General features: G+C 48.9%; 6 protein-coding genes and 4 long non-coding RNA genes across 17 annotated transcripts in view, besides 4 other annotated features; 3 read left to right on the forward strand and 7 right to left on the reverse strand.

The window, feature by feature from the left end:
• Positions 1–4319, forward strand: part of Kcne2 (potassium voltage-gated channel, Isk-related subfamily, gene 2) — a 5745-nt gene extending 1426 nt beyond the window's left edge. The window contains exons 1-2 of one of the 2 annotated variants that reach the window (NM_001358372.1): positions 1802–1878; positions 2761–4319. In NM_001358372.1, the coding sequence (NP_001345301.1) occupies positions 2773–3144 (372 nt within the window). In that variant the 5' untranslated portion in view covers positions 1802–1878; positions 2761–2772 and the 3' untranslated portion in view covers positions 3145–4319. Of the gene's footprint in view, positions 1–1801; positions 1879–2760 lie in introns of those variants that run through there. The other variant, NM_134110.3, reaches the window with a different exon arrangement.
• A 3107-nt stretch (positions 4320–7426) lies between these two features.
• Smim11 (small integral membrane protein 11) lies at positions 7427–19227 on the forward strand. 2 transcript variants are annotated; one of them, XM_030249260.1, is made up of 4 exons: positions 7427–7529; positions 11479–11583; positions 16987–17155; positions 19048–19227. In XM_030249260.1, exons 2-3 carry the CDS (start codon positions 11572–11574, stop codon positions 17140–17142), a joined length of 168 nt encoding a protein of 55 aa, XP_030105120.1. In that variant the 5' UTR covers positions 7427–7529; positions 11479–11571; the 3' UTR covers positions 17143–17155; positions 19048–19227. The 2 variants fall into 2 exon arrangements, with proteins under 2 accessions (XP_030105120.1, NP_620082.1); NM_138743.2 differs by having other exon boundaries at positions 7489–7529; positions 11474–11583.
• 1700048M11Rik (RIKEN cDNA 1700048M11 gene) lies at positions 14902–18652 on the reverse strand. Its single transcript, NR_045300.1, has 2 exons — positions 18534–18652; positions 14902–15265 (listed from the first exon to the last, which is right to left on the reverse strand). It is a non-coding gene; the product is annotated as an RIKEN cDNA 1700048M11 gene (long non-coding RNA).
• Positions 19228–24948: 5721 nt separating the features above from the next.
• Fam243 (family with sequence similarity 243) lies at positions 24949–27627 on the reverse strand. The gene has a single exon (NM_029252.2). It carries the CDS (start codon positions 27582–27584, stop codon positions 26829–26831), a length of 756 nt encoding a protein of 251 aa, NP_083528.1. The 5' UTR covers positions 27585–27627; the 3' UTR covers positions 24949–26828.
• A 2480-nt stretch (positions 27628–30107) lies between these two features.
• On the reverse strand, positions 30108–39407 carry Smim34 (small integral membrane protein 34). 3 transcript variants are annotated; one of them, XR_001782000.1, is made up of 3 exons: positions 38235–38315; positions 34172–35435; positions 30108–30791 (listed from the first exon to the last, which is right to left on the reverse strand). XR_001782000.1 is itself a non-coding variant. In NM_001370888.1 (2 exons), exons 1-2 carry the CDS (start codon positions 38760–38762, stop codon positions 35035–35037), a joined length of 408 nt encoding a protein of 135 aa, NP_001357817.1. In that variant the 5' UTR covers positions 38763–39407; the 3' UTR covers positions 33360–35034. The 3 variants fall into 3 exon arrangements, 2 of the variants coding, with proteins under 2 accessions (NP_001357817.1, XP_017172672.1); NM_001370888.1 differs by lacking the exons at positions 30108–30791; positions 38235–38315 and adding an exon at positions 38756–39407 and having other exon boundaries at positions 33360–35435; XM_017317183.1 differs by lacking the exon at positions 30108–30791 and having other exon boundaries at positions 33360–35435.
• Positions 46686–48203: an enhancer, noted in NCBI's record as "VISTA enhancer mm113". NCBI's record gives its function as "enhancer in: midbrain (mesencephalon)[5/7] | dorsal root ganglion[3/7]" and the evidence as "EXISTENCE:transgenic organism evidence [ECO:0001131][PMID:17130149]".
• Positions 46720–48201: an enhancer, noted in NCBI's record as "VISTA enhancer mm769". NCBI's record gives its function as "enhancer in: midbrain (mesencephalon)[7/9]" and the evidence as "EXISTENCE:transgenic organism evidence [ECO:0001131][PMID:17130149]".
• Positions 50653–51833: an enhancer, noted in NCBI's record as "VISTA enhancer mm768". NCBI's record gives its function as "enhancer in: heart[9/9]" and the evidence as "EXISTENCE:transgenic organism evidence [ECO:0001131][PMID:17130149]".
• Positions 52187–65654, reverse strand: Kcne1 (potassium voltage-gated channel, Isk-related subfamily, member 1). Of its 2 annotated transcripts, none has more exons than NM_008424.3 (2): positions 65492–65654; positions 52187–55178 (listed from the first exon to the last, which is right to left on the reverse strand). In NM_008424.3, the coding sequence occupies exon 2, from the start codon at positions 55138–55140 to the stop codon at positions 54751–54753; it is 390 nt and encodes a 129-aa protein (NP_032450.1). In that variant the 5' UTR covers positions 55141–55178; positions 65492–65654; the 3' UTR covers positions 52187–54750. The 2 variants fall into 2 exon arrangements, with proteins under 2 accessions (NP_032450.1, NP_001349385.1); NM_001362456.1 differs by lacking the exon at positions 65492–65654 and adding an exon at positions 65021–65060.
• Gm30163 lies at positions 63190–72096 on the forward strand. Of its 2 annotated transcripts, none has more exons than XR_876259.2 (3): positions 63190–63245; positions 67187–67276; positions 71827–72096. It is a non-coding gene; the product is annotated as a predicted gene, 30163 (long non-coding RNA). The 2 variants fall into 2 exon arrangements; XR_385058.3 differs by lacking the exon at positions 63190–63245 and adding an exon at positions 65661–65807.
• Positions 72097–83256: 11160 nt separating this feature from the next.
• On the reverse strand, positions 83257–88869 carry Gm29805 (predicted gene, 29805). Its single transcript, NR_105054.1, has 3 exons — positions 88799–88869; positions 88222–88589; positions 83257–83916 (listed from the first exon to the last, which is right to left on the reverse strand). It is a non-coding gene; the product is annotated as a predicted gene, 29805 (long non-coding RNA).
• Positions 88870–98136: 9267 nt separating this feature from the next.
• Rcan1 (regulator of calcineurin 1) overlaps positions 98137–141484 on the reverse strand; it is a 74219-nt gene continuing 30871 nt past the window's right edge. Inside the window, exons 1-4 of one of the 2 annotated variants that reach the window (NM_019466.4) lie at positions 106082–106264; positions 103449–103622; positions 102052–102211; positions 98137–99814 (exon numbers count right to left, since the gene is read on the reverse strand). In NM_019466.4, coding sequence (NP_062339.2) covers positions 99639–99814; positions 102052–102211; positions 103449–103622; positions 106082–106168 — 597 coding nt within the window. In that variant the 5' untranslated portion in view covers positions 106169–106264 and the 3' untranslated portion in view covers positions 98137–99638. Of the gene's footprint in view, positions 99815–102051; positions 102212–103448; positions 103623–106081; positions 106265–141484 lie in introns of those variants that run through there. The other variant, NM_001081549.2, reaches the window with a different exon arrangement.
• Positions 132357–141484, reverse strand: part of Gm41498 — a 20477-nt gene continuing 11349 nt past the window's right edge. The window contains exons 1-2 of the long non-coding RNA XR_876260.2: positions 138095–141484; positions 132357–135056 (exon numbers count right to left, since the gene is read on the reverse strand). The exon at positions 138095–141484 is cut by the window's right edge and continues 11349 nt beyond it. This is a non-coding gene — a long non-coding RNA (predicted gene, 41498). The remainder of the gene's footprint in view (positions 135057–138094) is intronic.
• Positions 133639–136317: an enhancer, noted in NCBI's record as "VISTA enhancer mm107". NCBI's record gives its function as "enhancer in: heart[7/8]" and the evidence as "EXISTENCE:transgenic organism evidence [ECO:0001131][PMID:17130149]".

Consider the following 141484-nt stretch of genomic DNA (forward strand, 5'->3'; position numbering starts at 1 on the left):
TCGCAGGCTCAGACAGACCGCAGTGCATACAGGCAGATCAGAGGGCAGCCTTGGGGTCAGTCCTCACCTTCTGCTCCCAGGTTTGCTGCTGTGTTCAGGCAAATTAGCACGTTAGCTTTCCAGGACCTTCTTGTACCTCCCAGCTCTCCACAGGAGCACAGGAATTACACATGCGTGCGGGTGCCACGTCCAGACCCAGGCCCTCAGGCTTGGCAGCTAGCATTTTCCCACTGAACCTTCATCCCTCCTGCCCTTACTTTACTTTTGGAAATTGGTGTACAAAGTGTGACGTCTTCTTGCGTTTTTAGCTTTGGTGAGTCGTCTCTGTCTCCCTGACTGCCTTTCACCCCAATCTTCCATTTCCTCTCATAGTGTGTTCTGCTTAGCATATGAATATGTTTTAACATAGTCTCCATCAATACAATTGCTCACACACAGTGCCTTGAGTTCTTCGGTGGCCATGAAACACTAGACTTCCCAGTCAAGCCACATCCAGCACCTGTTTGCAAACAGGGAGCCCCTCAGACTGGACAGAGGGCAGCACTCAGGCGTTTATTTAATCCTCGAGTGCCCTTTCAAGCCTATGATTAAATCAGAACAAAAAAAAAATCTTCGTGATCTGCTTAGCAGCGAAGGGCTGAGCAAACAATGCGCAATACAGGCACTCAGCCCTGGGGTGCCAACTGTGTCCACTCCAGGAAGCAGGCTAGGGGCTTCAGTGGAGGGCGGTGCTGAAGTCTCTCTCCTCAAGATACCGGTGGATGGTGGGGAGCCTCGGGGTCCCCTGAAAGTGAACTTGGAGCTTCCTATATGCATACATAAACTTCAAGGAGAAAAATAATTCTGGCTACACTCCTTCGAGCAAACATCACTATTTAAGTTGACAATGCACACACCTCTTGGAGAGTGTGCTTGGTGTGTTCCTGGGACCAATCTCATTGTTTGCTAACGTTCTCTTTAGCCTGTCAGGCTTTGAGTGGCAGGAAGGGTGTCAGATGAGGGGTGGGAACTATATGGCTCAGCAGTGAGGCGGAATTGTGCTTACAGAGGACCAGAGTTCAGTTCCCAGGACACACATGGTGGCTCACAAATCTCTCTCTCTCTCCACTTCTCCTGGCCTTCTGAGGTACCTATCATGCACATGGTATGTATACATACATGCAGAAAAACATCCACACATGTAAAATTTAAATAAATATGTCATCAGATGAAAAATACATATTGGGAACAGGATTCTCAATGAGGGCAATGGAAGGATGTGTTTTATGGGAGAATTTCTGGGACTTTCTGGGCAGTCTTCTCCAGATGAGGCTGCCTGACACAGCCTGTCCATGAAGGAGAGAGAGGTCTGCCACATGTTCGAGGCAGCTCACATGCTGGGACAAAGGGAGAGGACATAATAGACGAGGTAGGAGGGTGAGACCGAAATGTTCTCATTCAGGAAATGGCTGGAAGGAAAAGAAGTAGACGTGACTAGCTGCATACACATAAGCTGTATCCCTCATCTTATAATGCACATAAGCTGTATCCCTCATCTTATAATGCACATAAGCTGTATCCCTCATCTTATAATGCACATAAGCTGTAACCCTCGTATTATAAGGGATAAGCATAGGAGTGGGTCAGGTGGGCTCAGGCCAGGCCAGGCAAATCTTGTTAAGGAATTCAGAGGTTATTTTAAGAACAGCAGGAAAGTCCTGTGATGTAAGATGAGGGCAGAGCCCTCCTTCCCCTCTTATAGAGAGGGTGTCCTTGTGCAGGGAGAGAAGGGCACTCACACCCTAAAGAGAAGTTTCCAGGAGGATCACACAGTGTTTCAGAGAGATGGTGGTAGCTGTGCAGAGAGTGTGGGGATGGCAATGAGAGGCAGATTGAACGGTGAAGAAAGCTCTGTTTATTTTTTGGCATCACTATCTAAAATGCTCTTTTCTGGTGTGTGTGTGTGTGTGTGTGTGTGTGTGTGTGTGTATGGGTGTGTGTAAAGTTTGTCTACCAGCCACAGCCAACCTTTTTAAATTGTGACATATGTCATCAACAGAGTTCACACGCCAGAACTAATCAAGTAGTTACAAAGAAAAATCTCATGGCAACACACACACTCATACACACACTCACACACTCACTACACACACTCACACACACACACACTCACACACATTCACTACACACACACTCACTACACACCCATACTCACTCACTACACACACACACACATACCACACACACCACACATACATACAATACTACACATACACATCACACACACACTCACTACACACACATACCACATACACCACACATACATATCATACTACACATACACATCACACACACACAGCATCTCATAATTTCTTAGTGTTTTAAGTAACTTTATGCTTTGAGGCTGCATATACAGCTATCAAAAATATATGGTTATATAAGTGTCCCTAATATGTACACATTTTGTCCAACTTCCTTCTATTTATTCATTTTAATTTGTGCATTATATATTATGTATAAATGCCATTGTATAGATTTATGTCTTCTATTACATTTTATTGTAACAGTGCATTCAAAAATGAATAAAAATGACTGTGTTTGGTTAAAAGACTACCTAAGTTTTAATTCAATCCATCACCAGCCTGGCTTAGAAACTGCGTTCTCTCCACTTGCTCTCTCCTCCCCACCTCCCTGGAGGTAGCCAAATGGAGGAAGAGCCTTAACCTTGCTAACTCTTATTCTCATTTAACCTTGCTAATCTCTATTCCCATTTAATTACAGCAAGGGGGAAGCATGGCCACATTAGCCAATTTGACCCAGACACTGGAGGATGCCTTCAAAAAGATTTTTATTACTTATATGGACAGCTGGAGGAGGAACACGACAGCCGAGGAGCAGGCACTCCAGGCCAGAGTGGATGCCGAGAACTTCTACTACGTCATCCTGTACCTCATGGTGATGATCGGCATGTTCTCGTTCATCGTGGTGGCCATCCTGGTGAGCACGGTGAAGTCGAAGCGGCGAGAGCACTCCCAGGACCCGTACCACCAGTACATCGTGGAAGATTGGCAGGAAAAGTACAAAAGTCAGATCCTGCATCTGGAAGACTCCAAGGCCACCATCCATGAGAACATGGGGGCGACGGGGTTCACAGTGTCACCCTGATTGATAAGGAATGGGGGCCCGTCTGGCTCAGACAGGGTGCTTCTGCTGCCTCGAGAGCCCCACTTGTGCTTGCTCAGAAGACAGCTAGTTCCTCTGTGCAGCCTGGCTGGCAGTTGACACAGTGACATTTCTATCTCAGTGGTTTAGGTGAGCCTGTTGGGGTGATACTTTATGCTAAGGATCTCTTTTTTCACATGTTATGCAATGTAACTGTTATTTTAAACAATTTCAATCATGAGAACAGAGGCAAACATGAAGCAAGGGGACGGGGCAGGAGCAGTGGGAATAAATAGGAAATAGAAAGCAGAGATTTACAAAGTTTTCAACCTTCCTTCTCATGAAATATTAGTTTGGATGTAGCAGATTCAGTTTATGAGTAAGTCGCACGTGTTCAGAAGCTGGGGTTTAAATCTCTCTCGGGCTTGCTGAACTGACAGGAGAGCATTTACTTACCGCTTTATGTATGGGCAGCGAGCCCGAGGTGGTCAATGGAGCGAAGTGCGGGTTATTTTGCATTCATAGCTTTCCTGGTATTTAACTGAGTTGGACATCTGGACAGAACAAACACTGAAAGGACAAATAACCCGCACCAGAAGCAGCAAATATTCAAGAGCCCCCAGTGCAACCAAACGCACTTCTAACTTTTTATAGAAACTTAAACTCTAAAAGCTCTCTGGCTTGAAAAAGTATGGCATTTTTTCCTAAACATCATATTCTTTATTTAATTTTAGATCCGCTTTATAGCTTATTTTCACACATATTTGACAAGATGGAAGCTACAGAACACCCCACTAGATGTTTGATGCAAGCTAGACAGTGACTACTTAATCCTTTGCACCACAGTCAGGGTGCTGGAGAGATGTTGGTCAAAGGCTACAAATTTTAATGGGGCTGGGGATGTACACCCATAATCCAACCCTCAGGGGACTGAGGTGGGACAGGCTAGCTGAGGTTCCAAGCCATTCTAGACCCATTGCACTGCAAGGTCAGTAACATGCCTTTTGGTCTTAAAAACTGATACCTGAGAGGATAGTAAGTATCCTTACCACAAAACAGTAGCTATGTGAGATGATACATTAGTCATTCCACAATGTGTATATGCTTCAAAACACCATGTTGTGTGTGTAATACAATGTAACCTGTCCTTAAGAAAATAAAATGAATATTTTGCACAACGGAGTATATGCCAGCATCATGCCAGAGCTGAAGGGGACCTTGGAGGTCACCCTCTACCACTTCACCTACAGATGAGAAGACTGCAATCTATCAAGATTAGATGTTTTCTTCATTAACTCAACTTCATGACATATTTCTACTTGGGTTCCTGGCCTGGGACCTAGGAGTGAGAGGAGAGTGACATCTTGAGCAGTGGGGGCTAGTGGGGGTTGGGAATAGGGAATGCAGAGGTGGAAGAGCTCACACACACACACAGGGGAGGAAGGAGGAGTCAGCTGTGCACTCAAATGTGACAAGTCTTAACAGAGATCAACAGGAAGTGGACATGGCTGGAACAGAGACACGAGGTTGAAGACATAATATCTGCAGATAGGACATCCAGGGCAAATGAGAGACATGTTGGTCCTTAGCATCCATACCTCATGGTCCATATCCCATGTCTTTACTCTGCCATGGCCAGGGCCCACCCATTGTGAGTAGGTCCTCCAGCCTCAGAGTACAAAAACAAGAGTCAAAGAGGACCATTTCTGTTCCCGTTAGACAGTGCCTGACAATGATTTGTCGGGGTTATTCTGAGTCCGTGCGTGGTTTTGGAGGCTGGGAAGACTAAGAGCATAGGTATCAGCGTCTGAGGTTCCTGGTGAAGATATCATATGGCATTAATATATGACAGAAAGAGGATGACCAGATAGATACCAGACACACCCTCATTATAACGGTGTATGCCCTGGTAGTGCAGGGCAGCCCAGTGAGGGTAAAGCTCCCTCCACCAAAGGCCAGGCCTCCCTCTCATCTCAAGTTTTAACATGAGTTTTGGTGGCCACACACCATAAAACCAACTACAATGTTTGTCCCTTTATAGAAGGAGATGTAATCTACATAAAGCATTTGCTTCCTGCAACATGTTTGCATTTTGCTACCAGAGAAACTACATGGTGTTAGAGTAAGTCATTTATAGTCCAAGAGCAGATGTGCTATGAGTGGCTTCCTTCCTCAGGCCAGAAGCCTAACATCCTGTTGCACACCAGCATGGTCAACCTAGATAGCCCAGACCCAGAGATCCTAGTGTGGGGCTGTATCCAGCCAGGTTTTCCACCCTCGTAATGACTTTTCTTTTTAATCAAGTCAAGGTTCCCTGAGCCTCCTTCGTGACTAGGCTCCAACTTTGGCCAGTAAATATCCTATACTCTTGGTACAAATTATTTCATTGACCTTCATATCCTAAGAGACTTGAATAAACATTAATATATCTTTCTAACAGCTCAAAATGGTTATCCAGCCCCTTAAAGTACCTGCCTGAGAAACCAGGAAGAGCTGACTGTAAAATCTAACCAAAGGAGCCCAATAGGCTATGGAACCCTCTTTTATAGCAGTGAGAAAGCTTGCAATTACAAAATCCTCTCTCTTTCTCTTTGAGGAATAATTCTTCTTCCATCTAAAGAAATGTCTCTTAGAAATGCAAACACAGAGACTCAGCAAGAATAATTCTTCTAGCATGTAGAAATATCTCTTTGAAATACAAACATTAAGACTCTGCTGGGCATGCCCCTTGCACGTCACACAACACAACACAAAACACACACCCTTTCCCAGAGTTTGTAATTTTCCCCTTGGCTTATCTGTTTCTCCAGGAAAACGTACAGGTGGTTAAATCCAGGCTTTCATTAAACATACTTTATCATCCTCACTGGAAAATATAGTTATAACATGGACATCAATCAGTCAATTTTACTTAGGGGGAACAGGAGAAATGCTACATCTTTATGTGGTAGTTAATATGGGCAACATCACAGGATCTAGACTAGGGTAACAGCCACACCTCTGGGAATGCCTGTGGGAATTATATAGATTGGGTTACATGAGGTGGGAAAACATTCTAAATGGGTGCCACCATTCCCTGGGCTGGGATCCTGGATGGAACCTGAAGGAGAAGACCAAGAGAGGTCAAGCCTCCATCACTCTCCTCCCAGCTGTGGACTCTACTCACCTAGTCTAGATAACCTAAGCTGCTTCTGTCAAGCATTTTGTTGTGTTAACAGGAGATAACTAACAAGTTGGATGGGCATCCAGTTGTTGATCCATTTACCCCAGCTTCTCCCTCCAGTATCAACTTCAACCAAAGCTTTCTAAATGAAAATGCCAAGTCAAACAGCTGGGTTGCTGTTGTTTTTCTATCCATGTTCCCTTTAGAGTCTTTCTGCTTAGTCTGCTAGTTCTACACATCTGAGTAGTACTTCAGTGCAGATTCAAAGCTATTGCAAAAGGAACAGGTGATAGGGGCTGATCCCAGTCTCGCAACTTATGGCGAGCCCCAGGTCTGGCACGAGCTGGCCTCAGCCTCGGGAAAGAAAAAAAAATCCTTTGTGTTTCCGTTTCATCATTTGTGAAATATTACAATTATAGTGTGTCCTTTTATAGGCCTTGTAGAGTTAAATTAAACGACAGTCTCAACGTGATATTCTCTTGTTAGCACAACCAGGTCTGTGAAACCCTCTGCACGCTAACATTTTCAACTTCATCTCCACAAAGAGGCATGATGAGATCTGAAGCTAACTTTCTTGGGTCCAAGAATTCACCCCGCAATTAGTGTCAGCACCGGGCATCCGCTCCCCCCTCCACAGAAGAGGGAGATGAGGTGGAGGTCTCGGTGAGAACTTTGCCTCTCCAGAGCCTTGGACAGGGCTGCTGTCTGCGTCTCCCCACCCGGCACTTTGGGGATTCACTGGCTAGAAATGAAACTGGGAACCTAAAATCTGGGTATCTATCGGTTATCTCAACCGGGATGCATTCTTCTTGTCTGTCCCCTTGGAGGAATGCTAAGCCTGGAAAACAAAACAAAAAACCTGGGACCTATTGTCTTCAGCTGTATAGAACAGGAGTCAATGACCAGTGGACATGAACAAAGGGTCCTAGGCCGAACCCTAACCCCTGCGGACCACCCTCAGGGTTCCTACTTGGATTTCTGCAGTAGCCTCAGATTCCTGCGCAACTGGCCTGAAGCCCATAGCGCCTGCGCTTGGAGAAACACGCTCCTTAATACTAGCGAATCTGCGGGCGCCCTAAAGCCACTGCGCCTGCGTATCAAGTGGTGCCTTTCAAGATGGCGCTTCCGTTCCGAGCGGTGCATTTCGGGACTTGTAGTTTTCACGACGGGATTGTGGGAGTCGTGGTTTGTGAGCAGCAAGCGAGGAGGCCCCGCCGCCCTGAGTGTAAGTGTGTGAGTCTTTGGGGCTCTGGGGAATCCCTTGGTCATCCCGCGTTCTTGTTTCTCCCATGATGACACTTGCTGCCTACGGCTACATAGCCCTTGGGAACTCTAATAGTCTTGTCGCCTTGTTTTGGTGACGCAGGAAGGGAGCGATGATAACTCCTGGCCTTCTACCCACCCCCCACCCCCGTGGAGGCAATGCCTGGGGGCGAGAACCTGGGACTGGGCACTCCCAAGTATCCAGGGATAGCAAATCCCCGTTTGATCCTGTGGTGCCCCAGATCGCAAAGGCGCCAAAGTTGCTTAAACAAGGCGTGTCGTTTCATCTAGTAGGGAAGTGCACCATAACTCACAGGCTCCCCAAAGCCTTGAAATTTGGAATCTGGCCACCCACCCGGATAAGGTGCTTCTGGGTTTCTTGAAAACCAAGGCCTGTGCTGAGTGGGCTAAGTGAGGTCCAGGGGTCATGGCGATTTGAACCTACCGATACTTTAAATGGTTGGCTGAGGAATTGGAGTGAAAGGGGTAGAGACTGGGAGTGAAAACGGCTTCAGACAGTTGACACAAGCTGCTAGGATAGGTGAGTGCATTATATGCTGAGATAGGTGCACCCTCGACTCTGTTAGCCTCGCCAAGGAGCACACGGAGCTTGTGAGCAGACTATTGTCCACGTCGTTTAAATTGGTATAATCAAAGTGAGTGAATGTCTTCTTTGTTTCTAGAATAAAACCTGGCAGGATACTTTGCAATAAAGATCAAAACTACAAACAGTTTTATTTTCTGTCGTTAAGGGTTAAGCCTGGACAGCTCCCTGCATTTCATATATTTTAATGGCCTCCAGCTGTCCTTACCCCAGTGGCTTTGGCTCACCCTCTGCTGCCAGCTGCTGCTTGCTTCTGAATGGCACCAGGAGTCCGTGATATCAGAGCAGACAGCTCACTGCTATGTTTAGCTTTCTTGGTTATCCCCATTTGCAGAAAGCTTGCAAGCTGCCTTGAAATTTAAAGTAGTGGGTGAAAATGAACCTGGCTGCTCTGGGCCCTTCGCTCTCCTCTACCCACCCCACCCACTCCATAGCAGTACAGATTCCCCTTTGCTTTTACTTTTTCCTCCTTCTCTTCCTCTTCTCTTTTTCTTCTCTTTCTCCTTCCTTGGCAGGATTCTGTGCATCTGAGATTGGCCTCCAGCTCAGTCTTTCTCTGTAGCCTTAGATGACCTTGAACTCCCATCCCTTGACCTCCACCTCCCAAGTGCTAGGGTTACAGGCTTGTACCACCAAGGTTGGGTTGTGAGTTACTTGGGCTGAACCGAGAGCTTTGCGTTAGCACTCTGGCTCAGCCACGCCCACAGCCCCCTGCTTCCTTCTCAGAGATCTTACCTCTTAACACTCAGATTGCTAGTCTTTTTGGCATCATGTCCTGTGACATTAGACAGAGCAGAGAGTTGTGAATTCCAGAGTGGGAGACTTACTCCTTGGACGCTGATATCCCAAGAGCGCTTTGGCTCAGGAGCCACATGGCTTTCCCAGGTCACATGCTCAGCCCTTACTGCCACCTGGAGTAGAGTCCTGTCCTCCTTCTTCTTGCCCTTATTCTTTATCCCATGCCTGGCATCTTGTCCAGACTACATCCTGCCCTATTGCTGTTTGTTATCTGAGGACCATTAGCAAAGGAGAGACATTATCAAGACAATAATGCTTGCTGTGTGTTACTCATGCTTCTTAGCGATTACTGGCCAACTTCTGAAGGAGAATTTACTGATGAAGGAGGCTTTGAGAGGCCAAGGTCACATTGCTGCTAAGTGCAATGTGTTTGCCAGACCTCCAGACCCCGGGGTATTTTCTTTCATTTATTTCCTCTTGTCAGCATCTTGGGCCCATTTGTTTCCCTTGACCTTGGGAGTCAGTATCCTGGGCATATCAATTCACAGAGGTGACTTGTGGGAAACAGTTAAATCGTCTACCATATAATATGTATACAACTCAATTAAGAAGGAATTATAAAAATAAAAAAAATATTTTGTTTTAATATACAGTATGGCTAATCCCTAAGATTACTAGACGTTCAAGGTGTAAATTCCAGCAGCAGGTTATAACATGCAAAGAGCTCATTTTTCCAACATAGGTTGGAATCTGCTGCTATTTAAAGGCAAACACTTGCAGGTAGTGGGCACCTTCAACCACCGCTATCGCATTTAAATAGGGCTTTGGATTATACACTTCTTGGTTTATCTGACTTTGCACAAGTCAAAGGCAAAGCTTGGTTATCTTGTGCCAATAGCTAGCTGGTTTTCAAAGTTCTGTAACCTTGAAATAGACTGAGAACTGAATTTTATATATTAGATACTTTTACAACTGGAAATGTTTTTCTACGCCATCTCCCATGAGCTTTACTTAAGGAAACCCATTCTAAAGGTGTGTGGAATTTCCCGTTGCATTTCTAATTCTAGTCTTAAGTTATTATGAAGGAAGTGAGTTTGAAGCAGTCCATCTGTACCCAGGTGACTTGCTGAGGCTGAAGCTCCCAGACCTGGCTGACTGGATGTAAGATAGGCAAGGGGAAGGGAAACCTGGGGGGTCTGCTTGATTGAGCTACACAGTGCTTTCCCAGTAAAGCAAGCCAGGATCTCCCCCACACCCATGTGGAGCTGCATGCACACACCTCTTTAAACAGAGGCTTGTGGGCACTCCAAACTGTAGCTTCTTAGCAATGACCCTCAGTAAGTCCTTTTGGTGACCAAACATATCCTGAAACTAGGCATCATGGCTAGATCCAACATATACTGGTTTGGGGTGCATGCACAGTAAGGCAAACTGTGACCTTAAAATGAACAGTTAGGGAGGGAAAAAAAAATCCCTACTTGCCCTCTTTTGGCTATGTGTAATTGGGAGCAGATAGGATTAAATTGAAATGCATCGTGGGAAAGGATGCGAACTAAAGCTTACATAGCCCATATCGATTAGAACTTAAGGACACCCCACTGATAACAGTCAGCTTCTACCCCCTCCTAAACCCACAAAAGGAAGCCACAGGCTGGTCCACTCCAGCTTAAGGTGCCTGTTGGCCTCTTGTAGAGTACCTGGCCTGTACCACGTCTGTGCTTCTGAACAAAATTCCTTGTCACTTTCTGACCTGTGTCCACCTTCAATTTTTTAAATACAGTACCAAGAACCCAGAGACACCCATTTGGAACAGAGACTTCTGGTCCTAGGTGGGTTCGGATTCTGGTCACACACTAGAGGACCCTGAGCACAGTCCTTATGCCCTATGTGTTCCCCCTTTAAAGTAAAGGGAGTAAAATGGAGACTCACTGGCTTAGCTCATCTAAGCTCATCTAAGCACAGACAGTGGAGTCAGGCTGTGACAACTTCCTATAAAGTCAGGTTCCAGAACTAGCAGGGCACCAGCTGGTTGCCAATGTCCTGTGCAGATGCTTCATCCAGATCACCCGTGTCCTGGCTGTGGAGGCAGGTGCCATAGCTAATGAGACACAGGACTGTGCAGAGCGTCTGTTCTCTGGCTGTCTCTGCACTGTCCCTAGCTCTCAGGACAGGTTTTTTTGTGTTTTTGTATTTTTTCTCCCCCCCCCCACCTTTTTTTTCCTGTCATTCTTTCCCTCCAGATAGTTTTTGGTTTGTTTTTATTTTCAGCCAGGACAAGCACAGTTAGTGTCCAGAAGGTCCTTAATCCCCAAACTAGCTTGTCCTCGTGTCAGGAGCATTGGTGAGTGTGGGCTTTAAGAGCACAGAGGAGTCAGTTGGGAACAGATGCTTCAGCAGGGAGCTGCAGAGAGCCATGAGGAAGGAACGGGGTCACCTGTGCAGAGCCCCCCCCCCCCCTCCTCTACTTGCTCTCTGTTCACAGGCCTCTCCCTATCAAAGACGTGGCTTCCTATTGTGGTCCACCCTGCAGGCTCTGTATTGAAGTTCTGTCTCTCTCTCCCTAGATCAGAACTTCCAGCTCCTTGGGTCCGGCTTTCCAGCTGCCTCTCATGCCTGTGTGTAACAGGTACATTGGTCAGAAGTGAATCACAGCTGGCCCGCCATGAACTGGAAGGTGAGAATAGTTTTTAAAAGTATAGTCTGGTTTTTGTTTTGTTTTTTGTTTTTCCACATATAATATCTGTCACACTAGGGGAACACCTGAGTTCATGGGATCTGGAAATTCCAGCCTTGCTGTAAATGTGTGGTGGGGGGGGTGGGGTGGCAGATGGCATTTGGGGGAGAATAGAAGCAGGTAAGACTTCTCACTTCAGAACCCAGTAAGCAAAGCGGAAGGATAGACCAGAGTCCCTTAAACCTCTGCGGACATAATTCCAGTGACCTGAGAACCTCCCATAAGGCCCCACTCTCTGAAGGTTCACTGCAGTTCATGGTGGCACCACCAGGGGTTAACACACATCATAGCCTTGAAGATGGTAAGAGCAACAATAGAGTAGATACTCTGCATCAGTGGAGTAGATACTCTGTACAGCAGAGTGATAGTTTTTAGTGAATTGAATCTGTTCTCCAACAATGTCATATCTGTATAGCATCTGATGGTCCTCACTCCTGGCTCTCATCATCTCTTCCCACTCCTGTGAACGTCCATTACTCCCCATAGCCCCTACTCACACCCATGCCTTGGTAATCACATTTAATGTTTCCAACGGGTAAGACTTGTGAATTTGCATTTGTTCTTCAGACTGCCGGAGGAAGGCGGGGCCTTTCTCTGAGGATGCCTCCCCTAACCTCAGACTGTCTCACTGTTCTGCAAAAATCAGGCCTTTAAAGCTGCCCTTAGCCGTCCTCACTTTTGTTTCCTTGAAGTCGATGTAACAGGTGAATGCTAGTGCCTCTCAAATCTGTTGTAGCACTTCTGAGGCAGTATGATGGAATTTAGAGGTGGAACCTCTGGCCGTGTGGCTCCCTCTCGCATGGGACCAGAGCCTGTGGTGGCCTATCTCCGTTGTGGGAACCACAATATATTCCTTCCTAAATCGGCTCTTATCGGGTGCTTTATCACAGTGACAGAAAAGTCAGTAAAGCATTGAGTGCCCTTACAGAACAGACCCCAAAGACCTGCCTAGCCCACTTTCTGCTGTGTGAGGACACAAGTCTGTCCCATATCCTGGAAGAGGCCCGCGCTAGCATCCCACCTCGCTGCACTGGCTCTCAGACTTCGTCCTCCATGTGTCTCTTTATGACTTTGATGCACAAGCCTGAGGTGAGGAAAGTGGACTGAGATCTTACAGACCTTCCAGTTTTCCTGGTCCTCATCCATCATTTCATCCAGCTGTTTGCCGAGAGCATTGGGGGTTTTTTCCTAGCCACACTTGATTCTCTCAAAGAATTCAACTCAGTTTTCATGGAAACCACCTTTCAAAAGTCATAAATTACCCACAGGAGCACCAAGGACAAGTTGAACTGCTTGGGAAATGAATAAAAGAGATTCCTATAAACTGTTGGTTAGATTTAGCTGTCAGAACCAAGGTTGGGAGCAGGCAGAGCATACATAGCCCACTAGCCAGTAAAAGCAAGGGAAAGGGCAGGGCTCATTCATTTAAAAGCCTGAAAGCCTAGAGGTAAGGTGGGGGGCGTTGGTTAAAAGACCAGCTGACTAGCCAGGTGCACACCTATAATGCCAGAAGGTGGGAAGTAGAGACGGAAGAATCAGGTAGAGATAGAGCCAGGTACAGATAGGTGGAGAGAGAGTTCAGGGCTAGCCTTGACTACACAGGGCAGCTGATATCAGGCAGATCCTAGGAGCTTGCTAGCCAGCCAGTGTAGCTGAAATCGTGAGCTGAGCTCCATGTTCAGTGACAAGTAAGAAAAACAATGCTCATGCAGGCACAAGCATGTGGACCAGCACACATAACATATGCAGTCACACACACACATGAGCATTGTGCACACACGCATGCATGCTTGCACTATTGTGCACATGTACACGCATGCACATAAACAAATACATAATACAGTTACACACTCATGCACATGAATACATGTTTGAACACACACATACACTTACACACACATGTACAGGCACACGTGCACAAAAGCACATACACACATATACCCACTCACACACATAAGCATGTGTACACATATACATACAAGTGTGCACACACATGCATGCACATTCATATGAATGAATGCACATACCCCCACTCACATACATAAACATATGTACATACATACTCGCACACAGGCACACACATGCATGCACACATGACCTCATGCACTCACACACAGTTGATCTCACCTGTTCCAGCAGTAGTCATTTCCTCCCTTACAGGTCTGCATATTTTGAGAGATAAAAGGAGCTTAAAGGATGTCTTAGTCAGGGTTTTTATGCCTGCACAAACATCATGACCAAGAAGCAAGTTGGGGAGGAAAGGGTTTATTCAGCTTACACTTCCACACTGCTGTTGATCACCACAGGAAGTCAGGACTGGAACTCAAACAGGTCAGGAAGCAGGAGCTGATGCAGAGGCCATGGAGGGATGTTTCTTACTGGCTTGCTTCCCCTGGCTTGCTCGGCCTGCTCTCGTATAGAACCAAGACTACCAGCCCAGAGATGGTCCCACCCACAAGGGGCCTTTCCCCCTTGATCACTAATTGAGAAAATGTTTTACAGTTGTATCTCATGGAGGCACTTCCTCAACTGAAGCTCCTTTCCCTGTGATAACTCTAGCTGTGTTGACACACAAAACCAGCCAGAACAAAGGATAAGAGGAGATGATCGAGAAATTGAGGCCAACTGAAGCCAGTTTCTGCCCCGGATGGGGCACAGAGTGGGGCAGACTCTTTAGTTCTTCAGTTTTGCTGCCCTCTGCTGGCATCACTCTCCCACCCCTGCCCTCCGGCCTGGAAACTCTTGCCTCTCTGGTCCCCTTAAGAAAGTAAATAATGGAACCACCTAGCCATGTCTGTCAGCTGTAATTCCTTTTCAGTTTGTTCTCTACCCTCCTGATTAGATAACACATCCCTGCCCCTGCTAAAGCTGACTGAGGCTTGTACCATGGAGAACCAAGGCCTGTGACATTAGCTGCATCTTGCGAGGACCCCAGGATATATCAGTGGGGATGAGACAGTACCCTGTCGAGATCTGAGGCAGTCTCAGCCTTGGGCAGCCTGGGCACGTAAGGAGGTTTATAGCAATGCTTACATTCCCCATCAGCTAGATTGTGAGTGTGGAGTCAAGCTTGACCAGTAGCGCTCAGGAGCAGCCTCGTGACAGGTCCTGTCATCAGGATACATGCCCATCATGTCGTTTGTTCTGACATCGTTATGATCCTCCACTGCACCTAAGCTGTGTGATCCTCACTCTTCAGTAGTGGGTGAAAGTGGACATAGTTACCGTCTTAGTTAAATTAAACAACTAGAGTATATCTTCTTCCTCACTCTATTATTCTACCACAGGGCAACCTTCCTCAGAAATCCTCAGATAGCCATTCCTAATAGTTAATAGTTTCTAAGGTACTGAGTTCAGCTGAGTTGTAGCTGACTTGCAGGACGAAATTGTAAACCAGATTCAGGTGGAAGGACAAGACGTGTTACTGGGAAATTCAGCGATGGAGAGTCTGGTACGTCTTGCTTTCTCCTCACCAGTTAGCCACCTCTCCGTAGTTAGAGTCCTCATCTGTTCAGTCAGGACTGTCTGTCCCCTCCATGGGGCTGGGTGCAGACGCAAGGAGACAGTCCACAGAAAACACAGGGCACACAGACTTTCCTGGATATAGCAACTGCTGCTCCATCTGCAACATGGAAGAGACAGTCACTAAAGGTTTAGATACAATTGGAGGGACACAAATGTGTATAAATTGGAATCAGGAGCTGGGGACTGGTTTCATTCTAACCCTGGCCGTTTCTTCAGCCCCTTACATTAGCATATATATCTCAGGGCTGCCTACCTGGGAATGGTGCCACCCGCAATAGGCTGAGCCCTCCTACACCAATTAATAAATGCAGACAGTCCCCCATGGACACACCCACAGGCCAGTCTGGTCTAGGCAGCTGCTTCTGCTGGGAGCCAGCCCAGCCTGGAAGGGTTTGAAGTGGGACCCAGTGTCAGACGTAGAGGTAGATTTAAAGACTGATGGTTTCTGGCCTTCTAGCTCTCTATACTTAGTGTTTGCTGATAACTTCTGAAAACATCCTAAAAACTTTCTTGCTTATTCTGTGGTTAAAAAACGCTGGCTTGGGTGATTAACACTGTTGCCTAGCAGCGGGGGCATTTAATTAAAAAAATGTATCGCCATCACTCCCCTCTCTGTCCAGGCAGCCAGAAGCCTCTCTGGCTAGGCTGGTTAACTCTTTGTGAACCAGAGAGGAAGGAAAAGAAAAGAATTAAGATGCTTTATACACTGCACAGACACACTCTGGCCATTGATTGTCTGTCACAAACAACAAGTGTTTGCGCATGCTTACATGCATACACACATGTACCTATACATGTACATATAGACAAACAGACATATACACTTTGGATGGATGGATAGATGGTTAGATGGATGGATGGATGGATGGGGCAGAGCTCCCCAAGCCAAACCATTTAATCAACAACTGTATCTCTTTCCTCTGGTCTTTTTATACCTCCTTAGACAAAAAGTTCCTTAGAAAATTACCTCAAAGATAAAATGTTATCATAAAATGGGAGTTACAGAGGGATGTTGATATTAAGTTCAAGGCAGTGTTTCATAATAATATGCTCATTATAAGTTCAAAGCCACAGTTTTTTCATGGCCTTGCCTTATCATAGTGCACACCTGTGGCTTTATCCTTGGACTGAAACGTTTTTCCTTACACACAATCTGTCCCAAGTTTATTTCTCTTTTTAGTGTGACGATGAAAACTCATTGTATTTCTTATTATGCAGCCTTCACTTACTATTATGACGGGTGGGTACATTCCGTGCTTGATTCTAACTTTATTACATCTTTCTAGCAAAGTGACTAAGACCTTCTTTTAAAACTTCCTAAAATTTGAATCAAATCAAGAAGTCTATAGAATCATTAATTCATCTAAATAGCATTAATTCATGAAAGTTTATCCTTATGTTGATCTGCCGGAAATCTGATCAATAGGGTGAGACAATGCCAAGAAACTACTCTGTTAATTTAATGATGACAGGGAAGGCAGAGCAGCTGCAAGAAGCAATCCTGAGGTGAAGTTTCTCTGGGCCTTGCCATTGAGCTCACCCATCACAGACCATGCAAAAATGGTGGGCCACCTCCAGGAAGGCCACCTGCTAGCCTTAGCCTATACTAGATGGCTCCTGACATCTCCAATCTAGACTTTCCTCTCAGATGATTATAGATTGTATCAAGTTGTCAGTTAAGCTAACTAGGACACCATTGTGGTCCAGGAGTCTAGCCTCAGCTTGAAACATTGTAGGTGCTCGGTAACATTTGCAAAAGGAAGGAACCGAGACTCCACATCACTGCTAGAGCAATCAGCCTGTGTCTTTCTCCTTGAGGTTCTTGAACACGTGCCCCTGCTGCTGTATATCCTGGCGGCAAAAACCCTGATCCTGTGCCTGGCCTTTGCGGGCGTGAAAATGTACCAAAGGAGAAGCCTGGAAGGAAAACTGCAAGCAGAGAAGAGGAAGCAGTCAGAGAAGAAAGCGAGCTGAAGAGACATTAGAGGTACTGGGCTTTGCAAACAAAACCTCTCCAGAGGGCTTCAGTGCCCAACCAAGGGTGTGGTGCCCTGAGATCTCTGCATCCTTGGTCTGAGGCGCTGCAAGAGGGCACATGGGCACTGCAGCCAGGGTGCAAAGCCAGAGCCTCAGCCCCGCTCTGACCATTTAGAGTATCAGTCCTCTGCGCCGAGCCTGTTGTGCTTCTTAGTGGGAGGGGTTGGCTTAGGACCCTGACTCCAGCTACAGGCCAGAAAAGCCCATGTACTAAGACATGCACGTTTGGTGGAGGAGGAGATGGAGACAGGTCAAATTAAGGAGCCCTGCTATCTTCAGGATGATGTCTGGCTCCCTGTTGGCAAATGATCCCTTCCAATCTGTTCATCATCTGGCCAAACCTCACCTGCCCACATCTCCAGTCCTCTCCCCGGACTCCCTCACCTGCCCACGTCTCCAGTCCTCTCCCCGTGCTCCCTCACCTGCCCACATCTCCAGTCCTCTCACCGTGCTCCCTCACCTGCCCATGTCTCCAGTCCTCTCCCTGGGCTCCCTTGGCATTTCTGCATCACGGAGACCTTTATGCCCCTGTGTTCCTAGCCAGCCCTTTCTGGCAGCTCCTGCCCAAGCTTGGGGCTTGTGTATTACTGCATCTGGTGCCTCTCTGTGTGCATGGGGTGGGGTGGAGGACTCAAGGGCCCTGGGAGCTTTTCTTAAGGCCTTGCCACAGATACGCCTGATTATTTACTTGTGTGTGCGAATTTCAAAGTATCAAGCTGAACTCCGAGCCTTTCTTAGTATCAGGATTCAAATATGGTGAGCAAGGATTTCAGATTCTAGATTCTGGTTCCAGAACCCAGCTGAACATCAGAATTTCTATACTCGGCTGTGTGGATTCCTGGGTTGCTTGTTAAGAGCACAGCTTCCCAGGCCCCAGCCTCAGGAAAGGGCACTGGGTCCACCGTTCAGTCTGGGCAGCCGGTGCTTTGAAAATCCCACAGGTGATTTTTATATAGTCTGCTCAGCTCCAGGTCACCGTGGGAACCGCCTCTGGCGTCACGGCACTGCCCACCTGATGCCATGCTTCTGAAAGCCGGAGCTCCCTCGGGCTGTCGAGTAAAGTAGGCTCCTTGGTGACAGCGAGACTGGGGCAAGCGTTTCACCGTGCATGTCATGCCTCAGCCCTCCTGACAACTCCCCAAGGTGATGTCAGGCTGAAAGAACAGTAGAGAACAGATCTGGGAACCGAACCACCTTACTCACTCCCCAATTGTGCCACCTCCAAAACGTGCAATACGGAGACCATAGGAGCACTGTTGTATGCCACTCATCCATGCTTGCTGCCACTCGCTGGCCCTCAGACTAACTTACCAGGCAGAGTAACTTACCACCGTGGAGTCTTGCCTTTCAAAATTTGTCTTATTGATGGGAAACCAAAAACCACCAGGAAGTGCTTAGCCTCAGTTGGAGGAAGTGCTTAGCCTCAGTTGGAGGAGGGGTGATTAGCAGTTTCAGGTGATTAGCAGGGCAGACAGCTGAGCTGAAGGGTCCGCTAGGTTTATGATGCAGGCAGAGGATGCCTGTCAGCTGAGAGGAGGGTGGGAAGATCATGTGTGAGCTCATCGGTGCCTGTTATGTCCACGCTTTCATTGAGCCAGGGCCACAAGCGTGAGTGTGCACACAGCCACGTAGAACTGACCCGGGAGCTAGCCTGTCTGTCAGGCTAGCAGCTTGTCCAGAGCCTGCACTAAAGGAGGAAACCCAGATGCACCGGTTAGTAGGTCAGGCCCAGTAGCCTCCCCTGGCGTCTCAGAGCACAAGCACAGTTGGTGTGGAGCATGCAAAGCCCGAGCCTTTCTATCCAGCGCTAGCCTTACTGCTGTGGTCTCCCTTCCTTTCTAGATTTTCCTACTTAAATGTCAGCTTGGGTGGACTCCAGCAGAGAAGAGAGAACAAAGACGTCACAGAAGAGGACCGCACTCTGGCCTAGACCTTTAACTTAAATGATTGACAGAGTGGATTTTTATATGTTTTTAGAAGAACCAGTATTTTGTTTACTGAAATAAAGTACATTATTCTTAACTGCTGTCTGCATTCTCTCTCCCTCTCTCCATCCCGCCTTCCCTCCCTCTCCCCCTTCCTATCTACCTCCCCTCCCCTCCATCCCCACCCCATCCCCAACACAGAACACGCTATGAGAACACTTTTTCAAGCCTTCCTTTCTCTGCCACATTCTGGTTGTGGAGTTATGATAAAATTCAGGGTGCATGTGCATGCCCACATCAACGGTAACACTGCTGTAGGGGACAGTCCTCAGCAAAGGGGGCATCAGTAGAAGCCTCGGCCAGCGTGTCCCCACTTGCCAGCATGCTTCTTCATGCGTAGCTTGTTTCCATGTTGACTGTGTAACATCAGGGAAGCTGTGTCCTTGTCTATGACAGAACCAAGAAGGCTGGACCCTGTGCCAGCCTAGGAGGGTTCCTGAAGGGAGGGTGAGAGCCATGGAATATCACAGTAGCTCAGTCTAGAAAGAACTCATAGCTATCAGTCTTGTAGAGGCATGGTGGCTCACATCTGTAATCCTAGGAGGCTGAGATTGGAGGACTGCCGATAGTCATAGGCTAGCCTGGGCTACTAGCTACTTCTGGACCAGCCTGATGCTTTCCCATCTGAGAGGAAACAATGGTGAGCTTCCTAGCTCAGTACCTAAGAGACCAAGGTGCTTAGAGGCTTAACTTTCTCACCTTAAGAGGCAGGAACCAGCCCTGGCGTGCTGGGAAGTGCTGGGGCCCACTGCAGATGGCCACACAGAAAGTTTTCGGGAGTGTGTAGCTTGTCTGCCACCCTTGCCCACTGGGTAGAACATGAACTTTAAAGAAATTGCTTATATTAAAATTTTAACTATGATTGCTGGATGGTCCCAACCATTGTGTGGGAACCAGGGGAGGGTTCACATAGCATCAGGGATTCAAGTACAGAATGGTCCTCAGCTCACAGAGGGCAGATGTCAAACAGGTGAAAGGCTGTGTTCCCTGGAACTCCCTATCCCGCAAGGAGGGTGCTCCAGCCTTTGCCCGGGAGCCACTTCCTCTCCGACGACCCCACTCTGGCCTGGGGCTGGCCTGGAGCAGAGATGAGAAGAGGCCAAGGCTTTGGGTCCTCTGGCTCTGCTTAGATGGTGCTCACACCTGACCCTGGACTATAAGCAAGTCTCAAGTCTCAGTTAAGCCCTCCGTGCCGCCTCCTGCCAGTGGCCCCACCCCTTCTCAAACCTTTGTCTGCTACTCACTTTGCAGAGTTAGGACACAGCCAGCTCTGAGCATGCCGAACCTCAGACTCAAGGCCGGGGACCCCACCTCCCACCATGCCCATCACTATACAGATGACCCAAGGGCTGGGCTCAACCCAGTGCTTTCCTGAGAACAGGATGCTTCTTTTACTGTGCAAGTGCACTCTTCTGCCACTAGAGGGAGATGGCCGATCACCCACTGGTGCCGTCAGTAAATGAACCCTGGGGGTGGGGAGCTGTATTTTAAATAGTTGTGGAAGCAGTGGCTAGAAGTTAGTAGGCAGACAGGATGGTGCAGCCCACAGCCAGAGTCCGCAGCTGGGCGCAGTGAGGAAATAGCACAGTTACCCCTGGGTGTCCGTAAGATGTCACCATGCTCCCCCATGAGAAGTCCCCAGCATCCCTCAGGCAGCCCCCTGTTAATCTCACACACACCCCTGACCCTGCAAAGCCCAAGATGAAAGGAAGAGAGGGAAAGGGCCAGAGAACACCTGGTCTCCACAGGTCAGACTAGAGGCCAGCATTAAACGGCTGTCATAGCTTCTGAGTTTATTGTTGGGGAGTTTCCCTTAGTGATCTGTGATGAAAAGACCTTTGTGCCCCCAACAAAGCTAGGGCCCTGGGCCCTGGTGCCTGAGGTCCACCACGTGCACTTCTTTCTTTTTCTTTCTTCTTCATTTATTATATGTGAGTACACTGTAGCTGTCTTCAGACACCCCAGCAGAGGGCATCAGATCCATTTACAGATGGTTGTGAGCCACCATGTGGTTGCTGGGATTTGAACTCAGGACCTCTGGAAGAGCAGCCGGTGCTCTTAACCGCTGACCCATCTCTCCAGCCCCCATCACATGCACTTCTAACTTTAGTGCCTGACAGTCTGATGACATCTCTGTGGACTCCTGGCCCAACCTAATGCCACCTGGTGTGAGGAGCCAAGAAGAGATGGGCACAGGGCTCCCTGGTAGAAAGTCTTGGATTCTGGGGTAGTGACAGCTCTGGAATTTTGGTTTCTTTTTAAAAGTTATATTATAACATGCTTTCATGTTAATCCCGGGTGTGGGGATGTAGGGCTCCCTCAGATTCTCCGAAGCGGCTGACTATGATTTGCCTCGTGCTCTAGCAGAGGCGTGGTTTTGCCAGCTGCAGATAGTTTCTGTGATTTCATGATATTTGGAATTCTGGGAACTTTTCAGAGGGGATGTAAACGCTAGGACCCCAAGAGGCAAGGTGGAAGGTTGCTGGTCATTTAGAAAGGTTGGTTGCAGTATATTAGTGGTCAAAGAAGAAACAAAAGGAATTAGGTCCAGGGATTTTCCTGACTCCTCTTTCCCCTCTATCCTTCTTTCTCTCTTACTGAGTGTTAGGAAAGAGGTGAAACAGGTGAGGGAGGGGATAAAGGACAGGAACAGGAAGCAGCCACACAGTAACAAAGGCTGGATACATCCTGGTCTCAGCTTTCTACCACAGGTGGTGTGTGTATCTATCTAGGTGTCAGTCGCCAACCCAGCCTCGTCTGTGTTTATAAAATGAGCATAAAAGTCACTGCCCTGAGCATAGTAGTTGTCTGAACCTGGCCTTGCTGAGTATGGAAAGAGTAATTGCCATGTGGGAGAAAATCATTCACCCATGAGAGGAGTGTGCACCGCTTGTGTGATTGTCTAGCTGGGTTGGGCAGAGCCAAAGGACAAGGATTCTGTTCGCATAGAATGCCCCTTACTTTTCTCATGCTAGGACGAAGTGCCTTCCAGGAGCAACACTATAAGAAGGGTTTGCTTGGGCTCAGGGCATCATGCTAGGACAGCACTCCCTCCGTTGGTGACAGGAGCTTGCCCAAATGTCAGCACCAGCAGTGGAGGAAGGACTGGAGGCAGGCCAGGGCAGGGGTGTAGCCCTCAACATATTCCCCACAATGAGCCTCTTTGCTTCCTACAACTTCCCCAAACAGTGCCACAGCTGGGGACCAGGTACCACATCACAGGGCGGAGGTGATTTACATCTAATCCACATTCATGTTGGTTCTAAGAAAGCATCATTTTTAGACCACAGACATCTCCCCTGGCCCTTGGGAAGAGTATAGTAGCTGGATGCAGAAAGGCCAGAGAGACTAACACCTCCAACACCACAGAGGCTACTCCAGAGCACTCGTCTGCAGTGATTTTGCTCAACCCTGCACTGGTCCATGACAATGTCTACCCTTCCTTTCACTTGCTTCTTCCCAGAAAGCCTCCAGCCTCCAGTTGTTCTCCAGCCTGGCTGCCCCGCCCCCACAAGGACAAGTACGTGAATCCCCCAGCCTGCTGCAGATGGCCGTGAGTGCCAGGGAACAAAGTCTGCTCCTCAGATGATAAAGAGGCAATGACTGTGGTGACATCAGTTTAACTGAGGACATCTGCATTGCTCTCAGCCTTGACACAGGCTTCATTCTATGCTCTCAGTAAGGGCCGGGCATATGTGGTGGTTTTAGCACATGTGACTCCATTTTAAGGCCTTCAACCTGTTGTCCTGATGAGCTACTCTGGGCTCAGGGAAGCAAGGCAGCTCACTCAAGGCCTCATCACTAGCAGGATTCCAGCAGGGGCCACTGGCTTCCAAGCTCAGTGTGCCCTGTGACTTTCTGCTGAAGTGTCTGTGTGCCATAAAGCCTCGTTCCACACTCGTGCTAGTGCTGCAAAACCAAACTGCATATCGTGTGGCCCCGCCAGAGCACCAGTTACAGTGAACTTCCTCTTGCTTGCTTTCCTTGTCATTACCCAAAGCTTCAAAGCAACGGGGCTCCAAACCCTGTTTTACTTCTAGATGAGAATCACTCCTGCTAGTCATCTAGTCACTCCTTCCTGGTCATCTAATACCCAATTGATATGCCGTTACTGTTTATCCTGCTCTGCACACTCACGATGCTTTATAGGGTGTCCTGCCTCCCCTCCACTTGTGCTGAAATACACTCTTGTTGCAGTGCATAGCTGACACTGGCCAGTCTGCTGGGTGCTACCACACTGACTTTCTTACAAGACATAAACGAGAGAAGGAAGCAAGCTAAGCATGGCTGTTGTGAGCACAAGCTTGTCCTTACAAACTGACAACCTGCGGACCTTGATTCACCTCTCAGCTTTCCTTGTCTGTCAAATGGGGAAACTGAGGGTAGCAGCTGCCTGGCAGGGTTACCTCGGACACGTGACGAACAAGGCAGTGTGGGTGGCACCTCAGCTGCGAACTGCGTTTGAGTCTTAGCTGCCCTGTGCACAGCAGCAGCCCACACAGGTGCTTTGCACCCCAGGTTTCCACATCTGTATAATGCAGATCCAGTCACTCCTACATGGCAGCTGTTGTGAGGATCAGGTTAATTAAATTGTGCAATTAAATGAGTAACTGGGTCATTTAGGCATATACATAACGAGAGACCAGAGAGCTGGCATCAGAATCCAAGATTCTCATCCTGCAGCCCCATAGGCTCATAGGGAGTGATGATATTGGAAGATGTGGCCTTCTTGGAGTAGGTGTGGCTTTGCTGGAGGAAGTGTGTTGCTAGGGATGGGCTTTGAGTTTTAGAAGCCCAAGCCAGGCCCAGTGTCACTCTCTCTTCCTGCTGCCTGTGGATCCAGAGGTAGAACTCTCAGCTACTCTCCTGTACCGTGTGTGTCTGCCTGCATGCTGCCGTGCTTCCCGCCATGACAACAATGGTCTGAACCTCTGAACTATGAGCCAGCCCCCAATTAAATGTTTTTGTTATTGTCACGGTCACAGTGTCCTCTCACGGCCACAGAAGTGCCAAGTCAGCCATCTGTACAATCAAAGGGCGAGCTGCACTCAACACCCCCAAACTCAGGCATGTCACACCTGGGTCTGCGCAGTGACAGCTGAAGAGACCAAGGAGACTTAAATACTGATCATACCAAGTGCCCTCAAGGAATTTAGATCTCAGAGCACGTGTGAAGTAGAGAAAAGTCCACCCAAATTGGCAAAGGGAAATGCTGTACTTCAGTGGGCAGAGTGAGATGTCATTCACAGCTTCTCAGCAGTGGTTGACCTAAGAGCCATTCCGGTTCTGACGCCTAGAGCCCAGGGCTTCTCTTATAAGGAAGAGAGTCTCTGCATAATGTGGTCCAGTTAAGGATGGTAGGATGTAAGGATAACGGCATACAGACTGTCAGTACAAAGACGGGAGTGTGGACTCAGAGGAGAGGAAGGTGCTGAGGCTGCTGGCCTGTAGGGCAAATGACAGGAGAACCGGGAGGGTTGGGTGAGCTCAGACCCCAGAATCTCAGGAACTTGAGATCAGAAGGAGTCAAGCCTCCCCCCATCCACTCCTGTACCTGCTCTGAAACGTGTAACCATGACACCCCACTGAGAGGACCATGGCAGTCAGGTAAGGAAAGGACCTGTCCCTCTCCATGCAGATAGAGCATCAGCAGCACCTCAAACCGAGCCAACAGGAGACACTTACCCCTAAATCCTACCCCACTCCTCAATGTTTATAAAGTCCCCGCTCACGTGGAATAAAGCACACAAGACATTTCACCGAGGATCATCCGAGACTGTTTTTACTGAGCTGTCACACTTGGGAAACATTCATCGCTAGACCTTGGACCTGCCTAGCTGGCCAGGTTCACGCTGCCGACCCTGTGGCACCTGCCACTGGTGCTGCCACTGTGGCTGTTGCTATCGATGCTGCCGTAGCTGACCATTCACAGGAAGAGACCTCTGCTACCTGTCCTGCGCAGGCCTCCCAAACCTCCTCACTTCTCTTCTAGGGCCTTTAACACTTCCGGCATTCCTGGCTAGACCAGAGCCCTGTGGAACCTATTCATCAGGTTCTGCTTCTTGGACAGCAGATGACTCTAGCCAAGGGTAAGTGGGCCATCAGAACCTGGGAGACACTTGTGGCAGCCTTCCCTAGAGCCCCCGGCAGTACAGCCATGCTGCTTACAGCTTGATTCACATCAGTGAGACTGATGTCTGACTCCCGATAGCCAGCATAGCAAAGAGTGGATTGCTGCTTCCAGCCACCAAATGTGCAATCCTTTGATACGGCAGCCACCAGCTCACACAGCACGGTGTAAGAGTTGGATCTGCAACAGGTGAACTTTGTAGGTCCAAGTGATAGGCAGTTTGGGGTGCGGCACCCTTTAGATAAGATGTGTGTTAAATCCCCTTTTCTCCAACTTGAGAAAACTGCAGAACCCACCGCTTACTCCTGAAGAGCATTAACGCTCCAGGTGGCTCTGTTCATCCCACGGCCTCTTTCTGAATAACACAGGAAGATTCCAGAGAAGAGGAGGACAAGATTGGAATATGGAGCAGTCTGCATTTGGCAGCGGCCTGGCTTCGCAACTCCACCCACAGTCAAATCCGCCGGGAGCTGGTGGACATCTTCATACGCTAGTTTTTTACAGACTTGTCTTTAGAGCTTTTTTTTTTTTTCTAGGTTCAGCAAAACTGAAGACCAAGTAGAGTTCTTGTGCCCTTTCTGCTCCTGCCTCGTGGCTGTCCATATTTTCCTGTGTAGGTTGTCATTTTATGCACCTCAGAGTAACTACTTCTGTTGTGAAGTTATTGCTTGAGCATACATAAGGAAAAAGGCGCTTTGTGGTCGGTTTCACAGGCGCCGGGCTTTTCCTGTAGCAGACGTGCAAGCACAGACCCTTCCGGCCCACAGCGCCCCCTGGGGCTTGAGCAGGGTGTTGTGCCAACTGCAGTAGCTCAGCTCAGAGGCCTGAGATAGACGCAGTGGCAGCCTTTGGACTCTCCGGATGGGATTCTTGCAGGTTGGATATGTGGGTTCCATCGTCCTCCCATCCCCCACTTGACCTAAGACCCCTTGAACCTTTGATGTCTCCATGGCTCCCTTTTGGCCCCACCCATTTGCCTTGGACATATGGAGCGGTTTGACTACCTCGCAGTTGCCTCTCACCACCACTACCTCCCAGAGGGATAGCCCCGGCTGGACCACTGTATGCACGTGTCTCTTGCTCATGGCAAGGCGGATGCTTGTGGATTATTTAACCTGAAGTTTATTGGCTTAGTATTTAATTCAGAGTGTTCTTTTTTGTTGTTGATGTTCTCTTTTCTTCTTAGACCTAAATTTTGATCACACATCCTTTAATCCTGCCCGCCAGTACCCTCCACTGTGCTAGAGTCTTCCCAATAACTCCCATAAACGTGGTCCTCAGGGTAGCCATCACAAGATGAGAGTTGATACCCTGTACTTATCAACAAACTTTAATGGAGCCTCTGTCAACCCCAGGACTTTGCTGGTAGCCCTCAAGAACCTCCCCGTTGAGGCAGTAATCCCTCAAGGTCACCCCTAGAGTGTGGTTTTGGTGATGGTGAGTCAGAATCAGACTCCACAGTTAGCAGCAAAGAGCATACAGCTCAGGGCTTTGTGGAACAGACACCCTTAAGAAAACTTGGCAAGATAATAGTTCTCCCACCTGCGCACCTTGTTGGTTATGGCCTTCCACTTGGTCAGGTTAACCTTTTCAATCCCTTTGCTTATTAAGTCACTGAAGAGTATGTATCGATAAGTGTAGACATTGTCAACAGACTGCAGACAAAACTCCTTCCGGTTGTTTATGATAAACCATTTCATGGAAGACCAGGCTGAGTCTAAGGGGTTCAGATAATTATAGTAGGGAGGCAGAGAGATGAGTTCATGGCCGTAGGACTTGGCCACTCCCGGGGAACACGCAATGCTTGTTAAATTAATGCTTGTTGGGACATAGGCCTTGGCCTCCCCCTCCTTGTCTGTCTTTGGCTTCATCTCATCTTGCTGCCTTCTCCCTTTGACCACGATGGCACACTTGCCATAGGCCCTCTTCACAACATCACAGAACTCCAAGAACAGGCTGTCTTCCTTCTTGATGCACAGGTCATTTCTCAGGAACATGCGATATTTCCAAGGCACCCATCCTTGACTGCCCCCAGCGTGTAGGATACACCACGATGGTGTGTGAATGTAATAGCTGTCACTAAAGTCCTCCCCAGTGACAAGAGTTTCTGGGATCTCAGTTTCCCCAAAATACACGGTCTTGTATCCATTGTGTTGCAGCGATCTCAGAGCGTTGAGATACTGAAGGCACTGTCTCCTCTTGGCGCTGTCAAACTGACTTCTGGTAAAGATGTTTTTCAGAAGACAGTTTGTGAAGCGAGCCATGGGGCTCCCTGAGTGGCTCACATTTTCCCATCTGGGGAGTTCTGGGAGGGGGAGAAGGATGACCTCACAAAGGGACATCTCACGCTGTACCATAGCTACGTGTCAGGGGCAGAACAGCATGAGGCACGTGCTCAGAACTCTTCACCACAGAAAACGCCACCCAGTGTCACTCCTAGAACCGATCTTTTTATGGTGGTCAGGTTTCTGGTTCCTTTTCATTTGGACTATGGAGATGGATGGATATTCTACCCATCTATTTATTTCCAAGGTATTTACTGTGTACCTTCCGTGAATCAGACATTGTGCAGTGTGCCGGGGGATATTCATGATGTGTTTAGGAAGGCCTGGGGTGTGTGTGTTGTGGGGTGTCTGTGCACATGTGTAAACTGTGCCACCTGCCTGTCTACCTTTACAGCAACGGTTGAAGGGAAATATGACGAATGTTGAAGGAAATGGTTGAATGGTTTACAGGCAGCTGAAGGGAAATCTGATGTGGCAGAGAGTAAAAGAGGCAGGCTATGTGCCTGTCCCTCAGAGGGACTGCCGTTAATGGAGATGATTCAGTACATTATCTGAAAAACATCTGATTTGCTATAATTTCTTGAGACCACATCTTGCTCTGTAACCCTGAGTGGCTCAGTATTTGGCTTGAGCGATCCCCCTGCCTAAGCCATTTAAGTTCTGGGATTACAGTCGCGCACCATACTGAGTAGCGTTTCCATTTGATACTTGGAGAAAATGGCAGTTTGCTTCACTTTCTCTCCTCTTTATCACTTTAATTTCCTTTGTATTGTTTCCCCTTTAATCAAAGCTAAAGGTAGTTCACAGATGCGCCTAAGTGGATCTTCCGAATGGCAGTGCAGCCAAAATGATTTGCCTGGTTCTTTGCTTCTCTGTCGAATAACTGGGAATCTCCTCCCTTTACCCTGATGGACCAGGGCTTTCTTGGGACTCAGGCAAACCCAGGCTATCACCATAGCCAAGTTCACACGAAGTGTGCGGTTACCAGACATCCTCTCCAGAGGCCACAGACAGCAGCTTCCAGTTTGTGTCTTGTGGCCATCTTCTCTGGAGACATTTCTTTAGCAGTCTAAAACAGTTTTCAGATGAGATTTGATGTAGATACAGACTCTGTAGCCAGAGTGCTCAGAAGCCGTGACGGTCCCATAGTCCCCAGAGTGCTTGGGAGTGGTGGTGGGGCCATAGTTCCCTCTCCTGCCTGGAGGGACCTGACCGGCCGAGGCTGCAAGGAGAGCGGCCTTGTGGTGATGCCAGTGTCGATGGATGGCGCCTCCTGTTCTCCTGTGAGAGGTCACGGACATGAGAAACTCGTCTAGAAGTGCAGGGGAATCCGCATGCTGTGTTTTGTGTTTGAACAGCGTGCACATTTGATTATATTTCCACACAGCAAACACTGACAACGGTTACCTGGAGGAAGAGAGGGTGGGGGAAACTCCCAGGATGCATCCCGCTCTCTGCTGTTATTTAGTCTTGGCAAATGTGCACATTTATATTCAAAATGCAATTTAAACAGCAAAGCAAATAACAAGCACAAAACAATATCTAAATAATACAAACAACACAAATTGATAAACTAAATTGGTTTTCTTTTTTTTTTTTTTTCCCATGTCAGTAACAAAATCTCACAGACCGAAACAGCGTAGCTGGGAAAAACAAAAAACAAACAAACAAAACCAAGATAGACTAAGGTAAAGAAGAGGGGTTTATCCAGAAGCAAACCCACACTGCACAACCACCTGATGCTCAACAAGGTGCCCAAAACACATCGGCAAAAGGACAGCCCCTTCAGCAAAACGTGCTGTGGGACTGGATAGCCACATGTGGAAGGACAAGGTGGTCCCTGTCTCTTGCCCTGTATAAAAGTTAATCTGTGTCTGTGTCTGTGTGAGTCTGTGTCTGTGTGTGTGTGTGTGTGTGTGTGTGTCTGTGTGTGTGTGTCTGTGTGTCTGTGTGTGTCTGTGTCTGTGTCTGTGTCTGTGTCTGTGTCTGTGTGTGTCTGTGTCTGTGTCTGTCTGTGTCTGTGTCTGTGTCTGTGTGTGTCTGTGTCTGTGTCTGTGTCTGTCTGTGTCTGTGTCTGTGTCTGTGTCTGTGTCTGTGTCTGTGTCTGTGTCTGTGTGTGTCTGTGTCTGTCTGTGTCTGTCTGTGTGTGTCTGTGTCTGTGTCTGAGTCTGTGTCTGTGTATGTGACTGTGTCTGTGTCTGTGTCTGTGTCTGTGTCTGTGTCTGTGTCTGTGTGTCTGAGTCTGAGTCTGTGTCTGTCTGTGTCTGTCTGTGTGTGTCTGTGTCTGTGTCTGAGTCTGTGTCTGTGTCTGTGTCTGTGTCTGTGTCTGTGTCTGTGTGTCTGAGTCTGAGTCTGTGTCTGTCTGTGTCTGTGTGTGTCTGTGTGTGTGTCTGTGTCTGTCTGTGTCTGTGTCTGTCTGTGTCTGTGTCTGTCTGTGTCTGTGTGTGTGTCTGTGTGTGTGTCTGTGTGGGTGTCTGTGTGTGTGTCTGTGTGGGTGTCTGTGTGTGTGTCTGTGTCTGTCTGTGTCTGTGTCTGTGTGTGTGTGTGTCTGTGTCTGTGTTTGTGTGTGCGTGCGCGCATACTCAAATGCTTAAACGTATGACCCTAATTAAGACCTGAAAGTTTAAAATGAATACTTTAAGATTCGGATTCAGGAAAGGACTTTCTGAAAATGACCAGTACCTCAGGAAATTATTGTAAAAACTGACAAATGAGATTGCATGAACTTAAAAGCTTCTTCTGTGTGGAAAAACCAGAGAGTAGGGGCAAATCTGTGCTGGGGTTAATCGCTAGAATACATTAAAGACCGAGAAATTAAACAGCAAAGGATCATCAGAGCAATAACTTGCAGTGTCATTAAATAACTGTGCCCTGCTTCTCTCCCAGACTCTGGGACCATGAAGCTGATGGGTCTATGGAGTCCCCAAGGTCCAGGAGAGAATTGGGCTAAAGAGATATACAACATGGTGACTGCAGGTCAGCAAGAGTGGCCAGAGGTAAGACTGACCGGCCAGTGAGAATGAGGCTCTATCATGATGTCACAGCTTAAGGGACAGCACTTGCCCAGAGTGAAGTCATTAGGCCTCCCTGTGTTTGTTTATACCGTCCACACGCATCCTGGTTGCCAAGTCCATGAACGTGCTTGAGGCATAAGCGTACTCCCTGGTGCTTTGGGTCTTCTCAGAGCTAGAGGCAGATAGGAAATGTTTCACAGTGGCTTGGCTGCCCTTAAACTCACAGAGATCCTCCTGCCTCCTCTACCCCCTTCTCCCCACCCCCACTCCCATGCCCCCACCCCCCAGTGCTGGGATTAAAGTCCTGAGCCACCACCACTGCCTGGATAAAGGATTTCTTTATAAAGAATGCTGTCTGTAGAAAAACAAGCATGGAGTCTCACTAAGAAGAAAACAGAGGGGGCCCTTGGCCTCTCCCTGTGTTTGCTTTGTAAATGGGATGATGGTGTTTGTTTCAATAACACTGGGCACAGGTCTTGATTGATAGGTGGCAGGTAAAGAGGCCAGAGCCACTGCCAGTACTATTGTGCTCAAAACATTGTTTCCAGCACTAACCAACTGGAAACATTGTTTCTCTGTCACTAGCAGCTGGGCTTTTACGGTGATCATATGCGGCAGTCACTTCTCATTGAAAGTATCACCCCAGGAGCACATTTGGGGAGACTGGAGAGATCCAGTAGACAGGCAGACAGGCAGGCAGGCAGACAAACAGACAGACAGAGGCACACACACACACACACACACACACACACACACACACTCAGGGTGGAGAGGGCAGGGCTATATGCTGAGTTATAAGTTGGCTTTGTCCTTGTCTCTCTCCCTTCTTGCCCTGGCTAGCAGATGAGAAAGCCAGACCCTCTAGGGGTAGGATAATGCCACCAGAAAGCCGTGAGTGAAAGTTGTGCTATCCTGATCTCTGCTTCAATCCCCTCTTGAGTTCCTACCCTGGCTTTCCTCAGTGGTGGGCTCTGAGCTGGCAGTGCAAGCCCTAATAGACCCCCTCCTTCCCGAGTCATGTTGGTCATAGCAACAGAAAGCAAGCCAGGGCCAAGGTAACAGACATCGCAGCGCTTCAGAACCTGGTAGACTTGGCCCTAAGACATTTGATGGCTATGTGACAGTATACAAGTCTCTTAGCTTCTGTGAACCTCTGTGGAGGCTGTGAGAGGGTGGTTAAAGATGGTGTGTGTAAACATACCAGCACTATATAAGATCCCTCCCTCTATAAAGGTGCAATGATTGCCAATGCAGATTTCATGGCCCCTGCTCCTTTTCTAACCAACCCTGCATTAGGTTCATGTGTTCAGTCCTCCAGAAGATCCCTGCCAACTCCTGCTCTGGGCTTAGACCAAACAGTGCGTTCCGTCACAGTGCTGCTGGGTCCAAGGTGTGTCTGTGCTGTGGTTTTGCGAGAAGTGTCCTCACAGACTCACATTTTGTATGTTTTGGTCCCTGGATGGTGGCACATTTTGGACATGGTATAAAGTTAGGAGTGTGGCTAACTGGAGGAAGTGGTCCCTAGATGTGTGCTTTGAAGGTTTCGCCTGGTTCCCAGCCCCCCTCCCCCAATCTTTCTGCATCCTGCCTGCCAGGAGGGGAATATGTGCGCTCCCCAGCTGCTGCCGTTAGGACTGTCTGTCCAAGTGCGTAGAACCAAGCCACTCTGGCTGAACCCTCTGCAACTGGGATTCCTAATTAGTCTTTTTCTCCTTTACGTTATTCTTTCTAGGTCTTTTGCTCACAGCTATGCAGAGCTAACTACAGTAGCCTGTGCCCTACGTGTACCTATAGAGCTTGGGGTTCTTTTCTGGACTTCTGGAGGCTTAGGCTCTGAGGGGTCAGACTGTTCTGCCCCCTTGGGGGATGATCAGCCTTCACCCCTTGACATAGAAATCTTGTCTGGCCCTAGTGGGAGGCAGCACATGGGATCTCCGGGGCCTCTGTTTTATGTGTGGTTCTACTAACTAACTTTCTAGTGTACTCCATGTGACATTTAAGTCAAGGTGGTAGGACAAGGACCTGGCTGGCCTTGGAGAGAAGGCATCTCCTTGATGACTATATACTGATGAGAAGACTCTGACATGTCCATCCCTAAACAGACATTGGTGGCCATGCGTGCGGAAGGCAGGTGATGGTGGGGTTTTATACCCTGGGTCAAACAGCCCAGCTTCCTCCTGGAAAGTGACAATTTCAGAGTTAACATTCCCCAGAGAACTCTAGGGTTTGTGTGCACATGGAAAAGCAGGCTCAACAGCCCACGTGGCTGGCCGTTTCCACTGTGTTAAATCTTCAGAAGCATCCACTTACGATGTGAATGCAGACATTGGATGGCGCGTCTCGTTTTCTAACCTGTCCTATGTCATATCAATCAGTTTTCTCAATCCTGTTGCACTGGCTAGTTTTGTGTCAACTTGACACAGGCTGGAGTTATCACAGAGAAAGGAGCTTCAGTTGGGGAAGTGCCTCCATGAGATCCAACTGTAAGGCATTTTCTCAATTAGTGATCAAGGGGGAAAGGCCCCTTGTGGGTGGTGCCATCTCTGGGCTGGTAGTCTTGGGTTCTATAATAGAGCAGGCTGAGCAAGCCAAGGCAGGCCAGCCAGTAAAGAACATCCCTCCATGGCCTCTGCATCAGCTTCTGCTTCCTGCCCTGCTTGAGTTCCAGTCCTGACTTCCTTGGTGATGAACAGCAATGTGGAAGTGTAAGCCGAATAAACCCTTTCCTCCCCAACTTGCTTCTGGGTCCTGATGTTTGTGCAGGAATAGAAACCCTGACTTAGACACCTGTTTTAATTTGCTATAGAACATCTCATGCATACTTTCCTGACAGAGTTTGTAGCCGTAGAACATTCTCTGTGCGGCCCACACTGATGTTACCCCTGCCATGTTTGAAGACTGGGGTGTCCATATGCTGTGGACTCCCCAGAACCAAGAGAGGCTATGGTCTCATGTGATCCACTCTGACTTCTCATTCTGTAGGCACTGAATGCCGAGTCCCTGGGAAGACTTACACCACACCCCTAACTTCTAGCCAGGATTACCTGCCTCTGCCTCCCCACTGCTCCTCTGAGATCCCGTGTGTGTGTGTGTGTGTGTGTGTGTGTGTGTGTACACATACACCACAGATATATGTGTGTATACATATAGAGACACACATAGCTGTGTAGATATAGATTGAATTATATGTGTGTGTGCATGTGCGGGCATGTGTGTGCTTGTCTGTGTACACGGGAAAGTAGAGAAAAGCTATGGGAGAGGATGTGAAGGTCTAAAGAGAGAGGGACAAGAAAAGGTCACACTGTGTGTGACATGAAGGCAGAGGGGACACTTCGGGGGGAGGGAGGGACCAGCAAGAGAAGAGCAGGGGCCGAGAGAGCATTCACAAAAACGTAGTATAACAATGTATAGAAATACAGTAGTTAAGTCTGAAGTCTAACTAAAACTCAATTTAAAAAGCAAAAGGGTGACTTGCCAAATTCTGATCATCACGAGGTCCTAAAGCCATCAACACCATTGCTGCCCTCGATGCCGCCTCACTAGAAGCATTACCTGTGCCCCGCAGTCTCCACACCATCACCACTGCAACACACCGCCACTTCCAGGTGTGCTTTCCATTTCAAAGTGCACTCACATACACGCTCTCACTGGAGCACGTCCACATGGCATGACTGGCCGGCAGCACTCTTCCCGTGTGACCTAGAAACCCATCTGTGCTCAGAGAAGTGCAGCAATAAATTCCCAGACATCAAAACAGGGCTGAACATGCCCGGCCCAGAGTCTGGAACACCTGAATCCAAAAATGAATGCTTTTTTTCAGTGCATCAGACTCTTCTAGAAAAACAATGAAGAATTCTTAGCTTCTACTATGAACAGCTTTGGTCCTAAATTCAATGGACAAAGTCACTTCTGGGGACAGACAATCTCAGCTCCCACATATTCCAGGTGACTGACTCTCAAATGTGTATGCAATCCCTAGAAGTCGATGCTATTCCTGAGCATCCCACCCCAAGCTCAGCCTTCATCCCATGACAAGAAGTCATCCCTTTGCCCCAGGACAGGAGTATCCTGAATCCATCTGAGAACCCTGGTCCCTCCAACCTGTGGATTCAACTGTCTCCTCTGATCACACCAGAAACACCTGGCAACAGCATCTGATGACTGTCACTACTCCTTCACCTGTTGAGACTCCATCACCTGAAGACAGCAGCTGGGGACTGCTGACACCCCGTCGTCACCTGAAGACAAGCTGCTTGCGGTTTGTTCACACTCTGATAGCCCCAAGTGTCCATGGCCAGAGATGCTTACCCTGCCCTATTCCAGGACTGGGTTCTTTTCTCAAGATCACAGGCCCCAAACTGTCCCACCTGCAAACCTTCTGCGGCCTCCCAGTACTGGTCTGGCGGCCTTGACCTTCAGGGGACCACCTGGGCTCCCACGTGGAGCCTGCCGTCTTCACACGTCGGCTCTAGGCTGAGCTGCTGAGGCTGAAGGGCGGCTGCGTTGCTGATGATCAGTGACGGACAATGGGCCATCTTGCTCTGAAACCCTTTCCTTTTGAGCTCAGAAGTTAAGCTTGAGTAGTAAACATCCTCCAAGGACCTCTTAGTTTTCCCGAGGATGTTGCTGGCCAGCCGGAAGAGGAAGATCAGCCCGTAGATGCCGATGATGGTGAGGATGTACCAGGCGGCGCTGGTTGCATCCAGCAGCCTCAGGGTCCTGGCAGAGCCAGTGCTGTTCTTCCCCTCGACGGGGTCACGCAGGAGGGAGCTGGACTGGGTCTGGTTGAAGGCTTCTTGGGGTGTCCACTTGATTGCTATGAAACAGAAAGGCCCAGATGAGACAAAGTGCCTAGGTTCAGAAGGTAGACACATAACCAAACCATCAAGAGGTGAGTGCCGGGGACAGCTTACGGAAGCTTTCTGTGTCCGATAGGCAAGAACCCACCAACACACACACAGCACCTTCTTTTCAAAATGTAACAGTTTAAAACACTAAGTTTTTGAATAGTTGATATAACATCATCAAATATAGCCATATTTAAAATTGTTTGAACGTGTTTGCACGCCAGAAAACCAAAGTGCAGGAGACCAGAGAGATAGCTCAGCAGATAAGAATGCTTTTTATTCTTGCAGAGGGCGTGAATTCAGTTCCCAGCACCCGTGTCAGTAGCTCACAACCACTTGTAACTCCAGCTCCTGGGACCCATGGTCTCTTCTGGTCTTCACGACACCTTCATACGTGTGCACAAAGATGCAAGCATCAACACGTAATTAAAAGCTTTTTTTTTTTTTTAATCAAACTACAAATGATTTCTTACCAGCGTTCTGGCCTACAAGAAAGACACAAAAAAATCTAAAATCTCAGAGGAAAAATATGCAATGGGATCAGAGGAAAAGGGCTTCACTGTAATGGAGAATGTCAGCATGAGGCGGTGTGAGTCTAAACCAAGTCGACATTTTCCCATCTACTGGTTTGTCAATATATGGAGTTCCAGAAATCACCATGTGTGGGGTAATGAGATCCTGTTATCATTTTCGGGTCAAGGGTAAATCTGTTCTACCAATGTGGAGGGCTCCTTAGCAGACCCTCCTGACATTCACGGTGACCTTACACCTCTTTGATCCTGACACTTGTCCTGAGCAACCTGTCCTACGGCTCTCCAGACAGGGCTGCAGTATAAAATCAGGCCGTGGATCTGTGGGTCCCACATCCCAGAGCTTTAGCCAGCCATAGAAAGGAAGTGTTTGCAAAAGTGTTTGCACAAGCCTGCCCTGACCACCAGGGACCTTCTCCTGTCGTTATTCCCTAAACAGGATGTACCGGCTAGTTTTGTGTCAACTTGACACAGCTGGAGTTATCACAGAGAAAGGAGCTTCAGTTGGGGAAATGCCTCCATGAGATCCAGCTGTAAGGCATTTTCTCAATTAGTGATCAAGGGGGAAAGGCCCCTTGTGGCTGGGACCATCTCTGGGCTGGTAGTCTTGGTTCTATAATAGAGCAGGCTGAGCAAGCCAGCGGAAGCAAGCCAGCAAAGAATATCCCTCCATGGCCTCTGTATCAGCTCCTGCTTCCTGCCCTGCTTGAGTTCCAGTCCTGACTTCCTTTGGTGATAAACAGCAGTATGGAAGTGTAAGCTGAATAAACCCTTTCCTCCCCAAGTGCTTCTTGGTCATGATGTTTGTGCAGGAATAGAAACCCCGACTAAGACACAGGACAATGTGACAACCATATACGCAGCATTTACAATAGGTTTCAGCAGAAATAATGTCAAGATAATCAAAACACACAGGAGAACGTGCACAGGGCATTTTCAAATTGTATGCTCTTTTACATAAATGACCTAAGCTAAAACCATAAAGTGGGTGCCTGTGGGTGCTTTGGATTCGCCTGTAGTTTATGAGTATATATATATAACCAGCTTCCCTTTCCTATAGCAACTACTCAAGGTAAATGAATCTATAAAGAGCAAAGGCCATTTGGTCTCAGAGATTCAGAAGTCTCACCCTATGGTCGCTTGGTCCCACTGCTTCTGCGTCTGTGGCAGAGCAACAAACCATGGATAGAGTGTGTACTGGAGGAAGCTGCTCTCCATGGTGGCCAAGAGATAGAAGTGGCCGCTGGACGCCCAGAGTCCCCTCTAAGGTCACTCCTCCATAGACCGAATGTCCTTCTGCTAGCTCCACTGGCTCCCAGCAGCACTGATAACCACTCATCCAAGCACAGCCATATGGTGTAAGTGGGAGAGTCCACAGGAAATGGGCACTGCTTGTCACCCCTAGAGAAGGGACCTGGGGCAGGGGCTGGACTCTCTGCAGCACGCCCATTTGTACCCTTGGTGTTAGGTGACACATGCTTTTTTTTTTTTTAAGCAATTTTAAAAAGGGAAGAATAAAGTTGTCTTTTCTGATCTCCTTTCTGCTGGCCCTGGGTAAAGACACTGTGTGCCCTTGTCTGGCGAGGAGATTAAGATCTCAGCTGCTGTTTAACTCAAAACTGTTCTGTACTGAGGGAGCCAGGAAAGGCATGTCCCGGTGACGTTGTTGATTTCACCTCAGCCTGCAGGGTCCAGCACTCGGGCTTGCCAGCGGCTCACTGAACATTTGCCAATGGCTCTCTCACTTTTTCTTTTTTTTTTTAATAATTTTTTATTACGTATTTTCCTCAATTACATTTCCAATGCTATCCCAAAAGTCCCCCATACCCTTCCCCCCACTCCCCTACCCACCCATTCCCACTTTTTGGCCCTGGCATTCCCCTGTACTGGGGCATATAAAGTTTCCGTGTCCAATGGGCCTCTCTTTCCAGTGATGGCCGACTAGGCCATCTTTTGATACATATGCAGCTAGAGACACGAGCTCCGGGGTACTGGTTAGTTCATAATGTTGTTGCACCTACAGGGTTGCAGATCTCTTTAGCTCCTTGGATACTTTCTCTAGCTCCTCCATTGGGGGCCCTGTGATCCATCCAATAGCTGACTGTGAGCATCCACTTATGTGTTTGCTAGGCCCCGGCCTAGTCTCTCTCTCAGTTTTTCTAAAGCGAGGCATCAGAGTCTCGTTCCTTGGCAGCATGAGTGATTAACCTTACTCACTTTGGATAAAGGACGACTTACATGTGAATCTCCAAGTCATGAGTGTCAAAGCTCAGGGTCCATGAGATTAGAGTCACATGACTTAAGCTCGCAGAAGCATTTCAACCCCCTACACCACCGCCAGTGGAATGGATTGAGACACTGGAGGAACACGAGGGGGAACTCTCACAATTACTATTATTTTTTAAATAGCAAATCAACCCCATAAGGATTAGTGCCAGAGAATTTATTTACACTTATAATAGATGCATAAACTTACAGAGCTTTCTAGAAATTGCTAGAATGCTGTTAAATATTCAAGCACCGAATAAAATACACCCAACTAAGGACTACATACATTCAATTAATTGCTTTAAAACCAGCCCGATCCCAATAGGAAAGAAGCTAACTATATCGCTGATGACAAAACTGTGCGCTTTGTCGACGTAGAGGCGAGAGTAGGCTCCACTGTATTTTAAAGGGTAAACGCATCCCTCCGATGCCTCTTACTTAATGACCTGGAATAAACAAGGTGAGCCAGAGCCGCCTGTCTCACTACTCACGTTCCATGGCGGGTCTTGACCTTGACTCTCCGGAGGCAGATTCAAGATGCTGCTGGAGAGGAGAAGGGAAAGAGAAGAGGGGAAAGGAGAGGGAGAGAGGAGAGGAGAGAGGGGAAGGTGACAGGGCTCCTTCCTGCAGGTCACAGCCCCAGTGTGCCCAGACAGCACCAGCTTCTAACCTGAAACCCCAAACAGTGCAGAACTTAGCGCTGCAAAGACGGTGGGGGAGGGGGGGGACCTCTCTCTCTCTCTTCAGCTGACCCGAAGAGACAGCACTGCTTGGCTATGGCCTGTTATAAAGGTCCAAATCAAAGGAGTTTCTTCTTTGAGGGGGAGGGGAAAACAAAAAAGCAGACTTAGGAAGTCTCTAGCTCTCCTCAGGGCCCCTGGAAGCCTGTGGTGCCAGGGTGCTGTCTTTCAAACTGGCTGGCCAGCTCTAAGACTGGATGGCTCCTGTTCTGCACCTGGTGCGGGTGTGGCCAAGGAACAGGGAACTCGATGGCCAAGAGTCACCAGCTTCCTCACTGATCATCTCCTGGATCAAGACGCACAGCAGGAAGGGCCAGGCCAGTGTGGAGAGTCTCCTGGGAGGACCTGGTGTGTGCACTGGCCAGAGTTCTCAGGAGAAGCAAAGCTGAGAGAGTGAATATAAGTAGCAAAAGATTTTAGAACCCAGAAAAGCTACTAATCTGTCTGAGAGCTGATTTCCAAGGGTGGGGGTGGGGAGGGGTGGGGAGGGGTGGGGGGTGGGGTATCAAATGCCCAGACGATGAACTTCCCTAGTAAGAAATAAAGAAGGAACAAATACAAATGTAATAACTGAAGGGTACTAGAGTTACATGGAAAAGCTGAGCACACACAAAGCTAAGGAAACTCCAAGAAGAAAATCAACGAAACGAAATCACTACGAGTGGTTTACAGATTGTAGGACCACACAAATGAAAGAGCTTCACTCTGGCATCGAAACAGGCAGACAGACTGATGGGACCAGATAGTCTGGAAATAGGCTAAAGGTGTCTGGGAGATATTACAAAGGGAAGAGCGGATCTCACACTGGTGGAGAAAAGAGTTCCCAGCCGAGGATGGGGCACAGGGGCGATGTCTGCAAAAGGAAAATCTCGCTAGGCAAGGCTGGTTCCCCATGGAAAGAGAGTCGGTGGATCCAACAAGGCTTAGAGATAACAGCCACAGGGGAGCAAGAACAAACACAAAAATCTCGTGTGTGTGTGTGTGTGTGTGTGTGTGTGTGTGTGTGTAGACGTGCGCATGTGTGTCCTGTGTGCATGTATACAGGTGTGAGTGTGCATGTGTGTTTGTGTGCGCGTGTGCGTACATACCACAACCTTGTAGGTTGACAGGGAAAGAACTCCCTCATTTGTTACCCACCTTAGATTTTTAAGAAAGAGATCTGTCTGCCTGTCTGTCTTAGGGTTTCATTGCTATGAAGAGACACCATAACAACTCTTAGGTAGGAAAACAATTCACTGGGCTGGCTCAAAGTTCAGAAGTTTAGTCCATCATCATGATGGTGGGAGGGCATGGTGACATGCAAGCAGACATGGTGCTGGAGAAGAGCTGAGAGTTCTACATCCAGATCAGCAGGCAGCAGGAAGAGACTGAAACACACTTTCTCCCTCAGGGCCACACCTTCCCCAACAAGGCCACACCCCCTAATAGTGCTCACTATGGGCCTATGGAGGCCATTTTTTATTCAACCCCCCCGCCCCGCACTATCTGTGTACCATCTATGTGGGTGGATGTAACGTGCCTGATCAAGCACAGAGCCCACAAGAGGATATCTGGTGTACCCCACTGTCCCCACTATTCCACCGAAGCAGGGGACACATTGCCCCCAGGGGCATCTAATGTACCCCATTCCCCCAGCCTATTCCCACATATTCTACAGAGGCAGGGCCTCTTCCTGAGCACTGGGCTGGCTTCTCAGCAAGGCTGGAAAGCAGCTACCCCATCAATCTCCCTGTCTCTGTCCTTCCCAGCACTGGGCTCCCGAGTCTCCCCGGGATGCCCCGTGAGTTGGCAACAAAAGCCAGTCCTCATAACCTCAGAGCAAGTGCTTTTAACTGCCCAGCCATCCATCTCTCCGGCCCCTTCGCCTCATATTTTAAGATCAGGTCTCTCATAGAACCTGGAGCTTGCTGTTTTGGCTAGACTGGCTGGCTACAGGGGTTTACCTTTCACCACGATCATAGGCACGCCCCTCGTGCAGGCTTGTATGTGGGTACTGGGGCTCCCTCTGCAGTTACAGCAAGTGCTTTACATTGAGCCATCTTTCCAGCCCCACGGAGATTCCTTTTTATTATTGCAGATCTAGTGACCTTTTCAAACATGGTACGAAAGTTAAAAAAGGTGATCCAGAGAGAGAGAGGAACACACACACACACACATGCACGCATGCACGCACACACACACGAACGAACACACACACAGGCATACACACACACGCATACACACACACACACACACACACACGCATACACACACACACACACATGCACGCATACACGTGCACACACACAGAGACACACACACACACACCAGAAAGAGACAAAGATACACACAGAACGAGAGTCACACGTAGAGCATGCACACATGAGAGATTCACACACACAAAGACAGAGAGAGAGGGAGAGAAAGAGAAAAGAGGGATCAATTCCACAAGAACTAAAAGTTCCTTCGTGGAAAATATTATCCAGAGTGAAGAATGATAAATGATAAGAACATGAGAGGGGGAAATGGCCGAGATTAAGTTGCCCAGTTTTTAAATATTCAAAAGGCTTTCAACACTGAGCGCATCTTAGCAGAAAGATTATTCAAGGATATGAACACTAGTCACAGGAAAGTAAAGATAAAAGTCTCTCTCTCTCTCTCTCTCTCTCTCTCTCTCTCTTTCTCTTTCCTCCCTCCCTCCCCACTCCCTCCCTATGTGTTGGGTAGACCTTGCACATGCCAAGCAGATGCTCTAACACTGAGCTAAGCCTTCAACCTCCACGATGCCCTTTCTACAGATAATAGCAACATAAATGCTGATGAAAACGCACAGGTATTTCACTGCTTGTAGCTGAGAAAGGTGCAGCATTCAGAACCTTGTCCACACAGCACAACAGCTCATGGAAGCCGCCTGTTATCATTACCATCATCAAGGACCGTGGGTATATCACAGTTTACAGCACACACACCTTCCAGCCCGTCACACATCTCCTGGGAATTTAGGATATTGGGTCTGGACGTGTTTAAGAGACCTTGGTGCAGATGTGGCTACTGTCCCATTGTTAGTAACAGCCAAAGACTGAAGACCACTTAAATGTCCATCAGGAGAGAACCAGGCTGAGGGGCGAGTATACTCCACACAACCAGCTCCTTTGCTGGTTAAGAGAACAGGGAGGATGCTGGGCACTGAGGAACAATCTTCAGTATATTGCTTAGGAAGAGGAAAAAATAAGCATGATGCAGGTTGGTGTGGGCTAGACCACTGCTTGCATACAAACACTGGATGTTCTTGTATGTACAAAAGTATCCTTGGAAGAAGAGAGAGCTCCTATCAGTGCCGCCCGCAGATCACACGCTTTCAAATGGCTTGTTTGTTTTTACCCTATGTTTATTAGCCAGTGAAAGGGAGAGTCCGTTTTTAAGATGAAAAGTTTGTAACTAGCATGTTAGCGCTCTCAGGGATTCAGCTTTCTGCGTATGCGGCAAATTCTTGACTTTAAGCATTTTAAATCCGATTCCCCTAGCCTTCTGTGTGCCTGATCTGCATTTTCTTGTCGGAATGTCCTGTGTAAGCAACATTCTATCCCCAGAAGGAGAATTAAGAGGCAGCAAAGTAAGCCATGCACGCAGCTTGCCTGGACCGGAATTCTTGCACCCCGGAGCTAGGTCATAGCCACGAATGCTCTGCCCCCATGTGGTGAGAATGTGCTATAGCAATCAGACCGTTGCCACACAAGGGCAATGGATTCTCCATGTCCAGCTCACAGTTTCTATTGGTGCTGTTGAGGCAGCCATGCAGGAGCTGCGGTGTGTTTTCTATCAAAATAACAATTATTGGGGCTGGTGAGATGTCTCAGTGGGTAAGAGCACCCGACTGCTCTTCCGAAGGTCCGGAGTTCAAATCCCAGCAACCACATGCTGGCTCACAACCATCTGTAACAAAGATCTGACGCCCTCTTCTGGAGTGTCAGAAGACAGCTACAGTGTACTTACATATAATTAATAAATAAATAAATAAATAAATAAATAAATAAATAAATAAACAAACAAACAAATAACAATTATTGGATTTTTGTTCTGTTTTGTTTTCATTTTTCAAGACAGGGTTTCTCTGTGTAGCCCTGGCTGTCCTGGAACTCACTCTGTAGACCAGACTGGCTTCAAACTCAAAGATATCCACCTGCCTCTGCTCCCGAGTTCTGGGATTAAAGGTGTGTACCACCACATTCCACTCTCAAAATAACGATTATATATGTGGATTTTACAAATAGACATGCAATAATAATTTTTTGCAAATTTTTTTTGCAATAAAAATAGTTTAAAGACTGAAAAATCCCATGCCTGTGTACCCACATAAGTGCACACACGTAAACACCAGCCAGATTCTGATAGTCTATGCTTAAGTGATACATTTTCTGCAAAGGACTGTGGGATATGTTCAGCCTGGTCCTCCCTCAGTTGGACAGAGTTCCCACGGTGGCTTTCCTGTTGCGTACACAAGAATATGCATCACACGGCTACCGTGAGGCCAGTCCTCCATGGCTATGTAGTTAAAAAAAAATCCAGATGGCTCTAAATGACAGGTCAGCACATGTGTTTTCTATAAGGAACAAGATTGTAAGTATTTTTTTGGAATTGTGTCCCATAGAATCTTTGAGGGGGGGGCTGTTTTTTGTGTAGGGTGTGGTATTTGTATGTGGATGTGTGATGTGTGGTGTGTGATATGTGGATAAGTGATATGTGGTGTGTGGATGGGTGATGTGTAATGTATGATGCGTGGTGTGTGATGTGTGGATGTATGGTATGCGATGTGTGGTGTGTAATATGTGGATATGTGATGTGTGGTGTGTGGTGTGATGTGTGGATGTGATGTGTAGTGTGTAATGTGTGATGTGTAGTGTGTGGATGTGTGGTGTGTGGTATGTGATGTGTAGTGTGCAATATGTGGTATGTGTGGATGTGGGTGTGCGAGTGTGTGATAATATGATGTGTGATGTGTGGTGTGTGATATGTGATGTGTAGTGTGTAATATGTGGTATGTGTGGATGTGGGTGTGCGAGTGTGTGATAATATGATGTGTGATGTGTGGTGTGTGATATGTGATGTGTAGTGTGTAATATGTGGTATGTGTGGATGTGGGTGTGCGAGTGTGTGATAATATGATGTGTGATGTGTGGTGTGTGATATGTGATGTGTGATTTGTGATATATGATATGTGATGTGGTGTGTGTGGTGTGTGATGTGTTGTGTGTGATATGTGATATATGGATGCAATGTACATTCTGTCTTCTTGGATCAGTGCCCACCTTATTTTTCTCAGGTTTCTCATTGGTTGGTGTCAGTGTATTTTTTTTAGCATACTTTATTGTGTTCTGTATCTACCACCCTTGTAACCCTTATTCCACCCAATCCCTCCAGCCCCCAACATTAGGAAGGAGAGAAAGACGTTTAGAGGGGAAAGGGGATGGAGGCCTCTTTAGACTACTTCCTGCTGGTCATGCTTACCAGGTTCTTTGGGGCAAGTCAGGATATCCAGCAATTACAAATGTAGCAGCAGGAATCCACAGCTGCCTCTGCCTCTGCCTCTGCCTCTGCCTCTGCCTCTGCCTCTGCCTCTGCCTCTGCCTCTGCCTCTGCCTCTGCCTCTGCCTCTGCCTCTGCCTCTGCCTCTCTGCCTCTGCCTCTGCCTCTGCCTCTGCCTCTCTGCCTCTGCCTCTCTGCCTCTGCCTCTCTGCCTCTGCCTCTCTGCCTCTGCCTCTCTGCCTCTGCCTCTCTGCCTCTGCCTCTCTGCCTCTGCCTCTCTGCCTCTGCCTCTCTGCCTCTGCCTCTCTGCCTCTGCCTCTCTGCCTCTGCCTCTCTGCCTCTGCCTCTCTGCCTCTGCCTCTCTGCCTCTGCCTCTGCCTCTGCCTCTGCCTCTGCCTCTGCCTCTGCCTCTGCCACTGCAGGAGGGAGAGCAGCAGCTGCCATAGCCCTTCTTGGGGCGCTTGCATTTATACCCCCTCAAGAGTCCCCAAAATTAAACTATCTGTATCTGCCAAAAGTCATGCCCCTCCTAGAGCAGGAGACAGTCATAGTCACCTGCTGTGAAGCAACCTCTTATCCTATACCTGGGATTAAAACAAAAACATATTCATGTAACATAGCTGGGTTTTTTTAAGGAACCTAGATTCTCACTCCAGGTTGGTCTGGCACTCACTGCTTTAGATAGGCATTCTGGCTGGCAAGTCCCAAGGATCTACCAGTCTCTCTGCTCCTCAGCGTGGTTATAGGTATATGGAGGCACCCGGCTTTTACACCAGTGTGGGACCATAAGTTAAGGAAGAAGGACCAAGGGAACTTCCACCCTGGATACTTCAAACATGAGGACCGCAGGAGCTGGCAACCTCCTCCCGCCCAACCTGGGGAACTAAAGCCAGCTTCCTGACCATCAACCCTCAAAAGGGCTCATCACCCTGACCGTTATCAGGTTTCTGTCCTTGTCTGACCTTATAAGGGTCCCCCAATACACACACCCTACAGCCCCCAAGTGTGCAAATGAAGTATCGACCAACACCCTACCCTGGCAAGTGGTGCACAGACCTCCCCAGTGACACAAGTACCCCTTTTTCCACCTGGTCCCCCTAATAAACAAACCAGTTCTCTGTCCTGAGTGTTTTCTTTTCCATACTGCACCGCTCCCACCCACGCCTGGGTAAGCTTTCCTCTCTCCAGTCCAGCTCGGTGTTCATTGGGCCCGGCTACCCTGCCCCGAGGGAGAAGTGGACGCTGGGTGCCACATGACTGCTTAGCATCCAACTCAGCTCTTCATGCTTGCCAGGGATTGGACTTGGATTATATGCAAAGGAGAGTGCCGCTATCCCAGTAAAACTTCACTGAATACACGTGGCAGGGTACATAGTACCAGAGCGGCCAGAATACAGAAGGCTGGCAGCAGCGAGTCCTCGGGCAGCGCAGGCAGCAGGAACTCTCACTTGGCACTTGTGTGGATACGTGATCATGCAGTCATATAGAAAGACGGCCATGGTTCTTATAAGGCAGAGCATGTTGTTCTCTGTGACCCGGCAAGGCAGCCCTTAGGAGGAGCTGAAACCTCTGCTCTCAAGAAGTCCCGTGTTCACGTAGCTTTAAGTCACCAAGGCACTCCTGCTGGCAGGAAGTGAATACGTAGACCACGGTGCGTTCCGAGGATAGAACACTATTCAGCTTCGGAAATGAAGAAAGGAGGGAGGGCATTTTCAAGCTATGAGAAGACAAAGGAAACGTAACACAGTTGCTGACTGAAGTCAATTCAGAAAAGACAATGTGGTGTGTGACTCTGACTGTGACACTGTGGGAAAGACGGAGAAAGGTGGTGAGGTGATAGGGAGGGGTGATTAGGCAGAGCACAGAGCACGGGGGTTGGGGTGGGGGAGAGGCAGAGGCACGACTCTGGAATGTAACCGCAGACACATGCCCTAGACTATAAGGCACGAAATACCAAAAGTAAGCCTCTTAGGGTTTGAGTTTGAGAGGTTCCCCACCCCACCCCCGTTATCATTTGAATGCTTGCCTTGGTGTGGGAGGCTCTGCAGCCATGAGGGTTGGGGCCTAGCTGGTGGGAGTAGGTGACAATAGGTGGCCCTTTAGAAGGTTGCCCAGGTCCCAGGTTCCATAGGCCCTGTTTCCTGGCCCCTGGTGCTGTGAAGCGCCTCCTCCACACTCCTGCTTACTCGCCTTCCACACATGACGAATGACATGTTTTGAAAGCGTGAGTCCATGAGGGAGATGGGGAGGCAGCTTAATCAGCAAAGTGTCCGCCTTACAAACGTGAGGACATCATTTTGATCCCAAGACTATGTAAAATGTGAAAATGCCAGGCATAGGGACATGCGCTTAAAATTTCAGCGCTGGCGAGACTAGAGTGGCTGAGAGGAAAGCTCAGGTCATCCAGAGCCACGCTGCTGTGGAGCCCTTTCTCTGGGCAGAGCACCAGTGGTCCCTTGTGGAGCTGTGAGGTCCTTAGGCCTGCGCAGGAGGTTATCTTCCTAGGGATTGGAAGAACGATGACGTCATCCCTGCAAGGGGAAAGGGCTGGGGTTTCAGCACAAAGGGGCCTCTGAAACTTTCCAGAAAACTGAGTTATGACGCCCAGGTCTCCGCATGGAGGAATTGTCTCAAACCACACCTGGGGAAGGTATATCCCTTTCTGTACAGTAGGTGCTATCTCCTAAGCACCGTGGGTTCATGAGAATGTCAGTCCCACAACAGGGGCTAAAGACTCTTAGAATCTCAGAATCACCTCAGTCCTTAGCAACAGCTCAGGGCTCTGTGCTTAGAGAAATATCCTCGAAATTGCCACCAGGGGGCAGCCGCATCCAGACGTCCCTAATGCACCTGTAAAAATCCAGTATTTCTGGAAATCTGTGCGATTCGAGGCCACTACGTTCCCGGCCTCAATTAGACATGGGGACTTCTGCTCTTGCAGTGACAGCTGCTCTGCCTGTGTCCCTTTCACATTGAGACCTATTTTATGCATCCAGTGGCGGCACACACAAGAAGGAACCGACCCTGCCGGTCCACACGGAGCATGCGCGCATTCCCTGGGTCGTCATGCCCTCCGGGCTTTTGCTTATCTCCTTTAGCCTGACTTAGTATTTTTGTCGCAAGATAGGCCACCTGGCCTGTAGTTTCAGATGACGGGAATCTGACCATTTTTTCAGGCTGTCAGCTGCTTGCTGACACTCGTTCAGACTGTTGAATTACAAAAGTGTCGTGAGGGGACCCACGTCCAGGTTCAAGGGGAAAGTTAAGTCGTTTCCAGGAAAATGGATACAGCTGGAAGTACTTGTGTTTAGTGACTCAAATCAGCCTCAGAAACACAAATACTGTAGGTTCTCTCACTTGTGGTTCCTAGATTCTAGAGAGATATGGGTGTGTGCTTGAAGCAAACTGCAAAGCTGTCTGGGGACCAGAGGGGAGGGAAAAGCAGGGCATGGGGGGGGGGAGGTGCGGAGTCACACAAAGTTGTGTGAACAAGTCCTTGGGAGTCAGTATCGTGTACAGTGAACATCCACCACTCAAATATTATTCAAAGGGGCAAAGTGACAAAAGCATTCTTTTCATTTGCAACCTACCTCTTTGTGGCTTCATCTACTTTTTGTTTTTCTCTAGTTTTTCTATTTTATTATTTTTATAGTAAATTATTTAGTTTTATCATATTCTTTCCCATCCCCCAATATCTCCTAGATTCACTCCCTACCCAACTAACTTTATGCTTTCTCTCTCTCAAAAAAAAGAGAAAAGAAAAAGAACCCTCCCAAATTCCAATCAGACAAAACAAAAAAAATCAAAAACTGCGAGCACACACACAAACACACACACACCACACATACACATACATACACCACACACACACCACACAGACACATACCACACACACACACACCATGCATACACACACACTATACCACATACTCTCTTACACACACAAACGCACCACACACACACAAACACACTCACACAACCACTCACACATACATACCACACACACACACACCAATAACACAATAATGATGGTAGCAGTAACGATGCTTAACAATTAAATTAGTGCCAGCATAAAAGACACTGTCAATAAGACAAAAAGGCCACCAACAGACTGGGAAAGGAACTTTACCAATCCTAAATCAGATAGGGGACTAATATCCAATATATATAAAGAACTCAAGAAGGTGGACTCCAGAAAATCAAATAACCCTATTAAAAACTGGGGCTCAGAGCTAAACAAAGAATTCTCACCTGAGAAATATCGAATGTCTGAGAAGCACCTGAAAAAATGTTCAGCATCCTCAGTAATCAGGGAAATGCAAATCAAAACAACCCTGAGATTCCACCTCACACCACTCAGAATGGCTAAGATCAAAAGTTCAGGTGACAGCAGATGCTGGCGAGGATGTGGAGAAAGGGGAACACTCCTCCATTGCTGGTGGGATTGCAAGCTTGTACAACCACTCTGGAAATCAGTCTGGCAGTTCCTCAGAAAATTGGACATAGTATTACCGGAGGATCCCACAATACCTCTCCTGGGCATATATCCAGAAGATGTTCCAACTGGTAAGAAGGACACATGCTCCACTATGTTCATAGCAGCCTTATTTATAATAGCCAGAAGCTGGAAAGAACCCAGATGCCCCTCAACAGAGGAATGGATACAGAAAATGTGGTACATTTACACAATGGAATACTACTCAGCAATTAAAAAGAATAAATTTATGAAATTCCTAGGCAAATGGATGGACCTGGAGGGCATCATCCTGAGTGAGGTAACCCAATCACAAAAACTCACATGATATGTACTCACTGATAAGTGGATATTAGCCCAGAAACTTAGAATACCCAAGATACAAGATACAATTTGCAAAACACATGAAACTCAAGAAGAATGAAGGCCAAAGTGGGGGCACTTTGCCCCTTCTTAGAATTGGGAACAAAACACCCATGGAAGGAGTTACAGAGACAAAGTTTGGACCATCTAGAGACTGCCATATCCAGGGATCCATCCCATAATCAGCCTCCAAACACTGACACCATTGCATACGCCAGCAAGATTTTGCTGAAAGGACCTTGATATAGCTGTCTCTTGTGAGGCTATGCTGGTGCCTAGCAAACACAGAAGTGGATGCTCACAGTCAGCTATTGGATGGAACACAGGGCCCCAAATGGAGGAGCTAGAGAAAGTACCCAAGGAGCTAAAGGGGTCTGCAACCAATATGAACTAACCAGTACCCCTAGAGCTCGTGTCTCTAGCTGCATATGTATCAGAAGATGGCCTAGTTGGCTATCACTGGGAAGAGAGGCCCCTTGGTCTTGCAAACTTTATATGCCTCAGTACAGGGGAATGCCAGGGCCAAGAAGTGGGAGTGGGTGGGGAGGGGAGTGGGTGGGGAGGGTATGGGGGACTTTTTGGATAGCATTGGAAATGTAAATGAAGAAAATACCTAATGAACAACAACAACAAAACATTAGTGCCAGCATATGAAGGCTTCCCAGCTTCTCTCACAGAGGCCAGAATTCCACCATTACCTTGCCTGTGCTCCCCGCTGACAGCAGATGCTAGGCATTAAGCAGCCCCCTGCCCCTTTAAGAAAGCGTCTTGGTCTGGCTTGATTGCTGTTTATATCTCTATAGACCATAACCAAAAGCGACTTGGGGAGGAAGGAGCTTATTTTTCTTACACATCCCATTTACAGTTCATCACCAAGGAAGTCAAGCAGGGCAGGGACCTGGAGGCAGGGACTAGAACAGGAGCCATCCAGGAACACTGCTTACTGTCTGCCTGCCCTGGGCTCCTCAGCCTGTTTCAGTCTACAGCGTAGGGCCACCTGTCCCTCGGTGGCACTGCCCAGACAGGGCTAGACCTCCTATATTAGTTATTAATCAAGAAAACGCACTGCAGACTTGCCTGGAGATCAGTCTGGTGGGGGTGGTTTTCTCAACTGAGGCTCCTCTTCCCTTGCTTCTGACAAGTTGATTTAAAAAACAAACAAACAAACAAACAAACAAACAAAAACCAACCAGTACCCCGGGAAAGGGGGCTCCATGGATAACCCCTGTCCCCTTCTGGGGCTTGGTCTCCTCACTTGTGATCAGAGGGGCCCCTGATCCTCCCACGCTGACCTAGCTCTGCTCATCAGTCCCATGCTCCTTGTTGCTCAAACACAGGTTCCTCTTCCCAAAGCAGCACAGTGGTGTGGACACAGCACCCCCGGGCATGGAGAGATGGCTTAACACAGAGACTCTCAACCTTCTAATATGGTTCCTCAGGTTGTGGTAACACCTCCCCCACACACAACCATTATAAAATTATTTCCGTTGCTACTTCGAAAATGTACTTTTGCAACTGCTATAAATCATAATATAAATATCTATGTTTCCAGTGGTCTTAGGGAACTCCTATGAAAGTGTCGTTTGACCCCCCCCCCAAAGGGGTCATAACCCACAAGTTGAGAACAACTGGCATAACCGTTAAGATCATGGACTCTTCAACAGGGGACCTGGGTTCAGTTCCCAGCACCCACAAGGCAGCTTAGAGCCATCCATAACTCTAGGGGACCTGACACCTGCCCCTGGCCTCTACAGGAACCAGGCTCATATGAAGTATACTTAAATACATGCAGGCAAACAGTCATAGCCATAAAGCAGCAAGAAATCAATATTGTTTTTTAAAAACAGAGAACACAAGACCATGTTTTAAAAGCCTCAACTTAAAAAAAAAAAGTAATACAGCAAAAAGTACAGCTCTAACAAAAATCCTGTATGAAAAACAGGGACAGAATCTATGAAGAGCTGAGAATGGTCTCTGGCTTGGCCCTACCTCTCCATGTGTGTGAGATCAGATGTTACAGTGTAACGGGCAGTGACATTTTGTGGCTCAGTTCATTTCTTACTTGCCTCTTCCCCTCTGCCCTTTAAATTGAGAGGCGGAGACAAGAGGAAGAGATAAGGAGTCTGCAGTGGCCAGAGAGGGTGAGGCCCTACTCTCCGAGGACAGAGAGCTCCAAAGCCTGAGGTCTCCCTGCCTTAAAAGGCACAGGAATTCCTGTGGAGAAAGGAGGTCTGTATGCCAGGAATATCAAGGTCACCATGTCACAAGCTAGTCATGAGCACTCTCTCCAAACCTTCCCGTCAGTCTGTGCGACAAGCGTCTGTCACGGATGCAGCAGCCACAGCTCGGGCCAGCGGCTTGTGACCTCTCAAGACAGCAGGAAAAGTGTCCACGGGCACCTCGGGGTGGGGAGGATTTGGGCATTCATGGGAATTCAAAGGATTCTGGGACCCAAATAATTCAAGGAGAGTAGCAATTCGGAGGGTGATCCATGACAGGGTTCTGATGTGGAGAGTCCTGCCTCCCACCCCCAACACACACACACACACACTCACACACACATACACACACACACACACACACACACACACACACACACACTCACACACACATACACACACACACACTCACACACACACACACTCACACACACATACACACACACACACACACACACATACACACACACACACACACACACACACACACACACACACACACACATACACACACACACACACACACACACACACACACACACACACACACAAAGGATCCCTGCCTTATAGGAAATGAGAGCTTGAGTCAGACCGAGTCAAATGTGTCTACTGAGAACAGTCAGTGCTGTGGGGGTTGCTTTTAATTAGATTGTATTGTGTATTTAAATCTTCTTTATTATTGTTTTATAGTGTATGGTATGTGTGCGTGTACACACTGTATATCATGTGGAGAACGGAGGACAATTCTCTGAAGTCTGTCTTCTCCTTCCACCCACCATGGGTTCTGGGGATCAAACTGCAGTCACCTCTCTGTGCCAGGCCATCTTGCTAAGCCCGGTGTTCAGCTTTCCAAAACTTGTGTCTCAGTGAGTGTTCCATACTCTCCAGGAGTGCCTGGCAGGTGAGCTTTCAAAGTACCATGGTGCGAAGGATCCTTGTGTCTTCAGGAGGCAGCCGGAGAAGGCTGATCCACAGGACAGTGATTCCCCATGCTCCTAGGGAACGTAGCCTGAGGAGCCTTTGCTGCCAACTGCAGCTCTGGTGCCCCCTCTCCGCTCCACTCCCATGGTTCCTTCTGGCTGGGGGGAGTGGGGGAGGGGCAGCAGATACTGCATTGGCTGTCTAGACTGCTTTATCAAAGTCTCCCAAGCAACAGGCGGGCATTGTCCCATGTTCTCAAAGCTGGAGTTGGAAACAAGGGCTTGGGAGGGCCTCATGTCCTTGGACGGTCACAGGAACAATTGTTCCTTTTTTGAGTCCAGTGGCCATCTGTCCTCCACTCTCCTTGGCTTTTGTCCTTGTCACTCCAGTCTCTGTCCTGGCATCTCACGGTGCTCTCCGTGTGTGTCCCTCTTAGAAAGTCACGAGTCCTACTACATAGAGTAGGACCCACTTCAGTTGGTCACTGAAACCTGGTTTCCAAACAAGGCGACATTCACTAGGACGGGGGCTTGGAGCCTCAGTGTGTCTTTAGGGACATAATTCATCTGACAAACCAGGCCCGACACCTCGAGGAAGGTGCCACCCCTGCCCCATGTGTTCCCAGTGCCCACACCCATACCTCTTCTGGGCCCTTTGGGGTGGGCGGGTAGCCACTTTCCCTCTGATGATAACTGCACACCTTGTTCATGGTCTCTATTCTGGAGGAGTCATTTTTTTTTCCTCCTCTGTCTCAGCCCTACAAGAAGCAATTTCTGTCCAGGTTGAACTGTAAGGGGCATCAGGAGGGAGTATACATGAGGGTGGGAAGAGTGGAGGGGGGAGAGTATACGTGGGGGTCAGGAGTGTTTGGAAAAGGAATGCAGAAAAGGTGTGTAATAACGGAGGAGTGGGAGTCAGGAGGACAGAGGGCAGAATCCCGGCTGTGACCACAACAAGGACAGAGGTGACACTGTTTAGATATTGATTCCATGGCTTTAGCAGAGACCAAAATAAGCAGTGGCTGCAGGGACTGTGGTGATAGGCTCTTTCTTATGAACCGGTCAGGTGGGCAGTACAGGAAGATGAGGATCCTGCCTCCTCAGTACCACTGAGAGTGAGTCACTGCCTCCATCAAAGCTGCCTCAAGTCTGTCAGTGCTGTTAAGTGGGACAGGGAGCACAGAGAGCACACCCTTCCCAGGACAGGGAGGATGGAGAGCACACCCTTTCCAGGATAGGGAGTATGGAGAGCACAACCTTCCCAGGACAGGGAGGACAGGGAGCACACTCTTCCCAGGACAGGGAGTATGGAGAGCACAACCTTCCCAGGATAGGGAGGATGGAGAGCACAACCCTCCCAGGACAGGGAGGACGGAGAGTACAACCTTCCCATGACAGAGAGGACAGAGAGCACAATCTTTCCAGGACAGGGAGGATGGAGAGCACAACCTTCCCAGGATAGGGAGGATGGAGAGCACAACCCTCCCAGGACAGGGAGGACAGAGAGCACAACCTTCCCAGGATAGGGAGGACAGAGAGCACAACCTTCCCAGGACAGGGAGGACAGAGAGCACACTCTTCCCAGGATAGGGAGGATGGAGAGCACAACCCTCCCAGGACAGGGAGGACAGAGAGCACACTCTTCCCAGGATAGGGAGGACGGAGAGTACAACCTTCCCATGACAGAGAGGACAGAGAGCACAATCTTTCCAGGACAGGGAGGATGGAGAGCACAACCTTCCCAGGACAGGGAAGACAGAGAGCACACTCTTCCCAGGATAGGGAGGACAGGGAACATACTCTTCCCAGGATAGGGAGGACAGAGAGTACAACCTTCCCATGACAGAGAGGACAGAGAGCACAATCTTTCCAGGACAGGGAGGATGGAGAGCACAACCTTCCCAGGACAGGGAGGATGAAGAGCACACACTTCCCATTTCAAAACCTGCTTACAAACTGGACTCATCATGCCCATGTCTCCCATCAGAACTTAGTCACGTGACACAGCTAATGTGGAGAGATTTGGGGAAACTCAGCTTGTGTTCTCAGAAGCCATGTTGTCTGGGACCCTGCTAGATTTACAAAGACAAGGACAGGCGCTGCAGAATAAATCGATTGTCTACTATAGAAAGAATGCAATTTCAGAAAACTGGTGTCATTAATTCACCCCTCACAGTCTTTCACAAAAACTCAGTGGTGCCCCTACAATAAAGACTATGGCAGGCATGCGACTAGAAAGATCCGCTTGTCACCTGTAGGGTGTGGGGTTCACGACAATGGCTTCAGTTCAGGAAGGTGTGTGGCAGGCTGCTCTACGGCCGCCTGGTTTTCAATGACATAGCAAGCTCTGAAGCTCTCCAGGACACGGGCCTGGAAGACGGCCTTGCCTTTCTCCTGCCAGGCATCTGACTCGATGTACACGTTGAAAGGGTCGTGGGAGTGCTCCAGCTTCTTGGATCGGATGTAACTCAGCATGATGCCCAGGGTGAAGAAGCCGAAGAAGCCCAGCACCATGAGGATGTAGAGCGCCTCTAGCTTGCTGTCATCTCGGAGCTGAGACTTACGAGCCAGGCCGGACACGTTGCCGCCCTGTTCAGCTGTCTCCTGCCACAGCCTGGCCAGAAAGGGCAGAACAGTCGTGGAATTGGGCAGGCTCATCCTGGGCGTCAAGGTTCCCCTGATGCAGAGCAAAACTCCTGAAAGGAAAAGGCAACTTAGAATCAAAAAGCATGATTGGCTACCTCCCACCCGTGCACACAGTTCTTAGCCTGATTGGCTAATTCCAGCACACGATTCTGGGCCTGATTGGCTACCTCCCACCCCATGCACACGATTCTTTAGCGTCTTGGGTGGCAGGCATGAGCAGACATCCTCTCACTGGTCTGTCAATCAGTTGATGACTCAATCAGCCGTCCTCCCGCTCTCTGGCAGGCGGCCATTGGGATGAGTCTCATCGTCATAGTTCACATTGCCATGTCGTGTGTCATAACGATACAGAGCCGTGTATCTCATTGGCTCTCTTTCCTCTTCCCATTATCATTGACTTTACGGCCCATTAATATTGCTGCTTGCGCGTGCATTTCCTTACACTCAACCCCTGTCAAACACTCGTTTCTCTCTCTGCCCACTCCCCCTACAAAAGAAAACTATGCTGGCCACTCACTCCGTAAACAAACAAAGCAGATGGCCTGGCAAATAGATCAGTGGGTGAAAGTGCTGGTTAAACCTGGCGCCCTGAGTTCCATCCCTGCCTCCCACGTGGTGGGACGAGAGAACTGATGCCTGTAAACTGACCTCTGACCTCCACATGTGTGCCCCCCCCAACATACACATACATATGCACAAACACAAAATAAATTAAGGTAATTTAAAAACCTTTACAAGATAAAAATATCACCAGAAAAAAACAAAACAAACAAACAAACAAAAAACAGAGGCAGGAGGATCCCTGTGAGTTTGGGTCTGCAGAATGAAGTTGCAGAACTTTTAAGATGTGACGGCTTGGTGGAGGAAACACAGAATTTGGGGAGGGTTTTGGGGGCTTACAGACTTGGCCACTTCCGGTTCTCTGTTTCCTGTATGCAGATGAAGATGTGAGCTCTCAGTTTCCTGTCCTGACTGGCAGCCGACACACCTCCCTTCCCAGCCATTATGAACTCTCTCTCTCTCTCTCTCTCTCTCTCTCTCTCTAAAACCGTAAGTCAAGAGAACTCTTTCTTCCATAGGCCATTTGTGTTCGCCACGTTTATCACAGCAACTGACAAGGAACTACAGTGGTTACCATAACCATTCAGCCGAAGGGGCTGTCAGGGCACCTTTGGATGGAATGTGCAGTGGGTGGTTGCTATAGTGGGAATGTGTCCCCAAAAGCCCACATGTTGGAAAGACTACTGAAGGTGATTGTGTCACAAGGATGCTGGCCCTTGTGAATAAATGAATCCATTTATAGACTACTAGAAGGTGATTGTGTCACAAGGATGCTGGCCCTTGTGAATAGATGAATCCATTTATAGATGAGTGTGTTATTGACAGATGGCCTTTATTATCCAGTCACTCGTTCATGGATATAATGAGCTATCTTTGGCTACCTTGCTCTGTCTTGCCACATCGGGGTATAGTACAAGGCGCTTTAAGTGTTCTGACACGTGACCATACCGCACTGTTGGACGTCTTCAGAACTGTGACACAAACAAAGCTTTGTTCCTTATAAACCATGCAGGCACACGGTACTTGGATCTAGGGGTTGGGGGAGCTGTTTCTCCATGGACGTCTCTTAGGGCAGCTGAGCTCCCTGAGTGGAAGACAAACACTATAATGTAGCAGCCGTGGAAGGTGTGCTGAGTTTCCAACACTCCAATCTGAGGACCTGGTAGGTAGGTGCTCAGCATGCTAACCTCCCTTCTCCGATCACCTCCTCCAGTGAGTGACTGATGGGCCCCTGAAGAACAAACACATCACTCCTGACAGGATGATTTCTCATCTGAACACCCAGGCTTGGTCACTGTGAGAAGTGTCTCCGAGTGACTGTAGGACTCTGTCAGATATTTTGCGTGTCCTAAGAACCCCCACCCCTAGGTGACCATCAGATCACTGATGAGTGAAAACTTATATTCCTTTGGGGTGGGTGTAGGGTAAATATCACCTTCTACTCCTCTCTCCTAGAGATGTGTAGTTCAATTCAAAAATGACCGCTAGGAGTTTGCCAGGTTTGGGGTGGTCCAACCTCTTCTCCTAGGCATCTTCTGGCAGCCAAGTAGAATATGCCCATGAGGTCCCCTGAGTGACTTTTGTAGCTAGAGGCAAAGGCATGCTTGGGACACAGTTTCTGGCCAGAATCACCATGAAAAGAAAGCCTAACATACATCATGGCAGCTCAGCATCCCCCAGCTAGAGTGGGGACTGTGACATCGACCAACATCATCTCTGGGACAACCATCAACCCCAGAACTCTCAGCTCACTCTGGGTTAGACCTATAGCTACTTCTTTGTAGAACTGACTTAATTTAAAAATGAGCCTGAGGGCCTGGAGAGATGGTTCAGGGGTTAAGAGCATTGGATGCTCTTCCAAAGGACCCGAGTTCAATTCCCAGCAGCCGAGTGGCAGCTCACACTGCCTGTAGTACAGCTTCAAGTGATTGACACCTTCACACTGCAGGCAAAACACCAGTCCACTTAAAATAAGAATAAACAAATCGTTTTGTTTTTTTTTTCTTCAAGACAGGGTTTCTCTGTATAGCCCTGGCTGTCCTGGAACTCACTCTGTAGACCAGGCTGGCTTCGAACTCAGAAATCCGCCTGCCTCTGCCTCCCAAGTGCTGAGATTAAAGGTGTGCGCCACCACGCCTGGCTCAACAAATTGTTTTTAAAGATGAACCTGAACCCAGCCCCAGGTGAAGATGCTTTCTGCTTTCTGAGGCCTCCTTGCCCTACATGCCACCGTTGACTGTTAGTGCCCCTACCCACTCCCCTGCTCTCCCTCTCCTGCCAGCCTTGCCCCGGTGACCACACCTGTTCCTTCAGAATCATACACATGGCCTTGACCCCAGCTCTCCTGTCTCAGCACAAGAGCCATGGGACACTGCTCATCAAAATTTCCCTTTGGCCATTCCCAGGCCGCTCCGACACAGAACTCCAACTGCATCCCATCAGCACCCCTCCTGCGTCTCGCTGAGCTCAACAGCCATGGCCTCCACATGAAAACTGCAGCAAATCTTACTATAGCAGCCCCAAGTGAGGGTTTTCATCTGTCCCTTGTTATCTTCAGAAGGAAATGGCCTGTCCAGAGCACAGCTGTGGATGGGCTCTGAGTTTGAGGATCACAGCTCCATTCCTCCATTGCTGTCACTGTCCTCAGGAGCCATGCCTCCAGTCTTTCTGGCCCTTCACTGAACTTTCCACTTGTCCTCGTGTCTTTGCCCATTTCCAGTTCAGACCGGCTCCACAATGTGTTACTCATACTTGGAGAATGAGACCCCCCAGCTCACACTTTGTTCCTGAGACCTTCTTTGGTCCATAGGGCTGGGTTAGCATCATTCTGATTGACGCTGCCAACTTCATCCCAGGCAAGATCTTTAGACTCCATCTCTACTCATCTGAGCTGGTGCCTGGTCCACAGCAGCACAAGAGCTACCCAGGAACATTTATTGAGCATTTAGTAAACATTTATAATCAAAACGTAATACTGTCCCCCACACAGGGCCTGGCTCTCTAAAACCTGCTTATTTTCATTAAAAGAGACCATCAAGCTAGCTTCAGAGCTTTAGTTGTCTCTCACCCAAACCTGCTCTTTTTTTTTAATGTCTTTTTTTAAGATTTATTTATTTATTTTATGTATATGAATATACCATTGCTCTCTTCAGACACACCAGAAGAGAGCTTCAGATCCCATTACAGATGGTTGAGAGCCACCATGTCATTGCTGGGAATTGAACTCAGGACCTCTGGGAGAGCAGTCGGTGTTCTTAACCGCTGACCCATCTCTCCAGCCTCCAAACCCACTCTTAAAGGGGCAGAACATGCTCAGACTTTGGCCTCCCACCTCCCACTTTGGATTCCGGCTCTGTAACTTCATGGACACGTGATCCTAGAAATGTTCCTCAGCCTCTCTTGGCTGTGTCCTTTCCTCTCGGTAAAACAGGAAAACCCAACACCCACATTTCCAGGCTGTTTGGTCGCCGACCAAGCATGGAACACGGCATGCGCTGGTTGACAGTTAGTGGTCCTGAGTACAGATATGGCTGGTTGGTCTTGGCTACCCACTTGACAGGACTAAGAGACCACTAGAATACTTGTAAGGCACACCTCTGGGTATGTCTGGGAGAATCTTTCCAGAGGTGATTAGATTATGAATGCTTTGACTTAATCCATGGTTCCGTCCATAAGTGAATTCAAAATTTGAACAGACTAACAGGATGCACTGCAACTGTAGAGGATGAAGCTGAGTTGAAGAACATGGGTCATTGTCAAAGGGTTTTTTTTTTTGTTTTTTGTTTTTTGTTTTTGTTTTTGTTTTTGTTTTTGTTTTTTTTTTTTTTTTTTTGCACTCCTTGCTGCTTCTTGGCTGCAGGCTGAGGTGAGCCTGTCAGTTTTAACTGCAATGCTCTGCCTCTGCCTCGCCATGACTCAAGCAATGGCGGGCGCCAAGTAACAGTTGATCAAAACCTCCGCAGTGTGAGCCAAGGTAAATCTTTCCAGAGTTGTCTCTCAGGCATTTGTTTCACAATAGAAAAATGGCTTACGCCAGGAGGTCACTGGGTCTTCCGAGGTCGTTGGTTTTTCCTTCCCACATGGCCTCCACGACTCAGAGTCTTTAGGTTTAGGTCTCATCTCGCCATGGTCGACACGGTGGCTCCCTTCAGGCGTTCTGGAGAGAGCTGTCTTGGTGACTGAGAAATGAAGCTCATTGCTCTGATCGCTGGCCTTTTGAGTGTGGGCAGAGGCCTGTTAGGGGTGAGAAGGCCGGAAGGCACACCATACTTCCAAATCCTCAACAAAGCCGAAATCTAGCCCCATCCTGAGCAGGGGACCAGGCAGGAGTTTTCTGGAAACCAATGCATCAAACGCTCAGAGCACAGTGGGCTCCGAACTGATGGGTATCATTTTATTTCCAAAAGAAATAACCAGCTAGCAACCCTGCCACCATTTGCTGTCAGGGAGTTCTTACAGAAGAGTGACTATGTGGGGGAACATATGTTAACTGGTTTAGCATCAATAACTCCACACGGGAAACTAATTTCAGAGTCAATTCTGTATTTAATTTATACTTGAGGGTTTACTTAAAAGACCTATTACTTAAAACCAGATGGAAATTTCTGTGGTCAGAAGAAACAGACCCAAACATCTGTTTCAACGCCCCCTGGGCCCACACACCCTCCCTCATCTTCTTAGGGTCATAGTTTAGCTTGCCTGAGAAGTGCCTGGTATACTGCTCACCTCAGGGGCTTCTGCACCCCTGAGACTTAGGTGGAAACTGGAAATTTGCATGTCAAATGTCTTCAGAATCCCCAGAGCTGCCCTGGGCTCCAGGCCCACTAGCTTTGAGAAATTCTGTGGAGCCCAGGGAATAATGATGCCTAGATCCTACCCCCGAGACGTTAATGGTGCGGCTCTGCGTCCCCACCTTGGCACTGGACTTTTTAAAAGTTTCCTGCTATGGTTTAAATGTGTCCCCAGAGCATGTGCTGAGAGACGGGGCCTTTAAATGAACAGTTCAGGACTGGTCAACCTCCCCCATTCCTTCCACCTTCCACCATGGGATAGCACCAAAAGATGTCTCCAGCCAGATGTGAACCACTGACCTTGGCTTTCAGGACAGTAGAAAGGATTTTTTTCTCTTGACAGTGTCTCCTATAGTTCTGCACTGGCCTTGAGCTCTCTGTGTACTGAAGGTGACCTTGAACTCCCAAGGGTCTTGCCTCCACCTCCCCAGTGCCACAATTCTAGATTAGGTCACCACACCTAGTTTATGCTGCAGGAGGACTGACCCCAGGGCCTGGCCCATACTGATGAGCACACTACCTATGAGCTATATACTCCTGGCCGGAAATGAACTCCTTGGGTATTGTTCAGCCTGGATATTTTTGTCCCAAACAGACCTCTGTACTCCCAACTGGCACATCTTGCAGTCAGGGTGGAGGCATCTGGGCTGCACAGTGGACAGAGTTAGAAAACAGACTGAGGTTTATTTCTGCAGAACACCTGACAGAGTTAAAGGTTTAAGACATAAATCATGGCGCCGTGACGGAATCTCCACACCGTCTTTGTTTTCCAGATCTTTCTTGGCCTTGCATGCTCCCCCAGAATGTGCCGTCTTTGCTTGCTCATGTTAACTCACCCTGGCACCTAAAACCACGATTAGCTTTGGGCTAGGCTAGAAAAGCCAGCCTGGTCGCTTCCCTTTCAAATCACAACTCTCCAAGTTTATGGAAACGTTGTTCTTTATAGTTAATGCATTGCCTTGCCTTTGCTGATGCTCTCTGTACCCAGTACCCAGCAAAGCCTGCAGGTCATTGTGTATTTCCAATACTGAGGATTCCAAATGAGTTAGTCAGTGGCCGTGTGACAGGCCTGTTAGAAAAGGCACGGTTCAGTCTGCACACCATTAGGGCGCTTATGTCAGGTTCTCCAAGTTCACTTCCATTACAGGGTCAAAGCACACACTGTGCAGTGGCCCTGGTGTCAGACTGTTGGGTCCGAGTGGGCGTGGAGATCCAACCACTTTAATTTACAGAGGACTGGGCCCCATAGTACTGTGATGAGTGGCCCCAAGGTTATCTCTCTTGGCAAAACCCATGAGATTTAATCTTTTAGCTACAGGTTCCCCTTTTACCAGGACAGGAAAGGGAGTTCCCAGGACCTTGTACAGAGGAGACAGACTCCTTAGACTCAAAGGCACTGGGGAACCAGCCACTTCTCGGGTACACTTGGGTCTCACATGTGAGGACTGGCTTCTTCCCTAAATGTTCCCTAAGCTATTAGAAGTTGATCCCGTCCTTAGGACTCCACAGGCAGCTCTGCCCTGAGAGCCGTGGCTCTGGGCCACTGGTACCCGAACAGCCCAGCTTCAGACACAGCTAACCTGGGGCTCATCCTGGACTGGACATTCTCACACTGTCACTGACACTGAAGATGCTAGGGTTTGAAGCAGGGGCACTGTCCCCAGTTAGAATAGTGTACATGTGGTTTTTTCCTGGAAAGCTCAGACCCAGAGCTTCAGGTCCCAAGTCACTCAGGACATGGGGCTGCCACGGCTGGGTGGAATGGGATGTCTGTGAGTGGCGCCCGTGTGGCCCCTGGTGCACCCGTCTGCAATGCTGCCCTCGGCCTGTGTGCTCTGGCTGTGTTACCTATCAGCACTGATAACAGTCTGGAAGCTTCCTAAACAGAGGCTTTCCAGCACTGGCAACATTCTGAGGACTTGGTGTCTGGTTCACCTGGCAAGGCTTTCTCTAGCCGGTTAAGTTCCAAGATAGACAGGCGCGATGGGGGTGGGGGTGGGGCACAGCCAGAGCCGCGGACTGTTTCCTGCCCCATACAGGTTTGGATGAACCAGAGAGCGCTCCCCTAGTCACACCTTATCTCAGTGGAGTGGGGTACATTCTTGTTCCTAGTGACAGGGTTCTGAGGCAGTTCCTCAGCAAGACTCGGGGGGCAGAGTCACGGAAGCATTTGGCTTGTATTTTAAGAAGTAGGATGAGTGTAAAGGCAGTTCTAGACAGGAGAATCTGGGTGACCGTGACCTTGGCCAAGCCTAGAATTCACACTGGTTGACCTTGGAAGCAACTGTCTATTGCTAGTGCCTTCATTTCAACCCCATGTCCAAATTCTGGAAACATATATGCTGCATATGTATGCCCCTTAACGAGCAAGAAGCTTTACAGGGGTCTCCAGGCCCTCCAGGCAGCAAGCTGGCTATACAGTGGCCTTTCGTCCTTCCTTGGGGGACTGAGGCAGACAGGGCTTCTCATGGACTAATGTGGAGACCCAGAGAACCACTGCCCTCAGACTGGGAGGCCAGATTGGGAGGTCTGTCGCCTCCTGGCTCCCTGGGGGCTGCTGCCTCTGAGTCTGGTCCTATTTCCCCCTGGCTTCCCCAGAGCTTCCCATGGGTGACAGACAGAAGGCTGCGTGTGAAGACTGGAAAGGCAAACAGGACGAAATGCTCAGAAGATTCAGGGAGGGAGGAGTATGAGAATTTCGGATAAAGAACAAATGACAGCTGAGGTATTAAAGCGAGGAGCCAGGAACTGTACTCAGCAACTCAGGTAAAACCAGGGAGCCTCAGTTTCCCCCTCTAAAGGCTCGGGATGGTGAGCTTACCCCGACTGCATAGTGCACACACCACAGGGTTGTATGCGACATCAAATAACCCTGAAATGGCCTTTGTCCCTGCTCTCTTCAAGAGCACGTGCAGGGCATATCTATGCTACAGGCCCTTCAAAGGCTAGACAGCGTGATAAAGTGTAAGAGCACTGGCTGGCAGCCCCTCATGGTGCCAGTCTCTCCCTCCCAGAGTAGGAGAAGGGTTTGCTATGTAAAGGGAGGGAACCCCTAGTGTTCAAGCCGGAACCACTGCATTTAGGGAGTAGCCTGCGCGATTATTCCTGTTAAAATTTATAGGTTTTTATTTTTATGATTTTTTTCATGATACAATCTCTTCATCTACATGGCTCACTACCTTATCTCTAAAAAGATTTAAGTGATTATTGGTGCAGTGTACTTTTGCCCGGCACCTTGACTTTCCGTAATGCTCACCCTGCAATCCTTTCCCATAGCATTGTATGTTTGTATGTAGTGTAGTTTTCTCCATTACTGTGCTTGCTGTTGGATGTTCATCTTCCCACCGAAAGGCGAGCTGCCTAAGCGGGATTTCTGCACGAGCTATTTTTCATTCTGCCCACAACAGCTGGAACAGAATCTGCATCTGGTGGGAATGCAGTAATCATTCATCAGAAGCAGGCGTGCATGCATGAATGCACGGATGCCTCCATGCATGAATGCACGGATGCCTCTGAGTTCCATCCAGCTCCCAGAATGAGTGACCACACAGGCAGCCGCTCACCCCCAGAGACACTGGTGGCATGGGCGAATCTCTCCGAGGTCCTTCAAGAGCTTATGCTTTTAAAATGACCCCTAACCCACCATCAAAGGCAGGATCTGTAGGGTGGTGCCAGGACTGTTGCCTTGCGGTGCCTTCCTCATTGACTGGAAAAACCAAACAGGGGAGGAAGGCAGAAGTGTTGGGCCTCAGTCAAGTTCACATTGTATCCAAGAATCAGAGCAGCATGGTGAACCTAGCAAAGGCCCCATCGGGGACCACAAATGGCAGCTACAATTGGTTACAGTCTTACTCTGTGGAGGTAGACATTACTTCCTGTGCTGAAGTGAGCTATCAGTCCACACAGAGACAGCCCAGGGAGCGGGATGCATTAGACGACCCAAAGGGCCCTCCCTCCCCTAATTGCTCTTTACCTCAGTGGCGCTGCAGTAGGGATTGGAGATTAGGCACACACCATAGCTGTCACCTGGTTTCTTCTAGAAGCTTCCCATTCCCGCATTACTGCAACCATTATCAGATATCAACCATGTTTTCTACATCCCGTGCCTTTCCCACAGCAAATAAATAAATAAATAACAAAAAAATTTAAAAATCCAAAACTCAAAGAACCTTCCTGATCAAAATAATTAAATAAATAATTAAACGATAAAAATAAAATCAGGTTCTTTGTGGCTGGTGTGCTTCAAGTAATGCTGAGTTGGGGGTGGGGGATCTCTTTAAGGCTGAGGACTGGGGTTGGCGGTTTTAATTTTCATTTGATGCTTTTAGATATTTTCCAAATTTTCTCTGAGAATGCCACTGAGTTACTAATAAAAGCAGAATGTTTTCCTGTAACTTTCCTGTAAGTGAAGACAGGCAGAGAGGGGACTGGCTACAAGTTAAATCCCTGCGCCCCCCCACCCCCCATGCTGTGTGCCTGCCTGTAGGCCAAGACTGGTCCTAGCAGGGTACCTGTTGCAGAGGCAGGAGCCCCTGACTTACCTGGGTCTAGAAGCCAAGGGAACCTGGTGTGTGCAGCGGGAGCCTTGATGTGTGTGCCTGTGAGCCGGGGTCTAGGACCGACAAGCCCAGAGGCACTCAAGCGATGTTGCTTTGGGTGGGCGGAGCCTCACAGAGCCCTGGGGCTTCCAGCCAGGTTGGCTCGCTATCTGCCAGCCTAGGTCTCTGAAGTTACCCAGCCCACCCTGCACCCTGCACCCTGCACGCTGCACTCAGCCCCAAGGGCCGGAAACACTTTGACTCCAGCAGGTGGGCTTAGGGCTGGCAGGCAGTCTGTGGGAGAATAAGGAAGACAGACCAGGGCAGCACCGGACAAACACCCTATTAAATAGCTCCAAACACGTGCACCTCAGAGATGGCTCAGAACCTCTCCAGATCCCTTTATCTTAACACCCTGCTGGACCCCTGTGGCTCCTCGGCTATTCTACAAGGCTACCTTGAGCATCTACTTACTGGGTGCCTGGTCCTGGATGGACGGTGCAGAGGTAGCTAAATGGTCGAGGCTCTGCTGTGGGCAGTCAGTTGCTGGAGGAACTTCAGCCCTGGCGCCACCTCTGAAGTTCCCAGGCAAGTATGAACCGGCCTTTCTCTCCCAGCAGGAGCAAGCTCTGAAGTTGCTCAGGTGACTTCCTGGTCAGTTTCATAGCGTTGCCCACCCGCCTGACAGGTGTGAGTCAACAGGGGCAGCTCCGGTGGAAGGGCTTGGCTAGGCTGGCAGATGAGATACAGAGGCAGGCTTCTGACCTACAGCGAAAGGACACAGCCAAGGGTAACTGCTCCCCCCCCCCCGCCGCCACCCCCCCCCCCGTGGTCTTCCTCATCTGATCACTTCTAAGGACCACAGCCCCTATGGGCTCCTGGGGACAACTGGCTACAACTGAAGGCCCTCCCACGGGCTTACCTGCAACATTCCAAGATAATACTCCTGTTGACAAAGGCAGATGGGGAGCTGTGGCCATGTGGGTGGCAGAATCCAGGTACTGAGCCACAGTGGAGAGCACTAGACTGCCTCCAGCGTGTAATGTTATTCTGAGAAATCTATTCCAAAGAGAGGCACTGGGTTTAGAGAAGTCTTAAGGATATAAAGGTTCTTCATAGTTTTATTTATAATAATTAAAATCTTGATGCCTAAAGCCAAATAAATAAATAAATACAATTAATAATTAAACTAGGGCTTGTATGATACAAAGTTATTTCTCAATGAAATATCCAATGAAGCCACTAGCAAAATGTCGCCTAGTGGGTTGGTTATAATGTGGATTTCATCTGTCTCTTTGTTGAGACAGTCTCACTATGTTACTCTGACTGTTCTGGAACACTCTGTGTAGACCAGGCTGGCCTCAAGTTCACAGATACCTGTGTCTCCCTCTGAAGTGCTAAGATTTAAGTCATGCGGTATCACACCTGGCTCCACATCTTGTATCTTACAGTGCTACATGAGAAAGGCAGGCCTAGTAGCCGGGCAGTGGTGGCACACACCTTTAATCCCAGCATTTGGGAGGCAGAGGCAGGCGGATTTCTGGGTTCGAGGCCAGCCTGGTCTACAAAGTTCAGGGCAGCCAGGGCTATACAGAGAAACCCTGTCTCGAAAAACGAGAGAGAGAGAGAGAGAGAGAGAGAGAGAGAGAGAGAGAGAGAGAGAGAGAGAGGCAGGCAGGCCTAGATTTACAAAGAGCGAGACATTGTTTCAAAGGGAAGCAAGGAAACAACACCCGAGATCAGCATTGGCTGCTGGGGGTCACCCAAGATGGATTTCGTGGTTCAGCTCTATACCTTCCACAACCGTTCCTACTCCAGAGAAAATAAAATCCATCAACTCGGCCTGAACATCCCTAGTTCTTTCTCCTCTGTGCTGTGCTATGTGGGTGTGGTGTCCTTCTGTCCATCTTTCCAAAGCCAGAGTCCAGCAGATGGGGAAAGGGGATGAGGGATGGAAACAGTGTGTTTATCCTGCCAAGCACTTACGTGTGGTCCTTCCACACACACACACAATCCAGACTGGACCAGCTGCCTGGATCAGTCTATCAGGGCATGGGATAACGCCTCCCTCCTGTCCCTGGGCATTGTGAATGGGAGCCGTTCCAGAAAGGTAGTGTTGCTCTCGGCAGTGTTCTCAGCTCTCTTCCTGGTTCTCTCTGCTCCCCACAGAATGAGTTGTTTATTATTGCACGGCTGCTCTTGGCATCCCATCTGTCATTGTGAGGAGTCCTCCACCCTTGGTGAACCGGGACCTGTGAGGTACGCTCTACCCCTGGTGAGCTGGGACAGCCTCCCCCATCTTTTTCTCTTTTCCCTTCACCCTTTCATTCTTACCCCTTCTTCTCTTTGGTACAATGGTTATGACCCCATACCCTTCAAATGACCTTGTACCAGAGCCCCTTCCTCCTCCTCCTTTCTCCCTGATCCTTTACTAAAGTCATGACAGATATGGTCCCTGTCCTCGCAGTAGGGTTAGCGTCATCTTCCAGAAGTCCCTACTTCAGTGAGTGTGACATCCGCAAACCAACCACTTCCCATCACCTCTTAGATCTAGGCGTTCTGCTTTCTCCCGGCTCCGCTCGTTCTCCGATGCTAAGAGAGTTAGCATAAGTCTTCAGTGTATACACATGGCACTTGGTCATTCCCTGTGGTTGCTGTTCAACTGGTGTCCTTCCTGTATCAGGCTGGGCATTCTCTGTCCTTTGGCCTCTCCATTGTTGTCCAGGTTAGGTAGCTTTGCATTACCTCAGCGAACACCTGAGAGAATTACCTCCCAAGAGAAAAGGTTCTCTCTATGCTGGGTCAGACCCATCGCTGTGGGCCTGTGTGGCGGGACAATGTGTCATGGCTGAACAAAGCCAGTATCTGGAAGCCAGGAAACAAAAAGGGCAGAGAGGGAGTTGGAATGCCTCTGGCCCTTGAAAAGACATTCTCCAAATGTCTTAAAAGGCTCCACATCTTTTTTTTTTCTTTTATGTTTTTTCTTTTCTTTTCCTTTTTTTCCCCCACTCTTGGCTGTCAGTAGCACCAAGCTGAGGACCAGACTTTGAATGCCTTTGGGGGAACATTTACAGCCCAAACCATAAAGCTGGGAGATAGTTCAGAGGATAACATGCCTGCCTTGATTGCATGGGGACCTCTGTTTGACCCCCTAGAATCCAAGTCCCTATCCTAGGGCAGAGAGGCAGAGGCAGGAGGATACCCGAAGCTTGCAGCCTACCTCAGTTGATGGGCTCCAGGTCAGTGAGAGGCGGTATCAAAAAAGGCCGACAGCACCTGGGGACCAGCACTGGCTACAGTCCTCTGTCCTCCATTTGTATACACATATGCCCAGGTGCTGCACACAAATGTGCAGTCCTCATGTATGTGCATGCACACATATACACACGCATGAGCGTGCACAGAGATCATAACATTGCCTGTGACCCTTTTATCCCAGGGCTCCTATTGCCTCTCGGGACAACTGTCATTTCCCTGAGAATTTCTGGGTTTTCTGGGAGGAACACAGCTGTAGCACACTAACAACATGAGTGCTCCCTCACCAGGCTGAGGAAGGATTGCGGATGGGGATTCAAGGCCCTTTGTGAATCCCCTGGAAGATGGAAGAGGGCCTCTGGGCCATCTGCTTCACCCTCTCTCTCAGGAGCATTGTCAGCCCATATCCATGGCCTGACCCACACGTCATCTCTGGTGACCTCTGTGTGCTCTCCAGTTTCTACAACCCTCCCCTTGACTCCACTCCCTCACCTGACAAGATTCAGGAAGATACAGGAGGTCTGCCTCAGTTTACCCCCAGAGCTCCTCTGTGGAGAGAGTCCTGCTCAGAAGCGACATTTGGTATCTGTCAGCAAAGCTGGTCTCTTGGCACTCCCGATACCTCCTAGCCACACTGGTGACTAGCCTCAGTCCCCACCACGACTTTCCTCCAACGGAGCTGCTGAGGCAGCAGAAGGGGAGCCCCCACTCTCTACACAGCCTGCTCTTTCCCATGGGGACCCTCCCTCAGGGATTGTGCCTTCTCTTTTCAGCTTTCCCACCCACAAGCTTAAGACCCTCCTCTACAGGGACTCCAGGGCTGGTTCAGACCTCAGCCGCCCAGTAGTGGGTCATGGGCCAGCTCTCAGCCCGTAGGTCTAGGTTTGTCTACTTAATTTTTAGTTAGTTTTTAAAATTAAAAATGGAAATATCTAGATGTTTGGTTCTCAAACTCAAGGAATCTGGAAAGGCCCTGTCTGTCTGGTAATCTGTACAAAATTCAAGGTCCTCACCACAGACCCCCTCCCCAGCCCACCATGTTCCAACAGTACACCTCAGCGGGCTTAGCTTGTCATGGCCTGGTTCTACAAGTATGGAGTCTGTTACTCTGTGGCAGGTCTGTCCTGTCCGGGGCCCACTGCCTGCAAAACCAGGGCACCACAGCCTGGCTGTTCCTTCCTTTTTCACACCTGAAAACTCACTTCCCTGGTGCTCTGTCCTCGTCTGTCCCTTGGGTTGCCAGGACTTCCGGGCTGGTCAGGTGGGCGCCATTTTAGAGCAACAGGCACAACCTTCCCCAGATTCCTGGGACTATTGGGAAAAAAAGAAAGAAAGAGAAAAGAGATAACAAACAAAATACTAGAGTTTTCGGTCTTCCTGCATCCAATCCACACACGCATCACCTCAACCTAGCTGCAGAGGTTTACCAATCAGCAGGGCTCCACGGCCCCCACACTGGGGCCACCATGCTAGCAATCGATTGTCGATTCCAGGCAAAGACCGCCTTTACCAGTTACCTTAACCGTAGCATCAATCCTATAGGACTCTACTGTGGACCAACAAATGCCAGACAGCCAGACCCTCACGGAAATAAACTTTTAGCTGGCTCTGGCCAGGGTCTGAGGACATATTTGCTAACTCAAAACACCCTTGAACTTCCACGCAAAGAAGTTGCAGCTTTAGGCTCATGGCTGCCTTTGACAAATCGCTGCGAACGTCATGATGTTATGAATAGGAAGCACATGCAATTAAGACAGCCTTTCCAAAAGAAATAATGGAGTCTTCACCCCCTGAGCCTCTCCCTCCACCCCACTGTCTCTATTCAGGAATAATGCTGGACTGATGGGAAGGTGGATAAATTAATTACAGCTTGGAATATTATTCCTGGGTTGGAAAGAACACCAAATCTACTCACACAGGGTTTGGCATTTAAACATCTACACTGCCTTTATATTTCCCTTTTTAAGCTCAATCGGTCCGGTTTGCCCAGACATGGGTATAATCCCTTTAAACACTGCAGACCTAAGGTTGAAAGGGTAACAATATGCCGGGTGTTTTCTTAGGCCCAGGAGTATGGAGATGAGGGAGTGAGATAGGCATCTCTGTTCCTTGCATGTCTGATATTATTTTGGTCTCCAGTTCCTGAGAACACAGAAGCCTTATTGTTGAAGTCCTTGAAATGAAAGCTTAGGGCATCCCTGCATTTCACACTGGTGCAAGTGGCCTTCTCAGGGAAAGCATGTATGCATGGTTGTGTGTGTGTGTGCACCTGTGTGTGTAAGTGCAGTGCATGTGCACATGTGTGAGTGTTGAGGCTAGAGGTTGATATTGGCTGAGTTTCTTAGTTTCTTCTAACCTTAGTTTTTGAAGCAAGGTCTCTTGATGAACCTAGATTTCAGTGACTTACCTAGACCGCAGTGAATAAGCCCCGTCTGTCCTCCTGTGTCCACCTTCCCGGGGCTGGATCTGCAGGCATCCACCTCAGTGTCCACCTTCTTACCTGGGAGCTGGAGATTCTGAGCCTTGTGGTTACCGACTGGATCACCTCCCCTGCCCAGTGAAGATTTCTGAACTTTAGAAGCAGGGCTATCTGCAGCCATAGTCATGGTTTCTGTTGTCCCCACCGCCACGCTGGCCCCAGGCCCCATGGGAACTTAGATGCGTATGGATTGTTGTCTGTGTCCCCACGGGTACTAAATGAGTAAGAGAATAAGATGAAAGCAGAGGCAGACGTAGGCATGACTCACAGGAAATAAAATATATATATATGTATATATATATATGCAGATGAAATTTTTAGAAAAAGCAGATGTCAAAAATCCATATAAAAAAAAAGACTTTGAAGAAAATGTTGATCTTCAAACTGTGTTCACATCATATTCAGATCTGAGTGTGGGCCCATTTCTTAAATTTTTTTCGTCAATAAAGATTTTCTGATTTCCTATATGAGGAGGGCACAGGGCCCTGGTTCACATGCTTGTATGTGATTAGACACCTTACAGGGCAAAGCTAGGATCCCAGTCCTCTCCTCTCACCAACCTTCCCTCCCTAGACCCATAAAGACTTTCTGACAGAATGGTCATCACTCCTTGCTGGGAGTATTTGAACAGTTTCCAGCACCAGGATGGCCCTTCCTTCTCTCCGTGTGCCTAGGACTGTTTTTCGCTGTCTGTTCCTGAAGCCCTCACTGAAGGCCACCCTGATCTACTTTAGTCAGGGTCTGAACAAGAGCTGCAGGCTGGTCTCTTGGTTTCCCGTGGCCTTGAGGGGTCTCTTTCAGGACATGTCACTTCCCGTCTTAGCCAAGAGTGGGAACAGTGGCTTTACCTGGAAGCTTCCTAAGGGCAGATTCAAACAGCCCATGACAATCAGCCATGTCACCATCTCCAAGGAAGAGCTTGGCCATGTGACATGAACTTTGTAGATAGTTCTGAAGCATCTGGTCAATTGTCTCTCCATGATTTCTCTCTCTCTCTCTCTCTCTCTCTCTCTCTCTCTCTCTCTCTCTCTCTCTCTCTGTGTGTGTGTGTGTGTGTGCTTTCTTGGAACAGCAGAAGCCCAGCCTGCATTCCGAGGTGGTGTGTGAGCACAGAGGAGCCCCAGTGAATGCCGGCTTGAGCAGGACTCAGTGGGAAGTTGGAGCGTGTGTGCTGCGCCAGAAGTATGAGAAGGAAGAATGAGTGTGAAAGGTAGGATCAAGATGAAGATCTGCGGATGTGACAGCGGCTTGGACCTTGTCTCCCTCAGACATCCTTCTTCTGGAAGTCACGAAATGCCACAGAATCTAAGTGTTGAATAAACGGACAAGGAAATTGTCTTCAATAAAGGCCACAGTTACTTACGTGTTCCATTTCTCTTGGCAAGAGTGACCAGAGTGAAGTGGATCCTGGAACACCTTGTGGGGTCCCAGACTCAGCAGGCAGCCAGTCTTTCACAGACTCTGAGCAGGGGGGCGGGGGGCGGGGCGGGACTGGAGTTCTGTTTCTGGCTTTGTTCATGTGTCACTCAGAGGTAAGAATACATGCTCTGTTTCAGGAGTTTTGCTGTCCTGTGATTTTCCAGTTTGGTCCTGTCTCATACAGTTAGTTGGTATCAGTGTGGACTGACTCCGTAAACGAAGGTGAGGTCCATTAGGTGCCATTGGTATTAGATCTCATCGTATGTTTCAGGATTTCAGGTTTTGCGTTAATCTCCTTTCCTTTTCTGCCCAGCTGCCTCTATCACATCCAGGCAGCACTTCCTTGACTGCCATTGTAGAACAGCTTCTGCCCAACCTCTGGGATCGTATCCTGGACCAGATGCATAACACAAACTTGGGGGTTTGTATTAGTCAGGGTTCTCTAGAGTCACAGAACTTATGGATAGTCTCTAGATAATAAAGGAATTTATTGATGACTTACAGTCGGCAGCCCAATTCCCAACAATTGTTCAGTCGCAGCTGTGAATGGAAGTCCAAGGATCTAGCAGTTACTCAGTCTCACGCAGCAAGCAGGCGAAGGAGCAAGAGCTCGAGCTAGACTCCCTTCTTCCAATGTCCTTATATTGTCTCCAGCAAAAGGTGTAGCCCAGATTAAAGGTGTGTTCCACCACACCTTTAATCCCAGATGAAAGGCATAGCCCAGATTAAAGGTGTGTTCCTTAACTCGGAGATTCAATCTTCTGGAATCCATAGCCACTATGGCTCAAGATCTTCAAACCAAGATCCAGATAAGGATCTCCAAGCCTCCAGATAAGGGTCACTGGTGAGCCTTCCAATTCCGGATTGTAGTTCATTCCAAATATTGTCAAGTTGACAACCAGGAATAGCCACTACAGGGTTCTTCCCCATAGAAACACTAGGGACAATTTCCCATCATGAGGACAGTGTGTCATTAGACTTAGGTCTTCTGGGCTTTGGGTCTCCTCTGGGCCTTGGGTCTCCTCAGAGCCTTGGGTCTCCTCTGGGCCTTGGCTCTCTTCTGGGCCTTGGCTCTCCTCTGGGCCTTGGCTCTCCTCTGGGCCTTGGCTCTCCTCAGAGCCTTGGTTCTCCTCTGGGCCTTGGGTCTCCTCTGGGCCTTGGGTCTCCTCAGAGCCTTGGTTCTCCTCAGAGCCTTGGTTCTCCTCTGGGCCTTGGGTCTCCTCTGAGCCTTGGCTCTCTTCCTCCTTCCTTGGGCTCTGAGAACTGGAGAGTCACTATTCGTTCTCCCAAGGCCTCCCCCTGGTTGCTGACTTTATGTTCCATGTTTGGTTCCTGTGAGTTTTCCTCATGGAACACCTTGGATTTGCCCAGCAAGGGCCAAGTTCTTTGCCGGGTTAGACACAGAGCCCAGTGAGCTGCTGTCCCAGCGGCCTCTTCCCTGTTTCTATTGAACTAGACGTCGTCGTCCCCCCCCCCCCCCCAGCTCTATGTGTAGCATGTCACCTGCCATGGTTTTGTGCTCAGAGCTGAAGACGGATCAAAGCTTGGTCTCCCCAGCTTCCTTGTCTAGGATGCTTTTCTCTAGCATCCTCCCTCCCTCCCTCCCTCCCTCCCTCCCTCCCTCCCTCCCTCTGTGCAGATCAATTGTACACAGGAATGGATGTCCTGCAGTACAACCATAACTGTGTACACTGGGCTTCGCTCAGGCTTAGCCCCACCATTGCCATTTTTTACTTTTCTTTGCATCTTTCTTGTTTATCCATTTGGGCCAGGAATACGATCCCAGAGGCCGGGCAGAATCTGTTCTACAGTGGCGGTCAAGGAAGCGCTGCCTGGATGTGATAGAGGCAGCTGGGAAAGGAAAGGAGATAAAGACAAAACTCACCATGGTAAGGCTGAAACCTGAAATCCTGAAACGTAGGATGAGATCTAATACCAAGGGCACCTAACAGACCTCACCTCAGTGCATGGAGTTAGCACACACTGATACCAGCCGACTTCATGAGATGGGACTGAGATGGGAAATCGCAGGGCAGCACAACTCCTGAAACAGATGCCAAAATACGAGGTCAAATATTAATGGATGGAATCCAACAATCCTAAAATAAATAGCATGTAGATATTACAGTAAGCTGTTTAAAAAACAAAAACATAGGTTGTTAAAGCATTGTATAACATAAGGAGATCAATGGCTGCCAGTCACATATTAGCATTACATATGATGGTTAATTTAATCAACCTGCCTAGGACATGAAATGCCCAGATATTTGGTCAAACATTATTCTGGGGCTGAGGAGATGGCTTAGTAGGCAATACATTTGTGAACAAGCTTGAAGACCGGAATTCAGGTCCCCAGCACATATGTTAAAAAGCTACAAATGCTGACACATGCCTGCAGCCCTGAGCTGAGTGGTAGGGACGGGCAGACCCTGGGGCTCACTGCCCAGCCTTGCAGGAACTGCAAGCTCCGTCCGTGTTCAGAGAGAGAACCTGTTTCAAAAAATAAACTGAAGAGAGACAGAGGAAGGTACTCTGCATTTATCTCTGGCCTTTACATGTGCACACCCGGGTCAGCATCCCTGCGAACGTGCACTCCCGGAGAGATGCTCTGAGGGAGATGTCTTGGGATGAGACTGATATTTAAGTCTGTACACTGACTAAAGCAGCTTGCCCTCCTCACTGTGGGTGTCCTCATCCTAGTGACCAAAGACTTCACCTACTATATACAACATGGAGAGAGAAAAAGGACTTCAGTGGATAGGTCTGACAGGCACTGCTTCACGAAGGTGACCTAGGCCACTGCCCACACGCATAAATCACCCTGACAGTGTGTGTGCTTGATAAGATGTGAAGAAAATAGCCTGTCCCTTCGGCCGCCTTCCTCTCTGTGACCCATAACCTCAATCTCATCCTAAGATGAACATCAGACAAGCTCTGCTGGTGGGACAGCCTGCAAATCACCTGATTACCCTCCTCTAGACATTCAAGGGCAGAGGGAATAAGGAATGCCCGAGAAGCTGCCACACAGTGGGGCCCAGAACACCATCAGGAGATATAGTGTGATCCTTGAATATAAGCAATGGATAGCCGGTAACGGTTTCAGAAGCAGAAACAAATTATGAGTTTACTAGTCCTACATCATTCTAGTTCACTGTAACAGACGGAACATACAGACACAGCATTTTAGTAAGAGGACCTGCTTGTGGGGGGAACATGGGAACCCTGTTTACGACCTCTGTCATTTTTCTAAAATTCTAAAACCTATTGTAAAATGTTGAATCTTAAAAATAAAGGAACTGAGACAGTCAGCTCATTGTTGCCCCCAAACAAAGGGACAAACCTCTCAGCTAAGAAGCAGAGAGAAACAGCTCTGTAAGTCTCTTTCCTTCTATGGCATCTGGAGCTGGGAGAGCTTGGGGTGTGGCTTCTGGGAGAGCTTGGGGGTGTGGCTTCTGAGAAAACTTGGGGGTGTGGTTATGTTGGTGGAGCAGAACTGGAGGTGACTGGTTGATATGGCTTCTGAGGCTCGGTTAGCGCTGGCTCCATTTCTTGCCCTGGTGTGATGAAATGGGAGTGACCTTTATTGAGCCAACACTCATAATTTTTGATTCTTCCCATAAACTTGCTTCCCATAAAGGAAGCAAGAATGAACCAGAACTGTGTGCACCCACACAGCCAAGTCTCACAAAACACCAGTGAACTCAACAGGCGAGGGGTCAAAGAACAGGTGCTATTTAAGAAGGGAGGTCATACTTGCTTATGAACAAAATATATTTCAACCGTTCAAGATACTCAGAATCACAAAAACCAAATTCATGACAGCAGCTATGTCTGTTGAGAGAGGAACAGAAACAGAAATTTTAAAGCGAGGGGCTTCTCAATCTAGCTTTTCAACCTTTTATGAGATGGGATGTTTCTGCAATTTCTTCCCTGGGAGAGATGTAAACAATGCCCACCCCTCCCTCTGAGGTCCCAGTACTATTCTACCAACCGGGAATGGATGGGCATGCTGAGTTGACTTAAAGAACAGTGGGTGAGGGACTACTGGGAGGTCACGGGTGGCCTAAATCAGCCACACAAGCCAGTCTGCACCCAGAAGAGATGATGGCTCACCCAGGGCTGCCTGGATAGAGCCCCTCCCTCAACCTCCCCCGCCCCATGTCCTCTAACCCTTCCCCAAAGACAAGGCAGAGTTAGGGCAGATTGCACATAACTTATTGGGAGGGGTGACTGGATATAGAGGTAGGTTCTCCTGATCCTCTTGGCCTCTGCTGAGGGGAGCTATAATAGGCCCAGTGATAGTCCCTGGCATGCAGGCCCCACAGCGGTCCTGAAGAGGGTAGCACTTGGTTGGAGGATAGTTCTGTACAACACAAGGTCTCATGTAGCCCAGGTTGGCCTCAAGCTCCCAACTTAGTAGAGGATGACTCTGATCCCCCTGCCTCCATCTTCTGAGTGCCGAGTTACAGGCGGGCAGCACACACCTGTTTTATTCAGTGCTGGGAATGGAACCCAAGGCTGTGTGCAATGCCAAACAAGCCCCACACCAACTGAGCCTCCTCCTGGCCTTACAGCTTCTTATGTCCTAGAAAACAGGGAGCCCGGGCTGTCACCTGAAGTGGAGCATCAACTTGCACACCCAAGGCTCTAAATTTTATCCTCAGCCAGAAAAATCTGAAGCCCATATTGTGAAATGCTGTGGTGAACAGTTGGGTTCAGTTCCGTGGGTAAATACGCCGCTCCGTGTTATGCTTTGTGCTTCTTCTAGTTAAAAAAAAATATGTACATACCTAAGTATAAACAAATGCATATTTAGAGAATGATAACTGGGTAGAACACATGGTTCCCAGACGGGCACATGGTAATACTGTCAGAGCAACAGCTGAGCAGCGTGAAGGAGCACTTTGCCATCAGCACCCACCTTCCCTGTCGCAGAGGGCGATGGACCCACTGAGCCTTTGCCAAGTGCAGCGGCTTCTCACCCAGTGGTTCTCCGACCTTCGCTTTTCACCATCCCCTCATTATGCTCCTATCTCCTAAGGAATCTAGTCTCACAGTTCCCTGGGAAAGCAATTACGTTTGCTGACAAGCTTGCCAGAAGCCTGGAGCAGTCAGGTCCTGGAGGTCAGAAAGGCTCCGACTCAGAAGCCTGCCCCCCCTCCCCGTCACTGTATAATTTGAGCTGAGCATCTGCTGGAATCTAGAAGACAGAGTGGGCTGGAGACAGGGTGGGGAGCGGGTGAGCAGAGCTCTCTGAAGATGCAGCATGGATCTTAACACTTTAGGGTCTAAGACAGAGGGAAGAGGAATTGAGGATGATGAAGAGTTGGCTTGAGCAGCAATATGGAGACTGACAGACAGAGCAGGGTGAAGAGTCAGACAAGGCAGGTGGGCTGAGGAAAGTTCTAGGCTAATCAAGTCTGCATTCCGGACGTGTGGTGGGTGAGGTGCCTTGCAAAGCCTAAGACTTCAAGGTGGGGAGCCAACTATTGAGTCTGGAGCTGAGAGAGGCTCAAAGCAAAGAGAAACACACAGTGGGTGTTACAGGTGCACTGATGGCTGCTTCATGCCAGGGCTCTCCAGACACCTTACCGTAGAGAGAGCGTGAGAGACGCCTGGCTACAGTGGTTATCACACCTCACAGGAGTGACATGAGTTAGTGGGCAAGCCAAGGATTCCCAGAGCTAGTGTGGCCAAGGCTCCCCGTGTCCTGCAGGGCCACAGAGGCATGGGGGAGGGGGAGGGGAGTAAGAAAGCCTCACAGTGGAAAAAGGAAAGACTTCAGGTCTGCCCTAGTTGGAGGCTTTTGGCCTAGGGAAGCTGCAGGCGGGTTAGCAGGATGCAGGATAGCTTATGAGAGAGGGGTCAGATGGCATGTTTGGCTCTCTCTGGCGGGGATGAACACTGGGGCAGGTGTCAGGTCGTCAAGTCCTGGCCATTTGGAAGTGGTTGCTGCCAATGTTAGAGTTTCCTGGAGCGCTACTGGAGAAAGCAAGCTGGCTTCCTACAGGTCTAGCCCATGGCTGTTTTGTTTCTTAGTTGTAGATAAAGGGGGTGGGTTTTTTTGGGGGGGGCAGTTACAGGTGGTGAGCCAGGCTTCTGTCCAACATGTGGTTTGGCCACTGTCCATCGGTACACCGACTCTCTCTAAAGAGTCAAGCAGGACAAAAACCCACAAAGGAAAGTCAGGGAGGGGGGCTGCAGGGGGGAGGAGGGAGAGGGAGGGAGAAAGAGAGGGAGAGGGAAGGGGAAAGGAGAGAGGAGAAATGCCAGCCAGGAGAAACTTCCTCTTGGAAGTCCGGAATTCTTGGTGGCAGGGGGTTGGAGCTAAGCTGTTGACCTGTCTGCAGAGGTCAGGAGAGGATGCCAGGGAAGTTTGTCAGATGAAAAGAAGACACAGCCATTGTTCTTGTGGTCTCCAGTGCTAAGCACATATCTTCCTGTGGCTTCAAGCAATGGTAGACTCAGAAATAAATAAATTAGGAATAAGAAGAAAAAAAAAAAACCGTCCACCCCTTCTGGGACACAAATGGCACCTTGAGAACTGAACAGCCCCCCTGCCCGCTCCCCCATTTGTTACTTGTCTCCTTCCAGTGACAAAAGGACTTAAGGACTTAAGGAAGGGGGTTTACTGTGACTTGTGGTGGGCCATGGCAGGGAAGGTACCGGAGCGGAGCTGGCTGTGGCTGTCACAGCGTCCAGTCAGGAAGCAGAGATGAATGTTCGTGCCCAGCCAGCTTTTGCTCATTTTTTAATTAACCCCCAATCCCAGTCCACAGAACGTAACAACTAATTTAGGGTGGATCTTTCCACCTCAATCTACCTTACACACAGGCTCTTGTAGGGAAGCCTAGAGGCTTGTTTCCACGGTGATTGTAATTGGATAAAGTTGATGGTCAGTATTAACCACCTCGGCCTTCTATTTGGAAGAAGCAGTTTCCAGCTTAGCTCAGGGTTCTGTGACCTGGTTAGATAGCCAGGCTGAGGGAGCCCAGGCTCAGTCCCTGCGGCTCTAATGCGGAGGGGGAGAGGGTGGGGCGAAGCCTCTCACACCCGTGCTGGTGACTCCCATTCTCAATAGACTGTAGTTGTTCTAGTAAGGCAGAGTCAGAAGAGAAAGGACCTCTGTTTCACCATGGGAACGTCAAATCAGCCACAAGAATGACAACCATAAGCAAGGGTTCTTTAATACTTTTTCTTACCACAAATACAGATTTCTATTCCATAAGTTGCATAATCAAGTTTCAAAAAAATTCCAAAGTGCAAAATTGTTCTGGGTTGGTCTGGTGCTGCTACGTATTCAAATGCTAAATTCTCTACCCCAGGATCTGGATGCCCCTAGATCCCTAGATGAAGTGACTCCTCAAATACACCAGCTTTTGTTGTGCAAACCTTGCTCCCCAATTTAAAGCTGTTGGTTAAATAAAAATGGCAACAATGCCTGGATGAAATAGAGGCAGGTGGCTTTTTAGTTCGGCGGGGCTGGGGGTGGCAGGTAGGGATGGGAGGAGGAGAGAGGACCACAGAGAAAGCAGAGAGAACAGGTCTCCATTAGTCAGGATGGACCAGCAGCACAAGCCAGCACCCGACTGCTGGAGCAGAAATAACCCAGGAAGATTCAACCCCAAGTATTGGGGGAGCACAGTTGGGGAGGTAGCTAGTCGGGCTAGAGAATTAGATTAGGGGGTTATCCCCCAGTAATTACACAGAACCTAATAAATAAATTACATAGTTTGAGTCTCATTCATTTGAAGTTAGACTGATACAAGCATAATTTATATTATTTTACAGAAAATGGGTGAAATTTACCAAGAACTCAGTGGGTTACCAAAAGAAAAAAGAAAAGGACATAAAGTTGAGGGGTGGAAATAGATCTGGGAGATAGACATAATCAAAATATACTGAATAAAATTCTCAAAGATTAATAAAAAATTATATACCTTTAAAAGTTACCCATCTCTCTTCCTAACATCCCCCTTTTTTAACCTTTTTTTTGTTGTTGTTGTTTTGTTTTTTTGTTTTGTTTTTCGAGACAGGGTTTCTCTGTATATAGCCCTGGCTGTCCTGGAACTCACTTTGTAAATCAGGCTGGCCTCTAACTCAGAAATCCGCCTGCCTCTGCCTCCGCACTCGGGATTAAAGGCGTGCACCACCACGCCCGGCTTTTAATCATCTTTTTATTTTTATCTTATTTTATCAAATTTTTTTTGAGACAAGGTCTCATTCGTGTGTTTCAGGTTGTCCTTTGAACTCACTTAGCAGCCAAGGATAACCCTGAATGGTCCAGCTTCCTCTACTCTCCCTGCGCGGGGATTACAGACATGTGCTGTGGGGACTGATACCTTGTGCATAGTAGGCCAATAAACCTGAGCTTCACGCCCTCCTTAGTCATAGGTCAGTGGTTTGAGCAGGTGTTTCTGCCTCTCTGTGTTGGGAACACTCTCCTTGCTTGATATATAAACCGATGCTTATTTCTTTGAAAATCTCCTTAAAGATGGCAGAGATTGAAGAGCAGAGAAAGGCAGAAAAGGATACCCTTGCGTGGTGCTGACGTCACTTCCGGCTGTAGGTTTTTTTCCGCAGACTCGGGCTTTCTTTCCAGTTACGCATCCCTATAGCCTAGGCTCAGCTGGCTCAGCTGGACACACACACACACACACACACACACACACACACACACACACACGGTGTAGTGGAGGCTTTCAGGCCTTTGGGGGGTGTGTCCTCAAAAGATGCAGTGGGGCCCTGGTCCTCTTGCAGTCCTTTACTTTCTGGTGCCAGTTGACCGTGGGCCGAAGCCTCCAAATCCGTGAGCTCATATGGGCCCTCCCTCTGTCAGCTGGCTTTCCCCTGATATTTGTTACAGTAGTGGAAAGCTGACTGACATAGATCTCCTAGCTAGAGGTCCCGTTTCTCTCCTATCTGTCTTCCACACAGTCCTGCCATCCTGCCCCTCTCCCCTCCAACCTCCCAAAGGCTCTCCCTTGCTGGAAAGTTCTAGCCCAGAACCTCTGGCCACAAAGTCCCTCCTCAGCCTATCTCCAGTGAGCCGTTCTCGACTTTGGCTACATGTCAGAATCTGCAGGAACATTAAAAACTGCCCATGACTTATCATTTAATTAGTCTGGCCAGGTCCCAGGCATCTGAATTTTTATTTCATTTCCCAAGACCGGGTGCTGCCTCCGTGGACTATCTGCGGATTCCTATGCCTCCACCGGGGAGCGGGCGTTCTCTAATCTCAGATCTGAGGATCGTTGTGTGAACTTACCTCAAGGCTTCAATTATTCTCTTCCACTCTTCGTAGTTGATAGCCAGCCTTCTGTGTTTACAATCAAAAGCAAGAAAAGCCGTGTTACCAGATCTGGGCCCCATTGCTGCACACAGGCGGCTACCCTAAAACACGCCCTGTGAGGGTTTATATTATCAATGTGACACCTTGGAGGTACATCTCTGGGCAAATCCATCGACTTTCTTTTCCGTTGGTTTAAAATGAGTAGTTTCTCTGAGCTTTACCATGCCCTGGTGGGGTCCTAGGCTGAATAAGAAAGAGGAACTGGCGGAGAGACTGCATCTACCCCTCTTTGCTTCTTGGCTACAGATGCCTCAGCCTCTGCTACCCTGCCTTCACAGCTGTGATGGGCTGTACTCCAAACTATAAGCCTACCAACTTTCCCTTCTTTAAGGTCAAGTTACTCTGTTGCAGCAACGAGGCACACAAGGATTCCACGCTTCTTTGGCACATGGGTTATTGTGACTGAAGGAGTATTTAAGGAGAAGAGAGGGGCGGAAAGGTCTTATACACACAGAGTAAATTTTCCTCTTAGGAAGGACCATGCATGGGGATATCACAGGAAGACCCCTAACAACACGAGGAAGAGGCACAAACTTAAATATGTACAACAACAGATCTCATGAATCAAGTCTGTTTATCACTTTTCCTGGTCATCTTTCCATAACTTGCCTTACCCACCTGGGACATCCATCTTCTTCCATTTGCTTTAGCTGAGGATGGACATTTAAGCCCAAGTCTTGGCTGGAGAGATGGCTCAGCGGTTCAGAGCACTGACTGCTCTTCCGAAGGTCCTGAGTTCAAATTCCAGCAACCACATGGTGGCCACAACCATCTGTAATGGGATCCGATGCTGTCTTCTGGTGTGTCTTGAGGACAGCTGCAGTGTACTCATATAAATAATAAATCTTTAAAAAAGAAAATGCTTTCTAAGCCCAAGTCTTTGGGGGTGGGGTTAGGGATGTTTGAGGCAGGGTTTCTCAGTGTAGGCCTGGCTAACCTGGAACTCACTCTGTAGACCAGGCTACCCTCGAACATCTATCTTCCAAGAGCTGGGATTAAAGGCATGTTGCCACCAGCAGACAGCTTAAGCCCACGTCTTAACCTTATGATTAGGTTGCTCATTTTTGTGCCACCAGGAATTTCCCAGCATTTTTCAGGCAATGTTATTGCAAAATGTTCTAGAGAATTCTTGGTGTCCCAAATCACCTGTCAACAGCCATTGGTCCTTGGAGGTTTGAGTGGTTGTTCTGCCCTAACATTGTTGCCTATTTTGTAGGGCACAATTCAGCCTGGCTCTTTTGTTCTCTGTGATTCCAGGGGTCCATCTCTGTTGGTTCTCAGCGTGCTTAAGTTAACTTTGATGAAGGCCAGCTTTGCGGCCTCTGCTTGGTGCCACCTCTTGGTGTGCACAGCCAAAACAACAAATCCTGCTGGAGCAAGCATTAAGCCAGGGCATCTGAAGCATTTGCTGGGATGTGTCACTCATATTTGGCTGAATTTATGTGGTGTGGCTGTTTTGGAAAAAAATATTTTCAGTCCCTTAGTCCATCTATCAGGACGATTTCCTGCTGACTAAAGATGTTGATTAATATGATGTTTCCTTTCAGTACATACATACAAACATCATACAAACATCATATAAACATCATACAAACATCATACAAACATCATATAAACATCATACAAACATCGTATAAACATCATATAAACACCAAGAGACGGAACCTTCAGCTGACTTCATCGGACACATACTGCTTGGTTGGTCTTTTTGGCTTCCTTTCGAGCAGGTTTTTTAAAATGCCAGATTTTATTTTAAGTATTTGCCCAATAGCAAGCAAGTTCTGGCACATTCTCACAACATCCAGAGCCTTGGCAAGAGAGGAACCTGGTGTATGCCAGAGAGTCCCAGGACCATTTCCAAGCATTAGGGAGTCACTGGGTGTCTGTCAGGAGGGAGAGCCAGTCTCTGGGGGATGGACTGGGACACACTGTGCACTCAGCCCTTTGAGAAGGGAGCACAGACGCTCACGACAGGTCCGCCATGTCTGAGTAGTTTTAAACTTTTGTGCAACTTGAGCTTCTTCCCAAACATGGGTGCCAGGATAGTTTACGGTGCTTCAAGGTCTTTCTTGATCCCCATCTTCCTTAGAAGATCTATTCAGATAATTTGGTGTCCTCACCAGAGACCACCACTGTTGTATCAACACAGACAACAGAGACTTTATGTGCCCATTGAAGATGGTGAGAGCTGCCCAAAGCTCCAACGGGAATGGAGAAAGGGATCAACCTGGAGGTGGGGCAGGTTTCACCAATTTGGGAAGACACTTCAAGTCTCCAGTCCCATCTCTTGCTATTTCCCCGGAGGTTGATACTCCGTTGCCCGAGAAAGAAGATGAAGTCATCTCTGTTGGTTTCAGGACGTATACATGGAGGTGTAGGGCCCTGAGGGGCAGGCTGGAGGTGGAGCAGACAGAGAGTTGGTTATGTCAGGATCCAAGAGGTGGTGGCTGATGAAGCAGGTGGGTGTGCTAAGGGGCCAGCACTCACCTGGGGCATAGAGGCTGGTTGGTAGAAGATAGCTTTGAGTACAGGGCCCCAAGCCAGTATCCAGGAACAAGCCCAGACATGGGGACCCACCCCTGAACTGTGATCTTATCCTGTACAGGCCACCATTCTACAGTTGACTTGCCCATGACTCCTGCACATTGAGATGGCCCCTGCCAGTCACCTGCCTAGATGAAGCTGAAGAGTAGAAACAGTGAGTGCCACACCAGCCCCCAAGTAATTGTCAGATTAGCATATCTCAAGTGGAATGGCAGGGGTGATGTCATCACTGATCTGCTGATGTCAGATTAGCATATCTCAAGTGGGATGGTGGGAGTGATGTCATCACTGATCGGCTGATGTCAGATTAGCATGTCCCAAGGGGGATAGTAGGGGTAGTGTCATCACTGATCAGCTGGCGTGGACCTGAAAGGCCCACATCTCAGCCAGCCAAGAATATTGAGACCATGGAAATTGGGACTTGTGGTGGTTTGAATGAGATGTCCCATAGTCTTGGGGGCATTTGGATACCTGATCTCCTGTTGGTGGCACTGTTCGGGTAAACTTGCTACTGGGACAGCCACTGTGCCCACTCAGTGAGACACCACAGTGAGATACTGCAGTGGTGGCACCTCCTCTCCAGACTCCCTGAATACCTTCATGGTCAGGAATGTCTTTCTTGTCCTAACCCATGGGCCCGATGGAGGAAAAAAAGGGGTGAAAAAAAAACCCACCAGCCAGGCGTGGTGACGCACGCCTTTAATCCCAGCACTCGGGAGGCAGAGGCAGGCGGATTTCTGAGCTCGAGGCCAGCCTGGTCTACAAAGTGAGTTCCAGGACAGCCAGGGCTATACAGAGAAAAAACAAAAAAAAAACAAACAAAACAAAAAAAAAACAAAAAAACAAAACAAAACAAAACAAAAAAAAAAAAACCACCAATCCCCGAACAGGAAAACCTATCAGTCCCCGAGCCCTCCAAACTCAGGACCTGAAATCCCACCAATGCTCACCCTGAGAAGCTCTGTTCCCCTAAGAAATCCTATATAAGCCCTGCTTGCTGTTGGATACAGCGCTGCTTCCCACTGCAGTGGAGGCTGCCATCCTCCTGGATTTTCCCTCTCAGTAAATCTCCTGTATGATGCTTGCTGTGCAGCCTGACTTTGTGGGACTGTAACAGTTTCCACTGAGCAGAACCGTTACACTTTCAGGAGCAGAACCGTTACACTTTCAGCTGGGAAAGAGCAGAGCTGTAACACTTTCCTTCAGAGCGGCAACACTTACTACAGGTATGGCCTTGCTGCAGGAGATGGCCTGAGGATGGGCTTTGCGCTTAAAAATGGAATCCCTTCTCGTGTGCTCTCTTCACCTTTGGGGTTCAGGACATAAACACTCACCCCAGTATTTCCTTTCCTGAGCTCCCCTTGAAGAGAAAGACTCAGTCCGTCATCCTGGTTCCATTTGCATCCAGTCACAGCCAGATCATGAAGGCTTGGATTATTCTCACTCCTAGCCCTCAGATCATTCTTAGTAACCAGTAAGAGAATAAGTGAACGAGTGAATGAATGAATCTAACAGCAAAGGAAACTGGTCTGAATATCCAAGGTCATAGCTTAACTCAGCACTATACCTGCTGGGAAATAAAAGGTCAAAAGAGGCTTGTTCATCCCCAGACCTGTCCTGTCCCTGTACTGGCTGGTTTGGTGTGCCAATTTGACACAAGTTAGAATCATCAGAGAGGAAGGAATCTCAGCTGAGGAAATGCCTCCATGAGATCCAGCTGCAAGGTGTTTTCTCAATTAGTGATCCATGAAGGAGGGTCCAGCCTACTGTGGGTGGGGCCATCCCTGGGCTGGTGGTCCTGAGATCTATAAAAATATCTAAATATAAAAAGCAAGCCATTAAGCAGCAACCTTCCGTGGCCTCTGCATCAGCTCCTGCTCCAGGTTCGTGCTCTGTTTGACTTCCTGTCCTGACTTCCTTCAGTGATGAACTGCAATGTGTAACCTGTATAAGCCCTTTCCTCTCTAACTTGCTTTTTGGTTATATTGTTTCATCACAGCAATAGAAACCCTAACTAAGACACTTGTGTAGGTGTGGGCCTGCTGGGAGTTCTTATTGCCAGTCCGTAGCTCTTTCTCTCCCGTTGAGCTTAGTGGACCTCACCATGAGCTACGATTAGGACAGTCTGTCCTTACCCACCATACTCAGTGACCTGCCTCACCTGGTGAGCGATCTACAGGTCTCTCCATCAATGACAGGCTTCACAGAAGCACTACACACTGTTCATTATTTTCCACTGACATGGGGAAGAGATGTTCAGGGCACTGGGCCTGGAACACAGCCGGGCTGGAGATCACACTAATCCCCCCCACTCCTTTAAGCCATAAGTTTAAGAAAGAAACATGAGTCTAGCTATGTCTGGTGACACGTGCCTGCGGCCCCAGCTATGTGGGAGGTGAAGAGTGGAAAATCACAAGTTCGGGGTTAGCTTGGGCTATATAGTGACCTAGTGTTGAAATAGAATCTAAAGCCAGGCTTGGTGGCTCCTGCCTGTGCTCTTGGTATCTTCGATGCTGAGGTAGGATGAATGCTACCAAATTGAGGCCAACCTGGGCTACGTAGTGAGCTTGTGGCTAGCCTTGACCCTGTCTCAATCAACCAATCAACCTAAATCAACCAATCAGTTCAGTCAATCAACCAATAGATAAATGAATAAATAAATAAATAAGCAAGCTCCCTACAAGATTGACTATGGCTCCCATCAGGTATGCATAACTGATATACATACTATGGGATTATTCAGCCATTGGCAGGAGTGTCCCAACTCACAGTACAATGTAGACAAATCTCAGAAACAGTTACCCTAAGAGACAGAAGCCAGCTACAAAAGACCACATCTTCGCGATGCCATTCAGAACAAAGACCTAAGCAGAGAAACCTGTTAATAGAAGTTGGATGGGTGGTATCAAGGGCTGGTTGGGCACAGTGGGAGAGGGGGGAGGGGCTGGGATGAGGGGAGGCAACAGCTAGGGTTCAGAGTTCCTTTTAGAGGTGATGTATATGTTGATGAGAATGGTCTACTATAATTTTTATGACTATACCAAAGCCCATCAAAGGACACATGCCAAGTGGGTGAACTGTCTGTATGTAGATTATATCTCAGAAACTCCATTAAAAACAAAACAAATTAGAAGACCAAATCCACAGGTAGTGCCTGTGAGGCATGAGACAATGGTGAAGCAGAGGCATGTGTGTGGAGCACAAGGCCTCAGTCTCCCCCTCTGGCCTCCCCACGGCTATGGAGTCAGGACAGAAGCCATCTCACCCAGTGCTCAGCGACCTAGTCAGGGCTGGTCAGCACCAGTGCTGCCAACAAATGCCTTCCTCTGCCCCACGAGGGCCACAGCTGAGAAGGCATCTGTTTACACCCGTTTCCTCCATGTCCCCGAAGGACCCATGCCACACCTGCCCCTCTGCAGGCCTCACCTGGGAGCCAACACCCTTACTGGGCACTAGAGAGAGAGAGAGAGAGGCAGAGAGGTCAGACCAGGTCTCTGCAGAGGACTAGACTGGCATGTCTTCTGTAGTCAGTCCTGCACCCCAAGGCCATCAACTGACCCAGTTGTTAAGGTCTCTTAGAAAGCTGGGGACGAGGTCCTGATTTCTCACACGTTCAACCAGCATGCTTGAGCTGCTGTTCTGGCTGGTGTGAACTGTCTGGTGTGAAGTCTCTCACTGAGGCTTTGATTTTTTTTTCCTCCCCTGTGGTGTGGAGTATCTTCCTGTGCTCATTAGCCATTTGTTTTGGTTTGAACCACAAGCCTCAGTGCATTCTACCATCTTACCCTCTCCCTGCCCCCCTCACCCCCTTACCCCCCTTCTCCTCACTCTCTTCCTGTGTTACCCCCTCACTCAGCAAGACAAGGGCTCCTAAACAAGGGGGAGGGTGCTCAAGCATGGCATATTTCTGAATTACTTATTTGATTTTGTCATATGTGGATGATATGTGCGTAGCGGTGCCCCTGCCCAGGTGCATGGGTAGAGTTTGTCCTCCCCTCCCACCTTTACATAGGTTCCAGGGACCGAATTCAGTCAAGTTCAGCAAAAGCACCGCGGCTGCCAGAGTCCTCTTACTTTGCACCCCCCACCCCACCCTCCACCCCTGGTGTATTTTTACAGAACACTGCCTAGCAAGTCTGTGGATAGGATACATACCCTCTCTGTCAGGCAACTGGCCAGTGAGCATGCAGATGTTCTACATCAGGGGTAGTTTGATCTTGGTTCCCTATAGGAAATCCCTTGGGAGTGAATGCTATCCTTCTCTCTGAGGTAGCCACGATGGTTGCACACAGCAGGTCTTAAAACTCATGAAGGTGCCCTCTCCGTCCCAGCTCCTCAGACTGGGCCCACGGAGACAGGCACACTTCCAGATAATTTCTGGGTTGGTGGACTTCTCGTGTCTTTGAAATGCTTTCTCAATGTTTAGTTATTTCTTGCTTCAGTTTAACTCCGCTGACCTTGGGCAGGTGCCGGTTTCATAACCAAGGGCTCACGGGAGGAAAACCAAGCTATCCTGGCAGCACCTGGGGGAAGAAAGGCTGAAGTTTCCATGTTTGGATACATTGTCTCCATTGAGAAAACAACTTCCCTGAAATATTTACTACAGGTGCTTGGCTCCCACCCACACAGTCTCAGCGTGACCCGTGGTGTCTGAGGACATCTGGGTCTATAAAGGGTTAATGAAAGGGGGGAATTGAGTTGAATAGAAGTAATTCACCCAACAGCCACTCACCAAGCAGAGATTGCGTTCCAGGCCTTCTGCTGGGAAATCAGAGAGTTCTGTTGAACACACTGTGGAGGTCTGAGAGAATTGGCAAAGGAAGCCAGTGTTGCCATGGAGACCAGAGAGGCAGCACTGTGTGGGGAATACCTTGGCCAGAGTAGGGACTTCCTAGTGAGACCAACGGGCGTCAGGCACAATTCCTCAAAGGACAAGAAGCTTGGTAAGGGTCTGGAGAATGATGAGAGTCTGGGAGGTCAGAAGGTATGGCCGGTGAAGATTCAGAGGCAAGGAAGTGTAGAGCATGCCCACCACATCTGTGCTCTCCTAAAGGGGAGAGGGAAGAGTATCTACGGGGTGGTGGGAGGGGGCACTGTAGGAGGCCGAGTTTGATCATTGAAGATGGTCAGGAACACAACCTTCACCCCATAAAAGCCCACTTGACTGCGGTGAGCAGAGTGCCTGAGGATGCTCTGCTGGCCACAAAGCTAGAACGTGCCAAGGAAGAGGTTCAGAGGTGGAACGTGGTGGGCACATCCTCAAGGGAGAAGAGAATGGGGAGGACTTTAGATGTAACAGATGCTGGGGGCAGGAAGACAGGCAACTTCATGACTGGGTCACCAGGTGGCTCAGGGTACCCATCGCTGAGACCAGAAAACTCAAGGTGCTCTGTCTAGAACAGCAGTCGCCCACATCAGGGTCATTCAGAAGAGCCCGTCGGAGGCAGTTCTGCTAGGAGGGCTCTGCTCTCCTGAATGAAGGAATTTGTTTATTGCCTTAGGGGAGTTGTTGCCCAGTGAGACTTGTTATTAAAGTGGGTTGGGCACTCACTGCCCATGGGAGCCCTCCAGTCACAGTAGCCATGGCACAGGAGGAAGCCCCTTGCCAGATGGATAGGCTCTGTGGCCTGGGCCTTCCTACCCTGCAGAGCTATAAGAAAAAGATCAGCTTTTAAAAAGGTTGCTTTCTCTTTATGTGATGGGTACTGTGCACCCTGTGTGTGTGCAGTAACCAGCAGAGACCACAAGAAGGTGCTGATCCTCTGGAACTGGAGTCAATGACAGTTGTGAGGCCCAGTGGGTCCTCTGAGAGAGAACCAGCACTCTTAACTGCTGGCACATCCAGCCCTAAGAGGGGAGCCTTTCATTTCTCTATAGTTCTATAATAGCCTCCTGAGATAATTTTAGACTCACCTCAAGAAGGTAAGCAGGTGTTTCCCTATGTCTCAGGTTCTTCCTTACATCCCGTGGCTGAGTGCAACAGTCTCAAAGCACTCCCCCAAGCCTGCAGTCTTAGGTATCTTGTGTCCCTGGACCCTGTGTAATGGACTGAACGCCCCTCCCGACCCCACTCCCATCCACAAAGATACTCATGCCCTAATCCCAGGCTCTGCAGTATGCGATTTGAGTAGGGTTCATTGGTGTAGTCACATTACAGATTTTGTGATAGGGAGATTATCTCAGATTGTCCAGGAAGCCCAAAATCGAGGCAGGCAGATTTGCACCGGAAGCAGGGAATGTGAGACTATGATACAAGGCGCAAAATGAGACTCAGTTTTATATGCTGCCTTCACGTCTGGTAAAATTGGGATGACCTGTAACAGTCTCAGCTGGAAGTCCCCATGGACAGTCAAGTCACCCCTCCTTGCCAAACAGATTGGCCACCATTGCCACTTAACTACAGGCAGTGGGCTTCAGTTCTCTCCCAGATCATGAGACTGTTTGAGGCCTGTCAATCACATCTCCTATGGAGAGCCAAATGTGAAACTTCTGAAAGTATAGAATGTATATGTCTGCCCAGTTCACATGTTGCCATCAAGGAGCCAATGTGGAAGAATTAAAGAGTGAGACCTTGTTTGAAAGTGTCCCTTCCAAACTCCAGGTGTTGAAACTTAATGGCATTAGAAGTCCGCAGCCTTAAGGAGTAGTACTCGTCTGTAATTGAGTCACTCAGCACGCAGAAGCAGGGGGATCCGTGCAAGTTCTAGACCAGCCTGTTCTACAGAGGGAGTTCTAGGGCTCCCCTTCGAGACCACATCACTGACAGATTCACACTATTACAGAACTAAAAGCTACAACACAAACTTAGCAGTTCTGTTTCCATGGGTCAGAAGCTCAGGTATGGTTCCTCTCTTCAGGGTCTCGAGAGGCTGAAATCAAGGTGGCAGCTGGAGCTGTGGTCTCAGCTGAGGTCTGAGGTCCTCAGGCAGCACTGCGTGATAGGTTGTCAGGACGCCTGGGTTAGCTGCTGCCGGCAAAAGGCCCTGGTGCCTACCTCAAGAGGAGGCTCTTGGCCTGTGCTGAGCCTGATGCTCACCCAGTGGGGCTCTGTCAGGTTCTCGGGGCCACCTGAGGAGGACCTGCAAGAGGTTCCTTGAACACCATGGTATATTTAAAGGGCTAGTGCCGCACAGATTCCCCTTAGCCCCTGCTCTGCTGGACAAACCTGTTCTCCTGTGGTGGTAGGACAGAGGTGCAGTTTGCTCTTGTTGGCTCCAGGTTAGGTCTGTCTGTCTGTCTGTCTGTCTGTCTGTCTGTCTGTCTGTCTGTCTATCTATCTATCTATCTATCTATCTATCTATCTATCTATCTATCTATTGTAAATAGTCTCCCCTCTCCAACAGCCACTTGTTTATTTCTGGCCAGCAGGGGGCGCTGCTGTTCCTGGCCGTCCTTAAGGGCCAGCCTGATTTGGCCAGGTCCACTCCAGAATCTTTCTGAAGGACTCAAAGTCAATTGGCTCTATATCTTAAAATGTTTTTTCCTACATAGAAGGACACAATACAAGGGTGCCAGACATCCCATCATCCTCAGAGTTTTGCAAGGTCTGTCCACTGTCCACTCTGGGACTGGAGTGAGACTCATGAGGGCCATCTTAGCATCAGTCAGCAACGAGCCCTAGTTCAAGCTCCATCTTGTCCCCCCCGCCCCCCAGGGGGTGGGGAACACACTGACAACTGTGATATCTCTCAGAAGGGGACAGCCACTTCTGACTTTCTTCCCCTCCTCTGATGGCCTCTTACCCTACCATGTGCCTGGCCACACCCCTCCCCCATCCTTCCAGCCACGAGGTCTTGCAGTGCCAGGACACACTAGACATATGCTTTGCTTTATTCTACTGAGAATGTACGTTCCTTCTGACCCTCATTTCCTTCACGTTTTTGCTCAAAGCTCTTCTTCTGGTAAAGTCCTTTCCTGATCTCCATAGGATGCAGGCTCCTTCCCCTTCCTGATGCTGCCCTAGGCTGTTGGGATGCCATGGAGGGAAGCTAGCTCTACTCAGGCCCCTGAGTAACTCCCTCATTTCCAACAGCCTCAGGACGGGCAACCCCTGCATGAAGGAAGAGGCCCATGGGGTGTGATTAGTCAGTCTTCCCTCTCCCTCCCAGGTCTAGGTGAACATAGAAGAGTCAGGTCCTGTCCTCTGTTGGGTGACAGAGGTGTGGCTGAGGAACCTGCACAGGTGTGCATTTGTCCCTGCATTCATGTGTGACTCTGGCCCTAATGGGAAGAGTCTACCATGGTATTGCAGGCAGGGTGCCCCTCGGGTAGCCCCAAGAACCTGGCAGAGCCCTGCTGGGTGAGCCCCAGGCCACACTGCCTTCTCCATGGGCCAAGCGTTTTGTTCTTGGTACCAGGGTCTTCTCACCATGGCAACCACGGGAGCCCTGCCTGGCCTATCCACAGCCTATCTTCTGTACTTGCCACCTCACTTTGAGGAGCCCCATGAGCATATGCAGCCAGCTGTCAGTGGGCTCAATCCAACCAGGGTGGAGCTTAAAGCAAAACAAGCCCCTCTGGGTGCCTTTGTCACCTGTCTGAATGAAGAGCCCTCCTCCCTGGAGAGGAGAGTCATTAGCAGGGCCTTGCATGGCTTCATTCTCAGCTCATCTAAACCTTGAAGAATTTGGGCAGTCTGCTGCGTCCAGACAATGGTCATAGGAGGGCTGATGTCCCTCTTACGATCTTAGCCTCTTAGTGACTCTTGTTTCTGCTTCCCTGAGAGCCACCAGTCACACCCCATTCCTGTTGGACTCAAATACCTGTATCCTTGAGAGGAAGATGGGTTCTCCCATAACAAAATAAAAGCAAAAACTTAGGAGTTTTGGTAATTCATGATTTCCAAAAATTCAGTGGCATAACCCTACCTACCTTTTATAACATGGCTTTTATAACATGGCTTTTATAACATGGCTTTTATAACATGGCCAGCCAGGGCTGCAGGTTCATTTTATGCCCTGGGTGTCTGCGTAGTTCCTGTCCCGGAAGAATCTCCAAAGTCCACAGCAGAGACCAACAACTCCCTGCATACCCACGTGTGTTTCTACACTTCACAGACAAATGTATGTATGCTGTTGAAGGAAAAAACAAAACAAAACAAAACACGCAGGTTCTAGGTGGATAGGAAACCGATCATTTCTACCTTGAAGGAGGTGACTGGGGGCCAAGTGGACTCGTTACATTTCCATTTGCTCTATGTGTTTGAGCGCTCGCCTGCGCATGCATATGAGCACCATGTGTTTACTAGGTGCCTGTGAAGGTTGCAAGAGGGTGTTGGGGACCCCAGACCTTCAGTTATGGATGGTTGACAGGCACCGTGCTGTGTTAGGGATTGAATCTAGGTCCCTGCAAGAGCATTGGGGCTCTTCATTGCTGAGACATCTCTCTCACTCCCTTGGGGTTTGTTTGTTTGTTTGTTTGTTTATTTATTTGCTATGTCTGGGAGTGTAGCTCAGAGGTAAGCGCTTCCACGGCCTATGCATGGCTTTGGGTTTAATTGCTCTCAACACACACACACACACACACACACACACACACACGCATACACAATTAGATACATCAATGTCTTCTAGAAAATATTTAGAACACTCACACTCAGAGATAGACCCTACTCCTCTCTTCCGTATAACAGCATCATGTTTAGATGCGGCCACCTCTTTGCGTCTCTTCCATGTCTCTCAGAGTAGATGACAGGGATGGAGACCTTCCTTCAATTCTCACGCACTGTCCGCGGCTTGGGGTTTCCTCCCCATATGCTGATTTTTATGTCAAATCGTCTTTCCTAGGCATAGCACAAATGACTCCCATTTGTGTGCACTTTGGCGGTTTGGGGCAGATGCACACGCCTGTGATGCACACACCCGTGTTGCTGCTGCTTGCTGTCACTTCTGTTTCTAGGTCTCTCAGTCAGGAACAGGCAGTCTCATTAATGAACAAAGTTCTCTCAAGTCCTTCCCAGTCGTTCACCCTCTGGCCAATCTGTCTTAGAAGAGACGGTCTTTACACAGCCTTTCTTTTCAGTGACTGCTCTGCACAATCGAGGCTCCTAATCCCTGCTTTTAATTTCCTGTCCCATCAGCAGCCTGACAGTTTGCGGGATTAAAGCACTGAGCTGCTTACGGGCTCGCTGGCCAGAGAGACAGGAACAGGTCTCATTGTTTCTCTATTCTTTATCGGAAGCAGCTCATTTTTTATTCTTCAAAATTCTCATTATCTATCTGTCCATTCACCCATCTACCTCCCCACCAATCCATACCCATCCACCTAGTCACCAACCCATCTATCCATACATCCCTACCCCAAACACCCAGCCACCCCTATGTGTTCAACCACATACTTTCCCATCCATCTGTCCATTCATCCACATTGATTCTACTCATTCTCCACCACAGATCTATCCATCCAAGGATCCATCCATCAATCATTCTAATCAATTTAGTATTCATCAAATATGTTCAATGTCTACTATCAGCCATTAGCTGCCTATCCAAAATCCAGTTTCCAGATGTTAGCATTTTGTCTAGGCTCTGCCCCACAGTTACCTGGCAATAGCCAGGTGTGCCTGACTCACTACAAAAGGGGCTGCTTGCCCCCCTTTTCTCTCTTGCTCTTGCCTTCCTGCTCCCTCTCTGTCCTCTCACCCCTTCCCCCCTCTCTCCTCATTCTCTCCCTGCCCCCTCCACGTGCTCATGGCTGGCCTCCACTTCTCTCTCTCTCTCTCTCTCTCTCTCTCTCTCTGCCTTGCCCTGCCTCTACTACCCTCTTGACTCCCCTCCCCATGCCCTGCATTGTGTGGCTGGTCCCTTGGGGAAGGGATGCCTCAGCATGGGCTCAAAGAGGCACCCCCTTCCCCCATACCTGATTACACCTCCACAAACATATTCCCTCTCTTTCTATCTTTTTATAAACACATGACCAGCCAATTTAGGTTCAAATAAAGAAGACAAATAATTAAGCTGAAAAGGCAACGGTCATTACAAGGAAGAGTGGGGCACAATGGGACCCAGCAGACGAGCTTTGCTGTTCTGGGAAGGAGGCATTAATAAGTATTTGTAAAACAATGATGAACTGGCTGGGTTTGTGTCAACTTGACACAGCTGGAGTTATCACAAAGTAAGGAGTTTCAGTTGAGGAAATGCCTCCATGAGATCTAGCTGTGGGGCATTTTCTTAATTAGTGATCAATGGGGGAAAGGCCCCTTATAGGTGGTACCATCACTGGGCTGGTTGTCTTGGGTTCTATAAGAGAGCAGGCTGGGGAAGCAAGCCAGTAACATCCCTCCAAGGTCTCTGCATCAGCTCCTGCTTCCTGCCCTGCTTGAGTTCCAGTCCTGACTTCCTTTGGTGATGAACAGCAATGTGGAAGTGTGAGCTGAATAAACCCTTTCCTCCCCAACTTGTTTCTTGGTCATGATGTTTTGTGCAGGAATAGAAACCCCGACTAAGACAAATACTGAGTTGGCTAATTACTCATCAGTATCTGTAGAGCATGGTGGGCCAGGCACGGTGATAACCGCCCATGACTGGAGCACCAAGGAGCAGGATAGAGACAGCCTTGTCCTCGTGGGGTAGACAGCATGGCGGAGCCGGCTGGGCTGGGCACTGAGGTAATATTCTAAGGGAAGCGTGCATGACAACTGGTGCATGTGTGTGGTAGGACAAGCATGGTGGAAAACCAGCGGTGGATAGCCAGAGGCTCAACATCTACCGGGCAGTTCCCTCCCTGAAGACCAGTGATCAAAACCCCAGTCTGAATCTCAGAGGGAGACGAAATGTTGGCTGTGGGCACTGCAACTCAATCACTGGCAGATATTTCTGACTTTCACAGTGCACCATGACGAAAATGGCCATTCACGAGCAGCACAAAAGACCTCCTGGGGAAGATGGGGTGCTCGGAGAAATCTGGTCTGCCCGATGGCCATGTGACTCGAGTCAGACTGAGTTCCCAGTGTGAATTACCTACCAGAGAGAAGCACACTTCAAAGGACCCCCCCCCCCCCGCCAGCAGAAGCCCAGATACCAGAGAAGGGAGGGAGGGAGTTTGATTCTGCCTAAGTCATTTTGAGGTGAATTATTCATGTCGTTTTCATCTGAGCTGCCGACTTTTGACGAGTGTTACTGAACACGCTTATTAAACGATGGCAAACATTCCAGGCTGTGAGGTAGGATGTATCCCACCGGCCTGTTCGGTTTTGCCCACAACAGGCCCACATGCTGCATTTCACCCTTTGTGATTTAATATTTGATAAAGCTTATTTACTGAACAGTTGAGTTCTGCCTGTCTCACCTAAAAATTAAAGCTCTCTGAAAAAAAAAAACAGATTTTCTGGGAGTGTCCTCTCCTCCATGCTGGGTTTGTTGATTGCAAATATAATCCTGAGCCTTAACAATGTCAAGACCCACCACACCCTGTTCACCACCTGCCAATATTACGTTGGTTTAGCAGTCATTCCAAGGAACACAGTTTCTGGATAACCCCAACTTACCAGGTCAGTCAGACACTCATGAAGTCTCTGTGGCTTTCATATTAGGTATTTTCTACATGTCGTGTTTTGGAGGCTTGGTCCTCTGCCTGTTACCTCAGAGAGTGATGCTATTCTGGGAGGTGGTGGAAATGTTAGGAGGTGAGGGCGAACTAGAGGTCACAGGTCACAGGTCAGGGGTTGCAGTGGGGTGTGTATACTCTGAATTCGTTATTTGGTTCCTAGCTCTTTTCCTTGTGTCTGCCACCTGTCTGCTCTGAGGTGAGCAACCTTGCTTCATCGTGCCCTTGTACCATGGTCTGCCTTACCAGGCCCAGGAGCAGGGCCAGCCAGCATGGTCTGGACCTTGGAACCATGGGCTAAATGTTTCCTTCTTGCTTTGTTTGTTTGTTTGTTTTTGTTTTGTTTTCCAAGACAGGGTTTCTCTGTATAGCCCTGGCTGTCCTTGAACTCAAAAAATCTGCCTGCCTCTGTCTTCCAAGTGTTGGAATTAAAGGCGTGCGCCACCACTGCCCGGCAGTGACTGTTCAAACTTTCAGCCACTCGTGCCTACCACAGAACTGCTCAGAAGAGGTCTTCCATGTGGGTGCCTGGTGACCTGAGGTCTCCTCGGAGTCAGCTTCTTTGGGGCTACCACCTTTCCATAGCAGCTCAGTCAGTCACTCGGCAACACCCCAGCTTTCTTCTAGGGTTATTTACACATTAGTACCTGGGCCAGCGTACCGCAGTCTTGGTCATCTAGAATAATGGAGGGGAACCCCATGGTGTGTTTCTATTTAGAAATATGTCCCTTCCCTCTCCAGGTAGTCAGTGAGTGAATGTGTTCAATAATGAGCTCTGAGCACTGGATTTAAAAGGGTAGCAAATAAATTTTCCTAGGAGGGATATTTAATGTTAACCGTGACCAAGATTAATGTCTCTTTCCGTATTTTAGCAAATAATCATCGAGGCGTTTGCAGCCTGGTCAGGAGCTGTGAACCCCTCCCTATCCAGAGCAGGTCACAATGCTTGCTGCCATGTCTGATGACCCGAGTTCAGTTCTTGGGACCTGCACGGTCAAAGGAAAGAGCAGACTGTCACCAGCTGTCCTCTGAGGGACACACATGCAGCGTGGGATGGCACTACACACATACATTTATATTACGTGTTTTAAAGCGTGGTTTACCTTACTTTCTCTGGATATTCTATTTAGTGGTGAAACCCTCAGATTGGCAGGCATTACTGGAGCTGGGGGTGGACCTCGATGGTAGGAGTGCTTCCCTGGTTCATATGTGGCCTTGAATTTAATTCTCAGCTCCATACGCGAATGAATGAATGAATGAATGAGTTATGATTGAGCGAGCAAGTGAGTGAGCGAGGGAGGGAGGGAGTGAGTGAACAAGGGAACAGCTCAGCAGAGGTGCCGGTGAGCAGGGCTGACATCATTAGATCGTCTGTCCCCTGTACAGAGGAGATGCTGAGAATTTTAACTCCGGTTATCTGTTTGGCTCTTTCCTGAGTGATGTGCGCTTGATGCAGAGCTGTAAGTAGGAGTTGGTACATGACGGCGACCTCCTACACTGGTCCCAGAAAGAAAACGACCAACAACGTCTCCAGAAGAGCATATTGTGCTGATTTATTATAGAATGCAGTTAAAAAAAATATCTTTGAGGTTAGCCTCTCCGGTTCAAAGTGCAGAACTAGAAACACTGGGCCGGCGGCAACGGGATGGCCTCCCACCTGTGGGCTCCCTCCCACCGAGCGCTGGAAACAGGGTTTGGAGAACATCAACCCATTTGCTCCCCAGGGGAAGCCACCTCCGGAGTCCCCAAAGCATGCACTGTTAACTGGCATCAGGTTATTCAGAGTGACAAACTTTGTAATGGCAATGGTAAGACCAAAATAGAATACCTATTTACCAGACACACACACGATGACTGGGAAAGCAGAAATTCTCAAATGTTCACCGAGTGTCGTGGTCATCTGGATGAAAGGGGAAAGGCACTGTGTCCCTCTAGGAACACATGGCTACGACGGACTCCACATGCTCTGATTCACCCCATTAAACACATGACAGTAACCTCTACCACACACAAGTCACAGGTAGCTTGAAACTCCCTCTGCCCTCTACTTCCACCCAGGTACAGACAGGTACTAAGATATGCTCTTGGCTGTATTTACAAGTTTATCTTCACGTTTCAATGGGGGTGAAAAACTGTCTCAACCAACAGTTCCCAAAGACTGTCTGGGATGAAATTCACACACAAACCACTACATGAAGGAAACAACGGAGACCGGTGCTGAACGCAAGCACCCACACCAAACCTTCCCAGCCCAGACAGACGGCTGGCAGCAACCCTGCTGCTCTCCCACAGGTTAGGCTAAGTTCTACTTGGGGACTCAAGATCAACTTCTTTTGCAGGGAAGCACAAGTGACACAATGCACCAGGCAGGGTGACGTGTGGATGTCTCCAGCCTCGACCCCATGTGCAGAGAAAACGAGGACACGTGGTAAGAGTGTTCCAGAACTTTCCTGGCTTCCCAAGATGGAAAACAGCGTAACTTCCTACGTGAACAAAGGCTGGTCCTGGGACCCAGTAATACACATGCATGAACGTCAGACCATGGGGAAGGAACGAGAAGGACAATTCCACACGGTTCGGGGGTTGTCCCACCACCTTTCTGCACTGGACACTTGGTGGCTTTGGGGGGTGTGCCTCTGCCTACCAGTGGGGGGGCTGCACCCTGAACTCTGGTTGGAAACAGAAATCTCTCCCTGGGCCACCAGTCAACCTGTCCTTGCCAAAAACAGAACCTAGAAATGAGCAATTACAAGAACTATCAGTTTTCTCAGGATGTCCCCAGTGTCCTTGTGTGACTGCCACACATTCAGTGAATGGCCCAAGACAGTCCCAGGTGCCGTGGACATGGACTGAGGGGCAGCATCAGAACAAGGGGAGGAGGCCTTGACTCTCTTCTGAGCATCATGAACTGGAATTTCTGCCACAGTGGTCACGGCCGCTCCCTCCAAAGCCACGGCCAGCCACCTGCACAGTAAAAGATTCCTTCCCACACGTGGGATTCAGAGCGCTGTCTCAGTCTGCGCGCCGGTTCAGCTGAGGTGGATGGGTGTGTACTCCGGTCTCCGTGTCTGGATGATTTTGGGCTTGGGTCTCTTCATTCTCTCCATCTCTTCCTCTTCCTCCTCATTCTCTTGGTCACTCTCACACACGTGGACCACCACACTGGGAGTGGTGTCTGTCGCTGCATGCAGTTCATACTTCTCTCCTGGGGGAAGGAGACAAGAGCATGGTGAGTGGTAACCGCGGCTTGTCCCTGAGCATGGAGGGCAGGGACCTGGAGGGACACCAGGGTTTGCTTGGCCAGACACAGTCTGCCCTTGTGCCTCCTCATGGATAACTTATTCACAAGACAGAACATTTGCACCGCAGAATTGCTCTCAGTCAAGCGCTGTTCGCTAACCTTTCTCATGTCCACCCAGGGGCTCCCAGCAGCATTCTCCAAGGGCAGGTTATGGGAGGCATCAGTACAGAGAAAACATGAGCAAATGCCACTGCTGGAGACAAATGTCCTGTAGGTGGGGCTCCAGAGCATGGCAGCAGAGAGCCCCAGGTGAATCTGCTCAACCTTAACATCCTTTCCTTGGTTTTATATTGTTTATGTATGAGCTGCCTGGAACTCACTGATGGCTGCATTTGACCTTAGATGTCTGCTGCTCTTGCCTCACCTTCTGGATGCTGGGACCAGAGGTTCTGCACCACCATGCCTGATTTATGTGACACTGGAGGCCAAGTGCTTCATGCCCAAGTGACACCTTCAGCCACACCATCATCCATCTATCTATCTATCTATCTATCTATCTATCTATCTATCTATCTATCTATCTATCGCTCCCTCCTTGCTCTTCTGGGCTAGCCTGAGCTTGCCCAGGCTCAAGCACCTTCACACCACTGTGGCATAGCAAGATTAGGATGGGCCTTCTGTCACCAAGAAACCTGGCTGGAAAGGAAGGGTCTGGGATTTCCCTTGAGGGGGTCTGCACTAGACACTGAGGGGAGGTGGCATGGCGGAGTGGCCGTGTATGGTGGGGAGTGAGTGGATGAGGACTTGTCCCCGGGCTGTCTCACTTCTTTGTGCCTTTCGCCTCCTCTGTAAATGGGGCAGCAAAGGCATTGGTGGGGCCATTTCCATGAGAGAACAAATCCAAAACGCCCAGCGGCGGGCTCATGACATACATACCTTGACAAATGCCACCTAGATTTACAAATGGAGGGTGCTGGGGATGTAGACTAGACAAGGGGTGCTTGCCAGCAGATGCAAGGCCCGGGTTTGAGCCCTGTTGTTAAACCGGCTAAGTTTCCAGCTGCTGTAGCGGCTTGGTGAGGCTGCCTGCTTTTTAGTCTGCTCCATAGATGTGGGAGGCACAGAACTCATGAACAACGAGGCAGCATGGCCTCTCTACCCCACCAATGAGGCTAAAAAAACGAAGGAGCTCGGCTCTCCCCAAGTGTTGAGGGCTGCTGGGAAAACTGTAAGTGGAGGGGGCGTTTCTATACCTATCTACCCTTGGCCCAAAGGTAGAGAGCTGCGGGCACGCACAGACACACACAGCACTAACTTCGTGGATGAAGGTCAGACTGCTCTCCACAAGCCGCCTTTGCAGCCCCGAAGGCTGACTGAAGTGTGCTGGCTCTGGGTGTGGAGAACTCTGTCATGGCCCTGGTAGGAATGTTTCAGCCCCTTCATTTCTGGTTTGGGTTCTTAAAGACAGAAGGCTCGCCTCAATTCCTGCCTCTGGAACAGCCTGTTCCCTTGCGGCAGATGGAGGTCTGTGTCCATGTATAACACATCCACAGACAACAGACCCCTCAACTGTGCTGAGAGCCGCCATGCTGAGCCGTCTCCTTGCTCACACTGGCCGTTTCCACTTTTGACCTTCATGCTACAATTAGCACTAGTAACGTGAGTCTCAGTTTGTACCGCGGGAGGAATTTCCATTTAGGCTGTGTTCTCAGAAATGTAATCTTTCTGCTGATGAGCCATGAAAATAAAACCCTTGCCCTAAAGGAACTTCAGATGACGAGGGGCTGATGGGCAGTGCTGATTCGGCTTGCTGTGTGGGGTGAGAGATGCGCACATCCCTCCCACCCAGTACGGAAGTAGGAATGACAGTTGACGAGACTCCCTAGAGGTTGGTCTGTTTGCCCTTTCCCATCCCACCTGGAACAACATGATCTGGGGCCTGGAGTGAGCCACACAGGTGTGCCTGCTGGGTGAAGGGATAGATTCGGGGGACACTTGGGGGGGGACAGTGGTGCACAAACCCACAGGTTGCTACCATCTCCTGGAATCCTCCAAGGGGCACACACTCCAGCACGAGCTGCAGCAATGTGGAATAACGCAGGGGTCACACCATACGACAGCATGGGGGCGCGTGAGGCCTGGGGACCCCAGAGAGTCTCTCCACACCTCCCGACACTTTCCCACCTGAGGGTGCTGCTTACCTGGCCCCAGCTTGGAGATGGCATATAAAAGATCGTAATTTATGACGGGGGTGGCATCTTCTACTTGTTTCCAGCCAACGGGAGGAGAGGCCGGAGGGGAGATGAGGAACTGTTTGTCGGGATTGGGCGGAGCCAGGTGTGAACTTCCTATGTGTAAAGTCTGAGGAGAGAAATGAGTTCATCATTATGCAGCAAGCGAGCGAGGTCACGACAGTTCATGGAAGCTTCTGGAAGGCAAGCATGGAAGGGCAGACCGATGGTCAGGCTCTGGACCAGGTACGATTCCAAGAAGCAGAAATGTGGTCTGTATAGAGGTGAAGGAAGGACTGAATTCCGGATTTGGTGCCTGTGTTGGGTAAACTTTTCAAGTGTCTATGACAGCCCTGGATGAAAACCAAAGCGGGAAGGCCTTATCCTGGCTCACAGTTCGAGAGTGCGCAGCCATCATAGGGAAGGCAGAAAAGACGGATGTCATGGTAGCTAGAGGCTGCAGAAGCCTGTGGTAACCTGTTACATGGTGCCAACCAGGAAGCAAAGAGCTTCAATCTGACAAGGGGCTGGGCTCTAACCCCTCAGAGTCTGCCTCGGGGATCTCATTCCTTTAGGGAGGCCCCACCTCCTAAAGTTCCCTAACTGTAAAACTGCACCACAGAGGACCCAAGTATTCAAATACATGAGCCACAGAGGGTATTTCATGGTCAAAATCTACCATTACCGAGAGGTGAGGGCCATGAGCCACACTCCACAGGACTCCGCTGGCCCTAAGCTGGCAGGAAGTGAGTGTAGACAACTGAGAAGAAAGGAAGCGGCTTCAGAGCCTGGCAAGGACTGACATTACCTTGGGGATAACAACGAGAAGCTGCGATCTACCAGTCCCCGTTACAGTCACATGGAAGTTGGGAGCTGCCTTGAAGGTGTCCCCGAGGTTGGCAGAACAATGGACAACTCATCCACAGCCCCCTTTTCTGCCCCTCAGCTAAGAGTCTCAACCATGTGATGACCCTCACCCCTGCCCCGACTGACAGCCCTGTGCTGATCTGAATACAGGCTTACAAGGTGAGGCGTGGAGAACCTGCACTGGCTTGAGACAGCTCTTGACAGGTCGCTGGCCTAGTCCCAGTGAAGCTGACTAGTGTGCAGGGAGGGGGGCAGCGATGCCCTCTTCTCCCCTCCAAATCCCTAAGCTTTCTGGTGACCAAGGGAAGCTTGCTCTCCTTCCTTCACGGTTTAACCCAGGAAGGTCCAGGCTTACTGTCCCCTTCACCAGATCCCTTTACACAGCAGGGAGACCTTAAGAACTCAAGGTTGGAATCCTGTCTGTTTTGAGGTGACCTCTAGGTTTCCAATGTATAAGGTGCTTTGCCGGGAGGAACCCGCTTCACAATGAACACACTTACCTGAGCAAAATACAACTTCATTTCCTTCCCCAGGAACTCGGTCTTGTGCAGCCGCAGCCTGGCATCGGCTGCAGATAAGGGGTTGCTGAAGTTTATCCGGACACGTTTGAAGCTCTTAAAATACTGGAAGGTGGTGTCCTTGTCATATGTTCTGAAGAGGGATTCAAATTTGGCCTGAAAAATAATAAAAGGGTTTAAAATTCAGTGTGTCCTCAGTCACTGTCCTTGATGAAGAAGTGAGTGATCGGTCACTTCAGGGACGCTGAATGTCTGTGTTAGAGAGCAGTCTGCCCTGCTAAGGAAAGGGCTTCGCTGTCTGTCATGAGGCCTTGCACACAGACAGACACACGAGCCTCATTTAGACTCACTCAGATGAGCTTATAAGGAGGATGGAAGGCAGGATTCAGTGTACCACAGTCATCTAACCAGGAGAGCAACTAACTTTTCTGCACCTCAGCTAAGATTCTCAGTCACCTGGTAACCCCCACCCCAAGTTTCTGACGTGGGACAAGACTTCCCAAGGAGGTAGTCAGGGTGTTTGTTATCCTAAGCCTAATATCCCATGACTTCCACCCACTAGCCAACTTCATCCAGAGTGGAGACTGCGTCCTTCCAGGATTTCTTAAGGTCCCAAGGCCCTGCGGCAGACTTGAAGGGGGGGAGAGAGGAAGAGCTTTTAGATAAACTGAAGAACAAGGAACAATGGCCTTACAGGGAGCTCTCCGGAACTGCAGGGTGGGTTTATCTCAGTCTGTTACTTTTTAACTCTCTGAAGAAAGAATACTGGTTTAAGATTGAACACGGTGCAAATGGGCCCTCTGCCCAGCTGTGGCTTTCATGCAGGTGGATCGGCTCACCCTGGTGTTGTAAGGGCTGCTGAGAATTATGAAATATCATGAGCTCTTAGCATGGAAAGCCCAGATTCGGGGATTACAAGCTTGGCTCTTGGCTTCTGGAAAAACCTCATCAGCCTCCTGGAAAAGGCTGGGGAGCCCCACCCTCTCCTGCAACAGTGAGTGGGGAGGGGAGAAGAGGGGCTGCACCTCCTGGGGACTCTGGGAAGATTCTGTGAGCTTTTCCATGCCAGGTGCTTTCTGAGTTCCTCTCTAAACACCCTGGACCATTTGTGGGAACTTCTGAAAGGAGGGGAGTTGAGAAGGCGGCTGGCAGAGATCCTGCATCCTGAGAGGTGTTCTCAGCACAGAACACCTGAGGCACAAGAGGGTACACTGTTCACAGCCTGTCCTGGAAACGAACGGAGGGAAGTGGAGAAGGGAGCAGGGGTGGGGGTGGGGGTGGGATGGGGTTCCTGAGTCAGCCATCTTTGGGAATAAAGGCCTAATAATGGCCTACACATGAGCCCTCTCCTCTCTGAGGTAGGAGGCAGAGGAAGGAGCCTGCAGGTCTCCCCACCTTGCTCTCAGTACTTCCCCTGCTTTTCTTCATCCTGGGAGCACTTCTGTGTCCCCACTAGGGGCTCTGCAGAGGTGGGTGTGGAGAACGCAGGGCTGACCTGGATGTCGCTGGCTGGGCCATGTCTCTTTTCCATCTCTCTTGGGCACTGGGTGAGTTTCTGGCTTAAGGGCTTCTTGGTAAAGCTGAGATTACACATGACCTCATCAATAGGCACTGTGACTAACTGTGTAGTTTTGAAGTTATGATTCAGAATTTGGGAGAGATGACTTTGGTGAATATTTTTAGAATGCAAGTCAGGGCTCAGAGCCAAAGCACCAGAGAACACACACTCTTACCTAATCCACACCGCCACACACTCATGAAATAATCTTATTTGTTCTAATAGTAGGTAACCAGCAGTGACAGTCGTATCGTATCTCTACGTAATTAAGGAACAATTGAATGGCTTCACTTACCAGGCTAAAAACACTCAGCATACCAAGTCTGTAGTTTGTCTATGAATACAGTGTATTCTACCATCAAGTTCAAGAACTACTGTCCCAGTTTCTCAAACATCATACACAATTAGCTAACAATAATCAAACCTTCTACAGGACCTAATATGTCTTAAATATAAAGCATAGCACACAAACACCATCCCCACTAAAACCCAGAACATATTCAGTATCCATTCATCTATGATTCTTATTAAAGATCAGTTAGATGGCTTGGTAGCACCCGATGGGGAACCTCTCACGTTACATGGTGATTAACGTGATAATCACTTGGGTGAGAGCCGCTCGCTCACCCTATACTGAGTTCTAATATTTACTTTGTCTCCATTTTTTTCTCTACTCAGAAAGACCTGGAAGCTGGAGGCAGACCCTTGCCATTACTGTACACAGGCGATCCATTCACAGTATTCATTTCCCACGAGGGACTCCAGGCGCAAGAGCTGGAAGGAGCTTCCCTCCGGAATTCACAGAGCTCGGTATGGCCACACACAATGTCCGCACCTCCCGCGCAAGGAACCTGGGAGCATTCAAAGTCGCTCTCCCCAGATCCAATCCCAGTTAATTCTTGAGGCAACAGCTTCTGATTTTCAAGGCTATAAATACTCTGGGGCTTACTTGATAAACCCCCAGGGGAGAGCCACCCACCCCTGAGTATTTCGGCTAATTGTGATTAGCCTCGTGCTTGGAAAATGCTCAGAAATCACAGTTTGTCAGAAGGCTTACCCTGGTCTCACTTTCGCTGAAGACATCATCGTTTGCCACACAAGCAATCAGGGAGCTAAAATTGTAGCTAAAGTCCCTAAAATGCATTCTGCTTTTTCACGGGGCAGACGCTTAACGAACGACTCGCTCTCTCAGTCAAGCCCAAGCTGGAGGTTCCTTTGCAAGAGAACGAGCGAGACCACGGGTCCTTTCTCCAGCCGCAGCTTAAAAAGCTCCGCGGAGAGCCAGCCCCCTGGGGGCGGGGAGGGCTTGGCTTCCAGAGCGTCCTGTTTAGACAGCAAATTCCTGAGTCAGGTCCCGCATGCCCTCGGGCAGACGGGGACAGAGTGTAAATTTCTACTGGAAAGAGGTGACGTCAACACCTTAGTCATTTTCCCTATGCTAATTACCTCTGCTCGGGAGGGTGGAAAAGGCGCTAAGGTTTGCTGAGCCTGGAAGCTTTACCGCCCCTCTTGCGGCATAGTTCCCACTGGTAGTAATTCCACTCAGCCGCCCAGACAACGTGCTTCTGGGGCTGAATGGGGGCGAGCCCTGCTTAAGATGGAAAATGTTACAAAGGAGGGACGAAGGTCTGTGGCTGTAAACAGCTATTAGCCTCCAGGGAGTCCTGAGGCTTTGAGAGACCTGGCAAGTCTTGCTAGCCCTGTTATTTCCTGAAAAACCTCAACTGATGTGTCTTGCTGGGCATCAGAGAAACATTTTGAAATCTGTCTTGGTCAGTGAGCTGTTTTTTAAGGAAAATGGGGAAAGTCGGGTTTGTTTTGAAGTGCAGCGCTTTTACCAGCTCTGCATGTGGTTCACTGGATGAAAAGCCCAGCACTCAGCGGATGATGGAAGAGCACCCAAGATCTTCCTGTGAAAACGTCCCTTCTGTAGTTGCAGGGCCAGGGATGGGCAGCATTTGTGGGTTTCCTAAAGGGCTCAAGGAATCCAAGCAAAGAATGTCCTAGAAGGCAGAGGACGGTGGCGCACTTGCCACAGAACAGGTCTGACAGAAAATCTGGGTTCTAAACCTGAGGGGGGTCCTGTTCCACAGCTAAATGCTTTTTCTTTTTATCAGAAAAGGAGGAAGACATGGAAAGAATGCAGCTTATAACCAATAAGCATGTCCGGCCAGGCCTGTGCCTGCGAGGGATGGGGGTGCCAGACCGCAGATGACACCCACCCCCTTCTGTCCAGAGAGCCCCAAGCCTACTTGTAACTACCAGTCTGAATCAGTCAGTCAGCTCCCCCACCCCCATCGCGTTATCACCTGAAGGTCTTCTCTAGGCTAGGTGGAGTGTCAGCTTTTAAGTGTCCACAAGTTAAGCCAAACCTTTCACACTGAAAGCTTTACTCAAAGTACTATTCAAGTTAGCCAGTAATTATGAACAATATATGTGACCGGAACAAACAGGACACATTAATCCCTACACACACACACACACACACACACACACACACACACACACACACACACACGGAAGTCTTCTCAGATGAACAAATGTTGCTTAATTTCGGAGCCTGGCGCCTTGCTGCCAACCGTGGGGTTTTGTAAGAAACCAGCCACGGTGTTTGCTTTGCCAGATTACCCAGGGCTGCCAACCCTAAAAGAGTTCGATGAATTTATACTAAAACGGTTTGGGATGCTGAGCAGTAGGTGCGTGTCAGTCACCAGGATTCTGAGGCAGACTGTCGCCAGAACAAGCTTAGCAAAAGTTTCAGACAGCATGGTGAGGGGCAGGGGGCTCCAAGGAGAATCAAGTCTACGAGGTAAAATGGACATTGCTGCTTAGAGGGTCTCATAGGAGCCTGCAGACAGACTCTCTGATTCTCCAGCAGAGGGAAAAGTAGGGGAAGAAAATATGCCACCAAGAGCCTTTTGATGTGCCCTATATGTCTACCCTGCCAGTCTACAAACTCACTAGGGAACTGAAAAACCAGGGCACCTGGAAGTCTGTTAGTGCAGACTCATAGACAGTGCTCTCAGAAGGATGCTTACCAAGATCTGAGGGATAATGCAGGAGCTGTGGAGGGGAGGGCTGCTGCAGGAGCTGGGGGAGGGCTGCTGAAGGAACTATGGGAAGGGGGAGGGCTGCTGCAGGAATTGTGGGGAGGGGAGGGCTGCTGCAGGAACTGTGGGAAGGGGGAGGGCTGCTGCAGGAATTGTGGGGAGGGTAGGGCTGCTGCAGGAGCTGTGGAGGGGGAGGGCTGCTGCAGGGGCTGTGGGGAGGGGGAGGGCTGCTGCAGGAGCGGTACTTGGAATCCTATTTCTTTATTAATGCAATCTTTCCTGGGCACATAAAGATCACCGTTCCCCTGTAACTTCTTGGAAAACACTGCTTGCAAAGTTTGAGAAACAGCCACGGGCTGTCAGAGGTTTCTCACAACCTGGAGACCATCACTTCGGATTAAGGGAGGCAGCTCTGATATCACTTCGGATTAAGGGAGGCAGGGCTGATTTAGAGATGACAAGGCCAGAGCCAATGCTTAGTCATCCTGTCAGCTCCTTTTGCCTGTTCTTTCCAGACTCGACCTGCTCCTACGACTTTTACCTTCTGCTCTGATGCAGTCTCACCCAAAGGCAGATGCTTCAATCTCACACAAAACCTGGGCTGCTGCCAGTGGGGACCCTGGCCACGCCCGCTGACACCCACCTCCCCTGCGGGCTCACCCACATGGCTGTCTTCCTTCATCCAGGTGTCAAATGGCTTTCCCAATCCTCAACTCAATCTTTCCAACAAGTCCATCCCATCCCTTTGTCTCCCTGAGTGTGAGCTGCTTTCTGGCGGGGCCTCTCCTCAGCCTGTCTCTCCCAGGCAGCAGCTCATTCCTGCTCTCTTCAGGATTGAGAAAACCTCTGGAAGTTTCCTTCAGGCAGCCTGGGGACACAGACACTGCACTGAGGCCTGGAGAGGAACTGGCAGTCACTAAGAAGGGAAGCTGCTTCAGGAGAGCAGGAAGGCCGGGCTAGAATCTGTGACTCCCCAACACTAGACAGAAAACCCAGCCTCAGGGCTGGGTGCCCCTCAGCCCTGGGTTTGACACCCCCCCCCCTCGCATGCACCAGTGTCTCACACGCCTGTAATCCCAGCTCTTGGAAGGTGGAGGCTGGAGGATAAGAAATTCACAGTTATCTTTGGCTAAATCATGAGACCCAGAACAGCCTAGGCTACACACTGAGGTTCAGATCTGGGAGGCAGCTCAGAAGTAGGACCTGCGAGGAATGTGCTGTGTGGCCTTCCCTGCTGTCTCCATCACCGCCAATGGCTGCCTTCCAGGTCTGAGGCGGAAGCAGCACACACCCCGTCCTCAGGTCCTTCCTGCTTCCTCCTCTACCGGACTACTTTCAAGTCCGATACGCTGCATGCCGAAATATGCCGTCCCATGCTCCCTCATCCTTCAGGAGGGTGACATATGATGGGAAAGTGCTGGGGACAGCCAACTGTGTCATATGACAAACACAATCCCACTGCAACTTTAGGGAAACCAGGAGGCTCCCATCAAGTTACAGAGGGAAGCCGATGTTTACATGTCAGAGAGTTGGGCTCATGCCCTGAACTAGAATGTGTGAGACCCAGAGCTGTCCTTGCTCCCTCAGCACAATGGCCTGGTTAGTCGTTCCCACCCTGTGGCAGCCACCCTCATCACCTGAAGAAAAGTGGTTGCTAATGTTTACAAACTGGGAGCTTTCATGCAGAAACGAATTTCTGATTTTTCTGGTAGAACAGGGAGAGGCTATGGCTATACAGCTATGAGCCCTGTGTGGTTTGAGCTATGTGGATGACCTTCTGACATACTGATATTCTCCAATACTAGTGTCCCAGTGGCACTACCCATGGGTATCTCACTGGGTGGGGTGCTGTAAGTACAGGCAGGGCAGCTTGGCCATCCCACGGCTTGCACTGCCCTGCCTATAGAGTTCTGTCCCTGTCAACCTCTGACAGCAGGTCTTTAGAAGTGTTTATTCACTTCTCATTTCTAGAGCCCAGTCACAGGGATGCCACTCTCTTTAGTGACTTGCTGGGCACTTGAACAATGGTCTTTCACTCTTGAAAACATACTGTAAGCTCCAGGGAATTATAAGACAGTCAAGGGGATGGGGATGTCCGAGACACCACTCAATTGTACAGAAACCACTATTGGTTCCAATAGCAATCCCCAGTAAGAAATTATGTTGCCATTTGAAAGAGAAATGTTTAAACACAGGCTCATGTGGCACTGTTCTGGAAGGCTAAGGAGCCATTAGGAGGTGCGACCTAGCTGAGGAACATAGGCTAGTGGGAGGGCCTTTGAGGGTTAAGTCCACCTCTCCTTCAGGACCAACTCTGCTTCCTAATCCATTAGGATACAAGCAAATCCCTCCAGCAAAGCTCCCACAAGTCCCTGCAGCACAAGCTCCCACAAGTCCCTGCAGCAAAGCTCCCACAAGTCCCTGCAGCAAAGCTCCCATAAGTCCCTGCAGTAAAGCTCCCATAAGTCCTTGCAGCACAAGCTACCACAAGTCCCTGCAGACACAAGCCAAGTCACCATTCTTTTTCTGAGAAAATGGACTGTGCTCTGTAAACTGTGCCCAAATAACACCCAACCCTGTGCTGTCCTTCACGTTCTTTCTCTCGGGGGTTCCACAATGGAGGAGACAGTGGCTGAAAATCAGGACCCTACATTTATAGGTCTCCACAGAATTAGCTTGCAATGAATGGAAGCAGGAAGTCCTGTTATTAGAAGACAGAGTACAGCCAGGGTGCTGCTGGGGGTCTTTAACTCTTTAATCCCAGTACTTGAGAGGCAGAGGCAGGGGGATCTTTATGAGTTTAAGGCCATACTGTTCAACAAACCAAGTTCCAGGCCAATCAGAGCTACACAGTGAGGCCTTGTCTCAAGAGAGAGGGGCTGCGTGGTGGCGCACACCTTTAATCCCAGCACTTGGGAGGCAGAGGCAGGCGGATTTCTGAGTTCGAGGCCAGCCTGGTCTACAAAGTGAGTTCCAGGACAGCCAGGACTGCACAGAGAAACCCTGGAGAGAGAGAGAGAGAGAGAGAGAGAGAGAGAGAGAGAGAGAGAGAGAGAGAGAGAGAGAGAGAGAGAGAAGGCTGAAAGTGGTTCACAGGAGGAGGCTTGTATTTTTTTTAAAGATTCATTTTACTTGGATGAATGTTTTATCTGCACATATAAAGACAGTGCACCACACATGTACCCCGTGTCCACATGTATGTGGATATGTGCCAGTGTCCACGGAGGCCAGAGAAAGGCATCAAGTCCCCTGGAGCTGGAGTTACTGATGGTTCTAAGTCACCATGTGAGTGCTGGGAACTGAACCTGCCTGCGTCCTTGCTAAGAGCAGTAAGTGCTCTTAATTGCTGAGCCAAGTTCCCAGGTCCCAGGATTTTTAAAGTTTGGTTTTTTTAAGGTCATCTTGAGAAGATAACACTTTAAACTGTTTGTTTCTGTAAAGATGTAGGACATATTTAGTAAATCATCTTAGGTTGAAAGTAACTGTGAAGCCCATTCAACCTGGCTTTATGTTTTTAAATAACATCCTCTAGGGTGAGCCACCCGGGTTCTTCTGAGAAATGGTTATGGAGACCCAGCAGCCCCTTAGCAACCATGGGAGGGAAGTATTTCATACCTACAGCGATCAACTTCGTCAGCTCAACCAACCCACTATCCAGTCAGCTGCCTGGATGCCTGATTTCCCTACAAAAGAAGTTCTTGTGTGAGGAGGCTTGTGGGTAAGAGGAGGGGCCAGGACCACGCAGATGGAGAGCTAGCCTGTGGTCCTGGTCCTCGTGGACGCCTCTCACTGGAGCAGGCATGACGGCCCTTGTTGCTCCGTGTTGTCAGGCCACACAGTGGCTACCGTGGCTGCCCTCAGCTCAAGTGATTTCTAAGGAGGGTGATGACTGAAGGCAGCCAGGGACAAATCTTCATTCCTGAAGGGACATCGAGAGTACCGGCCTACCAAACAAGACAGGAGTTCAAAGAGTTGGGAAGTTTTTTGTTTTTTGTTTTTGTTTTTTTAAATCATCTGAAAATTCTGACAACTACGGCATTGTTTAAACCACAAGAAAGCCGCTGGCACCCACGAGCCATTAGCTCGTCTCCCTAAGTAAGTGTCTTGAAGGGAGGTGGATAAAGCGAGTCTGAGCTCTCATTAGTGCCCATTAAAACCCTCACGCTGACCCAACAGCTCCCTCCTAGGAACAAAACTCATGGCAGTGGGTGAAGACGAACACTTGCCCCTTTGGGCAAACGAACATCTAACTAATGACCAGACAATAAAAATGAGAAGATGTTAAAATGCATTTAGGGAAAGAAAAAGTAAAGATGCTAAATCCATTCAATAGAGAATAAAGCTACTTAAGAAGGAGTGAAAATGTTTAATATTAAACGATGCTAAGGTTTACTGTCAAATCATTGTTAGTGATAATTATTAATAGTTGTGACAGTTTGGTAAAGAAAAGAATACAGTAAACAAATAATAAGGAAGACGGCTGTTTTCTTTCTTGGCTTATTAGATTTACAAAATTTCCACAGTGCATATTAACTAAGTTTTGAATAACAACAAAGCTTTTGTTTCTTCCCTTCCCTTACTGGATGCTATACTTTAGTAATCAAGGTTAACAGATATGCTACATAAAGTTCAAGGTTAGAAGACTGATTCAGTATTATGGCCATTAATTTTATACTATGTTTATTAGCTAAAATTCCCCATAATTTTGGTCTTGTGTGTGTTCACATGGGTGCACATGTATGTGTGCATAGACCACAGACATAATACCAGCTGTAGTTAGTGCCTCAGGTCCTAACCACCTTGTAGTCATGAAACAAGGACTCTCATTGGCCTGAAATTCAGTAAGTAGGTTTGGCTGGCTAGCCAGAGTCCCAGGGATCCACTGGGCTCTGCCCCACCCAGTCCTAGGCTCACAGCATACATCACCATACCCAGCTTGCTGTGTGTGGCTTCTGGGGATTGAACTCAGGTCCTCATGCTTGCAAGACAAGTTCATTACAGACTGAGCTGTTAGCCCAGTCCATGCCTGGTGGTTTTATTCTGTATTGTCAGTCATTGATTCCCTTCCCTTCGCTTCTCTTCCCTTCGCTTCTCTTGGCTTCCCTTCGATTCCCTTCCCTTCCCTTCCTTCTCCCCTAGTCTTCCTTCTGTTCTGTCCTCCCTCCCTCCCTCCCTCCCTCCCTCTCTCCCTTTCTTTCTGTCTTTCTGTCTTTCTTTTTCAAGACAGGGTCTCTCTGTGTAGCTCTGGCTGTCCTGGAACTCTCTCTGTAGACCAGACAGGTTTTGAACTCAGAGACCTGCCGGCCTCTGACTCCCAAGTGCTGGGATTAAAGCCGTGTGCTACGACTGCTTAACTACTGATTTTTTGTTTGTTTGTTTTTGTTTTTTTGGGGGGGGTTGTTTGTTTGTTTTCGAGACAAGGTTTCTCTGTGTAGCCCTGGCTGTCCTGGAACTCACTTTGTAGACCAGGCTGGCCTTGAACTCAGAAATCCGCCTGCCTCTGCTTCCCAAGTACTGGGATTAAAGGCGTGCGCCACTATGCCCTGCTCGCTACTGATTTTTTAAAAATCCCGTTTTTAAACCAAAATTTTACTAGAACTATTTATTTTACTAAAGACAAAAAAGACACACAGAAAGACCAAACCAAACCAAACCACCAACACCAGCAACAACAACAAAAACCTGTTCTGTGAACCATCTTTAGTTAATGAACTGTATTGGCTGAGGTGTCTGCAGTACAATCGGGGCCAGGGAACGGTCACTTGATTCTCTCGGGTGATGTGCCGTAGGTGGCTGGACCAGGCTCTGCGTAAGTGTGGGCAGACCTCAGAGCACAGAACATTCCGCAGACACCAGTGTGAGGCCAGCAGTGAGGGTCTAACACCCGCTGGGCTGGAGGGGCCACTGTGTGGGCTCTGCTCTTGAATCTCTCCCTGCTCATCTCTGTTTCCACTTCTCTAAGGCACTGGGATCATCTCTGTCTCTGTCTCTGTCTCTGCCTCTGTCTCTGTCTCTGTCTCTGCCTCTGTCTCTCTCTGCCTGGCTCCTTCCTTGGAATCACCCTTCTAACAAGTCTGGAATGTTACCCAACAAACTTTCCCCATTACAGCACTAATGATAACAGCTGTTTAATGTACAAGGCCTTCCAAGAGAATTTGTATTTAATCAGCAAATTCTGGAGATCAAAGTCTCAACTCCAAAGGAATGTATTGCTAAAGGGAAAATTCCAGGCAAGAAGTCAGCTGCAGAGGAAAACTCCCAGGGCCCAAAGTCCAGGACCTACATCAGTCATGCTTTCAAGTCTCTAAGGAAGAAAATGATCAATGTCTCCATCCGACCATCACTTGTTAAAGACCTGGTGCACGTTCTAGCTTGCTTTTCTGTTGCTGTGATAAATGGCATGACCAGAAGCAACTTGTGGAGGAAAGGTTTATTTCAGGTCACAATCTTTCACTGAGAGAAGTCAAGGCAGGCTCTCAAGCAGAAATGGAAGTGGAGAACATGGAGGCCATTGCTTACTGTCTTGCTTGTAGGCTCCTGCTCTGCTAGATTGCTTATGAAGCCAAGGCCCACATCCATAGGGATGGTGCCGCCCACAGTGGGCTGAGCACTCCCACTTTGATCATTAATCAAGTCAGCCTTTCACAGAGGTGCCCCGCAGACCAATCTGATTGACACAATGCTTCGGTTGAGGTTCCCTCTTCCCAGGTGACGCTAGCTTGTGACAAATTGTCAATAAGAACTAAGGAGCACAGCATGCTGGGATCATGCTTGCTCCATCACACACCGTGTAAAGGAACCCGAGATTCTTAGCACTCACTACATGATGATTGGTTTCTTCCACTAATGTTAAGGGGAGACCAAGCTATGTACCCTAGAACACTGCAACTCCTTCGCAAGCATTCCCTGAAGGGCACAGAGCCCCAGTCACAGTCTCTGTGGAGATCTGTAGGGGGGATGCATGCATAGTAACTCCTTCCAGTAGCTCCCAGCCAAATCAGTCAGAAAACACTCAGCCATTACCAAGGGTGCAGTACAGGACCCAATAGTTTACTAGGGGCTCCAAATGCCTACGGCACAATTTTTGTCCACATACAGGGGTTAGCACTGCAGCTTGGAAGACAGGACTGAAGGCTGGGTGACAAGGGAATATGGAAGGACTGGGAAACAGCTCGGTTGGTTGGTACAGTTCTCACTTAGCAATCATGAGGATCAGAGTTCAATCCCAAGAACACATGATGAGAAGAGAAAAACAAAACAAACAAACAACAAACACCAAGCTGGGCGTGGTGATGCACATTTGTAATCTCAGCACTTGGGTGGTGGGGAGAGATGGATGCTAGTGCTCACTGGCCGGCTGGCCTATCCCACTGGGCAACAGGGCGGTAAAAATCCCTGCCTTGGAAAAGGGGCTACAGAAGAGTATCCAAGGCTGGCTTCTGACTGCCACAGGCATGTAGGTACACATGAATGTGCACACGTGAGACTCTAAAGAGATGCATAGGTGTTCAGGGATGAGGTGACAGGGGTCTACAAAGGCTAAGTCCACTAGGTGATGAACCCAACTCAGTCAACCAGTGCAACGACAGTACGTTCTGTAGATAAAAGATTTGAGACTAGGGTTAGATTTCAAATGGATAGGAAAAAAATACATCTTTGCTTTTCTCATTCCTATCTGAAAAGCTGATATTTCATGCAGAATCTAAGAAGCCAGCTGCTTTTCTGAAAAGCTCATCTACTTCACTCACTTGGAAAGGTAAAAAGCCATGTACACGCTTCAGGATGCTTGCTCTTAGAATGTAAGCGATGTGCGGCATCTGGAATGTAACAGAGGCTCCGTGCAGCCTCTGGGCCAAGCAAAATCCAGGAAGATGCCTCTGCAGAGATGGAAACTCGGGAGTAACACTCACTGCTTTCTCTTTAAGCACTGAACGTTCATCCTTCTGCAGCAACAGTAAGGGGGCCTTTCCCAGCCGTGCTCACGAGGCAAGAGTTGCAGCTAATCAGATGGGAAGCAAGCACGGAGGGTCAGCCTGCACTGCTTTTCCACCCGTGTGAATTCAAGAGCAGGCTTTGCTGAGCTTTGTGTGTGGAAGGCATAACCATAGAGTAGCTGGTGCTCACGAGAACTGAGACATCGCTTCTATACCCCGACCTCGCTTCTATTTTGGAAGGGTCTCGTTATATAGCCCGACTGGCCTTAAACTTACAGAGATCTGCCTGCCTCTGCCTCTCCAGTGTTGGGACTAAGGGTGTGCATGTCTGGATGGGTAGTTCTGAGGTTAGCATGCTGAGTGGCCAAGGCCTGGATATGACCAGGCTCTAGCCCTTCCCACTAGCAGTTCCTCGTCAACTGCAGCTTGCCAGGTTGTACACAATGAGATTTGCAGCTAGACTCTGGCATGACTGGCCCAGACCCAGGCTGACTGTCCAGTACTTGTGAGGTAGTAGTCTCGTGTGCTGGCTGAAGTGCTCTCAGCTGCACTTCCCTTCTCTGTGAGGTAGAACAGTTTAAGCCAAATGCTTGTCCAGTCAGCAGAAGTAAGTACTCTTCTCAGACATCAGTTGCTAGCAAGCATCATGGCCACTACCTGGGGAAATGGGGCCTATGGGAAATGTGATTTATGCCTCTTCTACTGCAGTAGGGAGAAACCCTAATGTGGCACCTGGTGTCATGGCCTGCATTTCCTGGAGCTTTAACTAGGAAGGCTTGCTTCTGTTCTGTGATTAGATGAAGTCACTTCTGGAGATTATGCAGGGGAGCCTCTCAAAGGGACCTGGCTCTTCCTGAGATCAGACTCAGTGTGAGACATTCTAGCACGGTGGCACGGGCCTGTAATCCCAAGCCTTTGGAGACTGAGATGGGGGAATTCCAAGTTTGAGGTTAGACTGGGCTACCCCGTGAGCTCAAGGCCAGCCTGGGTAACTGTGTGTCTGAAAAGCAAACAAGGCTGGTGAGCCATTCTCTGATGCTGACTCTGACAATGGAGGAGTCTGCTGGCAAGGAAGGCAAGCGCCCTGAGGAGCAAGGCCCACCTCAGGGAGAAGAATCTGAGCAGGCTGAGAAGTAGAGTCCCCTTCACAGATTCCCGACAGCCGTGCAGACCAGCCGGGACCCTGTTTCCAGCCTCTAAGAGTGAGAACACCTCATGAGCGTGCCTGGTCTTCCCACCTCCAGACCTGTCAGACCCTGATGGGGCAAACCACGCATCTGCTGTAACTTGTTCCACAGCGACAGAAACAGACATACATGGCTACTGATTTGCAAAGTGTTTAACAAGCCTTCCAGGTGACCAGCACTGTGCAAGCTGGAGCCCCGCTGGAGCCCCGCTGGAGCCCCGCTGGAGCACTGCTGGCGTGGAGAATGAGCCATCTGGTACAATTCTGACCAAACTGAAGCTGACTTCTGTGCTCACATATATACTTGCATGACCATGGACAACCTGAAAACATCAGCCCAGCTCCCGTGAACACCCCCACAAGAGATGTGAGGAATGACAAGCCCACCTGTGGTTTCCAGTCTCTGGACCACGTCCTAGCTCCAGCCACCTCTCAGCTTGGGTCCTGCCTCACCTGTGACCAGCTCCGGCCACACTGTCCTTGATCACTGATGTTCCCTAAGGCTGTCTTCATGTATGGTGCTCTGAGTCAAACTCTCCCCCCTGGGAGCATCTCCCTCACCCTTTCCTGGTTCATTCGTCCTTTAATAGGAAGTTAGAAGCTCCACTCTGGCTGGAAAGCCTGCCCTGGACGCTTCATGTGAGGGAGCCTGCTGCTGAACTGCATTTTTCTTCTGGCCCAGATGACAATGACAATGTGAACCATGTGTGTCCCTTTAACAACCCAGGCTGTCCATGTGACTCCCCAAGGGCTGGAAAACCAACACCCATACGCTCACACCTTCGCCATTTCTGGGCACCCAGGAGGTGGCTGGGTCTCTGGAATGCTGGGATGGATGAACTAACTGTGCAGCTGCTGTAGACTCCAAAATACTGACCCACAAAGAAGAGACGGGGCTTAGAGGATGGACAGTTGGTGCCGCAGCACCGAGCACCCTGAAGATTGGCTGAGGTAGAAGATGATGTAAGTTTAAAATGAAGGGGGGGCGGGAGAAAGGACCGTAGGGGGTCCTCATCTCTGGATGTAAGTTTTTGTTCTTTTTTGTTTTTGTTTTTGTTTTTTTTAGCATTCCTTCTGTCAGTGTTTCTAAGCCTCTTCCTTGTGGGAGGGGCCTGCTGACCCGAGGGGAGGCGCCCACTTCAGCTGGAGTCACAGTCTGTGTGGCAGCTAGGAACAGTAAGCAGCTGGAGTGACTGGGAAGGGGTGGCAAAGGCCTCCTGTGGGTAGAGGAGGGAGGTCCCACAGGAGCGCCAAGGTCTGTCAGGAAAGTCAGTGAGGACGCTGTGTGCTGTCTTAGGGTTTTGGAACTTCCTATAGAACTTAACGGTGACAGCCGCGGGTAAGGGCCGGGCGGGTACAGCATCACCCTGTGTGCTACAGCTGAGCACCACACAGGCCTTCGAAGGGATGTGTCCCCTCAGGAAACACAAGCGCAGTGTCACGGCGGAGCCACACGGCCGGGCTAGGCTCATCCCCACCCTCAGCACCAGACTCTCAGCATCAGAGGTTGGCTGGCCTGAGTATGGCAGGCCTGGCAAACGCGGCTCTGGCAGGCCTTGCCCTCCTCCCCATTCCCCCTGCCTTGCTAAACCCTGGTAACACTGGTAACACTCCTGAAGCTAGTCCCTAAGGCCCATTCCCTTATTTGGTCACTTCCTCCTTCCAACTACTAAGCTAACTAACTACTAAGGTCCAGCTGTCAAAGTATTGAAGTCCAGCAATCAACCTAATTAAGATGTCTAATTAAAACTCCTCATCCTAACGTGGGCTTTCCCCTTTTACCTTTGTAAACTGTCATTTGCTATGGGCCCTGTCTGTGTCCTCTCTATCCAGAGGTAGTCCTTTGTCCCTGCCCTCTCCCTCGTTCCCTTTCCCTTCTTCCTCTGTCTGTTTTTGTCTCGCATTCCCTGCCCTTTGTCCCTCCTGAACTTGGCTTTGGAGGTCCTGCCCGATACAGATCCTTTCAGCTGTTTCCTGCCCAGTGGGCCGACCACAGCCAGGCAGAGTGGGCAGCTCAGCAGGCAGGATCCTGCATGGTGTCTCTCAGAGCTCTCGGGGCGCTCTGAATACTTGACATCTGCTAATAAAGGATGGTGCTGTTGTAGACGGGGCCTTAGTCCCTGTGGAGAGTGAACTGCCCCCAATCTAAGGAGGCCATTCAGAAAGGGGGCAGCATATGGTGGGCCCCAGAGAGGCAAGAGCAGGCACTGAGACATGCTTGCTGCGTGTGTCTGGGGAGGAGGAGCTCACCAGGTAGGAAGACCCAGTGTCCTAAGAGTCTGAGAGCCCTGTTTTCCCTCAGCACTGCAGATGAAACGATCTCTGTCTGTGAGGCCTTGTCACTTGCCTTCTGGGCTCCTCTTCCTGCACCCCCAGCTCTTGCTCTGCTGGCTTCTCTTGATTGTCCTGAACACCAGCCACTGTCCTCTACTTGTTCCCGAAAGTTTGAAGCCTCGTGGAGACTGCCAGATCTCCTGGGAGGGCACCCTTAGAGAATAGTAACTCGGGGATCTAAAATTAAGCAGGTTGTCCTACCATGCGAGAATAGCCCCGGCACACCAAATGCACTCACTTAATTTCTCATTCAGCAGGTAAGAACGGCCTCTTTTAATATACAACACCTGTGAAATGTGTCACTTCAAACAGGTGCCAAGCAGATCCCTGTCCTGCCCACAACTCAAAAGGTGGGTTGGATTACGCAGGCAGAAATGCTGAAAGGTTTCAGGCAGTCTTAAGTGAGTCCTCACACACACAGAGAATGCTCACACACAGAGAATACTCACACACAGAGAATACTCACACACACAGAATGCTCACACACACAGAATGCTCACACACACAGAGAATGCTCACACACACAGAATGCTCACACACACAGAGAATGCTCACACACAGAGAATGCTCACACACACAGAATGCTCACACACACAGAGAATGCTCACACACAGAGAATGCTCATACACACAGAATGCTCACACACAGAGAGAATGCTCACACACAGAGAATGCTCACACACAGAGAATGCTCACACACACAGAGAATGCTCACACACACAGAATGCTCACACACACAGAATGCTCACACACACAGAGAATGCTCACACACAGAGAATGCTCATACACAGAGAATGCTCACACACACAGAGAATGCTCACACAAAGAGAATGCTCACACACAGAGAATGCTCACACACACAGAGAATGCTCACACACAGAGAATGCTCTCACACACAGAGAATGCTCACACACAGAGAATGCTCATACACACAGAATGCTCACACACAGAGAATGCTCACACACAGAGAATGCTCACACACAGAGAATGCTCATACACACAGAATGCTCATACACAGAGAATGCTCACACACAGAGAGAATGCTCACACACAGAGAATGCTCATACACAGAGAATGCTCACACACAGAGAATGCTCACACACACAGAGAATGCTCACACACAGAGAATGCTCTCACACACAGAGAATGCTCACACACACAGAATGCTCACACACACAGAGAATGCTCACACACAGAGAATGCTCACACACAGAGAATGCTCACACACACAGAGAATGCTCACACACAGAGAATGCTCACACACACAGAATGCTCACACACAGAGAATGCTCACACACACAGAGAATGCTCACACACACAGAATGCTCATACACAGAGAATGCTCACACACACAGAATGCTCACACACACAGAATGCTCACACACACAGAATGCTCACACACACAGAATGCTCATACACACACAGAATGCTCACACACACAGAATGCTCACACACAGAGAATGCTCACACACAGAGAATGCTCACACACACAGAGAATGCTCACACACAGAGAATGCTCACACACACAGAATGCTCACACACAGAATGCTCACACACACAGAATGCTCACACACAGAGAATGCTCACACACACAGAGAATGCTCACACACAGAGAATGCTCACACACACAGAATGCTCACACACACAGAATGCTCACACACACAGAGAATGCTCACACACACAGAGAATGCTCACACACAGAGAATGCTCACACACACAGAATGCTCACACACAGAGAATGCTCACACACACAGAGAATGCTCACACACAGAGAATGCTCACACACACAGAGAATGCTCACACACACAGAATGCTCACACACACAGAATGCTCACACACACAGAATGCTCTCCCACCAGCTGAGGGCTGCTAACAGGAGGGATTTCCGGAGATAACAGGGCGGGCGTGAGGCCCTGTCTCTGCAGAACAAAACAGCAGCAGAAGATTCAACATTTTTTCAGGCCATACGGTGTTGTTGTTGTTTTTGTTTCCCCTCCCTCATTAAATAAAACCCCATCTCACAAAAGCTCTCTATTCCTGTCCGTTCCTCAGCCAAGAACTCGCTACACACTGGCTAAGAGGGAATGACCTTAAAAAGTTGATCTTATGGTGTGATGACAGTTTCCTCCTTATTTAAAAAAAAAAATAAAGAAGCTAGTTTAAATAAATAGTATAGAAACTTTTTTTTCCAAACTAAATAGGCTGTAACTGACAAATAATTGCTGGTATAATTAAATTACTTGGAAAAAAAACACACCAAATTACTAGAGTACTAACAACCCTCCTGTTTATTCTAGAAGTCAATGAAAAAACAAACAAACAAACAAACAAATCTCAACAAGAAAACCTGCAGCTCAAAAGCTGCAGCCTGAAAACAAGTGCTTCCCTCTCCAGCACACTTAGGCATGCAGTTAGCTGCAACTGCAACTCGGAAAGTGGAAGTTGAAAGTCACAGGCAACAGCCGGCAGACCAGGAACTCAAGAATAGGAGGAAGCAGGGTTAGAATAGCAATGGGTTCCTCCCACAGATGTATATTTTACAAGAAATTTCGTTTCTATTTCAGATGTGGAAAGAGAACATGTTTTTCCCACTGAGAGGGGAAACAGAAAAGGTCAGAGGCCGCTGACCCATTACCACGTCTGGAAACAGAACAGTGGAGCCAGTCACTGGTCATGAAGTGACTTAGGAGAAGTGGCTGAGGGACGGGCTGTCCCTGATGAGGACACAGCTCCGATACTATTCTGGGGTCTCTCACTCAGTAAGCTAGACAGTGATTTTGCAGGCCCTAAGAGCCAGGGCAGTGATTCACTGGGTAGAGTACTAGTTACACATGCAGGACCCCTGGAACCCACATAAAGCTACACATGGCTGTGCTCATCTGTAATCACAGCTCTCTTACGGAGAAACGGGAGGCAGAGACACGAGAATCCCTGAAAGCTGACAAGCAGCTAACCTAGAGGGACACAGGGGTGAGCAAGAGACTGTCTCAAGCAGAGTAGACAGCAAGTCCTGACCCCCACAGTTGTCCAGTGACTTCTAGACATGTTCTATGCTATATGCACACCTGTTTGTACATGCACACACACATACACACGTGCGGACAAAGATGAAATAACAACAGTCTTGCAAAAGGGCACAAGGTGCTATGAGACAGCAGCTGCCACCACCAGCAGAACCAGGTTACTGAGGACCTGGCCAGGGACTCCCACCACACAGGCTCTGACAGTGATCTGTCACCCCAGAACAGGTTTCTCCACCAGAGCCAGAGTCTCTCGGTCTGCCACCCTCTAGAGCACAGCCGGCCTCTCCTCTCTCTCCCCTCACTTGCTCCCTAGGAGATACAGGGAGAGTCAACCTATGACATAGGAGGGAAGTGAGAGATTAATTTCCCCACCACTATGGGCTGAATTCTGCTGTCCATAATCATGGAAGTTGGGGGGGGGGGTCTTGAGGAAGGGACTGGATTTGATGAAGTGCCATGGATGGGACATGGGAATCCTCTGTGTTAAGCCACCCAGTCCGTGGTGCTTTGTGATGCTTCAACTGTCACTGGTAGTTTGTGAGAGCCTGAGCTAGGACACTCTCGCCAGTCCATGGTAGTTTGTCTGAGCCTGAGTTAAGAAACCCCCAGACACTCAGCTTTAAAACCAGGGTTTAAGGGTCTATGAATTCCCAACCCATTTTCTTGACTCATTAAGAAGCAGTGAATTAAGACATTCAGTGTCTTTTAATTGCAGCATATGTTTTTGCTTTCAAAGCCACTTGTGAGGCTGACTTTGAAAGCTGGCTCTATGCTGGAGGAGTGAGATTCCGTTCTAGTCAAATGGCAGTTCTCTTCTCCATCTTTCTGACCTGCTGAAAGGAGGCATGACACCAACATGAAGGCAGCTCCTGAACAAGCTAAATACAAGGCACTCTGACAGCTTTACTGAGCTATAACACACATGCTGTTACAGTACAGTCAATATCCTCACATTCTGACAAATGCCTGACATATTGCTTGAGATCATAAATACTGTTTTATGATTGTTGCTGTATTGGTGTGGTATGTGTGGTGTGTGCACGGATCCCTCTTCTGGCCTTGTATGGTTCCACACAATTGGTGCACATAAACTGACAAGAGCACACATTTACACACCAAATAAATAACACGTATAAAACTTCCAAAGTCCCCACAGTCTATAGCAGTCTCAACAATGTTAAAAGTCCAAAGTTCAAAGTCTTTTCTGAGAGTCATCCAATCACTTAACTGTAATCCCCAAAGCAAGACAGGAAACCAGATGGACAAACTCCAAACTCATTTGAAGGAGGTCTTCAGATCTCCAACTCCTTTTCATCTTTGTTGACTGCAACAAACTTCTTTCTCCTGGGCCGGTTCTATTTCCTGTTAGCAGCTTTCCTCAGCAGATAGCCCACAGCTCTGACATCTCAAACATCTTGGGGTCTCCAAGGCAATTTCAGTGTTACAACTTCTTGGTTCAATGTCTGGGATCCACACATGATCTTCTGGGCTCCTCAAAAGGGCTGGTGTCACTTCTTCAGCTCTGTCCTCTGTAGCACTCATGGCTCAGGTTGATCCACTCCACTGCTGCTGCTGTTCTTGGTGATCATCTTGCAGGTCTTCTGCTGCAACTAGGCTTCACCAATAGCCTCTCATAGGCTCTCTTCATGGCACCAAGCCTCAACTCCTTTGCATGTTCCCTTCAGTCCTGGGCCGTCAGCTGCAACTGAGGCTGCATCTTCACCAATGGCCTTCCATGGTCTCTCCCAGTGCCAAGCCTCGGCTGCTCTCCATGACCCCTTCATGCCTTCAAAACCAGTACTACCTGGGTGACTCTTACACATTACCAAGTCCAGCTGCAGCACGAGGTACAACCTTGGCTATCTCTGGAACACAGCTTCTTTGTGCTCTGAGAAAACACTTCCCAGAAGATTTTACCTCAGTGATGCTGGTCTCTTCTTAATCACTGCTTATTTCTTAGCTCCAGCTGACCAGCATTGTCCCAGTAGTCTCCTTCTCCTCTTGACTATAAAGCCAGAGAAACATGGCTGAGGCTGCTGAGTTCTGCTGCTTGCAGGAGCTGGAACATGGCCCCCTAGTTCTATTACATTATCACCAGCTTCCTCTTTTCCAGCTCCTTCACTGCCTAAGCTTGGCTGTCCTGGATCTTGCTATGTAGACTGACCTTGAACTCAGAGATCTGCATGCCTGTCTCCTGGAATTAAAGGTGTGTACCACCATGCCTGGATCTAAACTTAGCTGGGTAGGATCTTGCCCCAAAGTCCCTTAATCTGTTATCTCCTAGAACACAGGATTCGGCTTCATTTCACTTCCTGGTGCCCCTTTAATAACATATATTTTATATTTTTCCTTTCTAAGCTTGCTAGGCTTGTTCAAAAATGTTCTTCATGAGGCTTAACCAGAGAACAAAGTCTCTGCTGGGCTTTTTTTGAGACTTGCTTTGTCAATGCAACTAATATAACTCTCTTCACCTTAGCCTCAGGTAGAGTCTTCAGACAAGGGCAAAAAGCAGCCACATTCTTCACCAAAACACCACAGGAACAGACTCTAGAATTTCATACTCAAACTCTCCTCTTCTGAAACCTCTTGGGCCAGGTCTGAACAGTTCAAATCACTCTCAGCAACAAAGCTTTCCATATTCCTACCAGGATGGCCCATTAAGCCCCATTTAAAGCATTCCACCACTTTTTAAATCCAAAGTCCCCAAATCCACATTCTTAAATTAAAAAAAAAAAAAAAAAGCCAGGTCAGGCCCATGACAGCGTCACCCCAGTCCCTGGCACCAACTTCTGTCTTACTTGGGGTTTTACTGCTGCGCAGTCAGCTCTTGGGCGCTGGGTTATGACCAAAGCCTCGTGCGTGTCTCAGTTCTCTGCCCTCTGCCTTCCTGATTCATGCTTTCACTGTCCCTGTCCATGACTAAGGTGCTGTGCCCAAACATGCTTAGCCTGAGTGCTGGCTTGCTGTGCCTTGTGCCCCTGGAGGCCCGCAGAGGCAGCGGGTAAAAGGAGAGTCAGACATTAAGGGACATGGGTCAGCATGAGCGCAGACGTGAACTACTTACGTGGGCACCATCCGGAACTTAACCTGTGATCTCATCTAAATGTTCTATTTATTTCTTTTATAATCGTTCACTTCCTAACCTGGTGGTTAGGTGATGGTCTACTATGCTCCAGGGTTTAAAAGCACATCTGCCAACTGATTCACCGTGGCTGCTCAAAACTAGCATTAGTGGTGAGAACCCAAGACTCTAAAATGACAAACTGTGGAGGGGAACTTAGAAAACTGATGCTCACAGCCAGGCTGGCACTGCTGACCCTCCAGCCCAGGTCCAAACAGGGCTTCAGGGTTCCTGGTTTATTTCCAATATGTAACACAAAAGCGGGGCCTTCGCCAGGCTGGTAACACACACAGTAGAGACCCTTACAAGGCAGAAGTATCCACTTAGACCAGGCAGTTCCTTGCTCTGCTGGAATTCTTGGGAGTAGGGAATGGTGAAGAGTTCTCATGGTCTCTCCAGTTCTCTCAGCTTCACACCGTGCCGTCCGTTTGTTCAATGAACACTAGCCATGGTGGGGGCTCTGACTGGGCCAATTCCTCTTTGAACTGATGGCTTCACAGGGCACATGTGTCCACCCAAAGAGACTGTCAGGACACTGGGCATAGACACTCCACCCAATGTTCCTGCTGGCGCTGGTGGCTTTAAAGTAGTCCCAGAGGGTTAAGGCAGAGAGCCCCCACTGCCCCCACCCCAGTCCTGGCTTTAAGGTGTCTGAGATTAAAAGCAGAGCCTCCCACAGACTAGGCAAGAGCTCTACCCCTGGGCTATATCTCTAGCCCCCTTTTACTCTGTATTCTGAGACAAGGTCTCACTAAGTTGCCCACTGGCTGGCCTTGAATTCATTCTGCAACCCAGGCAGGCTTTACAAGTGTGATCCTCCTGCTTCAGCCTACCGAGTAGCTGAGATTACAGGCTCGTGTCATTGTCCTAGCTATGACCTACTCTTGTAAGTGGCAAAGGTCCACTCAGCTATCCCTTAAGCAGTGTTCCTATGGAGTCAAGCCTTCTCCAGCAACCTGGAATGTGGGACTCAGAATTTCGGCTCTCACTCGAGGGCATACATAATTCCAGCCTGCTGTCTGTCTAAGATGGACGCAGGATATTCTCAGGCAAGAGCTAGAATACGCCGACAATGAGGAGCAGCTCTGCATTCACCACGGACCTTACAGCCCCTGTGACAGGCTGGATAGCACCCCCAAATCTAGCACTTTCCCCACAACTGACCCTGAAGGGAAGACCTTTGAAAAGATGGCTAAGGTGAATAAGCCATTAGAGTGGGCCCTAACTCAGTCTGCCTGGTGTCATGGCAGACCTGGAGTTGCAGAGGAGTTCCACCAGACAGAACTGTCTAAGGAGAGAGTAAGAAGTTACCGTGCACATACCAGGGAGAAGCTGTAGGAGGAGACGGCCCCACCCACATGTTGGCCTTGAACTTCTAGCCTCCAGGAACAGGAGGGAAAAGTCCCCAGGGTTGAACACTTAGTTTATGATTTGTGTTGGGGCATTCCTAATAAACTACTACCGTCTCCAAAGCAACAGTCTAACATCCGCCCATCTTGAACTAACATCTTCATCCTACGCAAGGCTCCTATCTACAGCTTCTGTTGTACCAAAGGAGAAATTCTGACGAAAATGAGTGGACAGCAATGGCTCCAGGCCGCCTACCTCAGAGCATTGGCTACCCGTAGACCTGCTGAAAGGGGTGCTAACTCTATCAGAGAGCTGAGGACGCTCACAGCCCACCATCCAACATCAGGCTGGAATTCATTCAAATATGAGACCCCACAAACACAGCAAGCAAGTGTGAGGTGTGAAAGCCACCTCCAAGTCTCTCCCTTCCCTAATGAATCCAGGGACAGTGGCAGCAAGGCTTTCAAAGGCACCCATCGTGGCAAGAGAAATCCGGGGTGGATTCGTGCCAAAAGTATCTCCCTTGAGCGCTGCCCCTTTCCCAGTGGTGAGCAGGAAGCTGCACTGGCTGGCTCCTGGGCGGAAAACTCACACAGCAATGTATGCTTGCAGAAAATGTCTGTAATTGTTTCTTCCCTGGAAAAGGGGATGACAAAGCCTGAATCATGCCTGGACTTTAAGATGATGCTCGTTTGCCACTTTCCATTGGAGCAATCAAGGGGGGATGAGAGCCGGCGGCTCTGCCTCTCCAGGCTGACCTCCTTCATCTGGCCACAAGCCCACACTCTGCAAGCATGGCATCGGGGCTGAGATTTGCTGTGACGCCCCCTAGTGGCTACTTTTCCTCTCTGTCCCCTCAGCACTAAAGCACTAAGACATTACAGCCCCTCTTGAACCTTTCCTCACTGTGCTCTTGACTCTCTTCCTGCTCAAGGAGTGCCAGAGGTCCCTGACCCTGAAGGTTAGCAGAAAGCCCCCTGGAGGGCATCTTGGCACGACACTGGCACAGAGCCTTGTAAAAATACCGTGGAAAGAAGACTTAGAACTTGGCTCAAAGGTTACATGAGAAGACTTGGATGGCTGAGGGCTCTTGAAATACTCATTAAGTCTCCAGTTGAGAGAGAGAGAGAGAGAGACAGAGACAGAGAGAGACAGAGAGAGAGAGAGAGAGAGAGAGAGAGAGAGAGAGGAAGGAAGGAAGGAAGGAAGGAAGGAAGGAATAAATGCCCAGTTCCTCACTAGGCTCAGGGTCTGAGGCAGCTGAGTAAGGATGCAGGCTTGGCTACAGGTAGAAAGCCCTGCTGGGCTTCCTGGACTTACATTGTATCTTTACTGGATACATTGTGCATAGGCAAGTCCTGTTAGAAACAGTAGCACCAATGTGACACACAGAGGCTCAGTGTTCCTATCAGGCCATGATCCTGTTTACAGCTTAGATTCTGAGTAATGCTGTAGACGCAGCTTGCTGTATAGTGTTGCCACCAACGGCTCCCGAGTCTGTAGCAGGCTTAGGCGTCAGCCACGAGATTGCTGGAAACACAGAATCTTGGCCACCAAGATCCCCAGAGGACTCCTATGAACAGAGAGGTATGAGGAACACTGCTCTGTGGGAGGAGGAGAGGGAGGGTATATAGGTTATTAGCATCTGGTGGCCAAGTGACAGCGTATGGGTGTGAGGGCATCCAGAGTTAACTTCTCTATGGGGAATGGACTAGACTGTCACAAATGGCCAATGTGCTTTTCAGGACCCTGTCCAGGGAAATGCTTAGCACGTTATCAAGGGTACTAAGGTCAACTGAAATTTCATCAGTGTTCAGCCCCAGGGCTGGGGATACGGCTCGGCATAACGTCAGAGCACTTGTATAGATTGGGAACAGTGGCAGAAGCCTGCAATTCCATCACTCAGGAGCGGAGGAAGGAGGATGAGAAAGTCAGCCATCCTTGGCTACACAGTGAGTTCAAGGCTGCCCTGGGACATTTGAGACCCTGTCTCCCAAAACCAGAAAATGAGCATAGTCCAGTACAAACACACAGCTTCTATTCCTAACTGCACCATTCTATTTGATGTGCTGGCTAAACATGTGTGGCACATGCTAACCCATGATCATGGAGGGCTGTGCGTGCTGACCCCTGAAGACGGGGAAGCAGCTGACTGGACTTAAGTTTAATTGACTTACACGGCCAATAAAGCAATAAACTTATTTCCCTCCATGAGCAATTTTAGTGGTTGTCTGTATTTCCAGCATTTTCCTCTAGAGACCAGTTTTATAGACTTCACATGACTGAGACTTTAGATCCGCCCCATTCCCACACTTTTTTCCATTTCTCTTTAATGGGATGGAGAATACTGGAACACAATGACTTCATTCTGAATTTCAGGCTACCTGCGACACGGCATACTGGCCTCTCTTCTGCAACAGCTTTGAGGGCTGTGGGAAATAAAGGTTAAGACCAAAAGTGCTGGGACAGCAGCGCCACTATCCCTAGCTGCTTCTCAGATTTGACCCCCAGCAGCCTCTGTGGGGTTCCAGAGAGGCAACCAAGCCTTTTCTCTCTGTGGTTGTTGGGAGCGGGTGTCCTTACCGCCCGCCTGCCCGCAGGGACAGCAGTGAGGGGAGAGGCTTTGGCAGCCTTTGCTAAATCAGCCCTTGCCGATTTTCTCTTAAACCTTGGGATTGGAAAAACAGGCAGAAGGCCAGCCAGGTGCCTGGAGACGCTGCCACATGACTTACAGTGCCTGGAACCACGGGAAGTCACACTAGTTCCTGATTGCACACAGCCTGACTAAGTCATTCCATGCTGCCGTTTTCCACGGCTGATTCAGAGCCTTCCCCTCCCCGTCTCATTTCCTGAGTGACTCTGAGGAGGAGGATAATTCCACATTTAAAAAGTGGGATGATACACAAAACCCAGAGACCCAGGCACAACTCGAAACTCCTGAGTCTAAGTCCGAAATTAACTCTGCTTGGAAAATCCCAAGCCTTCTGGTGGTGTGGGCCCTAAGGGGCAGAGGCGCCTGAAGCACCACAGCACAGGGGAACCACACTCCTGAGTTCAGCGCCGGCTGGGGCCGCCATTACTGCCAGGGAGATGAAGGAGCATGGCCTGGGAGGCTTGGAATCCGGTTACAGCAGCTAAGGTGCAAATGGGCCAAGGGACAACATGCACGCCCTCAGAAGGCGGCCAGGCGAGGTGCCTGATTAAAGACATTTGAATATGCTATCATTATGTTCTCATTACCAAAGGAACACGGCCTGCTTTAGTTTGGACTTGACAGGGGAGAGGGGCTGTAAGTTACTTGTGACGTCCTCCTGAGACATGCCTTGGTACGCTGTGCACATGTTTAGTTGGCACTGACTGACAGCGAATGGCTTTAGCTCTCTACCAGCCACTTCTACTGGTCTTTCTTTACAACTGCTATTTTTTTTTTCACTGTTGGGGATCACTTCCAGGTCCCCAAGGATGCTGGGTGAGTATTGAGTGGCGACCTTTGAGCCACAACACTTGGCTTTAGTTTTTACGTTTCTAGTAAGCATCCTGAAAAGCCCCCCTATGAAAAAATGTCAGGACATGGTGAATCGTGCGACCACTTTGGCCTAAAAAGGGTTACAGCATCAGAGTCACTGTGCTTTAGATACACGCAAATAGCTGGGCACAAATAGTGGTGGCGCACACCTTTAATCCCAGCACCCAGGAGGCAGAGGCAGGTGAATCTCTAAGTTCAAGGCCAGCCTGGTCTTCAGAACAAGTTCCAGGACAGCTGGGGCTACAAAGAAACCTGTCTCAAAAAACCAAAAAAGCCAAATTTAAATACCTACAAATAAATAAAGAATGACTTTGTAAGCAATCTTTTTAATTGACTAGAGACTGCATGAAGGCCAGGTTCTGGGTACTGAATGCTCTGACAGACTGTAGGGTAGGGTCAGCAATGAGGGGCTCAGCCCAGATGAGAGGTCAAGGGTCACTCAGACAAGAAACTCCGTTTGAGCACGAGTCTACCATTAACTTGGGGACAGATGCTCAGTGCTGCCAGCTGTGCAGCCACTGTTCCCACACAGTGGGTCTTCAATCAGACAAGTGAGACTGCTCTTCAAATGAAAATGATTAAGGGTGGAAGCTGGATGTTAGGAGATAAATTAGCCAAGCATAATGGGTACTAATTTAGATTTGAATTTAAATATGCAAATTATGAAAAAGACATTCTCGAAGCCAATCCGGGAATCTGAGAACAGAATGGATGTTTGGTGATTGTATCAAAGTTACTTTTTATTTATTAGCTTATATAGTAGTTAATTAGTTTTAAAATTATTATTAAAACAGAATTCTTAGTGGTGTACACCTTTAATCCCAGCACTCGGGAGACAGAGGCAGGTAGGTCTCTGTGAGTTTGAGGCCAGCCTGGTCTATATGGTGATTTCCAGGACAGCCAAGGCTGCACAGTGAGACCCTGTCTTGAAACAACTAACAAACAAATCCCCCTCCCCCAAACAACTAACAAGCCAGAATTCTTATACCTTAGACTTATGTACAGTGGAATATGTATGAAGTATGTTCAAACGTATTCCCTGCTGTGAGGGAGGGAAGGGGCGCCATGTGTTGTTCAGCAGAGGTCGGGAGATTGGGAGGTCAAATAAGCAGACTTGGTACATCAGACCCTCTCTGCCTTGTGTGAGGTTTAAATATCCATAGTAAAAAGTTATCTCAAAAAAATAAAAGAAAAAGGAAGGGAGGAAGGGAAAGAGGGAGGGAGGGAGGGAGGGAGGGAGAAAGGAAGGGAGAAAGAAGACGTGCTAAGAGACTCAGGGCAAGACTGCCACTGTGCACATCCAGCCTGATCCTGCATGGTGTGGTCTAACAGCTTTCATAATGAAATGGGTGATTCATAAAGCAGAAACGCACCATTCAGGTTTTAACAGTGTTTGCAGAGATTACAACTGTCTTAGAAACAGCTTTTTGTACAGTCACTATAATCAGTGGCAAACATATCCAGATTATTTTAAGATTATTGTACTAATGTCAGAGAGGGGAAATACTGAAAACCGTTTAGAGTCGGCTGGGGCATGCGTGTGTGTGTGTGTGTGTGTGTGTGTGTGTGTGTGTGTGTGTGTAGAAACATTTCAGAGAGCCTTTCAGCCGGACAGGCATCAAGGGCACAGCTGCCTCTGTCTCCCCGGGGTCCAGCGGAGCGCACCAGCTGGAAGGCACTCTTACTGTTTTGTGGAGGCCACATTTGGGCCTTTCAAAGTTGTGAAGATCACGCCAGAGCCACCAGTTGCGGTGAAGTCATCCAGCCATTACCCCACCTTGCACTCATGTGACTCATTCTGGCCACCTGTTTCAAAACCACTACCTCCCTGTTCCCGTGGCAACCCAAGAAGCCTGGAAGTCTCCACCCAGGAGACCCAGCTGCAGATGATGTGCTTGCTCGGTAGGGCAGGAGACATGGCCCAAAGTCCTGCTGCCCAGCAGGCAGCTTTGATGCCGGAGAGCTGCTGCCAATATGGGGAAGACGGTAAACCCGATGACATACATTCACAAGTATCATTGAGGTAGCATTTTTTGATTTTGAGGTAAGTTGTAAAAATAGTGACCACGGGAACAAGTTCCACACGCAGCATACTTGAACAATGAGAAAGCTGGTGCTCACTGCCCACAGGTGACCTTGGGCACCGAGCAGTGTGCAGCAACAGTGGTGGGACAGCTCACTCCACCTGCCAGGTATTAAGGTGGGCACCCACTAAGGGACCGCTCACAGCACCTGCCAGGTACTGAGGCCACTCTCTGTTCACTCCCACAGCATTCTGAGACAGGCAGGGTTTTTGTCTTTTGTTTTTTTTTTTTTTCAAACAAATGTGCGTTGCTTAGGTCTCCTGGATGCCTCACCCTTAATTAGGATTTAAAGCAACTTAACAATGAAACTGTAACCAGCTTGACACACATTCTTCAAATAGTGAGGAAGAATCTATCAACCCCGGGACAAACTATGCTGACAAGTTCAAGCTCTTAAGGCAGTGCCCATGGTCCCAGGCATCACTGCCAGAAAAAGCCGGCGGGTTCCACACTGAAGAGGCCCACCCCACGCCTGGCTGCTGTGCAAAAGGAATCTGCAGGGGAGGGAACTGTAGGGAGAAGGCTGCTTCAGCCGAGCATCTCTGCAGTTCTATAGACAGGCACCATGCTACCCTGCCGAGGAGCTCTCAGCTAAATAACTGCTGTGAGAGAAAGCAGGGGACTTAGCCTAGTGGTTAGAAAACTTGCTGATCAGCACAAGGGTCTGCGTTTAATTCCCCAAACTGCAAAAACAAACAAAAAAAAAAAACAAAAAACAAAAAACAAAAAAACAAAAAACAAACCAAAACAACAACACAGAAATAATAGTTTTCTGGGCACAATCGCTAGCACTCTGACTCAGGCAGGCACACTGAAGATTTGAGCGTAGCTTGGAATGTATAGTAAGACCCTGCCTCAAACACGCAGGGGTGGGGAGGGAGGGAACCCACACAAGGGAAACAAAGGCAAAAGAAGAGCAGGATGGGAAGGGTTTCCAGCTCAGCCACCTTCTCCAGAAAGGCCGGCCGCACGCTGAGGCACCGGATCCCTGGAAGACCGACCTCCACCTGTAGAAGAGCCTGTGGCTGAAGCCTGTGGTGGCCGAGGAGCCATGGAGAGCACACATGACTGGTTGTTGAGACGGCTCAGATGGGCAAAGGCTCTCGCCAACAAGCAGCAAGCCTGACTTCCAACCTGAGTTGGCCCCCAGAGGCCGGCACCCGGTACAGGGAACATCAGCACCCACAGGTGTCCTCTGGGCTCCACATGAGTGTGTGCTGTCTGTCCCAGACAGTAAATGTAATAATTTACCCCTTTAAAAAGAGTGACATTTGACCTATACATAGGAGGGAGGGTTGGAGCGCGTGTCCTACACGGATGCCCCAAGAGTCAAACCTGTAGGACTCTGTCCATAGCACACACAGCACGTGACCTTCACTTAGCTCTTCAGCAAACCCACTCTCCACAGTGATGATTTTTTTCTAAAGGATTTCAGATGGGAACAACATTTTATCCTGGTTCTCAATAGAATCGTGGTGGCACTTGGGAGTCTGAAGTTCTGGTTTGTGCCCTGGCTCTGGCTGTGACAGGCTGTGTGGTACCTGATGTCCTGACCCCCACACCTCAGTCCTGTTTGACTCTAAGCTGATGACCAAGACTCCTTCAGCCCTGATGCTCAGAGTTCAAGGACTCCACAGAATGCTACTGAAAGCCATCACCCAGTTAGTCAGCCTTGCCAACCGGACCAAGTGTGGGAAGGAAGCCGACAGCGGAGAGCTGTAAAGATGTTTCACCCGAACACCAGAAATAAGCTGCATGTAATCTGACGGTAAGAAGGGGCGTAAACTTCTATCAGTGTGGCTGCATGGAGTTCCTGTCAAGGCCACTGGGAACTGTGGAAGGCAGAAGTGGGTAGCGCACATCCCAGGAGCGGCTGGAGAAGCACAAGGAGGTTGAATTAGGGCAACAAGTGGGAGAAAGCACGCTCCGCCAGTGGGTGGTGTCAGGAGGTTTACAGTAGTGTTTGATTCTCAGCCAGGATGCCGGCAGCAAGAGCCCTCGCCAAACTCTCTTTATCCGGGACACTGGTCTAATACTGGAGAATTCTCCAGACAGTGTGCCTGGGTGAGGAGTCTCAGTAGACACCAGTAAAAGGCTCTTTTCAGTTTTCGTGGGTGGGACGAAGGTAAAAGATAAAGAACTCATTTATCAGGGACTAAAGTGCCCCTCTGGCAATAGTTTAAAAACTACGCTGACATATCTTTGCTCCAAGTGGGTTAAGTCAGTCACAATGCTCGGAAGCGGGTCCCATACAAGGGCCTGACATTCTTTTGAACGTAGCTCACATTTTCCAGCTTGTGAGGCAGGCTCTGTCTGACAACATGTCCAAGTAACACTCAGCCTACACGCTGAAGCCGGCAAGGTCCTTTCCATGCATTACCGCACTCATTAAGAGATTCTGATCTTTGCAAGCAAACGGGTGGAGCTGGAGACATGACAGGAAGGAAAACAAGAGCCAGATTCAGAGACAAATACTACACACTCTTTCCTGTATGCAGACTCTACATTTAGAACTTCTACATTCACATATGTAGCACATACATGTGCACATGTGTGTGACATGAAAGGAGAAAAGGGTGGAGGGCTGCTGGGTAGGAGAGGCCAAAAGGAGGCAGGACATGGGAGGGTAGTGGGGGACAATTAAAACTACAGGCTAATGCATATGCTATGAAACTGTCACAATGGAAGCCACTAATTTGTATGCTTATAAAACGCAATAATTTAAAAGTTTCCAACTGTGCTTACTGGCCCAAGGTCATAGGTTCATGGATGCAAACTGACCTGGTTAACTGATATGACTGGATTCTGGCTTTTTGTTTGTTTGTTTTTCTTTTTCTTCACTGAAAGCCTTTAGCTTAGCCCCTGTATTGATTGTTTCATGCGTATTGACTGTACTGGCTAGTTTCTGTGAACTCAACACAAATGACAGACACCTGGAGAGTGGAAATCTCAGCAGAGGAACTGCCTCTCTCAGACTGACCCGTGGGGCACACTACTGATGAATGGTTACTACGGGAGGACACAGCCCACTCTGCATGGGGCAGTCCATGGACAGGTGGTCCTGGGTATAAGAAAGCAGGCTGAGCAAGCCATGGGGAGGGAGCGAGCGGTAAGCAGCTCTCCTCTGAGGCCTCGCCTTCAGTTCCTGCCTCTAGGTGTCTGCCTTGAGGTCCTGCCTTAGTTCCCGAATGGTGGGCATGGTGGACAGTAGCATGGTGGATGGTAACATGGAAACTAAATAAAGCTTTTGCTTTATGCCAGCAACAGGAAGCAAGCGAGGACCCTGACAGATCTTCAGGTTCCCAGGAATTACTCAGAGAGAGCATCCGGGGTGAGAAAGGATTCTTACGCTAATGCAGGAAGTGTGGGGTTGGGGGTCTCGGCATGGAACGCCCTGACACAGACTCAGAACCTGCCCAAGCAATGCTAGAGAGCGCACACTCAGCCCCAGCAGCCTGGGCTGCTCAGGGTGGAGGTCTTCCTCATTCCAGACGCACACTGGCACTGGGGTGCTGACCACCTATGAAAGCGCCACACTGGAAGTTTCCTCAAAACCTCTCATTTTAAAACCTTGAGTCCTCCATGTAAAACTATCTTGGTCACATGGTGCATGTGTGCACGTGTGTGTGTGTGTGTGTGTGCGCGCGCGCGCACGTATGAGCGTGCATGCACGTGTGAGCCTCAATGAAGTTTTTAAAACTTGGTAACTTATGAGGATTTTTGTTTTTAAACTCAGGGTTCTAAGGGCCTGGAGCCATTGAGCACCTCCTGCTCTGTCAACTCATGACAAAGCAGAGGGGACTGCCAGGCGTGTGCGGACAGTCAGTAACAACACGCTCCTGTAGGGAACCAGTCCCATTCCTTGAGAATTCATCCAGGTCCTTGAGAAAAGTCTCAATGGCCCTTAGCCTTGGTCATTTTCCCCTTCCTTCAACACTCTTCCCAGGAAGTCATGTCTCAGTGAGAAGTTTAGCAGTGACAATCCTTCCCACGGCAGAGCCCTAGACCGCTCTGGGAGACTGCAGGCAGGACAAACCTTTCCTGCTCTGCCTCACACTGAGAACAGGGAGGCAGTAGAGAATGGGAGTCCATCTGAGGAATAAAAAGACACTCAAGGGTTTTACTTGGGGCTGTGGACTTTGGGAGGAGATCCATTTCCTGGAAATATCTTTACAAAGATAGCTGTGGATGGGGGAAAGTAGGGTTTTATAATGGAAATTCTTTTGCAATTCTTCAATACTTTTCATGCTTAATGGGATAATATAGAATGTTCTAGAAGAAAATTTGGTTGAAGTGACAACAGAAGAGAAACTGTGTTAGAACTCAGAAGTACTGACATGGCTTCAGAGAGACATCGGAGGGCAACGCGGCAGTTGAGGAAGCCACTTGGTGCCTGGGGCAGGAACAGGGAAGACAATTAGCGGTCAATCAGGAAGCAAGCAAGCGCCATGTCCAGTAAAGCCAGCTGACTGTGTTGAAACCATGACCAGCATAAACAGAGGAGACAGCCCCAGTCCCACCCGGTTCTCTCCAGTACTAGGAATTGTTTTGGCAAGTAACTACTTTGAAACTTTTATTTTTAGTGCAATGAAAAATGATCCCTAAAACATATTTGTGAGCTGTGATGGGACTATTTTTGAATCCGGAAACAGTGACCTGCCCGCTTATCTTGTCTGTGTTTGATTCTATTCTAATGCTCTGTGCATAAACACAAAAGCACTCAGAACAGTTACATCTCCTTCCAAGGGGTAAAAATATTGAGCAAGTTCTATGTGGCTCAAATAGCCTTAGTTTAAAACAATCTTATTTTTAAAAATTTTATGTGTATGTTTTGGCTGTATGCACATAAGTGTACTGTGGGCATGCCTGGTACCTGTGGAGGCAAGAGGGCACCAGGTCCCTTGGGACTGGAGTTCCAGGGGTCTGTGGGCCACCAGGTGGGCGCTGGGAATTGACCCTAAGTGCTCAAAATGACTAGGGTGTTTCCCAGCCTCTGTGAAAGCAGACCCGTGGGAACCAGCCACTTCGGGAAAGGGTTGCCCCTTTCTGCACCGCTTCAGGAGTCTGTTTATGAGAAGAACTGGAACATGGATTCGTAGGCAGTTCCGAGGACATGAAGACCCAGCCTCTAAGCCTAGTGTGGTGACTTAGACCTTGGGAGGCTGAGACAGGAGGACTGCTGGATGCCTGGTGAATTCCAAACCAGTCTGGGCCAGGGTGAGACCCTGCTTCAAACTCAGAAACAGAAAGCCTAAATGTTAACACAAGATTTTCTTATTAAACTATAAAATATTGGCTCCACATGAACGGACCACAATAGTCCCGCTGGCAGAAGAGCTGTGGGTGCGCCGCTGGCTCCTGAGGACCACTGGGCATGGACTGCACTCTCCCACAGGCGAGGGACTCAGGGATTTGGTTCCATAAAAGGCTCATAGTTCCGTTCCTTCCAATGCAGACACTTACCGAGAAATTCCAGGTCGTTTATCACTCTGTGCACACCCGTGTAGCTGTGCTGGCTGAGGTGGGGCACTCCCCATCTGCCTCAACCTTTCTGTGAGGTCATCTGAGCAAAGCATCTGAAAGCCTGCGGAGTGCTCTGTGACTCCCATGGGAGTGTGGACAGCAGTCACTCCACTCCGCCTTTCTCTAGGATGGACCCTTAGGGTAGAGTTTGTCTAAATGTCAACAAAGGGACACCTTTAGTGATATCATTGCTATGTCTTTATACTTCTGGAAATCAGAATCTAGCTGCCCATCTGTATCCATGGGTACAGCCACACGAATCACAGACTGCACGGAACAAATTCAGAAAGGAAGCGGCACACACACGCACAGAGCACAGTGCAGCGATTGTGTGCACGCTCTTCCACGGCAGCAGTTACTACGAAGTCTAGAGATGCCTTGAGGTACGCAGGGCAGTGTTGGGTGTCATATACAAGATTGGAGCACCTCTTGAGTCTGACACCCAGGCCATGACAGAGCAGAGCCCATGGGGACCATGATGGACAGCTGAACTCTGTGTCCCACTATCTCCAATAAACATTCCTTCAGTCAGTGTGGGTGATACATGACAAGTATTCCTATAGTTCCTAGGGGGGCCCAACATGTGGAAGCTCAGCACGTGGGAGCCCAGCACATGGGAACCTTGCACACGGAGCCTTGCACACAGGAGGAAATCCCAGTTACAGATGCTCTAGGGAAGCATGTGCTCTTAGCAGCAACACCTCCCACACACCCTGTATCCTAAGTAGGGCTATTGTCCTCAACACGATGCTGGACAACGAGAAGGCTTAATAGTGGATAACGGCGGCATGTCACAGTAGCACAGCCATGGCGGAACAGATGTCCTTAGATGGCTTCTTACAGACCTGGGTGTGGATAACTCTGAACCATTTATTGTCCCACAGATCAGAGAGCATTGCCAGTGTAAGAAAGGGCTGCTACCATCCGACAGACCTAGAACCTCTTACGGCTCCTTATTCTGTCCCGTTAGAAAGGCAGCATTGGGTGAATTAAGTGACCTTTTATGTACTCTGCATAATTTGCAACTTGAAACAAATACTTGTGACTAGTACCCTGGTCACCATTAATTGTCAACTTGACATAGCCTAGAATCACCAGTAGTTTGATGATCATTTAGGTGTGTGGGTGTGTCTGTGAGGGAGGGTGCTGATTGTTAACAAGGCATTAGGCCCAGGCCACTATGGGCGGCGTCATCCCTAGGCAAGGGGCCTGAACTGTGTAAGGAATTGAGAGGAGCATGAGCAAGCCAGAAGGTGAGCCAGAGTTCGCCAGCAAGCAGCATCCCTCCACAGTTCCTGCCTCTGGGTTTCTCTCTTGAGCTCAGTTATGGACTGTGGCCTGGGAGTTGTGAGGTGAAACTAAGTTGCTTTTGCTCCCAGTGTTCTACCACAGCAACATAAGGAAACTAGGCCAACTGGTCCACAGGACAGTAAGGGAAGGAGCGTGCTTTACTGGATTGGGCAACACAGACCTGTAATCTAATCCAATCATGCGGGAGGAAAAGGCAGGGGAATTGCAAGGTCAAGGGCAGCCTTGTCTGTATACAGAGTAAGAATCTATCTCAAAACAAAGCCAAGAACCCAACTAAACAGAAACCCAGCAACAAGAGGTGATACACCTTTTGATTTACAAGGCTTCTGGTGTCTCTTAATAATGACTGTGTATATACACTTGACTGAGCTCTATGTGAGATATGTTTCCCCCACCCCCTTCCGGGGTGGGGCCTTTCCTTCCCCATATCTTGCACTGCTGACGCTGCTCATCACGCTGGCCATCATACTGGAATGTACCAGGTAACACCACAGAGGACAGGGGGCACTGCTGGCTGAGGACACAGAAGCACGGTTTGAGAAGCTAGTAAAGATGAGGTGGCTGCGTGGGGGCTGAGGAGGCTGTTCTGTCATAGCACAGACACTGAGCCACCACTGGGGTGGGGCCAGCAGGGTGTCAGTGCCAAACGACTTCTGGGTAAAGGGCTTTTAAAGTGCATTCCTAGTTCCAGTCTACAATCTCCCTGTTCCCTTTCCTCTCCCTTCTCAGCGCATGTTTGTATGGTGTGTATATATGTAGTGTGATATGTGTGATGTTTATATGTATGTCTGGTGTATATGCGGTGTGTATGTATATGTGTGTGTATATATGTGTAGGGTGTGTGTATGAATGAATGTGTATTTGTAGGTATGATGTGCATACATATATGTGTGTGGTATGTATATGCATGTGTACATGTAAATGGGTATGTTGTGTATGTAGTATTTGTATGTGGTGTATGTATGTTTGTAGGTGTGGCTTGCATATGCAAAGTTTATGTATGCAATGTATGTGTATGTGCTGTGGGTGTGTGAGTGTTAGCATATGTGTAGGTAAGATGTGTGTATATATGTACATATATATTTATGTATGTGTATGGTGTGTATGTGGTGTATATGTAGTATGTGTGAATATGGTGTGTGCGTGGTATATGTAGCATGTGTGCACATGGTGTGTGTACACACAGAGCAACTACTAGCTCCTGATGGTACCAGCTGCAGCCACCCAGGAATGGAGAGACTCAAGCCCCGCTTGCAAAGGGACACGGAGGACGACAGAACATTCTAAATGAACTCATACCATTTTTCTTTACTGAATGGTTCTGAGCTCAAAATTTTACAGACCCAGGCTCCCTACCCCTCTGAATGCTGCTGTGAGTCTATGCATTTTTTTACATTTGAAATTGTGTAGACATAAACAAAATGTTTTAAAATAAGAGAAACCCTGATCATTCACGTAAGAAAGTAAAGTGCATACAGGTGATGCTGCAAAGGCCGGCTGCAAGGGCAGCCTCCATCCACAGTAACCATAGTTACTCAGATCAGCCTGGAGACTCTGAACCTCCACCTGTAACTGACTGGGGAAGCCAGTGCTTGGCCAGATCTCTGTAATATTACTTACAGTGGAGAAGTGCTAGCAATATGGGCCTGTGAGAACTTTCCTCGTGCTCCCACGGCTGACATGAGCAAACAGTCGAGGGCAGGAAGCCTCCTGTTGGCTGCTTATATCCATTCATGGCTCTTCATTCCTAGCCCCTCCAGTGACTGATCAGTCAGTGTCACAGGCTCTGACTGTGGAAAGTGGAAGAACAGGCACACAGTGGGGCAGTATACTTCTAGCAGTTTCCACTGCAGTCTCCCCAAAAGGCTGGAGCTCTGGCTCTGAAGGAATGCCCTGTCCCACGAGAAGGAAGGTCAACAGATCTGGAAAGCAAGCCTCACTGACTGAGTGTAGCAGGGCCCCTCCTCCTTAGCCCCATGAGATCAGAGCTCACCCTTGGAGGCCAGGCTTCTCTGAGCA

The sequence above is a fragment of the Mus musculus genome, chromosome 16, assembly GCF_000001635.26.
Source record: "Mus musculus strain C57BL/6J chromosome 16, GRCm38.p6 C57BL/6J".
NCBI lineage: Eukaryota > Metazoa > Chordata > Mammalia > Rodentia > Muridae > Mus > Mus musculus.

Excerpts from the sequence above, each read along its gene's own strand:
- Fam243 (NM_029252.2), bottom strand. The coding sequence starts at position 27,584 with ATGGCTCGCTTCACAAACTGTCTTCTGAAAAACATCTTTACCAGAAGT.
- Kcne1 (NM_008424.3), bottom strand. The coding sequence starts at position 55,140 with ATGAGCCTGCCCAATTCCACGACTGTTCTGCCCTTTCTGGCCAGGCTG.